At 41.5% G+C, this 144,179-nt stretch overlaps 1 protein-coding gene and 1 non-coding gene across 2 annotated transcripts; both read left to right on the forward strand.

The window, feature by feature from the left end:
• Nucleotides 1–30,029: 30,029 nt before the first annotated feature.
• On the forward strand, nucleotides 30,030–91,839 carry LOC126158122 (uncharacterized). Its single transcript, XM_049916422.1, has 8 exons — nucleotides 30,030–30,065; nucleotides 37,251–37,500; nucleotides 51,361–51,501; nucleotides 72,719–72,983; nucleotides 74,079–74,199; nucleotides 82,267–82,464; nucleotides 82,528–82,655; nucleotides 90,693–91,839. The coding sequence occupies exons 1-8, from the start codon at nucleotides 30,030–30,032 to the stop codon at nucleotides 91,042–91,044; spliced, it is 1,491 nt and encodes a 496-aa protein (XP_049772379.1). The 3' UTR covers nucleotides 91,045–91,839.
• On the forward strand, nucleotides 74,727–74,845 carry LOC126163913 (5S ribosomal RNA). The gene has a single exon (XR_007535334.1). It is a non-coding gene; the product is annotated as a 5S ribosomal RNA (ribosomal RNA).
• Nucleotides 91,840–144,179: the final 52,340 nt, after the last annotated feature.

Consider the following 144,179-nt stretch of genomic DNA (forward strand, 5'->3'; position numbering starts at 1 on the left):
GATCAAGTGTTGCAGACTTAACCATTCAACAACTCACAAAGGTAAGTAAACCTTTTTAACTCATTTGTGTGACTTCGTTACTAACTTGTTGGAGTATTGTAGAGCGTCAACCTCCTGGCCTATTACCTGACCCAGGGGCATAGTTGTGTAATAGTGGCAGGGGAAAATTGTCTGCCGGCCGGGGTGGCCGTGTGGTTCTAGGAGCTACAGTCTGGAACCGCACGACCGCTATGGTCGCAGGTTCGAATCCTGCCTCGGGCATGGATGTCTGTGATGTCCTTAGGTTAGTTAGGTTTAAGTAGTTCTAAGTTCTAGGGGACTGATGACCTTAGAAGTTAAGTCCCATAGTGCTCAGAACCATTTGAACCAATTTTTGAAAATTGTCTTAGCGGTGTACTGCAGCAGAAGCGTTTCAGCTACTCACAAACTCGGCCTACTGTAGCAACAGTGGCAACTCGGCCCCCATAGCACAAGCGACGAGGCCTTTACAAAAACTGGCATCGAGGGTTTACTAAACAGCGTAGTGTTGTCAACTGTTTCCGTGTGTTTATCTTTCGTCTTTTGTTTGTGTTATGTGTGTGGTTCTACATTTTTGATTGATTTTGCATGTGTGTGCGCCTGTGTGTGTATTTTGTTACGTGTGAAACTGTCGCTCCATGTTAGAGCGGTTTTTTTTTTCTTTAATTTTCTTGTCAGTGAATATTGTGTGTGTGTGTGTGTGTGTGTGTGTGTGTGCGTGCGTGCGTTTGTCTGATAAAGAGAGACAGGGAGAGAGAGAAAGAAAGAAGGGGGAGCAGGAGATTCATTAACTGCTTATTCTGATTGTGTTTCAGATTTCTATTTGTTATTGTTTCAGTGATTAACATAATCAGTGAGTCATTGCTTATATTGGTCAGAATATTAATTACTTTCTTTTTCATTGCAAGGACTTTTTGTATAACATGTAACCTCAGATATACTGATTCACATTCTTGGCATTCTAAGTGGTTTGTACCTGCTCCTTGGTATTTATCTGGTTTGTCCGTTATCGTCTGTAAATGTGACTGGAGTGTGTTGAATAAAACAATAAAGACAGACAGCAATAAGCACACATTTTACAGCTTCAGAAAGCCAACAGCCACAAATACAATTATACATTCTTCTGTAAAATGAAAAATTAGCGAGCCTACGACAAATGTTACACAGACTAAATAAAATCCCACTCGGCATCGAAAACCATGAAAAGGAATTACAAACAATACAATTCATAGCCACAAACAATGGTTACAACGCCCATATAGTACAGAGACTCAACAAAAATCAAAACACAACTAAAGAAAAATGAAAAGAAGCAGAGAATACAAGCACCAAAGAATCCCACAGATAATAAAGTGCACGTAGAAACAAGAAACAGCAACACTCATGAGAAGACTAACAGGAAGAAGTGGTACACTCTAACACATAAACAAATTAGCACACAGGATAGAAAATATACTAGACAAACAGGGATTACACACTGCTTACAGAGCAAGAGATATCATGAAGCAGATATGCACCAGGTAAAATGCCAAGAATGTGAATCAGTATACCTGGGGATAACAGGCAGGAATTTCAAAACTAGGTATAAAACATATAAGAAGCTGGAAGTATGAAAACAGCCATTCTGCCTCTGCTAAACACTTGATTAACGTGGACATGAACCACACAAAGTGAAAATTATTAGAGTGAAAGTTCACAACAAAAAATTCCTGATCTTACAAGAAAACTTTCATATACAACGAGCCCTTGCAATGATAAAGAAAGTAATAATGACGAAATCAATATAAGCAATAACTCACTGATCATGTTAGCCACTAAAACAATAACAAACAGAAATTTGAAACATAACCAGAACAAATAATTAATTATTCTTCCTCTTCCTCCTTTCTCTCTCTCTCTGTTCCTTTCTCTCTCGCTCTTTCTCTCTCCCTCTCTCTGTCTCTTTCACACACACACACACACACACACACACACACACACACAGAAAATCCACTCATAAAAAACTAATGAAAAAAGAACGCTCTCACAACGAGCGACACATTCACACGTAACAAACAAAATATACACACCTGAAAAACAAATGAAAAATATCAAATGACACATAAAACCGAAACAAAAGACGGAAGATAGAGACAGAGAAGTAGTTGACAACACTACACTCTGTAATCAACACACATATGTTGATCACACAATGAAAAGTGCAAGTGACGTGTTTTGGGTGAAAAAACGCCGGAAATCGGCCATCTGGAGTATGGGGACCGAATGAACACGTCACCAGGACCACACATGTGGAATAACGACACTGAAAATCGTAAGTAACACGAAATGATTATTTCTGCTACTTAAGTTGTTTCTAATCTGAAAAACAAGAGAGAAACATGAGAAAATGTGACACAGTACATACTGTAACTACTACTTCATACATTTAATATGTGTATAAAAAGCAGTCTGGAACCGCGCGACTGCTACGGTCGCAGGTTCGAATCCTGCCTCGGACATGGATGTGTGTAATGTCCTTAGGTTAGTTAGGTTTAAGTAGTTCTAAGTTCTAGGGGACTGATGACCTCAGATGTTGAGTCCCATAGTGCTCAGAGCCATTTGAAACGTGTATGGCAAAAAGCAAACTGCATTTCATTTAGTTGCAGAGACGAAACATACCTCCATGCAAAGAAACTACAGAATGACGAAAACACAGCCATGTCAGGCCTTTGGCGTCAAGTTATACAACAGTTTCAAGATTGCAAGATTGCACAAGACGATCCAACACATCACATTCAATCAAACGTGCGAAATACATATAGTAATTCCCTTTACATTGAAAGTAAAGGTTTAAACAACTCTTTGGTAGAACAAAGAACGACATCAATTGCAGAAAAGACTTGATTAAGAAATGAAATCAGATCGCTTTATGCAAAGAAATTCATGCTTAATGGAATATTATATGATGTGCATCTCGAGTTATCTACATTTACCAACAACCCAATAGTGACATCAACATAATACATAAAATTGAACACATCACGGAAAGAACACTGCAATGTACACAGAACAAACACAAACAAAAAATAACCAGAAATCAAGACGACAAAATACAAAAGATGAAATACGACGCAGCCACCACCACAAATTTCACTCAGAACAAATAAACCACACAGATACAAAATTAACAGAGAAAGACACACCGCTATTAGAGAAAGAGCTCAAACACAACATCAGTACAAAATAGACAACCATTACATCGTGAAAGCATCCTGATAGATGAAGCGTAACTAGAAAATAATACTGTAAATATTGAGCTAACACAAGAACTAATGAAGAAGGAAATAAGCAACATAATCACCACTTCAAAGAAAAAGCAAAACAGGAAATTTCATACAGAAAACAACACTACGAAAAAAATTAAAAGAAACCACAACAATCTAACAACATTATAGTTACAAGAGCTGATAAAGGGAACAGCACGGTACTGATCAGAAAAGAGCAATATGTAGCATTTCATGTTCTCTAACAATATCTCAAAACTGAAATCTGATCCAGCAGCATGTTTCCACACATACATAAAACAACCTCAGAGACATCAAACACACACCCACAGATAAAAATAAACAACACATCGAGACACAAGAACCCAAAAACCCCAACACTTAGACGCCCACCCAATGTCCACAGACCTCTTATTCCGTTGAGGTCTGTTATTTATTCCACGAGTGCACCAACATACCATGCGGCGAAACACGAGAACAAAATCATAATGCAACATTATGATATGAAGAACAGCTGAAAAGTGAAAATTACAAATGAACTCATAACACAAATAAATGTCTTACACATTCCTGAAACAGCATTACTCTTCTCTTTCGACATAGTGAACATGTACACCTCGATATCCACTGCAGACACAATAAAACTAATAGAAGAAAATTTACTGACGTACAAAAAACTACCTACAGACAATGTTAATGAGATAACCGAAACACTGAAACAATCACATCCCAAAATTACTTCCAATTTGAAAATAATTTTATTTACAGAAAGATGGGCGTCCAATGGGATCCCTAATCTCAGGAACACTGATAAACATATTCATCAACAACACAGAAAACAAATCTTCGATAGTATCATTCAAAGAAAGGATACAAAATTGTTGACTGGTACAGATATGTAGATGACATAATCTGTATGGTAGATAAACCAAACCAGAAAATAGATAAACCTCCAGATCTTCAGAAAGCCAACAGCCACAGATATAATCATTATAAATGCTTCATCCAACCTGCTGCGAAATTAGAAATTAGTGGCCCTATGACACATGTTACCCAAATAATATCTCACTCAGCAAAGAAAGCTATCAAAAAGAGTTACAAGCAAAGCAACTCATAGCCACAAGCAATGGTTACAGCACCCATATAGTAAAAAGACGCAATTAAACATTCAAAACACAAGGAGAGAAAAATTAAAACAATAAAGAAAACATCAACACCAAAGAACCCCACAAGTAATACAACACATACAGAAACACAAACTGTAACATTCATGACATGAAGGGCAATACATTGGAGGAGCTGTCATTTGTACTCAGGTGAAAAAGGTGTGAAAAGGTTTCCGACGCGATTATGGCCGAGCGATGGGAATTAACAGACTTTGAACGTGGAATGGTAGTTGAAGCTGGACTCATGGGACATTCCATTTCGGAAACTGGTACGGAATCAAATATTCCGGTATCCAAAGTGTCAAGAGTATGCCGAGAATACCAAATGTCAGGCTTTACCTCTCACCACGGACAACGCAGTGGCTGACGGCCTTCACTTAACAACCGAGAGCGGAGGTGGTTGCTTAAAGTTGTCAGTGCTAACAGACAAGTAACAGAGCGCGAAATAACTGCTGAAATCAATGTGGGACACTGCGGCGTAAATTGGTGTTAATGGGCTACGGCAGCAGACAAACAACGCGAGTGCCTTTGCGAATAGCACATCGCCCTCAGCGCCTCTCCTGGGTTCGTGACCATATCGATTGGACCTTAGATAACTGGAAAACTGTGACCTAATTTGATGAGGCCCTATTTCATTTGGTAGGAGTAGATACTAGGTTTCGATTGTGGAGCAGACCCCACGAAACCATGCACCCAAGTTCTCAATAAGGCACTGCGCAAGCTGGTGATGTCTTCATAATAGTGTGAGCTGTGTTTACATGGAATGCACTAGGTCTTCTGGTCCAACTGAATCGATCATTGACTGTTCGGCTACTTGGAGACCATTTGCATCGTTTCATAGACTTCATGTTCCCAAACAACGATGGAGTTTTTATGGATGACGCTGTGCCATGTCATCAGGCCACAGTTGTTAGCTTCTGATTTGAAGAACATTCTGGATAACTCGTGCGAATGATCTGGCCAAACAATTCGCCCGATATTAATCCCATATAACATGTATGGAAAATAATCGAGAAGTCTGTTCGCGCACAAAATTCTGCACTGGTAATACTCTTTCGCAATTATGGACGTATATGGACGCAACATGGCTCAGTATTTCTACAGGGTACTTCCAAAGACTTGTTGAATCCATGCCACGTCGATTTGCTGCACTATGCCGGGATAAACGAGATCCGACACGTTATTAGAAGATATCCCACGACTTTTGTTATTAGGAGGTCTCCCATGACTTTTGTCATCTCAGTGCATTTGTATTATTGGGATTAGGCCGTGGTGCAAGGCATAATTCTCTGCCTAACGTTTCTTCTTGCAATACTGGAGACATCATCAGTCATCAGAGACTTTAAAGACTCAACAAGTGGTTGCAAATTACTTAAGCAAGCGGCATGTATCCATGCAACGTGATAACGTCACGAAGCAACCGTACCGTGGATACATATAAACAGCTCGAACCGCTGAGCTTGTTGCACCCTGTAACTTCTTTCTGAGTCGTTTAAGCCTCCGATAGGGTTCCCGGTATTGCAAGACGAAACGCTACGCAGAGAATTATGCCTCTGACCGTGGCATATTGCCCGCAATACACTGAAGAGCCAAAGAAAACTGGTACACCAGCCTAATATCGTGTAGGGCACCCGTGAGCACGCAGAAGTGCCATAACATTAAGTGGGTTGGATTCGACTAATGTCTGATGTAGTGCTGGAGGAAACTGACACCATGAATCCTAGAGAGCTGCCCATAAATCCGTAAGAGTACGAGGGGGTTGAGAACTTTTCTGAACAGCACATTGCAAGACATCCCAGCTATGCTCAATAATGTTCACGTCTGGGGAGTTTGGTGCCCAGCGGAAGTGTTTAAACTCAGAACAGTGTTCCTGCAGCCACTCTGTAGCAATTCTGGACGTTGGACCCGTCCAAGCAGGCGACGTGTTTGCAGACAACGGTCTCGTTTCAAATTCTGTCGAGCAGATGGACGTGTACGGGTCTGGAGACAAACTTATGAATCCGTGGACCCTGCATGTCAAGCTGCTGGAGGCACTGTAATGGTGTGGGGCGTGTGCAGTTGGAGTGATATGGGACCTCTGATACGTTTAGATACGACTCTGACTGCTGACACGTACGTAAGCATCCTGTCAGATCACCTGCATCTATTCCTGTCCATTGTGCATTCAGACAGACTTGGGCAGCTGCAGCAGGACAACGTGACATCCCACTCATCAAGGGTACAGGAGTGGACCTTCGGGTCCAAAAGACCAAATCGATGATGTTTCGTTGAATGATTCGCACACTGACATTTATTGATGACCCAGCACTGAAATCTGCATCAATTTGCGGAAGGGTTGCACTTCTGTCACGTTGAACGATTCAGTCGCCATTATTACCGTTCTTGCAGGATCTTTTCCCGGCCGCAGCGATGTCGGAGATCTGATGTTAGGCCTATACCCGATTCCTGACATTGACAGTACACTCGTGAAATGGTCGTACGAGAAAATCCCCACTTCATCGCAGCCTCGGAGATGCTATGTCCCATCGCTCGTGCGCAGACTATAATACCACGTTCAAACTAACTTAAATCTTGATAACCTACCATTGTCTAGCAGTAACCGATCTCAAAACTGTGCCAGACACTTGTCGTCTTGTATAGGCATTGCCGACCGCAGCGCCATATACTGCCTGCTTACATACCTCTGTATTTGTATACTCATGCCTATACATGTTTCTTTGCACTTCTGTGTATCAATATCAGCAATATCTACTAATATTGCTTGTATGATTCTTGCACTGTTCGTCCCCTTTTTGTCCGCAGTAGGATAGCGATTTGCGTGGCATGAACCAAAGAAGTCCCTGCTAGGTTTCCGGGGATGTGTGGCACTACATTTCTACGCACATGTCAAGCAATCCTACAAATTACAGGCCGATAGTTTGCGACCGAGGAGCTGAAGCTGACGCTCAGTAACATCCCAGAGTTCAGACAGGCGAACATGGTGCCCAAAATATAACACGGGTTCATTGTTCTCCTTCTCAGACCATGATTCTAGGCTTGTGACACGGAAAGTTATCCTGCTGTAAGTCGCCATCGGCGTTGGGGAAGATATCGACGTGAGGGGCTGCAGATAGCCCAGTAATATTTATGTTGTCCACAGCTCTCATGGTGCTTTCTATTACTACCACAGATCCCATAGAGGCCAGGGCGAATGTTTCCCATAGCGTAATAGTCTCACCATTCGTCTGCATCCATGGGGGGTCATGTTTTGAGCGGGCATGGACGTGTGTGCTGTCCTTACGTTAGTTAGGTTTAATTAGTTCTAAGTTCTAGGCGACTGATGACCTCAGAAGTTAAGTCGCATAGTGCTCAGAGCCATTTGAACCATGTTTTGAGCAACTGCTCGGGTGGATGATAGCTTATCAGGACAGGACCATCGACATGGTATAAGATTATGGCTCAAAAGAAGAAATTAGTGTTTTTAAGTTGGTAATATCAAACTCGTTGTTATTGAACTAGTGTGTGTTATGTCTCTGTTTGTATGTCTGTGAAGGACAATATCAATTTCCAGAGCGGCGTCGACTATTCCCACAGCTTAGGTAATTTCGTACACGTAGACAAGTTACTCTCGTGGTGTAGAAGCAGCTGCCGACTGTAAGATTCTTGACATGTAAGAAAACTTCTCGAATTGGGATAATGCCTTCGCATTTGGTCATTCGATGATTGTCTGCGAGTGAAATGAGTTCGTTTTAGCAGAGTAAACCTCCTCTATGCTTTTCACCGTGTTATAGAAGCAGGTTCTACGGCAAACATCGACCACCAAATGTTCGAAGTCCTATACAACTTTGTCGTACATTACAGTTCATCACAGAATCTTCTGATAAAAAATAAATACGCGAAATTACCTATGAAATGCACCATACTGTTTAAGGCTGTTACTAAACTCCACATTAACATTTCGCTTGTGAATCTCAAAAAACCAAATTATACAATATGGCGGCTAACAATGAGTGTTTATTGCACCCACTTCATACACGTCCTCGCTTTATACTGTCTCACAACGAAGTCCAGTCACATACCGATTTTCTTACATTTCTTTGCTCGCCAGGGAGCAACGCTATGTCAAGAAATAAATATTTCGCTTGCGCAGACGAAACACGACGTCCCGTTATATATATTGCCCTTGAACTAATTTGAATTTTAAATCGCAGCTAATCGATCCACAACTCCTAATCGCTAGTGATTTATGCATCTAGGCGACCTATTCTTTGAAACCTGATCGATTTCCGACTTCTAACCGCTAGCATGAGCTATGGGTTAGTATAATGGTGTAGCAGGAAACGCGATTCAGGCGACCCATTGCCATAGATCCACGGCCCAATCTCGCTGACCCACATACCTCGAACCTCCCCCCCTCCCCCCCCCCCCCAATTTATTAAAATAGGTTTTGCACAGTCATTCAGCGGCCCCTACCGTGGCTTTCATGCAACTTGCAACGCAGATAGCACGCACAAGGTTTTCATATTCTCTCACTCACTACACACAAACAGTTAGTCCTACAGAAATTATAAACAGGACCTTTCTGTGGGAAATTTAATGTAGCTAAATTTTGCGCTAGGTACTTGTCCCTAGAGGCCGTCGTTTGCGAATTATTCAAGAGAAATGTGCAATAGTGACCTTCAAACGCAGTTTTTCAATAACTTGAAAACTGTGGTTACCACCGAAAAAGTATCCCAGCACAAAATTTAATTACATTATATTTACCACAACAGAGTCCTGTTCGTTCTTTCTGTAGGACTAATAATTTGCACATAGCGAGCAAGAAAATATGAAAATTACCCACGTGGTTTTCAAAGGTGATGGGGTTGCAAAAAACCTATTGGTAGGTATAGCTTAATCACCCTTGATATCTTAAAATTATTTATGTATAACTAGAGATGCAGACTTTTTTCCTAGTGAGTATATTCCATGCACCTGCGTAAGCGTTGTCATAATTAAAGAGCTTCCATGAATAGAATCTCTGAAATCCCTAAGTGAAACTCTCCGAATCTGCACACAGACTCACGATTCACTTTAACCTCTATAAAGACGTCCATAAACCTAGAGAATATTGGTAGATCCTATTTTTAATGCATGTTATCTGCTTATATTTAAGTGGTTGTTATCGGAAACATGGTCTGGTCATTGCTTACTATTTTCTGTATGTTTCGACTTGCAGGGGCACTGAAAGTGGGTCAGGAATGGTTTTATTGCGAAACTCAAGGGTAGTTACGATGTTAACTGCTGAAATCGACCTGGTGCTAATGCTGCAACAAAGGCCAGCCATAAATCATCGTATGCCGCCAAGCGCTGCCAAAACCAGAACGAGCGGACAATAAGGGTGTCTGCTGAACGTCAGGCTCCGGTAGGCCGCCGCATTCATGGGGAACTCGGTATTTCCAGGCAACCGCTGACAGCGGTCTCCTCGCGCAGTCGTACAGCAACGCTTCTGGATAAGTTAGACCTGTCACAGTCCTTGGAATCTTTGGGAAGCATTTATATTCTTTCTGCATCAGTCGATTTCCTTCGGAGTACAGAAGTTACATTCTCCTATTGAACTATTTTTGTTCTTCGGGTATATAATGTGTTGAGAGAAATATTCGTATTGCTTTTTGTACGGTATCTTGTATAATTTCACATGCCGGAAGGTTATAATTAAAGTGCAGCTACTCACGGAAGTCCAGCGAAACTCGGTAGACAGGCGCATTAATACGGAACCTTTTTGCGCCGGAAAAAAATTAGTTACAATTTTGGCCACAAGGTTCAAATCTGGCGCTGTAAAGCATGCCGTTGACCTCTTTGGTACTCATATTGGAAAAACTGTGTGAGCGGTGATTAATGATAAATACAAAGTATGTTTTTTTTCACTTTTTTGATCTTTTCTGCGAGCATCCCATTCCTAATCTAACACATATGGAAATTTTTCTATACGTCATTCTTGCACTCACAGCGCCAGATTTGCATCTGATGGCCAAAACTGGAACTAATTTTTGCTACTGTAAATAGGTTCCGCATTAGAATTTCTACCAAATTCCACCACAATACAATAATTACAGCTCTGTACTTAAGCAGCTTCCTGCAAAGTCCTCTGAAGTTTGTAGTCACTGATGTTCTTGTTGCAATGTATTCTTCTTTTTCTCCAGAAATTAAATGCTGTCTGACAGGCTTTACATTCTGTTCGTGCCATACTTAAGCAGCTACCTGCAAAGTCCACTGACGTGTCAGAACACAGCTTGCATGTAAACTGTAAATACACCTCTGAGTCTTGTGTAACGAACATAAACTCCCAGTTTCTGAGAACCACTGCCGGAGGTCAGTTGGTAGTGCATTCTTCTTTGTCGTGCAAGTAAGAGTTTAGCTATCCATTATTAGTTTCTGACTATTGCTACGGATGTAGAGAGCTTTTTTCCGGCTGAGATACAGTAAACCTAAATTGTGTGCCTGGGATAATGAACAGCGCGATAATGATATTGATTTTAGAATTAAAAATTGCCTCTAACTGCTTTTTTTGTTTGCTGACCTCCTTGAGGCTTCCGCCGATATATCTCGCATGTGTGGCCTATTCTACTGATGACTTTGTGTAATATTTGCTTGCTTTTGACATCAATTGTCACCATTTTCATTTTAGCTCTTCAAAATGAGTATCACACCAGCTGACTACACCGAATAACAATCTAATACTCAGTCAATTTTTACTTTGTCCTTCTCGTTCGGATTGGTTTCCTGGTTCTTACCAATGCGGCCTGCAGGTTCATCACCAGGTTTCTCATCATCTTAGTGTGCATGATGTATGACGTCTAGCATTATTCGCTGCCATACAATGCTGTGCTCTCAACATACATTTCATAGATTTCTTCTTCAAATTAAGGCCTATGTTTGATACCAACAGACTTTTCTTGGCCCAGAATCCTTTCATTTCCTGTGCTAGTGTGCTTTCTATGTCGTCCTTGCTTCGTCCGTCACGGATTATTCTGCTTCCGAGGTAACAGAATTCCTTACCTTCGTCTACTTCGTGATCATCAGCTGAAGACTTGAAATAAAAAAAGGCTCTAAGCGCCATAACAAGACTTTTGAGGTTTTGTGTGAAATGTGATCTACATGCAAAGTGCAATAACGTATTAAAGGCTGAAACTGTCACGTATCAAAATATAGTACCAAACGCAATCAACAGACGGTAAGCTGAATGAGATTTTCACTCTGCAGCGGAGTGTGTGCTGATATGAAACTTCCTGGCAGCTGCAAACTGTGTGCCGCACCGAGACTCGAACTCGGGACCTTTGCCTTTCGCGGGCATGCTCTACCAACTGAGCTATCCAAGCACGACTCACATTCCGTCCTCACAGCTTTACTTATGCCAGTACCTCGTCTCCTACCTTCCAAACTTTACAGAAGTTCTCCTGCGAACCTTGCAGAGCTAGCAGGTCCCGAGATCGAGTCTCGGTCCGGCACACAGTTTTAATCTGCCAGGAAGTTTCAGACGGTATGCTGTTCAACACCCACTGCTCTTAACATATGAAAGGTTCTATGTTCCGCGCGCTTACTTCTTACAGTTAGACAAAATGACGGAGGCAGCAGATGTCTGTAGCATTTTGAGTGAAAGCGAACGACAAATCTAAGGAGAAGGATCTGTGGCACCAATGAGGAAAAAGCTGAAAAATCAGTACATAAGTTAAAGTAATAAATGTATTTCTGCAAAAGCTTGTCCAGCACAGGAAGTAAGTCACATTTCTCATCGCTAACCAACACCATAAAGCACTCCGTCTTCAGGCCACAAGTGGCCCACCGGGACCATCCGACCGCCGTGTTATCCCCAGATGAGGATGCGGATAGGAGGGGCGTGTGGTCAGCACACCGCTCTCCCGGTCGTTATGATGGTTTTCTTTGACCGGAGCCGCTACTGTTCGGTCGAGTAGCTCCTCAATTGGCATCACAAGGCTGTGTGCACCCCGAAAAATGGCAACAGCGCATGGTGGCCCCGATGGTCACCCATCCAAGTGCTATCTACGCCCGACAGCGCTAAACTTCGGTGACCTGACGGGAACCGGTGTATCCACTGGACAGAATTTTTATTCTTGAGTATTTTTCCGGAAAATGTAAATGACATGGCAAAGCAATCAATATAATCAAAGCCAATTTTCGTCAGTAACTTGAATTAATCTGACTTCCTAGATTTAAAAAAGCTGCAGATTGTATTATAAACACAGCAAATCCAAACATATCCAAGTACAGTGTCTATGGTTGGACAAAGATAAGGCTCATGTAGTTAAAACCAGAAGATGCTTAAATGGAATTAAAATCTGGTAAGATATCCCTATTTTGATAAAATGTGTATGAGTAAAGGGCGTCAAGAAAACGCAGCTATCTGCCCTGGATGTTACAAGCCGCACCTGCGAAGAAAACAAGAAAAAATTGATTGAAATGATGCAGCACCTGTCGAATAATGACCACATACAGTTTTACAATAACAGAATGAACTCTCTCTCACACACACACACACACAAACACACCCGCACGTGCGTTTCTCGAACACTACCTAGAATGCTCAGAATTTCATCCTCAAAATTTAGAATTTAGAAAAGAGGCGGAGTAAATCGAGCAGCTGGATAGTCACGCCAGATTTTATTTTCAGATGATCCAACGCTCGGTGGAACACTTACTATGTTTCTGGTTCCTTCTCCGCTTTATTTTTCCTCGTTTCTTTCAGTGCGATTCACGAACGCATAAAATCCGTTTTACACTCCAATAAACTTTATTCACTGCCCTGTTCATCAACAAAATTAGCTTCCTACTGAAAAGGGTCGCAGGAAATTGCGTGTGCCGGCACTGTCTGCGTAGAACACACGCATTGATGTTCCTTACAGAATGTAGTGTGTCCTCTTATTCAGCGACATGTGTGTTCTTACAACAAACGTTTGTCTCACTTTAATTCTTTCCACATTTACTCTAAAACCATACGCTGACGTTATTAATTTCTCCAAGCATCGTATTAGCTATAATTCGTTATAACATCGAACGTGTGAATAGAACAGCTTGAATATACAGGCTGTTTCACTACATCAGAAACGCTGTCTGCAGCGTTACGCGTGCGCCAGTAACCTCGCAGGAAGGATGCGACTGACACATGACACTCCGGCCTTTTACTCTAACTGTATCAAGTGCGGTAACGGTTTCAGCCACTGTAGTGTAACGACGTAAGTTTTGTATAAATGATTTTCTTTTTACATATGACCATGCGCAGACTTCGTCACCAACGTCAGTTACAAAACACTTCAAAATTATTTAAACTCATTTTAAAGTTGTCTCTGAATGGTTCTTGATCGAAACTGTAATTAAAACATCAGCCTTTGAGTCGTATGCGTAGAATTACGTCACTCATTCCAATTGATTTGCGCAAACTCTTTTCAATTTAGATATCGTTTGTTTCTTCTCAGAAATTATATTAATGCAAGTTATCTGCTTTAGTAAATATTAAAACCACATTGAATAAACTTTTAAGACTCAAAATCGCGATGAACGTTGTCAAAAATTAATAATCTTCTCAAATAAATCATTAATACTTCTTCCTTAATATAATTCTTCATAAATAAATTCTCGGAACACGTATTTAAACTTTTGTAGTATACACTAGTTTACTATCTTCATATATACTACATATAGACGTGAACACGAGCCTTGACAAGATAGGACTGAACATTTACAACATGATTAAACTTTCTATGACGTCATTGTTGTAGAAACATTACAAATTCTTATTTTTTCAGTTTTTAGAAGCACGACGCAACAACTCGGTTTCAGGATCTTCTGTTGCTCTTTGGCTGTCGACCCGCGACGTATAGTGGCCAGCAATTTTCTCTCTGGTCCCGGCAGTGAAGATGCTGTCTCCGTTCGTTGCGCCGCCTTCTCCGTACATGAAACATAAAAATAAATACAAAACTTTAGATAATTCACAACCATTACAAATATTACAAAATACATAAACAAAACAGTAAATTAAACTTATATTCACCTGTAATCTGGGCTGACACTGGTGGATGGGTGACGCTTCAATTTCGCGTCCCACTACACCACGAGCCAGAGCAACTGATAAGAAAGAGATGAAACGGATTGCTGATTGGCGGATACCGGATACCAGTTGTCCGGCAATCATACACTGACAGAAAAAAAAAATCGCAACACCAAGACGAAAGTTGGTTGGTTTCTACGACTAAAAGATGATATCTATTCAAATTTCGCACGAGTCGCATAAGAGTGGCGCAAATCAGGTTTGCTTTAAAATCACGCTGTAACGGTCGTGAGCCTTAGTTACCTTTGAGATTCGACGAGGTGAGTTGACTTTAGTCAAAATCGCCTAGAAGGCGACAAATACGCCATTATCAACATTGCACTGAGTTTGAACGAGGTCATGTAATAGGGCTGCGAGAAGTTGGACGTCCCTTCTGCGATACTGCATTAACACTTGGCAGGAATGTAGCCACTGTAGACAATTGCTGGCAGCGGAAGTCACGAGTATGTACGGTTGCAAGGATGATGATGATGATGATGATGGTTGGTTTGTGGGGCGCTCAACAGCGTGGTTATCAGCGCCCGTACAATTATCCAATCTTTGCTCAGTCAAATTTCGCCACTTTCCTGGATGATGATGAAATGATGAGGACAACACAAACACCCAGTCATCTCGAGGCAGGTGAAAATCCCTGACCCCGCCGGGAATCGAACCCGGGACCCCGTGGTTGCAAGGAGACCGGGCCCCAGATAACCTCGTGGTACCACCGACAGGGAGGACCATCGTGTACGGCGTATGGCTCTGGTGCATCACACTGCATCTGCAGCAGCAATTTGAGTACGAAAAAAATGGTTCAAATGGCTCTGAGCACTATGGGACTTAACTTCTGAGGTCATCAGTCCCCTAGAACTCAGAACTACTTAAACCTAACTAACCTATGGACATCACACACATCCATGCCCGAGGCAGGATTCGAACCTGCGACCGTAGCGGTCATGTGGTTCCAGACTGTAGCGCCTAGAACAGCTCGGCCACCCCGGCCGCCTTTAAGCTGCAGTTGGCACTACTGTGAAACAACGAATTGTTACAAATCGTCTATTTCAAGGATAGCTCCGAGCCAGACGCCCTGCAGCGTGCATTCCACTGAGCCGAAGCCACCGCCATTTTAGACTTCACTGGTGTCAATTGACAGCTCATTGGAGGGCGGGGTGGAGGTATGTTATGTTTTACGAAGAAAGCTGTTTTTGCATCGGTGCCAGTGATGTCTGTGTGTTAGTTAGAAGGCCTGCAACCAACCTGTCTGTGTGCTAGCCACAGTGGACCTATACCTGGAATTTGGTCTGGTTTGCGATATCGTATGACAGCAGGAGCACTCTCGAGGTAATCCCATGCAACCTGACAGCAAATTTGTACGTCACTCTGATGAATCGACCTGTTGTTCTGCCATTCATGAACAAGGAGTGTTTCCCAACTGTTGTAATGTGACATTAACTACAGAACGTCGACACGTTACTTTGTCCTGCACGATCTCCAGATCTGTCTCCAATCGAGCACGCATGAAACATATCGGACGACAACGCCAGCGTCATTCACAAACAGCATTAACCGCACCTGTATTGATGACCAAGTGCAACAGGCAGCCGGCCGCAGTGGCCGAGCGGTTGTAGGCGCTACAGTCTGGAACCGCGCGACCGCTACGGTCGCAGGTTCGAATCCTGCCTCGGGCATGGATGTTTGTGGTGTCCTTAGGTTTAAGTAGTTCTAAGTTCAAGGGACTGATGACCTCAGAAGTTAAGTCCCATAGTGCTCAGAGCCATTTGCAACAGGCATGGAACTCAAGAATACAAACTGACATCCGGCACCTGCGCATCACAACGCATGCATGTTCGTCTGCTTGCATTATGGCGATTACATCGGTTAATAATGTTGCAGCATCTCACATTTGCCATGGCTTTTCTCACGCATATATTAACTTCTGATCTCGAAATGTTAATGACAAAATATGTTACCTAGACAAATATATGCATATAATTTCATTAATCTCCAGTATTTAATTTTGGGGTTGCGATTTTATTTTTCCGTCAGTGTAAAAGCCGGAAATCGGGATCACCGGTGGCTAGACACTGCCACGGAGCATGTCGGAACGATACATCTGAGCTCGCCCGCATAGGTCTAGTGCGGACGATCGGTCGGATTCGGGTAAACTTGGTTATCGTCGTTCACGAGTGAAGATAGCATGCGGGGACCAAGCAGCAGCAATCGGTATTGTAATTGTAAACTGTCGAAGCTGCATTGGTAAAGTACCGGAACTTCAAGCGCTGATAGAAAGCACCGAAGCTGCAATCGTTATAGGTACGGAAAGCTAGCTGAAGCCAGAGATAAATTCTGCCGAAATTTTTACAAGGCACAGATGGTGTTTAGAAAGGATAGATTGCATGCAACCGGTGGTGGCGTGTTTGTCGCTGTTAGTAGTAGGTTATCTGGATAGTTCCTGTGAATTATTATGGGTGGAGGTTACACTAAACAACCGAGCTAGGTTAATAATTGGCTTCTTTTACCGACCTCCCGACTCAGCAGCATTAGTGGCAGAACAACTGAGAGAAAATCTGGAACAGAAAATTTGGAATACGTTTCACATAAATTTTCTCAGCATGTTAGAGTCTTAGGTGGAGATTACAATTTACCAGATATAGACTGGGACACTCAGGTGTTTAGGACGGGTGGCAGGGACAGAGCATCGAGTGACATTATACTGAGTGCACTATCAGAAAATTACCTCGAGCAATTAAACAGAAAACCGACTCCTGGAGATAACATCTTGGACCTACTGATAACAAACAGACCCGAACTTTTCGACTCTGTAAGCGCAGAACAGGGAATTAGTGATCATAAGGCCGTTGCAGCATCCCTGAATATGGAAGTTAATAGGAATATAAAAAAAGGGAGGAAGGTTTATCTGTTTAGCAAGAGTAATAGAAGGCATATTTCAGACTACCTAACAGATCAAAACGAAAATTTCTATTCCGACACTGACAATGTTGAGTGTTTATGGAAAAAGTTCAAGGCAATCGTAAAATTCGTTTTAGACAGGTACGTGCCGAGTAAAACTGTGAGAGACGGGAAAAACCCACCATGGTTCAATAACAAAGTTAGGAAACTACTGCGAAAGCAAAGAGAGCTTCACTGCAAGTTTAAACGCAGCCAAAACCTCTCAAACAAACAGAAGCCAAACGATGTCAAAGCTAGCGTAAGGACGCCTATGCGTGAAGTATTCAGTGAATTCGAAATTAAAAATTCTATGTACCGACTTGACAGAAAATCCTAGGAAGTTCCGGTCTTATGTTAAATCAGTAAGTGACTCGAAACAGCATATCCAGACACTCCGGGATGATGATGGCATTGAAACAGAGTATGACACGCGTAAAGCTGAAATACTAAACACCTTTTTCCAAAGCTGTTTCACGGAAGAAGAACGCACTGCAGTTCCTTCTCTAAATCCTCGCACAAACGAAAAAATGGCTGACATCGAAATAAGTGTCCAAGGAATAGAAAAGAAACTGGAATCACTCAACAGAGGAAAGTCCACTGGCTCTGACGGGATACCAATTCGATTCTACACAGAGTACGCGATAGAACTTGCCCCCCTTCTACCAGCCGTGTACCGCAAGTCTCTAGAGGAACGCAAGGTTCCAAATGATTGGAAAAGAGCACAGATAGTTCTAGTTGTCAAGAAGGGTCGTCGAGCAGATGAGCAAAGCTATAGGCCTATACCTCTGACATCGATCTGTTGTAGACTTTTAGAGCATGTTTTTTGCTCGCGTATCATGACATTTCTGGAAACCCAGAATCTACTCTGTAGGAATCAACAAGGATTCCGACAACAGCGATCGTGTGAGAACCAACTCGCTTTATTTGTTCATGAGACCCAGAAAATATTAGATACAGGCTCCCAGGTAGATGCCATTTTCATTGACTTCCGAAAGGCGTTCGATACAGTTCCGCACTGTCGCCTGATAAACAAAGTAAGAGCCTACGGAATATCAGACCAGCTGTGTGGCTCGATTGAAGAGTTCTTAGCAAACAGAACACAGCATGTTGTTCTCAATGGAGGACGTCTACAGACGTTAAAGTAACCTCCGGCGTGCCACAGGGGAGTGTTAAGGAACCATTGCTTTACACAATATATATAATTGACCTAGTAGATAGTGTCGGAAGTTCCATGCGGCTTTTCGCGGATGATGCTGTAGTATACAGAGAAGTTGCAGCATTAGAAAATTGTAGCGAAATGCAGGAAGATCTGCAGCGGATAGGCACTTGGTGCAGGGAGTGACAAGTGACCCTTAACATAGACAAATGTAATGCATTGCGAATATATAGAAAGAAGGATCCTTTATTGTATGATTATATGATAGCGGAACAAACACTGGTAGCAGTTACTTCTGTAAAATATCTGGGAGTATGCGTGCGGAACGATTTGAAGTGGAATGATCGTACAAAATTAATTGTTGGTAATGTGGGTGCCAGGTTGAGATTCATTGGGAGAGTCCTTCGAAAACGTAGTCCATCAACAAAGGAGGTGGCTTACAAAACACTTGTGTGACCTATATTTGAGTATTGCTCATCAGTGTGGGATCTGTACCAGGTCGGGTTGACAGAGGAGATAGAGAAGATCCAAAGAAGAGCGGCGCGTTTCGTCACAGGGTTATTTGGTAAGCGTGACAGCGTTATGGAGATGTTTAGCAAACTCAAGTGACAGACTCTGCAAGAGAGGCGCTCTGCATCGCGCTGTAGCTTGCTGTCCAGGTTTCGAGAGGGGGCGTTTCTGGATGAGGTATCGAATATATTGCTTCCCCCTACTTATACCTCCCGAGGAGATCACGAATGTAAAATTAGAGAGATTCGAGCGCGCACGGTTTTCCAGCAGTCGTTCTTCCCGCGAACCATACGCGACTGGAACAGAAAATGACAGTGGCACGTAAAGTGCCCTCCTCCACACACCGTTCGTTGGCTTGCGGAGTATAAATGTAGATGTAGATGTGGATAGCTAATGCTGTATTAATTGAGCGACTTGACTATTTGATGTGTTGCGAAGACGTTCGCTTGTTGATATTTAATGTTAATACTGAAAATAGTTTTTTTGTTCCAATATAAACAACGAAAAATGTCATTTGGGGGTATAAAACAGTGACAATAATAAGCTGCCGTTTGTTTGTTGTGTCGACTTCAAATTTCTCGTGGCGGAGAAGGAAAAAAATTAAGTACTCATGAAATCCTTAGCTTATCTTCTACTCCTTTGTTTTAAATTATTTTATTACACTAATCAACAAGATGTTTGTCCGCAGACATGATGATTAATATCGTTGATTAAAATTGCACAGCGGTTGCAAGTCGCATGTAACTTGCGGCTTGTGTGTGCTCTACAATGTTCAGTTCTAACGGCCACTATTCCTCCTGCAGGCGATACCTGCACCGGCTAACATCGTTAAGCAGCTACCTATTTATCACACACACTCAGTGTAATTACTTTTATTTGAGATTCGCTTAAGTTTTTGTAAAGGTATTTATAAAAAACGATTTAAACCAGCAGAAAATACCTAACCTACCTTAAATCCAATGCATTTCTTTTCTTTCGAACAGGTACTTCAGTTACGAAAAATCATCTGAAAACGAATCATTCAGATAAATTCCAAGCAATTAATAAAGATACAGCCACTGCCCGTGCCTGCACTGCCTTTACCCATCTTTGGTACAAGTTCTTCTTTAACATTGACAGAAAAGCAATTGATGCCAGAATCGTGACGAACTTGCTTTGGTATGTTAATGAAGCAAAAAAAAACTTAATAGTGGAAACGAACCGTGATCTGTCGTAGGAATTTCCGCACTTAGAAGACCCCTATAAAATGCTTTACCCTGCTACAAAATTCCAAGTCTTAGACACACTTTTTCCTGATATCTACGACACAGTTCAAGTAACATCTCACTCGCTCTCACGCATTCTGTAACTTCTGATATGTGGATTTGTTTGCATAACATGCCAGCTTTCTGAGATAAACAGCTCATTAGTTGTCTCCTGAATTCCAGCGGGATCACCGAGTTATTGCTATGAAACCTTTTTCAAGTTCTCTCACTGGAGAAAATGTGGCAATAGAGCTTAACACTATGGCAGACCGATGTGGTGTCCTAGGCTAAATACATTTTTTACTCGTTCATGACAGTTTCGCTAACATGGTAACAAGTGTTCGAGTGGCTGAGTATGATTCTCCTGGATATTTCGTCCAATCGCCTCAGAGGACAGAGTCAATGAAGGTCGAGGCTGAAGCAGCAGGAGTGATCGCTACAGGTAGAAGTCTCGTAACGCTCTTCAGTCACACGTGCTTAGCTCAGCTGTTGGCAATTCGAAATGACCTAAAGATACCGGAACATCCGTTGGTGTAAGGTATCATCACGAAATGGAATTCCACCTTTTAGATGGTAGAGTGCCAGTAACAACAAAGAGAAATCCTGACGCTGTGAGGCTGATCACGATACATTTACTAATTTAACGTCTCATCAGTAGTAGTAGTGCTTGATGGGGCAGTGCGTTAAGGTTCTGAAGCTCTTTGAAGAAATAATAAAAATAAGTTCTGCCGCTCCTGCATGCCCGATGTAATACATGTTGCAGCGTTAAATGCGGCAGTACAAGAAACCCTGGCTTGAGTGACTCGTTGACGAATTAAAAAGTTGTTGTAGCTCCTTACACGAAGATCCAAATTATTTGATTGCAACCTTTCTAGATCAAAAGTTTACGGCAGACTATTTAGGGGCTCTTGAAATTGAAAGAGCTGGACAGAAGATCCTATTAGAATTCTGCGAAGAATCTTCCGCCGATAGCAGTTCATATCCAGTGTCTGCTGAAAGAAGTAGAAGAGACGAGACTGAACCAACTGTTACACGCGAAGCTTATACCATGTTTTCGGGTCGCCTTAACATGGCACTACATGAAAATAGTAATGGTCATCGTGGTGGACAAGAAACAAACGATTGCAAGCGATAATGAATATTATTAGAAGAGAGTTCCAATTGATCGCAATAGTGAACCCTGTATTTGGAGGTCAGCTAGTGCGACACACTACCAGAATTTGACAGAGTTTGCCAAAATATATCTTTCAATGCTTTGCAGCAGCGTACATAGAGAAACACTTTTTTTCTGCTGGCTTGTTTACGAAGGTGCATGGAATCGTTTATTACTTCTAAAGACAGAGAAATTTCTCTTCGTTCATCATCATTTGCCTCTAGTTCAGCGTGAGTACAATTTATTTTAATTAATTTATTTGTTAAAATGGGTAATAAACAACGTTTTGATTTGAATATACACTGAAAAGCCAAAAAGTTATGAGCCATGCCCACCGCGAAGTTGGATGCAGCCAAGTGGCGTTGCGGGCACATGACGAGGTAATGAAACTACGTAAGCGGAGCACATGCGATCGGGGAATCACCCTAGCGAAGATAATGTGCTTCAAATGGGGAAAGCCATTGAGATAAACGACTTTGACAAACGATAGCTTATTATTACACAAAGCCTGTGGACGAGTATCTCGAAAACGGCGAAGATGGTCAAATGTTCACGTGCTACTGTCTTGAGCACCTGCGGAAAGAGGAAGAACGACAGTGAAACTATCACTAGGCCCTAAATGTTGGACGTCCACGACTCTTCACAGACCGTGGGGTTCGGAGGCTTGTCTAATTTGTAAAGTAGGATAGATGATGGTCTATGGCATTTCTGCCAAAAGAGCACAATGCTGGTGCACTCACAAGTATTATGGAGCACACGGCATTGTTGAACATGAAACACCACAACAGACCATCATTAAGTGTTCACATGTTGATCGAACGACATTGTCAGTTTCGACTGCAGTGAGCGTGGGACCATCGGGATTCGACCGTCGATCAATGGAAACGTGTCGACTCTTGGGGTGAATCGAATGTTTGCTACACTAACTCAATGGTCGTCTCCACAAACGCCGTCATCGGGGTGAACGGCGGCTCCAAACGTGCAGCGCGTCACGCACACAGGATGGTATATGCAGTACGGTTATGTCATAGGAGACAGTCTCCTGCGCCTGCATGGTACCTTTGGTAGTAATCGAAGACATGAACCTACATCCCTTCATGCTTGTCTCCCCGGACGGCAATGTTACCTTTCAGTAGTATAATTGTCCAGTCTCGTAACCAGAATCTTGCTAAAGTGGTTTGAGGAGTATTATAGCGAACTCACATTGATATCTCGGCGACCAAATTCGCCTGGTATAAATCTTATGGAATCCCCCTGGGTCGCTATCGGGCGCCATCACCGCGTACGCATATCAGCTGCCCCTTATTTACGCGAATTACATGACCTATGAGTAGACATCTAGTAACACATATCTCAGCAAATCTACCAACAAACTATCTTATCCCTGACAAGCGCAATCAATCATGTACTCCGAGACGGACAAACAAGCTATTAAGAAGGTGGTCATAAAGTTTTGGTTCATCAGTGTATTGTGGTTTGATCGTGCATGTAAACTTTTAGAAAAACTTTCACAATTTGTTGAAAATTCTATATGCTCCAGATATTGTTCTCATCTCTCGCCAAGAAAAGTAGTGGCGGAGAATCGGGCGAGAAGTTATTCAGTTTGTACATTGAGCAAGCAGTAAAGGAAACCAAAGAAAAGTTTGGAGTAGGAATTAAAAGTTAGGGAGAAGAAACCAAAATTTTGGCGAGGTTTGCGGATGAGATTGTATTCTGTAAGAGCCAGCAAAGGACTTGGAAAAGCAGTTGGACGGAATGGACAGAGTCTTTAAAGGAGAATGTAAGATGAACATCAACAAAAGCAAAGCAAGGATAATGGAATTTAATTGAATTAAACCAGAGGATGCTAAGAGAATTAGATTAGAAATCGAGGCCCTAAAAATAGCAAATGAGTTTTGCTGTTTGGGCAGCAAAATTACTGATGATGGCTCATAAAAGAATGGCGATTACTCTGGAAAAGAAGCTTCTCACTGAACCTAACTCTAAACGTGTGGTCGTTCTGATCGTGATGATTGCATCGATTTGGTGTGACCTTGTGCATTCTACAGTATGGTGTCCACAGATGACGGGGTCGTTTGTGGAAACAGTTGACCCGACAACAAAGTCATGGCTAGGAGCTCAAGGACAACGTGTGGCCGATTAATATCAAGCGAGATCAAAACGCGAGGGTTGCTCATTCGCTCCATTGCTCCGTAGCTTACACAGGTTAAACAATGTCGCAGTGAGACCATTTGGCAGCGGGTGATGGTCTGCTAAGAACGCTTCACATCAGCTGCTGCTCTGCTGTCTCCTCCTCAACTGTCTCCGAAGACGGTTTCGTCCCTTCTGCCTCTGAAGACGACGTCATCCCTAATACCTCTATATAGTAAACTTGCGCTCTCCGCTTCTGCCACCAAAACTACTGGCAAGCCAATCTAAGTAATTGTCTCAATGTCTGACAATGGGAAATCTCGCCTCAAAAATGGCGCGCCTATTATGCGATGTAGTCCGACTTTTTTCAGGAAGATGAGAGTGCCGACTTATGGTCAGCCACCATTCCCACAGATTGCGCACGCCAACGTAAAGCAGATTTACTTTCTGAGCCAGATTGGCACTGGATTGATCTCGATTCCGTTATCTCAGTTTGATTTGCCGTGTGGCATCATTCGCCAACCAAGAAATGCAGCGAGCACAGGACAAACAGCCTCATTTCACATGCAGCCAAAGTGATGTTAAGAATAATTAATAAAAGACTTGAAAAAGTAATAGAGGAGAATCTCGGCGAGGAGCAGTTTGGCTTTAGACGGAATACGGGCACCAGAGATGCAATATGGCTCCTACGAATCTTGGGAGAAAGGTTTATTGAAAAAGGAAGAGACCTATATATGTGCTTCAACGATTTAGAAAAGGCATTTGACAATGTGGTTTGGGACAAGCTGGCGACTATTATGAGGGAAAAGAGAGTGGACTGGAAAACCAGAAGACTTATAAACTCATTATACCTTAATCAAAAAGTTTCAGTTAAAGTGAGAGGAAAAAGTACAAACTGGATCAGACAAGGGAAAGGAGTAAGACAAGGATGCTGTTTATCACCTACTCTTTTCAACCTGTACTTGGAAAATATGATTGACCAATGCTCTTTAGATGACAAAGGAGTAGAAATTGGAGGAAGAAGAGTAGGATGATTGAGATTTGCTGATGACATGGTCCTTCTAGCCACAGGGGAAAAAGAATTACAGGATTTGGTGGACACCATTGCAACTAACGGAAAAAAATATGGAATGAAAATTAACACAAATAAAACAAAAGTATTGGCAATAGGAGGAAATAAGGAAATAAAAATTGTGCTGAATGGAGAAACACTAGAACAGGTGCAAAATTTTAAGTATCTTGGAAGCAGGATAGACACCGACTGGAAGTGCACCACAGAAATTAAAACAAGGATAGCAATGGCAAAAGAGGCGTTTTATAAGAAAAGGAGACAAAGAACTCAGAAGGAGACTCATAAAATGTCTTGTATGGAGTGTTCTTCTATATGGCGCTGAAACATGGACTATGAGGAAAAAAGACAGGGAAAGGCTGGAGGCTTTTGAGATCTGGACATGGCGGAAGATGGAAAGAATAAGTTGGATGGACAGAGTAAAAAATGAAGAGGTACTGAGAATAGTCGGAGAGAAAAGACAGTTACTAGATGTAATAAAGAGAAGAAAAATAAATTGGATTGGGCATATATTAAGAAAGAATGACGGACTGATAAAAACAGTTTTAGAATGTTATGTAGAAGGGAAAAGGAAGCGAGGAAGGAAGAGATTCCAGATACTGGATGACATGATGGACGGTACAACATACAGCAGCCTTAAGAAGGAAGCAATGGATCGCAGAAAATGGAGAGCCAAAGGACCTGCTAATATAGCAGATAACTGATGATGATGATGATCATTCGCCTAAAGTTGGCAGCGGCCGCTCTAGGGCCCCGTCGTGGGTTTTGCCACTCACGAAGAGTCGGCCCGCGAAGCGAAACAGTGGAGTTCAGCCCCATGACTGACTTGTTGTCGCCATCAGTCAATGTTTATCTGTAGAGATGTGCACAGAGTCCGCAAAGAGTGCAGGTGCAGTCATGGTAACGCTAATGTCCGAGTCTGCTACGTGAAAGGAGCGAACCTGATTTTCACTCAGTTATGGACAGCCTGTGTTTCCTCATGCCCGGCGTCAGTCGTGATTTACGTGACTTTTTGGTAGAGCTGAATCATTTGTTGGACGTTGAACATACTTGGTCATTTTGGGACGAGCCTGGTACATTCTGCAGTATGTTGACTACTGATAAGAGGTCGTTTCTCGTAACTGTTGACTCAAATTTCTGCGAGTATCGTTTGGCAGAGAGCTGTTTTCAAAAGGTGAGCATCACCTGAACTCAACGCACGAGCTGTTTACTTCAAAATTAGCTGTTTGCCTGGGTCACTATCTCTGCGTGTTGTTGTTCAAAGGATTACCTTGACCACCATTTTTATATTTTATTGTGGTTTTAATTATCAGTTTCTGATGGTCATTTAGCTCTATGCTTAATTTCTACGTCACTGAAAATAAGTCTTACCACGAACTGTAAGTTCTGCGGCTCAGATTTCATGTTTACCTCTTCGAGAACTGCTTTGCACTATCAGAACTTCATAAGTGTTCGTCATTAGTATCTAACCTGTTTGCTATAAATCATTTGTTTGCTGTGGTGCAGCAAAAGAATTACTGAGTTTGCTGTTAAGTTTAACTCTTTTAGGTCTACCAGAAGAAGGCTGCTGTAACCGTGGCCGAAACGTTGGTTCTTCTGCAGCAGTAGATTTATACAACATGACGCTGTACCATACCCAAAAAACTTTTGTGTCGAAGTTTAGCTCAGTTAAATTCATGAATCCGGCCGGAGTGGCCGAGCGGTTCTGGGCGCTACAGTCTGGAACCGCGCGACCGCTACGGTCGCAGGTTAGAATCCTGCCTCGGGCGTGTGTTGTCCTTAGGTTAGTTAGGTTTAAGTAGTTCTAAGTTCTAGGGGATTGATGACCTCAGATGTTAAGTCCAATAGTGCTCAGAGCCATTTTGAAATTCATGAAGTTGAAGCTTTCAGTAGATCAGCGTTATTTAAATGTTCTTAAAGAGTTCATTACCTACGAATGAGATCACAAGTCTTAAATCCTACTTGTTGGTTTTTTTTCATGTTCCTCCTTTTAGAGATTTTTACTATCTAGGGCTAAGCTTAAATGTTTCATTATTTAAGCTCTTGTTGCTCAGTTAAAAAAAGGAGTCCCTAGAATTTCACAACATATGTTATTTGTGGCCTTTTACAGTGTACCTTCTCTCTATTTTAGTTGCGACTGAACTGTCCAAGAGACCAAACTGAGAATCGGTTCCCTGTGAGTTGGAACTGCATCATTATAAAATTAGATTTGAATTGTTCTTCCTGTCATGAAATGCTAAATTTGCTAATGAGACGTTGCCTTCATTGTTCATTGAGTTACTTGTGCAAGGTATATTAAATATTCTCAAGGGTCAATAAAGAGAAAGTTCAGTTTTGTTAAATATTCTTGTTGTCTAGACGCTTACTGCTGATCCTAAATCCTCGCTCCTCTTCAGATGATAGCGGAGCGTGGTTTCAGTCCACAGATCTCTGAGTTATGGGTCTACTTTCCTTACTATACTCCACGTGATTGTGTTTTTAATAGTGCCCCAGTGAGGTGTCGGAAAGCTTCAGATCTGGTCCTAACAGTGGAGCTTCACTCTTCCCATGTAATGAAGCGATCTTATATTGCTGAGGTGCAGAGGGTTGCACACTTTTATCGCCTGCCAACTGGACAGCCCAACCCACTATGCTATGTAGAAAATACTGCAGTCTCGTGTAAGTGTGGGGAACGGCTGGCGGAACATACCAGCCCAGGCACCGCGAAATCGAGGAAACATTCATCCCTTCGATCAGAGAAACCGCCGCCCCTTCTGAAGGACCGTGCCGAAACGCATCGCGGCGCTCGTCTGTTCAATGGTTTGCAGGCGAACGGTTCCCCAGGCGCTGACCTTGGTTCCAGCCGTGTCCTAAGTGCACCCCGTGGCCACACGGAGAATTATTAAAATTAGCAGCACGTAATCTCAGCAATCTTCACACATGCCCGCCGCGCGGTTAGAGGCGGCCCCTCCCACCGGAGGTTCGACTCCTCCCTCGGGCATGGGTGTGTGTGCTGTCTTTAGCGTAAGTCAGTTCAAGTAGTGTGTAAGTCTAGGGACTGATGACCTTCGCAATTTGGTCTCTTGGAAATTCACACACATTTGAACATTTCACATATGCTCCTTGAGAATTGTGCCGTACATTACGTAAGAACAAGATCTGCCTGTCATACTACTGATTCAATACATTTGCATAACTAGAATGAAGTGAGGGGCTGGCTACAGATGCCTGGTATCCTGTTTGCCTGAGAACATAAATTACCAGAAAAATTCGAAAGCAGTCTTTCTGAAGCAAGATAATCCTACACCTCTTACACACGGCGGGCTGGACACAACATATCTTCCATTGAGAATTTGTGTCGAACTACACTATAATACAAAAGTTATACACCATAACAAAAGCAATAACTCTTATTGATAAGTATTCGTTCTTTTTACAGAAATATTAGCTGTGATCATACGTAATAAGGTATATACACTACTGGCCATTAAAACTGCTACACAAAGAAGAAATGCAGACGATAAACGGGTATTCATTAGACAAATATATTATACTAAAACTGACATCTGATTACGTTTTCACGCAATTTGGGTACATAGACCCTGAGAAATCAGTACCCAGAACAACCAACTCTGGCCGTAATAACGCCCTTCATACGCCTGGGCATTGAGTCAAACAGAGCTTGGATGGTGTGTACAGGTACAGCTGCCCATGCAGCTTCAGCACGATACCACAGTTCATCAAGAGTAGTGACTGGCGTATTGTGACGGGCCAGTTGCTCGGCCACCATTGACCAGACGTTTTCAGTTGGTGAGAGATGGTTCAAATAGATCTGAGCACTATGGGACCTAACATCTATGGTCATCAGTCCCCTAGAACTTAGAACTACTTAAACCTAACTAACTAAGGACAGCACACAACACCCAGTCATCACGAGGCAGAGAAAGTTGGTGAGAGATCTCGACAATGTGCTGGCCATGGCAGCAGTCGAACATTTTCTGTATCCAGAAAGGCCCGTACAGGACCTGCAGCATGCGGTCGTGCATTATCCTGCTGAAATGTAGGGTTTCGCAGGGATCAAATGAAGGGTAGAGCCACAGGTCGTAGCACATCTGAAATGTAACGTCCACTGCTCAAAGTTCCGTCAATGCGAACAAGAGGTGAGCGAGACGTGTAACCAATGGCACCCAATACCATCACGCCGGGTGATACGCCAGTATGGCGATGACAAATACACGCTTCCAATGTGCGTTCACCGCGATGTCGCCAAACACGGATGAGACCATCACGATGCTGTAAACAGAACCTGGATTCATCCGAAAATATGACGTTTTGCCATTCGTGCACCCAGGTTCGTCGTTGAGTACACCATCGCAGGCGCTCCTGTCTGTGATGCAGCGTCAAGGGTAACCGCAGCCACGGTCTCCGAGCTGATAGTCCATGCTGCTGCAAACGTCGTCGAACTGTTCGTCCAGATGGTTGTCGTCTTGCAAACGACCCCATCTGTTGACACAGGGATCGAGACGTGGCTACTCTGGTCCGTTACAGCCATGCGGCTAAAATGCCTGTCATCTCGACTGCTAGTGATACGAGGCCTTTGGGATCCAGCATATGCCCGCATCTCGTGGTCGTGCGGTAGCGTTCTCGCTTCCCACGCCCGGGTTCCCAGGTTCGATTCCCGGCGGGGTCAGGGATTTTCTCTGCCTCGTGATGGCTGGGTGTTGTGTGCTGTCCTTAGGTTAGTTAGGTTTAAGTAGTTCTAAGTTCTAGGGGACTGATGACCATAGATGTTAAGTCCCATAGTGCTCAGAGCCATTTGAACTATTTTTTTGGGATCCAGCGCGACGTTCCGTATTACCCTCCTGAACCCACCGATTCCATATTCCGCTAACAGTCATTGGATCTCGACCAAAGCGAGCAGCAATGTCGCGATACGATAAACCGCAATCGCGATAGGCTACAATCCGACCTTTAACAAAGTCGGAAACGTGATGGTACGGATTTCTCCTCCTTACACGAGGCATCACAATAACGTTTCACCAGGCAACGCCGGTCAACTGCCGTTTTTGTATGAGAAATCGGTTGGAAAATTTCCTCATGTCAGCACGTTGTAGGTGTCGCCACCGGCGCCAACCTTGTGTGAATGCTCTGAAAAGCTAATCATTTGCATATTACAGCATCTTCTTCCTGTCGGTTAAATTTCGCGTCTGTAGCACGTCATCTTCGTGGTGTAGCAATTTTAATGGCCAGTAGTGCACGTGTTGCGTTTCGGGGTTGGACCCTGCATATTTGTATATCGAAGTCTGTGCTCTGCTGCCCTAGTATTACGTAAATGGAAGATTCCCGGCTGCAGCGTGAAGGTGTGCAAGTAAGACATCAATTCCGACACACAGTTTTAAGTTGTGCACATTTATGCAGTGCTTGTTATTGAACGAGTCAGTCCCCGTAGCTGGGTGGTTAGCGTAGATTGCTACAGTGCGGAAAACCCGGGTTCGATTCCTAGTATTTTTGCGTGATGGGGGGAGGGGTATGAGGTGCACTCAGCTTCGTGATCCCAATTGAGCTGCTACTTGACAAGTAGTACCGGCTCCACGGTCTGGAAAGTAGGCGAAACGGCCGGGAGGGCGGTGTGCTGATCACATGCCCCTGAATATCGCATCCACATGACGCGACGAGGCAGAGGATGACACGGCGACCGGTCGACATCCCTTGGTCTTACGTGGCATGGAAGAGAAGCTAGTTCCTATTAAACGAGGTAGTACTGTAGTCAGGACATTAGTCTTATGTTGGTAAGGATCGCCCAAATTCATGTTTTTCATGTTGTTGCCTCTAATCAGATCACGTCCTCTGTCTTTGACAGACTGAGCAAGAGTTTCATCCCTAATAACGCTGAAATCGGCAGGGCGATAATCTATCACCACCCTCCCTCAATGATCACCTATGTTTAAAGGCTGATTAATTTTAAATAAAATACTTAATTAAGTTCTGACATTGGACTTTTCAACTGAAATTAGTTCTGAAATCGTAACTTCCAATAAAACAGAAGTAGTGAAGATTCTGTAAAGGAAGTGGTGGCGGAAATACGTCTGCGCTCAGTGCAATGCTCACCGCACTGTAGAGATCGACGGCTTTTGTGCGAGGTTTGTGAAATTAATTAATGACCTCTGAAGACTCGCTTGCAGTCCTATCGAACTCCAGATTTCTCCATACCAGAGTAAATTTCTGAAATATTAAACAAAGTGGTTATAAATAATAAAGAGGCGCAAAAAATCTAGTTAAGCCTCACAATGTCTTTTGAGAGATTTTTATTAATCAATCTTCCGTAATGAAAGTCAGTAACTTATACAATGAGCAATGGCATCAATAACGCAAAATCCAATTACACTTACATCTCCAGCACAGCTCTAGACCAAAAGGTAATGACATTACGTGCTTCTCCTTGATAAAGAATAGAAACAATACAACGTAGCATGGGGATCAAACTTACGGAGTGCAACAGACTGCTACCGTAAAAACAGTGTTACTCTGGTCAATAAATTGGGACACTACGAATAAATATACAGGGTGTTACAAAAAGGTACGGCCAAACTTTCAGGAATCATTCCTCACACACAAACAAAGAAAATATGTTATGTGGACATGTGTCCGGAAACGCTTACTTTCCATGTTAGAGCTCATTTTATTACTTCTCTTCAAATGACAATAATCATGGAATGGAAACACACAGCAACAGAACGTACCAGCGTGACTTCAAACACTTTGTTACAGGAAATATTCAAAATGTCCTCCCTTAGCGAGGATACATACATCCACCCTCCGTCGCATGCAATCCCTGATGCGCTGATGCAGCCCTGGAGAATGGCGTATTGTATCACAGCCGTCCACAATACGAGCACGAAGAGTCTCTACATTTGCTACCGGGGTTGCGTAGACAAGAGCTTTCAAATGCCCCCATAAATGAAAGTCAAGAGGGTTGAGGTCAGGAGAGCGTGGAGGCCATGGAGTTGGTCCGCCTCTACAAATCCACCGGTCACCGAATCTGTTGTTGAGAAGCGTACGAACACTTCGACTGCAATGTGCAGGAGCTCCATCGTGCATAAACCACATGTTGTGTCGTACTTGTAAAGGCACATGTTCTAACAGCACAGGTGGAGTATCCCGTATGAAATAATGGTGGTGAATTGAGGAAGTACAGTACATACTGACGAAACTAAAATGAGCTCTAACATGGAAATTAAGCATTTCCGGACACATGTCTACATAACATCTTTTTTTTATTTGTGTGTGAGGAATGTTTCCTGAAAGATTGGCCACACCTTTTTGTAACGCCCTGTATCTGATTTGCATGCGTAAGTGAAACATACCGTAATAAAAGGTATATTACACCCCGCCTTTCCCAAACCCCTTTCCCCCTTCCGCCCCTCCCCGCCCAACGCCTTCGTTGTAATTCTGTACTTTAAACTCCTAAACACAAACCTGTTTATATTTAAACATTTCACGCTTTCTCGATGACGATACGTTAAGTTTGCTACAAATGAAACGTCAAACGATTCATTCAGCTGCGTTGGTTCCTCGTCGGACTGGACTATACGTAATGGCTTTTCCGCGCCGCTATCGGAAGGGACATGAACCTCTGGTGAACGTAACCAGGTCGACGAATGTTTCGGGCATCGCCCATCCAGCGCGTCTCCACGTGTGCCGGGATTTGTGTTGCCGGGCGACGTAAATCACGGCGTGAAATAAACAGAAACATTCGTTACATGACAGATTCAATTTATGGTTTGATTTTATTTCTCAGCTCGGCGGCTTTTATAGCGGCCGTCTTTCCATCGCAGGCCGAGAGGGAAGCGGAGAGTTTGTTTTGTTCATTTATCTCTTCTGAAAGCGATTCTGATCGAAATGTACCATGAGCGGAAGTCTTATTGCTGACAAGATATATTGGTGACAATTTTTCTTCTGATAGCTTGCGAAACAAGCTGAAATGCAAACACGAGCTGGATGCGCAACCGTAACTGTAAATAGGAAATTTCTGCCTCAAGGGAGCGCTGCTACGTCAAGAAAGAAAAATATACTTTGTCGCAGGTGCCTTGTACAAATACTTGCTAAGCTTATAAAAATATTCGTTCGTATACCCTTCCTTTTTTTACTAGCATGTTACATAGAACGGTTTTAAAATTCAGATATCTGCGCTTGTATCTCTCTTCACGTTACGAGATGTGTTCCAGCAAACGATTTCAGACTGATGTGCATGTATGGATTCATTGTTTCTAGAAAGAAGTAATTGGATTCTAAACTGTTTCGATAATTCATCAATATTATAGCAATACCTACTTACAATTTTTCACTATCCCTGAATCCGATTTAACTTTATCAAGCTATTTAAAAACTATCCTTCTTATTTATATAACTGATCTTGGTATTGTATGTGGAGCAGCTTTGATAGTTTCTGGCAAGAAGAAATTCGAGTCTGAATTACTTAGACAGCCGACCACAGTTAAAAAAAAATGGTTCAAATGGCTCTGAGCACTATGGGACTTAACTTCTGAGGTCATCAGTCCCCTAGAACTTAGAACTACTTAAACCTAACTAACCTAAGGATATCACACACATCCATGCCCGTGGCAGGATTCGAACCTGCGACCGTAGCGCCTAGAACCGCTCGGCCACTTCGTGATCACAGTTACACAAAGTACTGGCAGCTTGAAGTTTTCTAATTTCTGTCATTTGCGAAGTGAGACGTTCACAAACATCAAGTATAGTGCACATATTTGAACTCAGATGATATTAAATAGAGACTGCAGGGTGCGGGTGAAGCAAATGCACTAGGCGCAAAGTAAGTGTGTTTTGTACGAAGTGTCTGCCGTCAATGCGGATAGTTACATTTCTTTTCTGCGAAGGAGTTGTAGGTACCATTCGCGATGCACTGAGAATAGCTTCGTCATTCTATCAAAAAAGGATGTTAGAAATAAGCAGTAACAGTTATTCACCCATCAGTTCGAGGTCTAATGAACCACCTACAAAATCGAAAAATAATTTTAAAAATAAAACCATTCAAAGAAAATTCTGTTTCCTTCTAAAATTTAGCTAGACGCTAACGTTGATGATACGGAGGGGTATACTAGTTACCTGACAGCTCTCTCATTGGGAACCACTGTTCTAAAAAATTGGTTCAAATGGCTCTGAGCACTATGGGACTTAACATCTGAGGTCATCAGTCCCCTAGAACTTAGAGCTACTTAAACCTAATTAACCTAAGGACATCACACACATCCATGCCCGAGGCAGGATTCGAACCTGCGACCGTAGCGGTCGCGCGGTTCCAGACTGAAGCGCCTAGAACCGCTCGGCCGCACCGGCCGGCGAACCACTGTTCTAGGGCTAACACAGTGTGCGCATGGTGACGGCTACGTTTCACCTCCTGTTCCAGTTTCTATAGGATTAAGATCGATTGGACAGTCAGCTGCGATATAACTGAACGTTCGTCGAATCAGGAACGTTACGGTGAAGCCCTGTGAAAATTACTGTTGTCTTATTGGAACAGGTACGTGTCCACAGCATACTTGTCTTGTAGAAGAAACTTTTACTTTTGGCTGCAGAGAATACTGTATTAAAAATCTTGGTTCAAGTTCACATGTTCACAGTAACCTGAATGAGTAACCTACATTCATAGTAAAGCGAACATCCCCAAAACATGTCATAGCCATCTCTGTGCTGAACAACACCACCACACAGTGCAGAGTGAATGCCTCACTGGATCGTCAGTGCACTTGACACCTTGTATCACTTTAAGGTACACAGTGACCCAACTCGTCGGACCACACTGAACGGCTCCAGTCAGCCCATTTGATGATGTGGAGCTCTAAGTGTCACAGTGGGCAACGGATTTATACGAAATAACCGGGTTCAAACGCCATTTGCAGCTAGTTCCCTTTAGAACAGTGGGTCAGGAACTGATTGATAAGGGACCTGCTTTCACCGACAACAGAAATTCTGTCGGGTTTGAAATCTATTGTCAATTGACAAGGAGTGACACTTATCTCCAGTCGCTATCGGTTAGTATGTTTTTACGTCCATTCATCTCACTCCATGTTACACTTCTGTGAGTGGTACACGATTCCTTGTACAGCAGGTCTTCAATAATTAATGCAACAAGTTTTCTTATGCAAGCAGATTCGTTTTATTCTAGATTGCAATACACCACATTATTCCCCACTCTTTTGGCTACAAAACTCTGTTTTTCAACATAATCTGCGATCAATGTGACAGATTCCTGCCAACTTACTGGAGGAACTGTGTGTCCTCTTGCTATACTAATCGATGTTGGAGACGTCGTCTTGTTGCATCAATAACCTCACCATCACCACGTACTGCTTTCCGCAGAGTGCATCCTTTCTTTGGGCCAAACAGATGGAAGCCCCTGTTAGGCAGCGAGAAACCCAGCAGGAACACACCTTTGAGTACCCCACTCAATACTGGGAGCACTACAGATGACTGTAATTCTAATAATGAATTAAAACGATCTCAACTGTGTTATTACAGGTTTAACGTGCTGGTCGTCACTTGTAGCATTATAAATTAGTGATAATACAGCCGATGTGGTTTTCATTAGTCACTGAGACTCACTAAAGGTGCTTTTCAATGTCTAGCTTCGCCCGCCCGGTTAGCCGTGCAGTCTAACGCAGTGGGGTGGGGGGGGGGGGGGGGGGCACTGGGAGCCGAACCGCACAGTAAACCTGGTTTCGGTGTGGGGTGGCGGAGGGGTGAGTGAAATGGTGTAGGCTGTTGTGGGGATGTGAACCACTGAGGGCTACGGCGGGGATGGAGCCTGTCCGTCGTTTGTAGGTCCCCAGTTCAATACAATACAATACAATACAATGTCTAGCTTATTTCATGAGCTACCTGCAACTCAGAGAAGGCATTTTCATGACACATTAAAATGTATGTGATGTATGTATTTCAGTTGCACTATCATATATGCATGGTATGAAGTTCAAAGTATGTCTGTAGGTGGTGGACTACGAGAGGAACAATATTCGTTTCACAAGGTGTAACCTCCTTCATATAGTGTTGCAAGTTAATACTAGTATTTGAAAAAGAATGCAACTGTGGGTATTTCAGCAGTCACTATTACGGTCTTATGAAATAGTGACAATAGTAACTGTGGTATCCCATATCGATACCACCTCACGGGCTTTGTTATGTTGGTACTGGAATTGCAACTTTCCGTTCGATGTCGATAGCAACTGCATAGGATCGCATGGTCCCAGTCATGTGCTTCCGTTATGCCACACCTCCAGCAGTTCTGCACTCCGAGCGCCCTGTGCCGCCGCAATAAGGGACGGCCGGTGGCAGCCATTCACTCACTTGCACTTGGAGCCTCTTCGCTACGACCCCTTCATGCGTGCTTGATCCTTGTTGACATCTCAATAGCTGGCGTCTGTTTCTTGTTGCATCATTTGTAATAATTCTTCGTACGTTTAGAAAAATACAAAAAAATTAAATGTTCTGTTTGATGAGTTACTTGTGCACTAATCATTTCTGCTCCTGTCCAACTTTTCTATGACAGGCCATACACAACATTAACTATATTTTAAAAATAGCTTAGTTTTGTGACCAGAACACACTATAACCCTCTTCTTTTTACCTCTCAGAAAATCTCATTTTACCCCTCAGGGGGTAATTACTTTCAGGTTGGGAATCACTGCTCTGCCATATCTAATCAAAAATGAGTGGCTTCAGTTACGTCTGGTATACCTGAACAAATTTTTGTACCCTTTTTCTCGCGGAACTGGGGCCTTTATCATGGTGATACTTGGTGTTATGTTTCCTGGGAAGGAGGGAGGGGGGGGGGGGGGTGAGTTTCAAGCTCTAATAGAAGTCGATGAAGCTCCAACGGTTACAGGTGTGGGAAGCTGGCTAAAGCCTAAGTAATCTGAAATTTTTATAAAGGACCTAACCGTGTTCAGAAGGGACAGATTAAATACAGCTGGACTGTTTACTGCTGTCAGTTGTGAAATTTAAGTAGATAGAAAACATCTACTGTGTGGGTAGAGTTTACATTTGACAACCGGAATAGAGTGATAACCACGCACTTTAGTCCCTTTAATCTACAAACCAACCAAACAACCTGAAAAAATTAACAATTGGTGCCTATTGCGGACCCCCCCCCCCCCCTCCCATCCAAACTCAGATGATACAATTGCAGAGCATTTCAAAGAAAACTGGGATCTAATTTTAAATAGGTATCCCAATCACACTTGGTGGTGACTTCAGTCGAACCTCAATATTATAGTAGTCCAATCCTAGACTCCTATAATCATCAGGAAACAGTCGAGCAGGATGTTGTGGAGAGCTCCTGGTTACGGTAGGAAGCACTATGAAGACATGATTGACCGGCTGTTCTTACCTAGTTGCTACTGTAGACTACACTGGTCTAGCAAAGAGTCATAGCAACTGAAGAGATTTTGTGTTCCATTTTCCGGGAATCGTTTTTCGGCGGAAGTAGGACGCAACTCTTAGCGGTACGGAAATACGCGGCCTCCTTTGGACGCAGGCGCGCGGCGGCGACGCGTGTAGCCGGCGCGTTCCAGGCCACGCCAGCATATTTGCAGCTCAGCAGTGCAGGCCAGCGAGCGCGCGTGGGGCCAGCTTTGACTGGCGCTGCCTACAAAGCAGGGCAGGTAATGAGGCGTGCCGGCTGCGGCCGTGGCCGCCCTCCTGCTACCTGCGCAAAAGCCACGCCCGCCAGCGGCGGCGGCCGCCACGGCGCGACAACTTTGCTAATTTCGTCCCGCCGCCACACTGTCACTCTCGGAATATTTCTGACAGCATGCGCGACGATTTCATCTCCTTTCATATCCCGTAAACAGGTGCCGTTTGGGGAACCTCGCATTCTCACAATAGCCTAAGCGCTCAACGTTGGTATGTTATCAGAATTATAGCTCAGCGTGTACTATTTTTTCATGTTTCAGTTTCCAAACTTTTCAGCGAGCTTTCGGGGAATAAGGTAGGACGAAACCGAGAGTCACGAAAATGGGCAGGATTTTTTTCCCAGGTCACACAAGCGGTGTCTTAACTGGAGACAATCTCTAAAAGGATGCAGCGTAAGCACACGGAGATAGACCTAGCAGCAATCGGTAATGTAGGAGTATTTGTGTTGGGAAAGAACCGGAGTTTTAAGCCCTAATAGAAGTCGATGAAGCTCAAACAGTTGTAGGTGTGGGAAGCTGGCTAAAGCCTAAGTAATCTGAAATTTTAATAAAGCACCTAACCGTGTTCAGAAGGGGCACATTAAATACAGCTGGGCTGTTTACTGTTGTTAGAAGTAGTTACCATGTTGTGAAATTGAAGTAGATAGAAACTATCTACTGTGTGGATAGAGTTTACATTTGACAACCGGAATAGAGTGATAACCACGCAGTTTAGTCCCTTTAATCTACAAACCAACCCCGCGCGACCGCTATGGTCGCAGGTTCGAATCCTGCCTCGGGCATGGATGTGTGTGATGTCCTTACGTTAGTTAGGTTTAAGTAGTTCTAAGTTCTATGGGACTGATGACCTCAGATGTTAAGTCCCATAGTGCTCAGAGCCATTTGAACCTACAAACCAACCAACCAACCAATCTGAAAAAATTAACAATTGGTGTCTTTTGCAGAACTCCGCCCCCTTCTCCCCCAACTCAGATGACACAATTGTTGAGCATATCAAAGAAAACTGGGATCTCATTTGAAATAGGTATGGTGGTGACTTAAATCGAACCTCAATATTATACTAGTTCAATCCCAGATTCGCTAAGAAGGCATTATTGGCAATAACACAGATATCAGACTGTATGACAGTATCGTCTTTGCGTGCCTCATTACTTAGATAGTACAGCTAACACAACATCTGTTAGTTCAACGTTAATATATATGGCGAGGAGACATATTTCGCCTGTGCGAGCGATATATTTATTCCTTGGCTTAGCGTGGCTCCATTGTAAGCGAAGAAATGTAAGAAAATGAGTATGTGACTGGACTTTGTTGCGAGACAGGGTAACGAGAGGATGTGTATGAAGTGTGCGCAATGAAACAGTCATTGTTAGCCACCATATTGTATAATTTGTGTTTATTTGAGATTAACAAGCGATTGTAACGTTAATCTGGTGTTGAGTGAAAGACATAATACAGGCTGGTGCATTTCAAAGGTAAATTCTCGTATTTATTTTTGATCAAAATATTCTCTGATGAACTGTAATATACGAAAAGCTTGTATAGGACTTAGAACATTTGATGTTCGATGTTTGCTGCTTCAATAACATGGTCAAAAGCATAGAGTAAGTTTTCTCCGCTGAAGCGAACTCATTTCACTCGCAGACAATCAACGAATGACCAGATGCGATAGTCAGTATCCCAATTCGAGAAGGTAATATAGTAGTTTTCTTTCTCTTACATTTCAAGAATTCTACAGACGACTGTCGGAGTCAGCACCTGCTTCTACACCACGAGAATAACTTGTCAACGTGTACGAAATTACGTACGCTGTGGGATTAGCCGACGTCTCTCTGGAAATTGATACTGTCCTTCACATACATACAGAGACACTACACATACTAGTTCAATAACAACGAGCTTAATATTACCAGCTTAAAAACATTAATTTCTCCTTTTGAGCTGTAATACAGTATGGACCCGCAGCACCGTCAGCACAGCGAAGCATCGAGTGGCAGCTGTTTCGTTATGAGGCGGCTGTCGACCCGCGAACTCCGGCAGCATCAAGCTCACTGACGTCGAAGATTTGCGCTGAGGAGTGACGACACAGGTCCAACTGAAGTGTTCACTGGCTCTAAGAGATCGGCTCTCAGCCCCTCTTTAGGAAACAGGAGCCAGTAGCATCGGTATCTGCCATAGGAACAGGATGCGTAGCAACTGCGCCCGCCCACTTGAAGGCGAATGACAGTGTCCAGGTCACGCACGTCAAGCCTTCAGAAGATCTGCAGGGTGATGACGGCCTCCGCGACCCGTCGGTGTCGCCTCGAAAGCTGACAGTGCAGCTGGCACCACACATTTGTTAAGAAGGTGGGGCATTTATGTTGACGCTTCCCGTGCGCTCCTTGTTTTACCTCGCTGTCAGCTCTCCTAGTGACTTCATCTCGCAGAGGCTCTTTTCTGCTGCCTCCACACCTGAACACTTAAAAGTTCCGTTGTACCTAGCCTTTCTTCCAGAACTCTGCTTTGTTGCTGGTGTGACAATATCCCTCGGTTTCCATGATGCCATTATGCTCCGCTTGCAGTCTTGGGTACTCGGTTGTTTCCCCGAGCTGCGATAGCTTCTGTTTTTGTCGCAACTCCTCAACATTTCCTACTAGCTGGCAGTCTGCTGGTCATTGCAACATGCGGTTAGGCTTCTGTGAGCTGCCAGTGTAGAACTTGGACGAATTTGTAGTGTCTGAAGGCGTAAAATATGTTGGCGAAAATACGTGTTTAAAGTCGATGCTAGGCATAAAACATCGTCCGAATTCGTACTAAATGGTTATTGTGAAAATTATTTTGATTAATTAGTTCGGGAGAGCACTCGAAGTGTAAATGGTTGTGAAAACATACTTGAACTTTTAGCGACAAATAATACTGAACCAATAGGGAGCATCTTGACAGATGTAGGAATTAATAACCACAAGGTCGTTCAGCATGACTGAATACCGTAACATCAAAAGCTTCCAAAAATAATACAAAAGACGTCTATTTAAAAAAGCAGATAAAAACTCGCTTGACACTTTCCTAAGAGACTGTCTCCATTCTTTCCAATCTGACTATATAAGCGTAGATGAGACGTGGTTTAAGTTCAGACAAATGTTATCGGCGTCAATTGAGAGTCACATATCTAATAAATCAATAAGAGATGGTACTGATGTTGATAATTCTTCCGGGTTATATGGCCGTGGTCCTGCCGACTGGCAGGACTCAACAGGACCAGCCATACCTCTGTGGATGTCCAACGTAGTATTGGACGAAACGTTAGGAATAGAAGTATTCCATGGACCACGGCCATATAACCCGGAAAAATTATCAACAACAGTACCATCCGGTCGTGAAAGCCTTAATTGTAAGATGGTACTGAATCCTGTGGGAAAAAAAAAGAAAAAGGCCAGAACACTGTTGCAGCAGCAACGTTAACAGTATGCCAAATATAAAGGAACGCAAAATCCCCAAGATTGTCAAAGTTTTACAGAAGCTCGAAATTTAGCACGAACTTCAATGAGAAATGCTTTTAATAGTTTCCACAACGAAACTCGAAATCTGGCAGAAAATGCAAAAATATTTCGATCGTCCGTAAAGTACGCCAGCGGCAAGACGCAGTTAATACTTTCACTGCGCGATAACAAGGGCGATGTTACTGCTGACGGTCCCACTAAAGCAGAGTACTAGACATGGTTTTCCAAATTTCCTTCACTAGAGTTCGAATTAACAACAACTGCCAACATTAGTAACTTAGAAGTGGTACACTCGGCGTAGCGAAGTAAGTTAAAGCCCTTAATAAAGGCAAGACCTCAAGTCCAGGTTGTATACCAGTCAAGTTCCTTTCACACTACGCTGTTACAATAGCACCATACTTAGCAATTATGTACAACCGCTCGCTAGTCGAAAAATCCATACCTAAAAACTGGAAAGTTGCACAACTCCCACCATTACCCAAGAAAACGAAATACGAGTAATCCGCTGAATTACAGACCCATATTACGAACGTCGATTTGCAGTAGGATTTTGGAACATATGCTGCGTTCGAACATTATGAATTACGTCGAATAAAACAATTTATTTGCAAACAGCCAACATGCACATTGCTCTTGTGAAACGCAACTAACTCTTTATTCTTGCGGAGTAATGAGTGCTGTCGACAGAGGATATCAAATTGATTCCATATCATCAGATTTCCAGAAGGCTTTTGATACCGCTCGTCTCAAGCGGCTTCTAATCAAATTGCGTGCCCATGGAGTATCGTCTCAGCTGTACAACTGGATTCGTAATTTCCTGTCAGAATGGAGACAGTTGTTAGTAACTGACGGAAAGTCATCGAGTAAAACAAATATAATATCTGGCATTTCCCAAGGAACTGTTTTTGGCTCTCTACTGTTCATGACCAACATAAACGATTTAGGTGACAGTCTGAACAGCCCTCTTATACCGTTTGCAGATTATACGGTCATTTACTGTTTAGTGATGTCATCTTAAAATTTGAAGCAATTGCAAATTGAATTAGACACGATATCTGTATGGTGCGAAAAGTGGCAATTGACCCTAAACAATGAAAAGTGTGAAGTCATCCACGTGAGTCGATATCTTCTCTCCTAGTAAGGGAGAAAATGTGAGTTGGTAAAGAGATCAACTTCCGGATCTCATGGTCCCTCTTGTTCTGTTAGTGAACCGAAGAGTCCATGAAGCTGACATGGAGCATTTCATCCCTGACGTCCACTTCTGTAACTCCAAGTTTTGTTTTTCTGTCGCCGGAAGCCTGATGTGTGTAACAACTGTCCCTCGATTTCACAAAGTGTTGGACAGTGGAGTAGTCTTCCTTCGTGTCAAGCATGTACTCGATATGGTCCTTCTGGTAAACTGGCCACAATTGGCCTTTAAAGAGGCATTGCAGTTCATTGTTCAGTTTAATGCAATTCGCGGGGTTGTGTACCACGACATGAGTTACCTTCTCCTTCTTTGGTGAGTGGTGAGGCTGACTGTATTCTGAGATGTGAGATCAGGAGAGAAACCCATTTCATGCTCTGTGGCACCAACAGGCGCGGCTTCCCCTGGTAGGAACATACCCGAATCCGTACCAATGCCGCTGCGATGGGCGCGAGCGGATGACCGTTTGGATGTTCGGGCTTCGGAGAGGGGGGTGGGGGAGAGGGGAAGAGGGGAAGAGGGGGGCGGCGGAGGCGGGAGGAGAGGGGGCGGGCGAGAAATACCCTTTCGCAATATTTAATAAAGTCGGCAGCGTGCAATCCACCCTGTTTTTTGAGGGGATCGAAACGCTCCTCCTTCGGTAAGATCCCAGTGTTATGTGCTTGGCATGACACATAGTGCAGCTTTTCGTCTAATTTATTTTCTAGTTCGGTTACTTTTATAACTACTTGGCAAGTGATCGTCAGTAACGTTTCCACTTACTTCTTTTTCTCATACACGTAGTCAGCTGTTTCTTCACTCTAATATCTATGTCTTATACTGAAGTTCTCCCTATCGTTTTTCCGCGCTAATTCTTTCTCAATTACTTTATTTTCAATAACGGGATCAACAGTTTGTTCAAGTTTCTGTTCAATCCTCTCTACTTCCGTCTCAAAACGTCTATTTCTGCTTCCTATTTTTGACTGTACCTCTGTCATGTCCTGTTTAAGATCGCCGATTTCGGTATTCATTACAATTACTTTTTCTTGATTTCACCTACTTTCGTGTTAGCAACTCCAACATTGTTGTTCGCAATCTTGATTGGTTTTGACGGAGCGTTAATTGATTCGGATTGAGCATTAATTTTAGCACTAACTGATTTGGACTGAGCATTAATTGTACTGATCAACATGCTCAACAAATCGCTTATATTTCCAGTTATTACTGGTTTTGACTCTAGCTCTGGTTCTTTCTTAATGGTTTCCTCGTATCCGCCTTCACTAGATTCGGTTTTTATTTTTATTCCGAATTCCGTAGCGTCTGTCAATGCCAAGAATTCCTTTTTTGTCAGTTCCTGTGTTTCAGCGGTAGCGTCTCTGATGCTAGCCGCGGGTTCCTCAGCAATGGGTTCCCCTTTGTTTTACCGATTGTTCCCCGTTACGCACAATCAAATTATCAGTTTCATTTGTGTCCATCATGTTGTCTGTTTTTGTGAGTAGTGCAAATTTAGAAATTTTGCGGCATATTTCCGCCACTTATTACTGCGGTGCGTGAGTGACTTTATTCGTAGCGAAAGATGATGATGATGATGTTTGGTTTGTGGGGCGCTCAACTGCGTGGTTATCAGCGCCCGTACAATTACCCAATCTTTGCTCAGTCCAATTTCGCCACTTTCCTGGATGATGATGAAATGATGAGGACAACACAAACACCCAGTCATCTCGAGGCAGGTGAAAATCCCTGACCCCGCCGGGAATCGGACCCGGGACCCCGTGCTCGGGAAGCGAGAACGCTACCGCGAGACCACGAGCGGCAGACTCGTAGCGAAAGGGTGTAATTCGCTACGAATCTGCACAACGCAAAATTCGTGCCAAAAACCATACCAAATTGACACTGTCCCGTCACCAGCGTCGCCACGTGCAACCTCTTCTTTCCTAATCTGCCTACTGGGATGCGATATACTGACCTTGATCGCATATGCCTAATGAAATTTTACAGTGAGTAAGGCTATCGTCACCGAAGGAAAATAACGCCGGTTAGTTGGAGAAAAAGTGCAACAGACTCTTCTGAAGGAAGAATCTATTCTAAACTTCAGCTAGATACTGATGATAATTTTGAAATGAGTGGAATATAGTGCAATAGCTCACGAACTGCAGATGGTGGAAAAGGGTACCACGTAATATTTACTACAAAAATTACTGTTAATACAAAGAAAACAATGACTAGCTGAAAATGGATAATTAAACGGTCGCCAGCCCGCTAAGGCAAAGAATCTCCAGAACCTTAAGAAAGATAATGGCAAAGAAATTTAAGCAATAATAACTGGCGTGGCAACAGAAGGTTGTCACGCTTTACCACAGCAGAACTGTTCACGAGAAAATAAATGAATTATGAAGCACTGAGTTCTCAGTTACTTATTCTTGAAAGTAAAATTAAATGGAGTTACTGTTTAAAAAAATGTAACTAAAACCATGTTATGTAAAAAAAATGACTTTCAATAACCTCAGTGTAACGTGAAGCAAAATTTAAAAAAAGGCAAGTAACTAACTTCTGATTATTGAAAGAGTGAATTGAATTCACTGTAATCAAATGCGCAACTGATTTTACTTTTAAAATAACAACAATAAGATACATACCAAGCCAGCAGAAGTCAATCGCTAAGGTAAATATAGAATAAATGAAATGTGCACCCTTAATTTGTGCTGTAGCTGTAGTTATTAGTTTTGCCAGTGAATTTTTACATCACATTAAATGAATGAAGCTAACACTTAAAATTGCAAATTATTTAAGCCTTTGTTATGCAATACTGAGGCAGAAAGTTTATCCTGATGCTGGTCATTAGCAAACACACAAAACTGGCAGTAAACAGTTAATCAATTTTCATATTCTTACGACACTCGGTGATTGCATGGAAAGGAAAGGGACCCTCCTTGGTAATAATGTCTGAGGACAGTGGCAACACAGTTGCCCTACAAGCTTTAACTATTGCAGTTTATTATTCAAGTTAGTCATACGTTGTAAAAGAAATGTCGCTGGATAATGCCTAAGTAAGTTTATAATTTCTAACTTAACAGTCTTACGATGTTGTAGGTGTGCAGATCACGAAGAATGTAGCCGACGATAATACCGAGTTACCGCTGGTGCTGCCGCTGGATGAGAACCCCGAGTCGTCTCCAGAGCCACGGATAATTATGGGACAGGCAGTAGCTGGAACTGCAGCTTCCTCCGCCTGTCCACACCTACCGTGCGCTCAATACTCGCGTGTTAACGAATAAGCCGCGTCTACACTGGCGCGAGCATAGCTGCACACAACGTCTGCGGGAGCGCCCAACGAACACTACCGCACTTTTTCATCACTCTAGCTGCTCTGGTTCCTCTCTGCTCGCAACGCGACAGAGACACTCCGTACGCGAAGATATACAACGACAGATGTCATCGACACACTGAAATAAAGTTCCCTTGGCTATTACCCAGCAATTTATAATATTTTTACTATAATTACTCTCAATAATATACACTCCTGGAAATTGAAATAAGAACACCGTGAATTCATTGTCCCAGGAAGGGGAAACTTTATTGATACATTCCTGGGGTCAGATACATCACATGATCACACTGACAGAACCACAGGCACATAGACACAGGCAACAGAGCATGCACAATGTCGGCACTAGTACAGTGTATATCCACCTTTCGCAGCAATGCAGGCTGCTATTCTCCCATGGAGACGGTCGTAGAGATGCTGGATGTATTCCTGTGGAACGGCTTGCCATGCCATTTCCACCTGGTGCCTCAGTTGGACCAGCGTTCGTGCTGGACGTGCAGACCGCGTGAGACGACGCTTCATCCAGTCCCAAACATGCTCAATGGGGGACAGATCCGGAGATCTTGCTGGCCAGGATAGTTGACTTACACCTTCTAGAGCACGTTGGGTGGCACGGGATACATGCGGACGTGCATTGTCCTGTTGGAACAGCAAGTTCCCTTGCCGGTCTAGGAATGGTAGAACGATGGGTTCGATGACGGTTTCGATGTACCGTGCACTACTCAGTGTCCCCTCGACGATCACCAGTGGTGTACGGCCAGTGTAGGAGATCGCTCCCCACACCATGATGCCGGGTGTTGGCCCTGTGTGCCTCGGTCGTATGCAGTCCTGATTGTGGCGCTCACCTGCACGGCGCCAAACACGCATACGACCATCATTGGCACCAAGGCAGAAGCGACTCTCATCGCTGAAGACGACACGTCTCCATTCGTCCCTCCATTCACGCCTGTCGCGACACCACTGGAGGCGGGCTGCACGATGTTGGGGCGTGAGCGGAAGACGGCCTAACGGTGTGCGGGACCGTAGCCCAGCTTCATGGAGACGGTTGCGAATGGTCCTCGCCGATACCCCAGGAGCAACAGTGTCCCTAATTTGCTGGGAAGTGGCGGTGCGGTCCCCTACGGCACTGCGTAGGATCCTACGGTCTTGGCGTGCATCCGTGCGTCGCTGCGGTCCGGTCCCAGGTCGACGGTCACGTGCACCTTCCGCCGACCACTGGCGACAACATCGATGTACTGTGGAGACCTCACGCCCCACGTGTTGAGCAATTCGGCGGTACGTCCACCCGGCCTCCCGCATGCCCACTATACGCCCTCGCTCAAAGTCCGTCAACTGCACATACGGTTCACGTCCACGCTGTCGCGGCATGTTACCAGTCTTAAAGACTGCGATGGAGCTCCGTATGCCACGGCAAACTGGCTGACACTGACGGCGGCGGTGCACAAATGCTGCGCAGCTAGCGCCATTCGACGGCCAACACCGCGGTTCCTGGTGTGTCCGCTGTGCCGTGCGTGTGATCATTGCTTGTACAGCCCTCTCGCAGTGTCCGGAGCAAGTATGGTGGGTCTGACACACCGGTGTCAATGTGTTCTTTTTTCCATTTCCAGGAGTGTACATTCAGAAATAAATACACTATTACATCGATTACCTATTAAATATAGCTTTTCTAATAAAGCTTACAGATTCAGAACCACAAGTACATTACAAGTTATCAACGGATATTAAACGGCGAAAATTTTGGATGGTGCAGAAGGTTTTTTTATCTGCATTTTCGATGTTACGAGTGTACATAGACGGTGAGGGGATTGTGGCAGATTGTGAGCTTTGTTGAAATTTGTGAGCTAGGTTGCTTTTCCCAGCCTTCGCTGCCAGTCGTCGGAATGATCTGACCCCAGTCGACAGGCACTGTTTCTAACAATGTGCGCCACAGTCTGCAGATGGGTAGACCTTGGTCTCAGCACAGCCACTCCAGCATGATGAATAAGGTCACCAGTCACACAGACGCATTATGGACCATGTGGTCCTTCCCAACCCATGCTGCCATTTCCTGATGGGTATCTTATTTATCGATTGTTACATTCATGGTATTTGTAGTTCACTGTTACCATCTTAGTTTACTTATTGTTGTTTTGTCATTTGAGATAGCGAGCGGAGCTGTGGACGCTAAGAAATGGAGTGCGAAGTGGGGCACTCGAAACGTTTCAGATGTATTCGTCTGTCTGAGTTCAATAGACGGGTGACAGCAGCGGAGGTAGCCAGAAACATTTGTGCCATGTATGCCACTGGACACAGCATGGCAAGAAACGTCTTGGACGTTCATTTTATAGATATGACATAGTTTATGCCCCTCATCTGTGTTCAAATAAGCATTTTATACTTTGACACGACACATACGTCATGTTCCTTCTTTTTATTTCTTTGTGAGGTATTGTTTCCTTCCATTCATCACCTTTTACAGTTATTTTGTCTTACAGTAAGTTATTTCAAGGTTGTGCAGATAATGCATGTCCCACTGTCAAATAAAAATCATGAATAGTATTTAAATAATTTTTAATAAATAGTATAATTGTAAAATGTATTGAGTGGAAATTCGTGATGGTACATTTTAAATATGTGACAATGGATGTATTACTTCTTTCTCTCAAATGTTCGGTGTAAATTCATTTGTAGAGCCTTGCCATTGTTTTCATTCTGTTTTAATCTGTTACTATGTAACTTAACTGATAAGGTGATAATGCTGTCTTCAATGTTTTATACATACAGGCCTGAAGATGACGCAATGAGGCGTTGAAACTGATAGCGACAAAATAAAATAAAATCATAAGGACGGCTGTAGGTGTTTTTATTTTTTGTCACGATGGCAAGAAAATGGTTTTCTCGTTTTAAAGAGGATCGTTTTAATATTAGTGACTCTCTACGTTCAGGGAAACCTTCAGGGTTGATGAAGACCGTTTAAACCATTAATCAACAATGATCCACTGTAGTGTACTCTAGAACAGGCAATGTAATGAAATGTGATCATTCCACCATCGTGCGATATTTGCACGCAATGGGGAAGGTTCAAAAATCGGGTGTATGTATAGCGCATGCTCTAAGCCAAAACAAAAAAAATTAACGAGTGGCCATCGGTGCATCTCTGCTTACTCGTCATCAGTGGGCTCCTTACAAACACCGACCATTCCTATCGTTACTGGTGACGACAAACGGTGTCTTTATGCTAACATAAGGGGAAGTAAGGAATGGTTGTGTCCAAACAATGAATCAACTCTCCGTACAAACACCTGCATACATTCACAGAAGAAAATGTTGTGCATCTGCTGGAACAGCTATAGTGGGGGAGGGGGACTACGAATTGCTTCCCCGGAGTGCAACCATCACTGCTGACATTTGTTATCTACAACTGAGACGCCTTGCAGACGCAATGCAAGAACAACGACCAGGAAGACTGCGTGAAGTGACGATACTCAACGATAACGCCGCCCGCATTCTGCTAGACCGTCAATAAACTCTATACAGGAAATGGGTTGGGAAGTCATTGCGCACCCACGTCCTTCACCTGATTTTGTGTCCTCAGATTTACATCTTTTCTGCTCTCTATCCAACAACCTTCAAGGAACTTCCTTTCCGGATAAAAATGCGCTCCGAACATGGCTCGGCGAGTTCTTCGCCTGAAAGCCAAATGATTTCTGCAGTCGCGGAATCGAAACGTTACCGCAGCGCTCGAAACTGTTTTAAATAGTGAAGCAGAATATATTGTTAATAACTAAGGTCTCTGTTATGTGTGTTGTTGTTGTGGTCTTCAGCCCTGAGACTGGTTTGATCCAGCTCACCATGCTAATCCTGTGCAAGCTGCTTCATCTCCCAGTAACTACTGCACCCTACATCCTTCTGAATCTGCTTAGTGTATTCATCTCTTGGTCTCCCTCTACGATTTGTACCCTCCACGCTGCCCTCCAGTACTAAATTGGTGATCTCTTGATGCCTCAGAACATGTCCTAACAACAGATCCCTTCTTCTAGTTGAGTTGTGCCACAAACTCCTCCCCAATTCTATTCAATACCTCCTCATTAGTTATGTGATCTACCAACCTAGTCTTCAGCATTTTTCTGTAGCACCACATTTCGAAAGCTTCTATTCTCTTCTTGTCCGAACTATTTATCGTCCACGTTTCACTTCCATAGGTGGCTACACTCCATACAAATACTTTCAGAAACGGCTTCCTGACACTTAAATCTATACTCGATGTTAACAAATTTCTCTTCTTCAGAAGCGCTTTCCTTGCCATTGCCAATCTACATTTTATATCCTCTCTACTTCGACCATCATCAGTTATTTTGCTCCCTAAATAGCAAAACTCCTTTACTAATTTTAGTGTCTCATTTCCTAATCTAATTCCCTCAGCATCACCCGACTTCATTCGACTACATTCCATTATCCTCGTTTTGCTTTTGTTGGTTCAAAATGGCTCTGAGCACTATGCGACTTAACTTCTGAGGTCATCAGTCGCCTAGAACTTAGAACTAATTAAACCTAACTAACCTAAGGACATCACACAAATCCATGCCCGAGGCAGGATTCGAACTTGCGACCGTAGCGATCGATCGGTTCCAGACTGTAGCGCTTAGAACCGCACGGCCACTCCGGCCGGCTTTGCTTTCGTTAATGTTCATCTTATACCCTCCTTTGAAGACACTGTTCATTCTGTTCAATTGCTCTTCCAAGTCCTTCGCTGTTTCTGACAGAATTACAATGTCATCGGCGAACCTCAAAGTTTTTATTTCTTCTCCATGGATTTTAATACCTACTCCGAATTTTTTTTGTTTCCTTTATTGCTTGCTCAATATACAGATTGAATAACATCGGGGAGAGGCTACAAACCTGTCTCACTCCCTTCCCAACCACTGCTTCTCTTTCATACCACTTGACTCTTTTAACTGCCATCTGCTTTCTGTACAAATTGTAAATAGCCTTTCGCTGCCTGTATTTTACCCCTGCCACCTTCAGAATTTGAAATAGAGTATTCCAATCAACATTGTCAAAAGCTTTCTCTAAGTCTACAAATGCTAGAAACGTAGGTTTGCCTTTCCTTAATCTAGCTTCTAAGATAAGTCGTAGGGTCAGTATTGCCTCATGTGTTCCAATATTTCTACGGAATCCAAACTGATCTTCCCCGAGGTCAGCTTCTACCAGTTTTTCCTTTTGCCTGTAAAGAATTCGCGTTAGTATTTTGCAGCCGTGTATCTGTTGTTTTTGTTAAACTTACGCAAAATGTTACGAACTTATGCACCAACTCAAACTATCGGACGGCTTAATGACACGAGGATAAGCGCTCCCGCCTTCCTCACATATCGGTATATAAGATGAACGGAGCTGATTTATCGCCATTCTTTAGATCTCGATCCGAGGATAGTTTAGTGGTTCACAGCCAAAATATTAGCAGAAGGCAAAGTTTGATTACAACAGAATTCCTGCATTTTTATAGACCATTCCCTCCACCGTTAGTCTTAATTCGCACAGTTAGGTGGATACCACGTTTATAAGAAGATTAACTACCTGTTGACAGCGTCATCGATTTTATGTTACCAGCCCTATTCCCGGTGGGTCCCAGCTTGGTCCACTTGATGTTCTGCAAGTTTGCAGGCTCTAGCTACCCCATAGTCGAGTCGCTGTAAGACGATCCCTGACAGTTGCAGTGGGCTGGGTGCAGCAGCTCCGTGCGCCTACTGCAACCAACCATGTTACGCGATTTTGTAAACGTCTCTGTAGCAGCACCTCATTGTTGCTGGAGTTCTGTAGGCGACTAATTTACAACTTCGTACTTGAAAGCTGGCAACAGCGTTGCCAGGTGTCAGGGATCAACTTACGCCTACTCACCTACAGACTGTAAGCAGATACATTTGAACCTGTGGTGCACAGTAGTATTTTCAGTGGCCTACGGCAGTTACTGGCAAGTGAGGTGAGTGGTGGCGCGCCGTGTGTTGCAGACGCGGTGACGCGGTCCGCGGCGTTCTTCCTGGCGGCGGCGGCGCTGCTGCTGCTGGCCGAGGTGTGCGTCCTCGCGGGGCACTGCGCCCGACACCGCCGCCTCTGCACCTTCGTCTCGGGCGTCATCTGCATCGTCGCCGGTACGGACTTCACGTCTGCAGTTAATTAATCCCTCACACACTCCCACGATTTCCTAAACTGGAGCACTCCGAACGTCATCTAAAGTCGCCTTTAGAATGTGATAAAAAACATGTTTCTGTATGTTATATCCATCGCTGACAGTGTTTCTTCCAAGGCTGCATTACTTCAGTAAACTAAAAAACAAAACGCCTTCAGTCACAAATCGTTATTTTATTTCAGTGCACGATCGATGCATTTCGAGCCCTGGTTATCTTGATGTGTTTGATAAATGTATATGATTTTTTAAATTTAGGTTCATACTTGTCTGTTTCCAGTAGTAGTCATATGGTCATACTGTCCTTCAAAACCTTGTAACCACTTCTGGAAACAGACGAGTTGAAAAATGAGGTACACTTGTTAGGCACCTGAAGATTAGAAACTAAAGCTGCATCTGTTCCCAATGCCGAACCTGACAAAATCCCCAAACATGTTTGCAACTATGCTTCTTGTTGTTCGCATCCCCGTCCACAAAAGCAGCAAACATTTCTCTACGTGTGCTCGTATAGTTTGCAGTATTGAAGCTGTAATTGTGTGTTCTCATTGCGTGCAAAGCTGTCGCAAAGGCGTAGTCAACTTATTTTACTATAAAATACAGCGACCAGCCACTTTTTTAATGCGTTTTATTTATGCCAATATGTATTTCGGGTTTGCACCCATCTTCAGCTGGCAAATTACATGTATCTTCAGTTTCTACAGTGGTACAATATCGACAGCAGTTTGGGTGCTGCAGCTGGCCTGTGCAAAAGCAACGATTCCAGTCATTTGCTTCAATTTCGCGAGTTTAAAGTTACTCGCTATCAGTTGTTCATTTTACTTACATTCTCCTCTCCTTGTTTTTTTCTTGGATTTTCTTCTTTTTTGTAACACCACAAACACTTTTTGTTACGTATTTCACACAGGCGCACTGCGTTATCCGCCATGTCGTCGACTGACAGTTTTGTTTACATAGAAGTAGTTTATCTAAGAACAGAGTTATATTTTACAAAAGTTTTGAGGTTCTAGCTAAGCTACTGTTTACTAAACATTGACTTGGGTGATAGAAGTATTCTAAGTACGATGTATACTAAGGTTTTTTTTGGCTACTTAGGCAGTATTGAAGATAATAAACTAACATAACACATTTATACAAAGCAGTAATTCATACATTTACAATATAACAAAGATAGAATTTAGATGTTTATGTTGTATATTACTACATGCATTTGTTGGGTTTATATTAGATTATGTTATTTCTTGATTGTGCTTAGTAAGTGATTTGATAAGTATAGTGTGGAAGTTTTTTAGAAATATTCGGTTTGGTAACTCTGTTTGGTCGCTAAGTATGTCAGAAGGGGATGCATGTTTATGTGAATAAATTTCGATTTCTTTTAGGAGGTTCATTCTTTTTCCATTGTTGGCTAGGTGGAGAACTTGTAGGTTATGGGGTATGTCTGTTACTTGGTGTTCTTCTTCTGCTACATGTTGGGCAAATGTGGATTTATTTAAGTTTTTTAAACGAAGAGCATCCATGTGTTCTCGGAAACGTTTTAAAAACTTAAATAAATCCACATTTTCCCAACATATAGCAGAAGAAGAACATCAAGTAACAGACATATCCCATAACCTACAAGTTCTCCACCTAGCCAACAATGGAAAAAGAATGAACCTCCTAGAAGAAATCGAAATTTATTCACATAAACATGCATCCCCTTCTGACATATTTAACGACCAACAATGTTACCAAACCGAACATTTATGAAAAACTTCCACACTATACTTATCAAATCACTTACTAAGCACAATCAAGAAATAACATAATCTAATATAAACCCAACAAATGCATGTAGTAATATACAACATAAACATCTAAATTCTATCTTTGTTATATTGTAAATGTATGAATTACTGCTTTGTATAAATGTGTTATGTTAGTTTATTATCTTCAATACTGCCTAAGTAGCCAAAAAAAACCTTAGTATACATCGTACTTAGAATACTTCTATCACCCAAGTCAATGTTTAGTAAACAGTAGCTTAGCTAGAACCTCAAAACTTTTGTAAAATATAACTCTGTTCTTAGATAAACTACTTCTATGTAAACAAAACTGTCAGTCGACGACATGGCGGATAACGCAGTGCGCCTGTGTGAAATACGTAACAAAAAGTGTTTGTGGTGTTACAAAAAAGAAGAAAATCCAAGAAAAAAACAAGGAGAGGAGAATGTAAGTAAAATGAACAACTGATAGCGAGTAACTTTAAACTCGCGAAATTGAAGCAAATGACTGGAATCGTTGCTTTTGCACAGGCCAGCTGCAGCACCCAAACTGCTGTCGATATTGTACCACTGTAGAAACTGAAGATACATGTAATTTGCCAGTTGAAGATGGGTGAAAAACCGAACTGCATCTTGTCATAAATAAAACGCATTAAAAAAAGTGGCTGGTCGCTGTATTTTTACAGCAAAATATCATTATCCACGGCCACGGAGCTCAACGGTCCAAATAAAATGGACAAATTGTTATCGTAGTCATCTTGTTGGACGAAAACACGGTAGGAAACCTTGCTGGAAGGACTGCTGCGCGAGATGAATATGGAAGAAGGTGCTGCTTTTCGTAACTTCGTAAAGACATCACCGTACGATTTTAAAATTGTAACGAATTTGATAGAACCATTTGTTTCAAAGAAAGTTACAAATTTCAGAAAAAGTAATTCATTTGAATCAGAGACTTGCTGTTGGTCTTAAGTTTTTGGCAATAAGAGATTCCTTTCTAAAGCTCGCACTTTTATTTCATACTAGCTGAGTACCTGGCGTTGGGCGGATATGTATTTATTCCAATCTTCTACTTGCCCAGTTCCTCCTTCGTTCTCTCTCTGTCCATCTCATCCTCCATCTCTCTCTGTCTATCTTTCCTTCACCTCTGTGTCCTCCTCCTTCCCTCTTCTGTCCACCACATCCTCTTCCCCATCCCTGTTCTTCTTCTCTTATTTCCTTTCTCTGTCTATATTCTCCTCTCCCCACTCCCTGTCCATCGTCTCCTTATCTTTTTCTCTGTCCATTTCCTCCTACCCCTCTTTCTGCTCGTCTCGTCCCTAGTCTCGCTCTCCCTATCTCTGCCTCCCTCTGTCTCTATCCATCTCTTCCTGTTTCCTTTCTCTCTCCATCTCCTCCTCTCCCTTCCCTCTGTCCATCCCTCCTCCCTCTCTTTCTGTCCATCTCTTCCTCCTCCCATCCTCTTTGCCGGCCGGGGTGGCCGAGCTGTTCTAGGCGCTACAGTCTGGAACCGCGCGTCCGCTACGGTCGCAGGTTCGAATCCTGTCCAGAGCATGGGTGTGTGTGATGTCCTTAGGTTAGTTAAGTTTAAGTAGTTCTAAGTTCTAGGGGACTGATGACCTCAGAAGTTAGGTCCCATAGTGCTCAGAGCCTTTTTTTTTTTTTTTAACCATTCTCTTTCCACCTTATGACGCTAACCTAATAGGACGCCGGTACTTTTTGCTGATGTCGTATCCCCTGACCTATGCGCTGGACAATGATATAATCTCGCAGGTACATCCTGTGATATATGTGGCAACTGTCTGTAAAATGTGTTGTGAATAGAGTTAGTAGTAACGAAGTAGTAAATTAAAACGTCACGCTTGACGCGGCAGTTTTTCGCGCATTCGATGTTTATAGCGTCATACCTGCAGGTACATTCAGTGATATATGTGAATACTGTCTGATAAATGAGTCGCGATTACAGTTATTAGTAAAGGAGTAATAAATTAAAACGTCATGCTTCATGTGACAGTTTCAATGCATGAACAGCGAAAATGTAGTAAGCGATTAACATTTTTTCCTTTCATCATTTTGTTGGAGTTGTCAGCGAGAAAAAGTTTCATAAGGGTTTGACATTATGTGTAAAATTTGTTTCAAGGCACTGGGTGCTCTCATTCTAAAAAACTGTATGACTGAAGTATGGCTGTTCGTGCGTCGTGGACTACAGTGCTTCTTCATTGTCAACTCCACCCCTCCGATAGGTAGGTGATTCTTACTCCCACAGCAACGATTTCCAGACAAAAGTGATACGTATACCAATTTTTGGTTGAAATTGCTCCAGTGGTTTAGAAGGAGATGTGGAACATATATAATACATACATACATCCGTTTTTTTAATATGTATGGATTTCTAAGCCTGCTGCATCTCATAAAAGTTCATAGTTTCTGAAGCTGTGGTTGAGGGGTTATACAAAGACGATCCTATTACGTATATGACCTTAACGTATATGTTCTTTGCATATTAAATATTTACGAGGAATGGCAACTAAATAACGGCACTGGTGTCAGAAATGTGATCTATCGCAAACAGTGTTACAATTAACTGTTATCCCCTTCAACATATATACCTCTCATATCTACACACCATCTTCAGTAGTTCTGCTACTTTTGCTTTTAGATCTTCAACAGTTGGAAATGTGTTTCCTTCAATACTTTTTTCACTTTTGGAAACAGATAAGTCACAAGGAACCACATCTGGCGAATACGGAGAATATTCAAGCACACGAATGCTGGTCTCTGCTAAAAACTGTTTCACAGATACGGCAGTGCAGACTAGCACGTTGTCTTGATTCAGCATCCACGCGTAGTTCTTCCATAAATCCGATTTTTTCTTCCTTACTCTTTCTCTCAGCTTGGCTACTTTGTAGTATTTCTGATTAATAGTTTGATCCTCAGGCAGCCATTCACTCATGGTACCACGCCTGACACAGAAAAAAAAAGGTCAGCATTGCCTTCAATTCTGAGTTGCTCATTCGTGCTTCATTTCCATTCTTGGCGATGTGGGACTCTTCCAGAGTATAGAGTGATGCCTTGTTTCCGAGTCGTGCTGGAAGATCCAGTTTTCATCATAAGCGACGACACGTGTGAGCAAATCTGATTCTTCGTTGAGTCGTTCCATGACATCAGAGCAGATGATCTTCCAATAGTCTTTTTATTCCTGAGAGATATTTTTCGGAACCAGTTTTGTACAAACATTTGTCATGTTCAGTTCATCATGTAAAAGTTTTCCTTACTGTCTCTGTATTTGTGTTCACCATGTCTACGAGTGTCTTGAAAGGAGGATATAAGATGAACATCAACAAAAGCAAAACGAGGATAATGGAATATAGTCGAATTTAGTCGGGTGATGCTGAGGGAATTAGAATAGGAAATGAGACACTTAAAGTAGTAAAGGAGTTTTGCTATTTGGGGAGCAAAATAACTGATGATGGTCGAAGTAGAGAGGATATAAAATGTAGACTGGCAATGGCAAGGAAAGCGTTTCTGAAGAAGAGAAATTTGTTAACATCGAGTATAGATTTAAGTGTCAGGAAGTCGTTTCTGAAAGTATTTGTATGGAGTGTAGCCATGTATGGAAGTGAAACATGTACGATAAATAGCTTGGACAAGAAGAGAATAGAAGCTTTCGAAATGCGGTGCTACAGAAGAATGCTGAAGATTAGATGGGTAGATCACATAACTAATGATGAAGTATTGAATAGAATTGGGGAGAAGAGGAGTATGTGGCACAACTTGACAAAAAGGAGGGACCGGTTAGTAGGACATGTTCTGATGCATCAAGGGATCACAAATTTAGCATTGGAGGGCAGCGTGGAGGGTAAAAATTGTAGAGGGAGACCAAGAGATGAATAAACTAAGCAGATTCAATAGGATGTGGGCTGAAGTAAGTTCAAATGGTTCAAATGGCTCTGAGCACTATGGGACTCAACATGTTAGGTCATAAGTCCCCTAGAACTTAGAACTACTTAAACCTAACTAACCCAAGGACATCACACACACCCATGCCCGAGGCAGGATTCGAACCTGCGACCGTAGCAGTCCCGCGGTTCCGGACTGCAGCGCCAGAACCGCTAGACCACCGCGGCCGGCGGCTGAAGTAAGTACTGGGAGATGAAGAAGCTTGCACAGTATAGGGTAGCATGGAGAGCTGCATCAAACCAGTCTCAGGACTGAAGACCACAACAACAACGATGTCTACGACCATCCAACTGCTCACAAGTCGGTCGTTCCGCTAAGTTTCATTAATTTTCTTAATGTTTGCTCAGTTCCTGAATTGACATATCAACCGAGACGTTCATCATCTTCAATCCCTTCTCGTTCAAAAACTAGCTTACGTGACATACCATTACCACCAAACACCGAGTTTAACGTATGAAAAATTCAGTTGGTGACTTTTATCTTAATTTCACGAGGAATTAGAGGCTATTACGTTGCTCAGTTTTTAAGCTCACCATTATCGCAGCACTACTACAAAATAATGTACTCTCCAGCAAGACTCAAAAGCAAACTAAAGCAGACGAAGACGAAATTGAAGGTGGCTGCTCTTGAAGGTTCAAGGTTATCAAACTACTCAATACGGCTGCGCGATAGAAGTTGGGCAGTCTCGTCATTTCATTGCCAGACTTTGTGTAATATATTAGTACAAGCAATCAAATCCTCTCCATTATCAACCTCCTCTACAGACGTCACAATCCGTAATGACGAACGTGGAAATGGATTTTGCAATTGTTGTCGGTTCCCCTTCTTTACTCACGCTCGCTGGCAAATCCTGCGTTCTGTTATATAAAATTTAATTCCATCTCAAAGTGTACCTAACGCAATTCATCTGATCTTCTGTCAAAAGAGTCTTAAACTTCTCTTCTACACCACTGCTATTCGTGTTAAACACAGCAGCGATTTTCTGAATGGAGTCCTATTTCAACTTGGAAATTTTATAGTTTCCACTTCACGCGTCCCATAGGCACTCTTATCTCTCATAGAGTACAATAAAATGGAATACCCATTATCTTGACATGAAAACAGATATTTGAAGTTATCACATTCTATTAAGGCAACACAAGACAACGGCCTTGCCGCAGTGGATACACCGGTTCCCGTGAGATCACCGAAATTAAGCGAGTTAAGCGCTGTCGGGTGTGGTCGGCACTTGGATGGGTGACCATCCAGGCCGCCATGCGCTGTTGCCATTTTTCGGGGTGCACTCAGCCTCGTGATGCCAACTGAGGAGCTACTCGACCGAATAGTAGCGGCTTCAGTCAAGAATCCATCATAACGACCGGGAGAGCGGTGCGCTGACCCCGCGCCCCTCCTATCCGCATCCTCCTCTGAGGATGACACGGCGCTCGGATGGTCCCGATGGGCCACTTGTGGCCTGTAGACGGAGTGGTTTGGTTAATTAAGGCAACACAATTACTACACGCTGCTATACGAAGTTATGTAGTATATCGTAACGTTAACAAACACTAGCGCCATGCAGTGACAGCGGAAGCAGGCTAGAGATGATGTTTCCTTTTATCCGAGTAGCTGTTTTCGTGTGTGCAACACGTTGCAAACATTGATAGTCAACATTAGTTGCAAACATTGTTTCAAAACGTGTTTCACACTCATTGTAAACGTGACTTAAGGCTTGTTCAGTTTAAAGGTGCTATTGCAGGGAATTAAAAAAAAATCCAGTATATTTTGACAGATTATGTTATCACCATAACATGATCGAAATAGTCATATATGTCTTACAAGAAGGCATCAGTTGATAGGACACATCCTGAGAAATCAAGAAATAGAACATGTGGGAGAGTAAAAATTTTGGAGAGTAACAGAAGTTTGACTACTCTAAGCAGCTTCGAGTGGATGCTGGTTGCAACAGTTATGCAGAGATGAAGAGAACAGCATCAAGTCTCACAATCCCAGCAGTCTACTTCTAAATTGTTGGGGTCAGGGATTTTCTCTGCCTCGTGATGACTGGGTGTTGTGTGATGCCCTTAGGTTAGTTAGGACCCAGTTGGTGGCATGTACTGATCTCCTCTGAAGGAGTACTAAGAATGCCGCCGAGACCGACGTCCATTTCCGACGGACGATTCACCACATGAATATGACATGGGGCACTGCTTGGAAGACACGTATTTAACCGAGGCTACTAGCGTTTTGTCTGGCGATCAGCAATATTACGCAGGTACTTACTCTCTCTTTCCGGCCAAGTGAAATTTCCTCCAGCAATCAGGTTTCCAAATAGGCAACTCTGTTTCGAGCACGGCATTAGCGATGTTGTCTGCAGAAGTATACACTTATAGAGGTGGAAGTAGCTGGCTCAATTCCTGGTAGCGAAAACGCGCTAAGGGAAATGCAGGTAGCGGCGTACAGTTCCAGTTTTGAAGTATTGTACCTGACGGGTCCATCCAACATATCTTCTGATGTTAAGACTTTGGTAATCCGACTGATGGAAGAAAATTCCAACTACTACATCACCCTGCCGCTTCTAAAACAAAGATTTCCTTTCATTCATAGCAATCCTCAACAACAACAATTCTACACTAAACAATCACTTGTCACAAGTTCTTGTTGTTATAGTCTTCAGTCCGAAGGCTAATTAGATGCAGCGCTGATTTATCCCGTGTCAGCCTTTTCCTCTCCGCATAACTACTGCAGCCTGTAACCATTTTAGTCTGTTTACTGTATTCAAACCTTGGTCTCCTCTACAATTTTTCCCCTCCACGCTTCCCTCCATAACAAAACTTTAAAAAAATGCTTCGTGTCTACAGACTAACAATTGCACAGCAAATAAATTCATCTGGTTGAAGTGAGATACTGCTCCGCTTCTCACCCACCGGAATACCTCTCAGACAAGCAGAAGCTAAACTATGTCAAAGTTAGCGTAATGAGGGCTATGCGTGAAGCGTTCAGTGAATTCGAAAGTAAAATACTAGGTACCGACTTGACAGAAAATCCTAGGAAGTTCTGGTCTTACGTTAAATCAGTAAGTAGCTCGAAACAGCATGTCCAGACACTCCGGGATGATGATGGCATTGAAACAGAGGATGACAAGCGTAAAGCTGAAATACTAAACATCTTTTTCCAAAGCTGTTTCGCAGAGGAAGACCGCACTTCAGTTCCTTCTCTAAATCCTCGCACAAACGAAAAAATGGCTGACATCGAAATAAGTGTCCAAGGAATAGAAAAGCAACTGGAATCACTCAACAGAGGAAAGTCCACTGGACCTGACGGGATACCAATTCGATTCTACACAGAGTACGCGAAAGAACTTGCCCCCCTTTTAACAGCCGTGTACCGCAAGTCTCTAGAGGAACGGAAGGTTCCAAATGATTGGAAAAGAGCACAGGTAGTCCCAGTCTTCAAGAAGGGTCGTCGAGCAGATGGGCAAAACTATAGACCTATATCTCTGACGTCGATCTGTTGTAGAATTTTAGAACATGTTTTTTGCTCGAATATCATGTCGTTTTTGGAAACTCAGAATCTACTATGTAGGAATCAACATGGATTCCGGAAACAGCGATCGTGTGAGACCCAACTCGCTTTATTTGTTCATGAGACCCAGAAAATATTAGATACAAGCTCCCAGGTAGATGCTATTTTTCTTGACTTCCGGAAGGCTTTCGATACAGTTCCGCACTGTCGCCTGATAAACAAAGTAAGAGCCTACGGAATATCAGACCAGCTGTGTGGCTGGATTGAAGAGTTTTTAGCAAACAGAACATAGCATGTTGTTATCAGTAGAGAGACGTCTACAGACGTTAAAGTAACCTCTGGCGTGCCACAGGGGAGTGTTATGGGACCATTGCTTTTCACAATATATATAAATGACCTAGTAGATAGTGTCGGAAGTTCCATGCGGCTTTTCGCGGATGATGCTGTAGTATACAGAGTAGTTGCAGCATTAGAAAATTGTAGCAAAATGCAGGAAGATCTGCAGCGGATAGGCACTTGGTGCAGGGAGTGGCAACTGACCCTTAACATAGACAAATGTAATGTATTGCGAATACATAGAAAGAAGGATCCTTTATTGTATGATTATATGATAGCGGAACAAACACTGGTAGCAGTTACTTCTGTAAAATATCTGGGAGTATGCATGCGGAACGATTTGAAGTGGAATGATCATATAAAATTAATTGTTGGTAAGGCGGGTACCAGGTTGAGATTCATTGGGAGAGTCCTTAGAAAATGTAGTCCATCAACAAAGGAGGTGGCTTACAAAACACTCGTTCGACCTATACTTGGGTATTGCTCATCAGTGTGGGATCCGTACCAGATCGGGTTGACGGAGGAGATAGAGAAGATTCAAAGGAGAGCGGCGCGTTTCGTCACAGGGTTATTTGGTAACCGTGATAGCGTTACGGAGATGTTTAACAAACTCAAGTGGCAGACTCTGCAAGAGAGGTGCTCTGCATCACGGTGTAGCTTGCTCGCTAGGTTTCGAGAGGGTGCGTTTCTGGATGAGGTATCGAATATATCGCTTCCCCCTACTTATACCTCCAGAGGAGATCACGAATGTAAAATTAGAGAGATTAGAGCGCGCACAGAGGCTTTCAGACAGTCGTTCTTCCCGCGAACCATACGCGACTGGAACAGGAAAGGGAGGTAATGTCAGTGGCACGTAAAGTGCCCTCCGCCACACGCCGTTGGGTGGCTTGCGGAGCATAAATGTAGATGTAGATGTAGATGAATATATCACTTGTGTAAAAACACAGGATGCAATAGCAAACAAAACTGAAAGCATTGCACGTGGCGAGATTTTACGTTGCTAATTCCCCCTAGGCTTAATGTCATGACTGTGGAACTTGAGGTCTGCAGTTTGTCTGTGAGTAATTAAAATAGTACTGTCTTTTATCTGCGAGAGATGCGTTTAATGCCTGTTTATGATAATAACTCGTAATGAAACTTCCTGGCAGATTAAAACTGTGTGCCCGACCGAGACTCGAACTCGGGACCTTTGCCTTTCGCGGGCAAGTGCTCTACCAACTGAGCTACCGAAGCACGACTCACGCCCGGTACTCACAGCTTTACTTCTGCCAGTACCTCGTCTCCTACCTTCCAAACTTTACAGAAGTTCGCAGAAGAGCTTCTGTAAAGTTTGGAAGGTAGGAGACGAGGTACTGGCAGAAGTAAAGCTGTGAGTACCGGGCGTGAGTCGTGCTTCGGTAGCTCAGTTGGTAGAGCACTTGCCCGCGAAAGGCAAAGGTCCCGAGTTCGAGTCTCGGTCGGGCACACAGTTTTAATCTGCCAGGAAGTTTCATATCAGCGCACACTCCGCTGCAGAGTGAAAATCTCATTCTGAATAACTCGTAATGTTGGTCACCCTGTTAGGTAATTTTGCGGGTCACAAACTTAGGTTTTTGACAACACAGGCCAAAACGCTGCGCCTGAACAACGACGTAACTTCAGTTAAGCGCCAATATTCTGCACTCCTCTACGAAAGCATCCGTCTGACATATTCAGCTTTTCAGATTCCGCTTTCTCGCCATTCTTTTGTGTAGAAGGAAGAAATAAAATTTTCTGTTTGAAACTCATTGGGAAGAATGTGAGGGGAAGCAAGTTAGTTTCTATTCAGGATTCCTATACATAATACCTTTCTTTTGACTACAAATCCCTATTTTTCATCATAATCTCCATTCACTGCAACGGGCTTACGCCACCTTACTCAGAAAGACTGTATACCCCAATGGTACTACTCTACTGGTCGATGTTGGAGGCAACGTCTTGCTACGTCAATAACCTCCCCATCACCTACGTAATGCTGGAGTGCATTCTTTATTCGACCAAACAGATGGTAGTCGGAAGGTGTGAGATCCGGTTTGTAGGTTGGATGAGGAAGAACGGTCCAATGAAGTTTTTTGAGCTGTTCTCAGGTGCACAGGTTTGTAGGAGGTCTTGCGTTGTCATGGAGAAGGGGAAGTTCGCTTGCATTTTTGTGCCAACGAACATACTGCGGGAGTCACAGCTGCGTGCGGCCGGCTGGCACGCGTGAGTTCGGACTGATTCGCGAGACTTCGTTGCGATTATGGTAGACGCCTCTACCAACGATTCACCTTGCTTTTGTTCAGTGCCAGGTCTCCTCAGACATCCTGCAATCATCTGTAAATATCTGCAGTGCTCTGATTTACCATTAAAAGAAACACGATGACAGCTCCATGCTAGAAACGTTACGGACGCTATTTTGAAGGCTACGTAATAGCACGGCTACATATCGGAACTTAATGAAGCAGGAATATTCCACGATGTCCCACAGTAAATTTCGCATTCTTTCAAGCGAAACTAGCCAGTAAAAAAGTTTGATGCATTACGTACAGAACGCCTCTAGTACATAAACCTGTTTATATGTAAAAGGCGTATGATAGATATTTGATACAAAGTCATTGAACAGTTTTGTGACCTTACATACATTAAATGAAAGAAATAGTCGTCTAGAGGGGCACTAAGCTATGATTGGGTTACATAATTGAAGATCCTTTGAAACATCTGCGCCCTTAGAAAAACACTTAGAATTATTTTTATCCACTGACTTTGTAAAAAATTATGATCTTTATTAAAACAGGCTAATCACTTCACAATGTAGGTAACTGAGAAACACCGAAATATAACAAGAGAGGTAGGAGGTATTACAGTTTACAGTTTCGGCGGCCACAATATTATCCGTATTTTTTTTTTATTTAGCGTATGGCAAGTACAAATCACGTATGAAAAATCTAAAAGTACATAACACACAAAACAGTTACAATATCACAAACAAACATCTAGGTTAGAAATATAATCGATTGCACTGTTTAGTCGCATCCATGAAGTCCCTTGTTGGCCCAGGGTAGGCCCTCAGAGGGCATTCTACCGCGATATGGTGAATTGTCTGCCTGTCGGCGCCGCAGTCGCACTGTGGTGATGGCACTATGCTCCATTTGTACAAGGAGTCCGCACAGCGGCCGTGGCTCGTCCTGATCCTGTTAAGGGTAGACCAGATTTTGCGGGGCAAGTCAAAGCCCCGAGGTCTGTTAGATGTTCCCAATAAGGTGTTAACCTGAGGCGGTGTCTTTTCCTCCCATTCTTCTCTCCAGCGGTCCTCAAGAATAAAAGCGTTCTTTACCAGATCTTTGGCACTTGCGAGAGGGGGGTGTCTGGATTTCAATCTATTTTGCTCAATTCCATTACTCAGGGTGTGGATAGGAAGATCTGGGCTATTTTGGATTTTTCGATACTCCCTGACAAGTGTGTGTTCTCTGCGCAAATGTGGCGGCGGGATATGGCTCAATACAGGCAGCCATTGGACAGGAGTTGACCTGATCGTTCCAGAGATAATCCTCATCGTTTGGTTCAAGACTGCATCTACCTTCTTGATGTGAGCACTATTTAACCATATTGGGGAACAGTACTCTGCTGCAGAATAGACAAGTCCTAGCGCAGAGCTACGCAGAACGGAGGCAGTGGACCCCCAACTAGTGCCACAAAGCTTTTGGACAATGTTGTTTCTAGTTCTGACTTTTTCAGCAGTGTTTACAAGGTGTTGTTTATAGCTCAATGTTCTATCGAGTGTCACGCCCAGATACTTTGGTGTTCTATTATATGGAAGAATGCCACCATCCGTAGATACAGAACCATGCTTTGAGTACGATGCCTCGCTTTGTAGTAAGTGAGTTCCAGTAAGTACACTGGACAAACGTTAATCACCATGAGATGAAATCACGCCATGCCGTGTGACATAACCTGCAATTTGACAGTGGTCTCAATCCGGCGAAGAAGAGAGTCCACAACTTTCTTCAGATTTTCCATAGCCTACTGAAGCAATTAATCGATGATAAATCTCGTAGAGCAACAAATCTGCGGGTATGTTGATTGCTACATTTCACTCGATGTTCCCAGTCTTTTCGGACATTTTGTATGTAATTAAGATCCCATAATTTACAGGAAGGCAACGGAATACCACCGCAGATTATCTTCCCTGCGTAATGCAGTCTCAATTTTATGCACAAAAATGGCTTCCTCTCATGTTAAATCAGTCTCCGGAGGTAAAATAGTCTTCGGATCTTCGGGGGGGGGGGGGGGGGGAGGACAACTTGAAAGGAGACAAAAAATCCAAACGAGAATTCGTACCTGGAATGTTAGAACTCTGCTACAAGCAGGAAAAGGAGAAAACCTTAAAAGAGAGATGGAAAATAACCATATGGACCTCAGGAGTTGCTCAGGTAAGATGGAATGGATGTTGAGAGTTCCAGTCAGATGAATATGTAATGTACTACTCAGGAGGAGAAGGAAAAGGAATGAATGTAGTAGGAATGATTATGACAAAACAATTGGCTAGATGTGTGGAATATTTGGACTATGCAAATGACCGGGTTATTGGCGTAAGGCTGAAAGGAACACAAAAAGATTTACTGATTGTCCAGATGTACATGGAAACTTCAGAACATGATGACCAAATTGTAGAGGAAACGTACAATGTAAGAGAGAGAATAATGGACGAAAATAAAAAATGCTGCAAAATAGTAATCGGAGACCGGAACGCCACTGTGGGAAAAGGGAAAGAGGGAAACATAGTAGGCAGTCATGGTCTTGGAAAGAGAAATGATAGAGGTGAATGGCTAATTTAATGGTTCAAGAACCACAAGAGGAGGTTCTACACTTAGAAATCACCAGGGGATAAATACAGAAACCAAACCAATTTTATTCTGGTAGAAGAAAGATACAGGAATGGAATCAATAAGGTGCAAACATAACCAGATGCAGATATTAATAGCGACCACAACTTACTTATATAAGAAATAAGAATAAAAAAACTGAAGAAGGCGACCAAGGTGAAGAAGTGGGATCTAGAGAAGATAAGATCCAATAAAGAACAAATTACAGAAATGTTGTCACTTGAGTATCTAAACACATTTCGAGACAAAGAACCACCTGATAATGTCAACGAGTTCTGGAATATGCTGAAAGAAGGAATTATTAAAGCAGGACAGCAAATATCGGATATGTAAAAGGGAAAGGGACAAAAAAAAGCCATAGGTCACACAAGAAAAGAATTCCAAGGTGGAGGAGGGAAGAAAATTTAAAAACAAGAACACTGAAGATGCAAAAAAGATGTACCGAAGGTTAAATAATGAACGGCGAAGAGAAACACAGCAGGCTAAGAAAAAACGGCTAAAAGAGTAATGTGATGCAATTGAAGAACTGGACAGGAATGGAAGATACGATTTACTATACAACAGGTATGACATGGAATCAACACAGAGTAGAAAATACTACTATGGAAATTTTGAGTAAAGACGAAGAGGTAGTATACGAAGATCGTGACGATGTCCTCCAGAGATGGTAAGAATATCTAAAAGAGCTATATGACACAGATCGCAAACCAGAAACTCTGGTACTTGAGTCACTCAACAGTGTAATTGATGACGAGAAAGGACCAACCATCATAATGGAAGAAGTAAAGTCTGCCAAGGCTGCAATGAAAAATGGCAAAGGTGTAGGTACAGATAAGATACCGGGAGAAATATTAAAATGCTTGAACCAAGGCGGAATAAGAGAAATATTGAGGATATGTAATAAAATATATGACAGTGGTGAATGGCCTGGGGACTTTCTGACAACAGTAATGATTGCATTACCAAAAAACAAGGAACCAAGAAATGCAGTGAGCACAGAACAATCAGCTTCATTTCACATGCAGCCAAAGTGACGCTAAGAATAATTAATAAGAGACTTGAAAAAGTAATGGAGGAGAATCTTGGCGAGGAGCAGTTTGGCTTTAGACAGAATACGAGCACCAGAGATGCAATAGGGCTCCTACGAATCTTGGCAGAAAGGTTTATTGAAAAGGAAGAGACCTCTATATGTCCTTCATCGATCTAGAAAAGGCGTTTGACAATGTAGCTTGAGACAAGCAGGTGACTATAATGAGGGAAAAGAGAGTGGACTGGAATAGCACAAGACTTGTAAACTCATTATATCTGAATCAAAAAGCCTCAGTTAAAATGAGAGGAGAAAGTACAAACTGGATCGGACTAGGAAAAGGAGTAAGACAAGGATGCCGTCTATCACCTACTCGTATCAACCTTTACTTGGAAAATATGATTGACCAATGCTCATTAGATGACAACGAAGTAGAAATTGGAGGAAGAAGAGTAGGGTGTTTGAGGTTTGCTGATGACACGGTCCTTCTAGCCACAGGGGAAAAAGAATTACGGGATTCAGTGGACACCATTGAAGCTAGCGGAAAAAATTATAGAATGAAAATAAACACAAAGAAAACAAAAGTATTGGCACTACGAGGAAATAAAGAAATAAAAATTATGCTGAGTGGAGATATATTAGAACAGATGCAAAATTTTAAGTATCTTGGAAGCAGGATAGACACGGCCTACAAGTGCAGCACAGAAATTAAAACAAGGATAGCATTGGCAAAAGAGGCTTTTTATAAGAAAAGAAGAATTTTCTGCAACAGTCTGGACAGAGAACTGAGGAAAAAACTCATAAAATGTTTTGTATGTAGTGTTCTTCTGTATGGCGGTGAAACATGGACTTTGAGGAAGAAAGGCAGAGAAAGGCTCGAGGCTTTTGAAGTGTGACATGGCGGGGGATGGGAAGAAAAAATTGGATGGAAAGAGTAAATATGAAGAAGTACAGAGAAGAGCGGAAGAGAAAGGACAGTTACTAGATGTAATAAAAAGAAGAAAAAGAAATAGGATTGGGTATATACCAAGAAAGAATGACGGACTGATAAAAACCGTTTTAGAAGATTATGTGGAAGGGAAAAGGAAGCGAAGAGGGAAGAGATTTCAGATACTGCATGACGTGATGGATGGTACAACATACAGCAGCCTTAAGAAGGAAGCAATGGAACGCAGAAAATGGAGAGGCAAAGGACCTGTTAATATAGCAGAAAACTGATTATGATTACAATACGAGACTGGAATAGAAGGTAGAACCGATAGAGGTACTCAAGGTACCCTCCACCACACACCGTCAGGTGGCTTGCGGAGTATAGATGTAGATGTAGATGTAGAATTTACCGGGCCAAGAGAGGTGCGATGGGCCAGCGTCCTTGTCACAGTGATAACATCAGATCACGCTGTCGGTCTTGGATAGCCCTTGAGTGGCTGATCGCTCTGGTCTGCCGAGCCCTGTTGGCAAGCAGGGTGCACCCAGCCATTGTCAGGCCGATTGAAGAGCTACTTGAGTGGTAAGTCATAAAAGTTCATAACGGCCAGAGACCGGTGTGTTGACCACATGCCGCTCCATATCTGCATCCAGTGGCTGAGGATAACACGGCGTTCGGTCGATACCTTTCGGCCTTCCGAGGCCTGTTCTGGCGGAATTTGTAGTAGAATACCGCAGGGAGCCTAGGTGTTCCAGGAACGTATGCGAGCAGCCCTGTGAACCAGGCTGTTGCGCTGGAATATGAGAGCGTCCTCAACATGCTCATCATGAAGATGTAGCAGAAAGGGCAACATTTTTTCCCTGTAATGTTGAAATACACATCCTGGTTCAAGATCCAGTAACCTGAATGAGCGACACCAAAGTGTGAAAATATCTCAGAATCAATTTCAGCCTGAACTAAACTCTTCGCAAACTGAACGTTAAACGCCTCATTGGACCGCCATTGCGCTGGATGCCATGCACTACTCCACAAAATTACAATTCGGCTAGTCACACAATATGCCTCTAGTCAGCTACTGTCTAGCTTCTGTGCTCCTTGGCCGCTGCAAGTTACTCGACTGCTTATCTGTTGCGTGCTGTACCTTTCGCAGTGTTGAGATAGACCTGGATTAACTGACAGCAGCAATTCCTTTTAAACCAATTGCGAGGCGTATTCTGAAAGTAAGGTCCGATAAGGCGCTAAATGGAAACTTCCATGAAAATCCGATGGAACTTTGCACAGACGTGCAATGTCTTCAGCGTGCTTGTCGACGGCTTCACGTCGCTCTTTTCCGTTCAGAGCGCAAAGTGATCACTTAGAAATGCCTAAAACAACATTGTCTCCCACAAAGTATGTGGATCTGATGAGAGAGTTCGCCTGAAGCCATGACATAAATGTCATGCGTTTCTTTCTCCAAAAATGGTTCAAATGGCTCTGAGCACTATGGGACTTAACATCTGAGGTCATCAGTCCCCTAGAACTTAGAACTACTTAAACCTAACTAACCTAAGGACATCACACACATCCATGCCCGAGGCAGGATTCGAACCTTCGACCGTAGCAGTAGCGTGGTTCTGGACTGAAGCGCCTAGAACCGCTCGGCCACCGCGGCCGGCGTTTCTTTCTTCAAGACAATTTTCAGCCGCATTCTGCAGCGTTTTCGATGGGAAGTGTTCGATCACCCACAATACAGCCCTTAATTGGCTCCCCCCATTGTTCATCTCTGTTTACATGAACCGCTGGCTGCGTAAACAACATTATGGCACAAACAGCGAAAGGCAGACTAGTGTAGCGAATTGGCGGAAAGCACAGGTGGCTGCCTTCTGTGACGAGGGTACTGGAAAGTTTGTACAACGTCACGACAGATGTATAAGTCGGAGCGGTGACTATTTAGAGAGGTAGCTGGAAGGTGTGACTAACTGTTGCGAATAAAAAAATTTTGATTTTCACTGTGGTTTTCATTTCGCGAGTGATCGGACCTTACTTTCCGAACAGCCCTCGTATCACTGACTAACATATGTTTCCGGTCCCTGTAGTTAGAATCTCTTAATGCGTAATGACTGTGAGTGGTGTACCTCGTAAATAAATTGGCAAGTCCGCGTCCACACACGACAAATTGTGCAGTTTCGTTCACATTATAGTCATTGGCATGTTCAGAGACGATAACTTCTTTCTGCCAGCCTGTCATGTCACCTAGTTGATTTATTTGCAGGGCTGAGTTCACAAAACTGACTTGCACATATACACTACATGAGTGCGATGACTAATATCCACTAATATCCCCTGACCGCCTTGTATGAGGTCTACACTCATGCTCATAAATTAAGGATAATTGCAGAATGTGGTGCCACACAACGTGGCACTACACAAAACTGGCGCTAATAGGATAGGCACATAGGAAACACACACGACACAGATCTGTAAGGCCACGGTATTGGTAATAAGTTGAGAAAACCGTCCCGAAACATATGTACTACAAAACGCCACTGTTTCCTGCGCATGTACCCCGACATCAATATGGGATATGATCACCATGCACACGTACAATGGGTTGGCATATTCTGCAGCTGCTGAGGTATAGCCTCCCATTCTTGCACCAGTGCCTGTCAGAGCTCCTGAAGTGTCGTAGGGATCTGAAGACGTGCAGCGATATGTCGACCGAGAGCATCCAGATGTGCTCGGTGGCGTTTAGGTATGGAGAACAGGCAGGCCACTCCATTCGCCTGATATATTCTGTTTCAAGTTACTCCTCCACGATGGCAGCTCGGTGGGGCCGTGCGTTACCATCGATCAGGAGGAAGGTGAGACCCACTGCACCTCTGAAAAGGCGAACATAACTGGTGCAAAATGACGTTCCGATACACCTGACCTGTTACAGTTCCTCCGTCAAAGAAATGCAGGGGTGTAGTGCACCATCAAACCACGACCTCCATACAGGTCCCTTTCAAGGACATTAACGGGTTGGTATCTGATTCCTGGCTCACGCCAGATGAAAACCCGGCGAGAATCACTGTTCAGACTATACCTGGACTCGTCCGTGAACCTGGGACCACTGTTCCAATGACCCATGTACTGTGTTCTTGACACCAGGGTTTACGGGCTCCCTTGTGACCAGGGGTCAGTGGAATGCACGTTGCAGGTCTACGGGCGAATAACTCATGTCTGTTCAGTCGTCTGTAGACCGTGTGTCTGCAGAAAACTGCTCCAGCGGCTGCGGTAAGGTCCCGAGCAAGGCTACCTGCAGGACTCCGTGGCCTTCTGCGGGCACTGGTGGTGTTGTACACTGTGGACGTCCCGTACTGTAGCGCCTGGACACGTTTCCTGCTGCTGGAATCGTTGACATAATCTTGAGATCACACTTTGTGGCACACGGAGGGCCCGGGCTACGACCTGCTGTGTTTGACCAGCCTGCAGTCACCCTATTATTCTACCGTTCATAACGTCATCAATAAGTGTTCTTTGAGCCATTTTCAACACACACTCACCATTAGTATGTCTTAAAAAGTCTGCTTACTTAGTGGCTGCACTGTACTCTGACATGCATCAACACACCTCTGCGTATGTGGACTGCTGCCAGCCCCACCGTGCGACGACCGCAGGTCAAATGTACCGCATAGTCATACCCTTAGGTGGTTTAAACACGCAAACCGCCCACCAGAGCGTTGTTTCACCATGTATCAGCATTATCCTTAATTTATGAGCATGAGCGTTTATCAGTTACATTGCTCCAAAGTGATGAGTGTGCTTTTTTAACTGGGTGACTATACAGGGTGCGGCGCTTAAATCCGGATAAATTTCAATTTGAATTTCTGGTCACATCGTAATTCCACCGGAGGTTGCGATTGGTGTTCTTCAAAGCCATAGCTATCTCGTTAACTGTCAGAACCTCAAAATGGCCTAGATGTTACGGACACGTGCGAAGTACAACCGAAGAGCCGCGATTATCGAAAGGCTTCGCGCTGGGCGTTCGTCCACTGAAATAGTTAGACCCTTTGAAGTACCCGAGATCAACTGTCTCCGATATCGTGGCCAAGTACAATGCTTCGGAAACGTCTGGGAAAGGTTCCGCTAACCCGTCGAGGAGACTTCATTCGAGGAAAAGCATGTAAAAAACTGCGGCAGTCATCCAAAAGGCTCGGGCGCTGATTTCGGAGAACACCGAGGCAGTCGCTGGGAAACTGAAGTCAGTATTGAATGTCAGCAAGCGAAAAAGACGTCGAATGTCAAAGGAGGACCTCATACGAGCCGTTTAGTCCAAAACTGGCTCTCGGATAACGTACACGTGTTCTGGTCAAAGGAGTTCCGGTCCCTGAATAGCTGGGATTTGAACCACTCGGCTACTATCTTAGGAGCGTAGTCGAAAAACTTCCCAATAAGACGAGGCAACGTAATGTCGCACCTCTATGCACCGCTACCCGAAGCAGCATTCACGAATATGGACAGTGCTGTTTTAAAGAGTGCTTGCGATCGTTGCAGGACAAGATTCGAGGCGGTCATTACGGGTGAAGTGTTACTCCAAAATGATACTGCTCCTTATGTGAAAAATAATTTTCATCTTCATTTGTATTTTGTTTCAATAAATTTGCTTATTTCACTGGGTTTAAGCGCCGCACCCTATATTTTGTTCAGTCAGCTTACGATCTTCAGTGAATATGTAAAGGCGCAGACATGTATTACTGACTTGAACAGCAAGACGAGTCAGAGGCAGGTGGTAAATCTGGTAACCGGTGACGAGCGTCGGCTTCCCGTGCCCGCAGGTCTGCTGATGCTGATCGGGCTGGTGATGTACATCTCGATCTTCAAGGCGGAGATCGGCAGCAAGCTGCGGCCGCGGTCGCAGCTGCAGCCGCCGCTGTTCACGTACCGCTACGGCTTCAGCTTCCTGCTGGTGGTGTCGGGCTTCATGGCGTCTGAGACGGCGGGCACGTGCGCCGTCTTCCTCTACATCTTCTGGCATCAGCTGGAGTGGGGCCGCAAGCGCCACGACCTGCACCGGAAGCTGTCCGCCTCCTCGGCGCTGCTGTCGCCGCCGCCGCCCGCCTGTCGCAGACACCACTTGCCTCCGCCGCCCCCGGTGAGTACGTTGGGATAAATTTATTTTATTTTTTGTTAGATGTTTTCGTTAAATAGCTGAATAAATTGTAATTAGGAATAATTTAATTAAGCAGAGTAGAGAAGATAGAGTCAAAGAGATGTTCATTGGGCGGACATTGTCGTAATGTAACGTCATTGCGTTGTTCGGTTCTTAAAACAAGTCGTTTGTGTTCCGTTCTGATGTTTGCTCGTGCGCGTATCTGAAAGGCATTAATTCGGGAACTAGAATGAACTTTCACATAATAGTTACGAATCGATGTTCCGACAAAAGGGGTTAACGTCAGTGTTAATTTGAATTGTGGGCGACAGGATTAGTTTCGACAGATACGTGAAAACGGACGTAACGAAAGTTGTTCGCATATCATCCTTGAACGTGACTTTTTATTTAATTAACGATTGCGGGCTCATTAAAAGCTATTATCTCATGATTAGGGTCAATCCCTCTTTCCTCCTGGATAATTCATTAACATTTACGTCATAAGAAAAAGGATTATTAATAAAAGTGATGTTAAATGACAATTACGTGTCATTCCGTTAGAGTGGAACCGACGTAATATCTCTGAAATGACGCTGATATATAATTTGTGTTAAATACTGAACTAAGATAGGAAGTAAATTAAAATTAGTGAACATTTGATACTGAGACTATAGAAGCAGAAACCCTTAAGGTTTCTCTTCTCTAAAATGGCAAAATAGGTACGAACTTTAACTGAATAGTCGACATTATGTATTGCAAAGACATTCGCATTTCATACTTATTGTGACGACGCGCTGTTAAACAAAGGAACGTTGAGTCTCTGTACGAGTAATAAAATTAAATCTAAAAACATAATTAACAACGGCGAACTACGCTTTAACAAACTGTATTGCGTGTCGTCATCGGGCAATAACTGCTCAGCCCTGGAGACTTTTGTGGTGAAATTAGAAGTCGGGCATATAAAACAAACTTAAAAATCCATTCAAGCTACAGCGGAGTCGGCACAACACGACGTGGGCAGTTATAGACTTCTGTGCAACTGTCAGGCTAAACAAGATGTACGACGGCGATCAATCATGGTGCTCAACCCTAATTGTCGTGACGCTACTTTGTCTCAAGTTTTCACTTCAAACTGTGCCATTCACCTCCGTCTTCCTCCATTCTCAGGTAGTCTTCGAACAATACCGGCGATCCTCTTCAGCCAATCGAATCAGATTTTTCCTGTTCTCCACCTTTGTTTAGGCAGATCCTCGACGAAAGCTTTTTGCAAAACACGAATATAGACAGATGGGAAGAAGTATACCCTGATCTTGTTCCGACGCCGTGATTAAATTGACCATAAAAATTAGAAACAAGCCGCTGAGATTCTGAGTCCGTGGCCATTTACCATCAACTATGCAAGCGGGATGAGTCTAAGTAAAATCCAGGAAAGATGCCAGGATGACAACAGGTCGAGTACTGTGGTTGCAGCGTGAGATGTCCACAGTCAGAGGCGCGAGAGCCACGGTGGGAGGACAGTGAGCTGTGCGCATACGCAACACGAATAGGGAAGAGCGATCGACAGTCATCACTTGTCCACTTATTACGTTAGTAGTTCAGGCTGTAGCGTCGGCGTCAGCTAGGACGCTTGCAAGCTGCTCTATCTTTTGCTACACGGGATTAGCCGAGCGGTTTGATTCAGTATATAAAATCAAGCCAACGGCCATACCATGTTGAATACACCGGTTCTCGTCCGATCACCGAACTTAAGCAACATCGGACCCGGTTAGTACTTGGATGGGTGACCGCCTGGGAACACCGGGTGCTGTTGGCTCCATCTCATGCCGGCACGGTAGCTCAGCGTGTTCGGTCGGAGGGTTAGCAGCCCTCTGTAATAAAAAAGAAAAAATCTGAGTTAATTGATCAACAACGAACATAAACGGATGCCTTACGACGTCCGCCCCGAGCAGGTGCAACGAACGAAAGCGAACAAAATGAGATTTAAAAAAAAGAAAAAGAAAACAAAGCGGTCTAGGGCGCTGTAGTCATGGACTGTGCGGCTGGTCCCGGCAGAGGTTCGAGTCCTCCCTCGGGCATCGGTGTGTGTGTCTGTCCTTAGTATAATTTAGGTTCAGTAGTGTGTAAGCTTAGGGACTGATGACCTTAGCAGTTAAGTCCCATAAGATTTCACACACATTTGAATTTTTTTTTCTGTATCTTTTGGTGAGCGCATATACACGTGAGGTCTGCTACTCGCAGCAGTCAATTAACAGGATGGCCTTCTTCTCAGAAGAGTTGCAGAGTTAGGGCTTTCCTGACTAAGCCTCCAATCTAGTCATTTGTTTCCTTGCCCTCCCGCGTAACTACCTTTGTTTTACGGCTTCAAATGAGTTCTTCTGCTTGTGTCATTTGTGCTTTATCCTGTTACGATGATCACAGTATCACTATTTCACGTAACGTCACTAGCGAACTGGCCGACTGTGCGAGCTGGTCGGCTCTGTGGAGGCTAAATACCCATAGGATTCCGCGCCAGAGTCATATTCAAAAGAAATCGTTGGTTCTGTATCGCTAGCTCCAAGCATCCCTGACCTGTAAGTAAAATGGAATATCTCAAAGAATATTGTTTCTAAAAATATGCATAAAACACACATTGATACAACTTACAATCGTAATAACTGACTAAATGATAGTACACACGAGTAAAGAAATTACTTATTATATGATCCTGTACTAGCTTACGATGTTGTGATAAAAGCGACTGCGGGTCACTGTCGTTGACTGCTTTGCTTTTAATCGTACCATTAACAGTGAATGTGGTGCTTGAGATGCACAAATATCTATGAGTGACAGTTTAATCAAGTGCAGTTTGTTTCTGATTTAAGAGGAACTTTCACTTTAAATGAGTTCTCCTCTTTGCTTCAGCTGGCCAAGAACCGAGCAACGTTCGGGTTTTGACATTCGCCATTGCGTCCAAACATCTCCAGTCCCAAAGCTTGTATTAGCGATACGAGGACAACCTAAATTTGGATGGCTCGACGACAATTTAGATCCTGTTCCTCTCTAGTGCTGGTCGAAGTGCTTAATCACTCTTCTATCTCACGCCATTCTGCAATGCAGTTGTTCTAGCTAAGCATGTGGTTGCCAGAATTTTTCTCCTCTTCGTACGTGGTAGGCGTATTTTCTTTATAAACACAGGAAATATATGACGTAACAGTTTCTCTAAATGTTCACTCTAAGACGATAGATCCTAAGCCCGTATCTCTACATACGGGGTGATTCCGTCACGATGTTACAAAATTTCAGGGATAATGGAGAACGGTAAACATATCAGTTTGAGGAGCCCTGGTCCGGATACATCCAGGTCGAAAGCTATAAGCGAATATCGTTCTGATACCGCTAACAATGGAATACATGTATCGTCAATACAGTTCCTACGACTGTAGAGTAAGCTACTTTCATAGGTGGTAGAATAGACTTAAACGATAAATAAGGGCCAAAATTCATATCTTAAGGGATACGAGCACTTGTTCATCTTCTATACTGTGAAACACATCGCGTTGGTTTCCATACTTTTCGAGAAGATGGTACGCACAAAAACAAGGAAACAGTATCCAGTAAATATAGGTTCTAAAACGCATACCTTAAGAACTATGAGCACTTTTTCATCTTCACTACAGTGAAACACATCTTTTCTACTGAAAAAGTATTCATAACGCTTAAGGTACGCGGGTTAGAACTCAAATTTACTAATCATTTTTTCTTGTTTCGCTCCATATTACTTCCTCGAAAAATACTGAAACCAAAAAGCTTGCAGTAGATAAGATATGTTTCACCCTAACGAAGACGAACAAGTGCTCATAGCTCTTAAGGTATGTACCGGTATTATAGAGCTCATCTATACTAGATTACTTTTTGTTTTGGCCCACACTACCACCTCTGAAAGTTGCCTACCCTACAATTTTGTATCAGAACTGTTTTCGCTTAATAACCTTCAACTTGATTTTTTTCCGGACCAGGGACCCTTACCTCAAATTGATACATTTACCCTTTTCCGTCATCACTGAAAATTTGTACCATCATCACAGAATTACCCTGTATAAGTAATTTTTCGCCCAGTAAAGGAAACAGCTTAAAACTGTCGAACCAAAATTCCACCCCGTAAACTGTCAACTTCACATTAAGCCACTATAGGAATTTCATGGACTAACTCGAAACCTCCAAGTTTTTATTTGGGTATTCTATGTAACTGCAAAGCATTGCATATGGCCTTTTAAATTTGGTAGTGAAAGAGATGAATTCAGTGATGTTTCACTCTCCACTTGTCATTTCGTAGAGATTAACCGTCTACATCTATATCTACATCTACATGACTACTCTGCAATTCACATTTAAGTGCTTGGCAGAGGGTTCATCGAACCACAATCATACTATCTCTCTACCATTCCACTCCCGAACAGCGCGCGTGAAAAACGAACACCTAAACCTTTCTGTTCGAGCTCTGATTTCTCTTATTTTATTTTGATGATCATTCCTACCTATGTAGGTTGGGCTCAACAAAATATTTTCGCATTCGGAAGAGAAAGTTGGTGACTGAAATTTCGTAAATAGATCTCGCCGCGACGAAAAACATCTTTGGTTTAATGACTTCCATCCCAACTCGCGTATCATATCTGCCATACTCTCTCCCCTATTACGTGATAATACAAAACGAGCTGCCCTTTTTTGCACCCTTTCGATGTCCTCCGTCAATTCCACCTGGTAAGGATCCCACACCGCGCAGCAATATTCTAACAGAGGACGAACGAGTGTAGTGTAAGCTGTCTCTTTAGTGGACTTGTTGCATCTTCTAAGTGTCCTGCCAATGAAACGCAACCTTTGGCTCGCCTTCCCCACAATTTTATCTATGTGGTCTTTCCAACTGAAGTTGTTCGTGATTTTAACACCCAGGTATTCAGAATTTATCTGTTTTGATCATCAAACTATGTCTTATCCGTAAGTCAGTGATTTCATATGTAAAGAAAAAAAATGTGTCGCGTAGGATAAGATGGAAAAGAAATGCTCCACTGGAATGACGCCAGCATACATGCAGATTCAGCAGTACGAGTACAACAGCTTAGGCAGGCCTACACTGCTCTGCATATAGAGCAAGTCATTGTCTTTGCATTCTTACATACACACACACACACACACACACACACACAGAGAGAGAGAGAGAGAGAGAGAGAGAGAGAGAGAGAGAGACACACACACATATAAACATTAGGTTTCCTTAACTTTGACATAGACGTATTCTCCCAGAAACAAATAAAAGTAGCTCCAATCCTCCGGTCCCGATCAAGGTATCTGAGAGATTGCCCTTGACTGTAATACAGATGTCGGATCGTCAAACCTGCTTCAATACATTTAGATTCGACATCCCTTTGCCCTACTCCCAGCTTGCTGGAATGTGGCTGAAAATAATCTATTTGTATAACGGATCGAATCTAAACTGCTCGGATTTGTACATTAGCGTAAAAAATGAAAACGCTGAAAAATTAAGAACTTTGTATTTTCTGTGTGCTGCTACTGCACGTACGTTAAATGAATAAAACATCTTAATAGCTAAATTTATTGTTCTGCACATCCATTCAATATGTGACCATCTTTCTCTCAACGCTTTAAAAAAAAATAGAACTATTACCCTAATAACTTGGCGAACCATTCCTACTGTCTAACCATGTCATTTACCTTTCAGCGGATTATAGGCCCAATCTGATGTAGCCAAGTATAATAAGTATCAGTTTTAAATTAATTGTTAATCCGCCATTTAGAGTCGGTGCTTAGCCACGAACTTCCGCAAAAAACAACGACCAGTTCATCTTTAAACAGATAAATTCTAATAGTTAGTGGAGAAACGATACTTTCTCTGACATTAATTACTGAATGTATAAAAATGAACCTATCGATGTGGCGCAGTCTTTAGCTTAATGGATCTGCATTTCAGAGGGCAGAGTTTTAAACTCCCGTCAGACCACCCAGTTTCAAGTTTTCCTTAAATTTGTTGAACTAAATACTGGGATACTTCCTATGATTGTGACATAGACCTTCCCCAACCTGCTTCCATTTCGAGGTTATGCTCTGTCTCTGCACGTTAAACCTAAATCTTGGATAATGATACTCCGTTGAATTTATCACTTTCATGGCTAAAGCGCTGAATTTCCAATGGGTTCTAATGGCTCTGAGCGCAATGGGACTTAACTTCTAAGGTCATCAGTCCCCTAGAACTAAGAACTACTTAAACCTAACTAACCTAAGGACATCACACACATCCATGCCCGAGGCAGGATTCGAACCTGCGACCGTAGCGGTCGCGCGGTTCCAGACTGTAGCGCCTAGAACCGTTCGGCCACCCCGGGCGGCGAATTTCTAATGCTCCACTGAAAAAATGTTGGTACTGACACTTATGTAATGAACTTCGCTATAACACGATACTATACGTCGTTTAATGAGAAGTGTCTTTACGATACCTCAAAATCTTCCGAAATCATTTGGTGCCCTTTATCTATCTTCACTGTACAATCTGTGATAGAGAACACGCTGTATTCCAAGACTATTTTCCTCGCTTCCTGTTACGTCCGCATGTGAAGAATAGTTATCAAGAACTGCCTTTAAAGATCGAATCCTTTTACTTTTATCGCCGCAACGACACTGGAGAAAGTAATATGTCTCTTGACTCGATAGAGCGTCTGCCACAACAAGTAACTGGGCTCTCGTTTTCCCTCTCGTTCTCGGTCGTGCGAAAATAAAGAAATTTACAACTGAAGCGGTATTTTGAACCTCTGCTACTTCGAAGTAATCGACGACTGTGAATTATTCCACTGGCTGATCGCCGAATTGTGTTACGAAAAGAAATTGCATCTTTTCATCTAATTTGTTCTCATTGCATTACATTACATTTATTTATGTTTAGGCTTACAATGTAAGAGCACATACGAGTCCAGGCCTCTGGTCAGAGGGCCACAGTTTATTGCAAACTCTCTCTCCCTCTCCCCTCACATTTCCCCCCCCCCCCCCCCCCCCGAAACAACACAAATAGAACTTGTCACCAGCCCTACTTGTGCCACAGATGCCTACGTTTTATACAACAATAGTTTTATATAACAATGGTAAATTGTTTAATTATTACAAAATGCTTAACAATAATATTTCTTTTACATCAGTTCTTAGTACATCGTATCTTCCAAGACACTGAAAGACAGAGAAATACGGCATTTGAAAAGCAGTCTTCCGAAATACGTTTGCCATGCAATTAGTTTAAGATTCACAAGAGAAACGGATTTGCACAATTTTGACAATGTCGTAATTTATACAAAGTAAAATCATCGTGCGCATTCACCATTATCACTATTTCCCTTAGTAGTACGATTGCGAACATAGGTACTCAAGCTCTACGAGTGTGTAAATAGTAGGAAAGCTGCTTCCTTCTTTTTCGCCTGCGATCGGGCAAGTCAGCCTTTCGGTGATTTTTAGGGTAGTGAAAGGTGTTTTCCTTTCTGACTTGCCTTACTCAACTTCCGATGATTTGCCAGTTCCACCTGTTGACTCATGAACTGTCTCGAATTTGTCGTTGATAGCTGCTACCTGTGAATGATTGCCTTTCATTATCTGGACTGCAGACCCTTCCATGTGGGCAGACCCTCTCGCAAGCAATTCAAAACAATTCTGTGATAAACGTAGCTGCAAATTTCAAGAATTCCTTGCATTTTTTAGACTCTCTGTCAGCAATCTACCGCATTTTAGCAGTTTTTTTTATTATGTCGCTTTCTTTTCTGTCTTTCTGACCAGTACAAATATTGCAGTTGGTTTCAAACTAGCTTCCCCATGAGCTAGAGACTTGAAATTTTAAACATAACTAAGAACTGAGTGACAATGCAATATTAACTCACTTCCTTGTCTGTCTGATCCAGCTGGCTCCCATAAGGGTGGGGGTAGGGTAAAAAGGGGTGGTAATAATTTTGGAAATTTGTGGTAAGTTCCTATGGAACCAAACTGCTGAAGTCATCAGTCCCTACGCTTACACAACACACACGTCCATGGCCGAGAGATGACTGGAACCTCCGACGGGGGGAGCCGCGCCGCCATAGACCACGCGGTCGTCGTCTCGGCTGTCCTGCAGGGATTGCATATTGTGTGTGTAATGTTAGAATGCGTTCCATGCAGCATGCGTTGAACTCGATGACGGCTGCTGGATGTCATTGCCTCATTTGCTATGCTAGCATCGTCTCTGTAGTGCTGGCCTCACGGCGCCGCAAGGGTCGCGCCCTCCTTGCAAGCCAGTTAGTTTTTGCAGCTGCACTATGAAGCTGTTCGCCCCTTGGCCCTCCCATCAGTGTGTATTCGCTGCGCTTTCATATTGTTCTCATTATATTCCGTTGGTTTAATCTTAAATTTCGGTGCACCTTAGGTTTCCGCTCTTTGAACTTCGTTACTCTGTCATGTTGTCCCTGTCATACATTTTCTCCTCGTTGTTGTCCTTTTCACCCTTGGCTAACTGCTGTTGATGGTTCCTGGCCAGTCGGCCAGTCTCCGCTGGTTTTTCACCTGTTTCAGGTCCTTGTCAGATTCTGGCCACAGTACAAAAATTCCACACACACATGACTACAAAGCATAAAATAATTATTTGAGGTAAAATAAATTTTTAATTTAACACGTTTTTAATCTGGACTAAAACGAATAAAGTAATTTTTCCTATCCCCACATATATACCTTACTCCTTAGAGACGGTTCTGAACATTTGTGATAGTGAATTTTTAATAGCTACGAAAGTACATAAAACATTTATAACGAACAACATGGGGCACATGCAAGTGATAATAGTTAAGAGGTAAACTATTCATGTATAAATTACCTGTTTCGTGTGCCCCATGCTTTTCGTTATAAATCTTACAAGTTTTTTGACAGATATTAAAAATTCTTGTTATAAATTTTCTGAACTGTCCGTACGGTGTTGATGATCTGTATGGGATAGAAGAAATTATTTTATATTTTATGGTCGATGTAAAAACGTGTTGTATTAAAAAATTATTTTATTTTAAGTAATTATTCGAAAGATGGCTGAGAAATTTGGTAATTTATATATACTCAAATACAAAAGCTTTCATTAAAACGGTTTTGGAGGGTTGAGCCGTGATATCGCACCCCCACGCCTCCTTTAATCCGTTAATCTGCACCTGGGTAAGAATTTTCTACGAGCGTATTAAGGCCTGCCACTGACAGCAGCGACGTGTGCAGGTGATCCCGCACCGGCGCTACATGCTGGAGTCCGGCCGCGGGCTCGGCGGGGGCAGCACGTCGCGGCTGCCGCCCCCGGAAGACCACTGCCGGTCGCCGCCGCCGCCGCCGCCGTGCCTCAGCCGGTCGCACCAGGACCTGCGCTCCGCGGGCGGCTGCTTCCACGCGCCCGTGCCCGCCCCCGCGCCGCCCTACCACCGCCACCTCTACCACCACCACACGCTGCCGCCGCCGCCGCCGCACTACCACCGCTACCACGCGCACGTCGACGACGACTGCGGTCCCACGCCCCCTCCGCCTCCGACGTTGCATCACCACGGCCACCACCATCACCATCACCACCATCATCACCAGCGAGAGCTTTCAACTTCAAGGTTTATATTCCACAAGTGTCACATTCTCATAACAAAAGCCTGCGGAGCACGTTCTATAGCTACCCTGGTCAACACACAGATGTTATGAAAATAAATAGCAACTACATCATTTGTCAGATAGTCCGCCCCTGGTAGCTGAGTGGTCGCCGGCACGGTAGCTCAGCATTGCCGACACGGTAGCTCAGCGTGCTCGGTCAGAGGGTTAGCAGCCAACTGTAATAAAAAAAACTGAGTTAATCGATCAACAACGAACTTAAAACGGATGTCTTACGACGTCCGCCCCGAGCAGATGCAACGAACGAAAGCGACAAAATGAGATTAAAAAAAAAGTGGTCAGCGCGAGAGACTGTTAATCCTAAGGGCCCGGGTTCGATTCCCGGCTGGGTCGGAGACTTTCTCTGCTCATGCAGTGGATGTTGTGTTGTCCTAATCATCATCATTTCATCCCCATCGACGCGCAAGTCACCGAAGTGGCGTCAAATCGAAAGACTTGCACCAGGCGAACGGTCTACCCGACGGGAGGCCCTCGTCACACGACATATTTTTAATTTGTTAAATACTACTCTAAAAAAAATGCTGTCGTGAAGGTTCTAAATTACACATTTAGTTGCACGTTCGAGGGCTTGTGTAAATAATTAAGTGCCATGGTTTTCGCGAGACAAGGATAAATCTGAATTACGACCTATGATACAGAATTCCGGTTTAACCCTTAACTCCCGGGGTGTGTCTCAGACCGAGCAAAAATTTTCGAACTCACTCTCCAAGGTCACTTCTGGCAGAGAGCTTCAGTAACTCCTCTGCCTTCCTTAAGCCGCCAATCCTGCAATGTTTTACTGTCGGTAGCATTATCGCTTTCTTTTTTTGTTGTCGACACGTGTAGACACTTCCTGGGTCTCCTAGACCACAAATCGAGAACTACGGACCCGTTTTCTCCAGTATAGCACAAAATATGCTTGCAGAAATGTGTCAGTGTTTACCGTCCTAAATTTCATGAAATTGTTGGTCTGTTAATTGGGCAAAATTCCAGCAATACAGATTAAAAAAATACACGAAAAAGACGACGCTTTTACAATAGCCAATGATCGCAGCTCTTCTAGCGAAGGGTCATTCAGAGGAAGAACTTCAGGATAGTTGTGATGAGGGCCTTTGTTTCTCCAGTAAAATATGTAAATTGTTAATTAAAATCAAATATATTCTGAGTGACAGTAAAAAAATGTAGATCCTAGCATTTATTGTCAGTTTTACTGACTTTCTTTTTGTACCGATGGAGAGAACTTTTCAGGCGCAAGTTTCAACCCGGGAATTTAGTTTCACATGAACAGTTACTTGCTACATAATTGTCCAGAATTTAAAATTTAGGTCTGTAACAGTTTTTTATGTGTACTATCTGAAAAAGGAACAAAAGTATGTACTCCAGGCTCTATTTAGTAAATAGAATCAACAATAAGTATTAAACAACACACACATAATTACAAAAATAAATTTCATATAATTTAAATTAAAAATTTCGAATGATTTGTGCCCCAATCTGAGTTTAAACGTAGGGGTTCCACAAATACCACCTCGCACCAAACGTTGCAGAAAAATCACCTTGTTAGTTAAGGGTTAAAATGTTTAAGTCCAACGAAGATAAAGGAAAGGCTAGATTCCACACTGACGTTTTTTCTCACTCGTTCCCGACAGCCTAAAAATAAACTGCTGACAATAAGTGTGCTTGTGGATCCATCGAGAATTAATTAGCACTTAAGGTATCCAAGAACTTTTAGTACCAACTAGAACTACGGAAAAAATTTATAAACAATTTCCGATTAACGGTTTCGAGCTCTTTGACATTTCATAGACATTGTTAAGTCGCACCTAAAACATTTTAAACGAACTGCTAGTACGAAAAACCTTTCTGCTGGAAAATTACAGTTTCTGCCAACTATTGACTTAAAACGCATACGAATGTATACCGCACAAGTATGTTTTGTCTTTGTGGCTGATTAAAACCATCTAAGCTATCGCAGCACTACTCACGACCGATCTTCATAGCTTCAATTTTGTCAGCACTTCTATTTTAGAAAGTTCACGGAAACTCTCTTGCATACCTCGCAGAACGAGTACTCCAGGTTTCGATGGAAAGAATAAACATGACTGCTCAATAATCTTCCTAAAATAACGCTTGCTGAAATATTTTACGGGTTATGTGATTTCGGGAGCTAAGAACGAACCATCTGATTTAGGTGACAATAACCTAAGTAATATGTCATAGCAAATTTTTTTTCACCTTCTCAACTTTTATGCAATTTATTGGGAAGCAAAACTCAGCTTGATGAAGGTATTTTCGCCCAGCCAACATTTTAGAATCTTCATAGTTGATCAGAACATTTTGTGGACCTTTGTGTATACTATTTTCGCTCATTTATCATTTCCTATGTCTCTTTTTAATGAAATTTAATTTAGTTCGGTAACATATTATGTAGTCTATTTGGACTCTAACGACCACGATTTTTGTGTCCTTAGACCGAGCGAGAACCATCGTACGACTAGTGTGCTTCGCGTTCCAATGACGCCCCTGTCTCTTCCTCTTTATTGTGATAAGCTCGCGAAATTAAAAAAAAGTTACTTACAGTGGCGGAGATAGCAATGATTTCAGGTACCTGTAAGTCATGTGGGAAGTGTCGAATAGAGACTGGAGGCTTGTTATGTTCCAGTGTGGCTGTGGAGGCGCCTGTCTCGTTCGCAGTATGTAATGTGGGGTACAAAGACGTTACAACGTAAGGGCATAAATGCGGTTATTGCATTCTGGTGCACCAATGATAATCATGTAAGATAGTCACAGAATCTGTAAGTCGACACTGGTTACCATATTAAGATTTATAAATGAAACTCTAGTCTACAGAGAACTAACAACTTATATGTGGTCGAAAGCTGGTAATAACTGAATGCGACAGCTGGTGTATTACGTGCCTTCTAACAGCAAGGCAAGAATTCTGCAGAACGTCGTTGCATGAACATCAGAAGCAGAACCATGTGCAAGGGGTTCTTAATTACTCTTGCCAACGAAGTTAACGACCAGCAATTAGTAACCAGCAATGAACCACAGAAATGGAAAGACGAATCGCACTCCCGTAACTTCTCGAGAGTGTCAGGTTGGATGAGCTGAACGGGAAATGAGTACGAGCAGCGTTAATACTACAGGGTGTCCATAAAAGAATGTCCCAGTTCCAATGGCGTGTTACAGAAATTTCATTTAGACTATTTACAACAAATCATACATCAAATTAAAGGTAAACTTACTTAGTTTTCCTTACAAATGTTCAATATGTGCACCTGTAGTTATGTGGCATACATTCAACCTTAAATACAATTCTTCCCACAGTTTGGTTAACAAGTTCAGCGTAATGGAAGCAATTCAGTTGTATGTCTCAATTCTAGCAAATCATTATGTAGCAGCGAACATGCAGACACGGTCTTTTACAAAGACCCAATGGAAAAATCACATGGCGTGAGGTTACGTGAATGTAGAAACCATAAAATCGACCATTTCGACTAATCCACTGGTCAGGGACTTCGACGCTCAACACCCTCGTAGAAAGAGATGCTAATGAGGAGCGTCTCCATCTTGTTGCTAAATAAAATTTTCATGTTCTTCTTCTAACTGGAGAAATAACCATTCTTGGAACATATCTTGATAAACCATCAAACCCTCCCTATGACGGTAGCTTAAACGAAAAAAAAAATGCTCCGTACTCTTGATGTCAGGGCATAGTGCAGAAAATGTTATTTTGGGGAATCTCTTTGACAATTTACAAGTTCATGAGAATGTTCTGATCTCTACATACGAACATTGTGGGTATCTCATCACTGAACATCACACGATCAAGAAAGTCATCTCCCCGCGGCAAAACTTCTCTTTCAAAGTTATAACGTACACCATAGGCACCTGACTTTAAATCATGTACCAACTGTAGCTAGTATAGACACATATGTTACCTTAAAACATTCCACACTGTTATCTTTGGCAACTGAAGTTGAAGACTTTCTTTCAGAATACACTCCTTAGTACTATGAACACGGTCGACATCCTCTTAAGACACGTTTGGTCGTCCCATGTTTATCCCTTCACACACACACACACACACACACACACACACACACACACACGTTTCGTTTCGAACTGACTACACCATCGACAAATATTTTTGCCACGAGGGGGTCGGCACAGTTAAACTTTAATTCAAATGCAAGTTGAATTGAAATCAAAGGTTCACTCTTGGCAAACTGCAGAACACAAAACGCTTTACACTCAGGGGTCGCCATTTTGTGTGTTTGCCACTGCGAGTTTGAAAACAAGGCACTACTCTCACATGCTCTTATTCAAAACCCTTTGAACCAAGACTCTACAACGATTACAGTTGATACTACTACAATTTGTGACTGGTACATTCTTTTATGGGCATCCTTTATTTGGAAACGTGACAGTCACGTAAAATGAACACGTTACTACGCTGATAAGGACTGCAGAAGCTTTGTAACTGGTTGTTATGAACTGAATGACTTTTTCGCTAGGTTATACACGTCGCGGTCACGGATTTTAGTAGTTGCGAATACTTTCGATTTATTCTAAAATGACTCTTCTTAACTTATTCTTATTTTTTGAATCTGTTAATGAGCATAATAAAAGTACTTTAATACAGTTTAAATTAGTAAGGTTAGTTGCACTAGAGAATTTAGAGACAGGAAACTACGAATTACTATAACTTTATGGAGGACAGAGATGATGCTTGTTACGTTACTTGCTTTAATAAGCTTCAGTAAGCTAAAAAGCTAAAATAAGCCAAAAGAAAATAGTAATGGAGCTTTAAATTAAACAAGGTATTGAGTAATTAAGTGTCGACATCAGGTACATGAAAAAGCTACTCTGTTAATACAGCTCAGGACATTTGGTCTCAGAGTTGTATGCATTTTAGTGTTGTATTTCCCTTCTCAGAAGGAAACAAGCAGTGGGAAAATCAGGGTACTAGTGTCCATGATCATGATCTTAAATGAGATCTTATTCTACGAGTACACCAGGGAAGTGTCTTTGAGAAGTGTTACTATGGAGACACATTTCCTCTCGCTGTGAGGTAGTTTCTTATGCAGCTGTTTCAAGAGGATGTTCACAGAACGCCGGACCTGTCGACGTTTTCTCGAAAAATCCAGGGCGAGAATAGATCCCATTCCTAGTGAACTGTGGAGAACTGCATACTTGTCGAGCCTGATAGATCACTTTCCTCTGTGTATGTGAATTTGCCGCGTTATGCCCACTGAATACCAACATGTCTTCCTAATGACTGTACAAGTGGTGGAGAAAACCATTGAAGATTCTGTGATGTTTTACTTCTGCATCAAATGGTTACTGTACAGAAGCATCTTTATCTCTGGACTGCTGGATCGAGTTGAATAACTAGGTATCCCTCCTAGGTTGCAATCTTAAGGCAGGACTGTAGCATACCAAAGTTTGTCATCCAAAATGACGATTAAAATGCTTGCATCCAGTGAGCTTATATTCACTGCTCGGCATGAGAAAAGTTCCAGGGCAATATCTTATATTGACGGACAGCGAAATCCTCCGAATTGGACCCTTATTGAAATCTCTAAAAATACGCCATCGCGTGAAAAGTAACGTCTTTTGGCCCTGTATGTTTATTTCCCTACTAGTATTCTTCGAGTACCGCTGATAGACGTCGCATTCTGTGTGTAATGATTCCGTCTGGCCTGGTGTACTCTGTTTCAAGAAGCTATGTAACTGCTGTAAGGGCACTGCTGTGAAGGACACCTATTTTACTGTTTACTCTAAACTTTTTCAGAGGTTCTTTGCTAGTACAAACGGTGTGATGCAGACTCTGTAGTTTTCTACATCTACACATGTACGCTAGTAACCAATGTGAAATGCTTGGCAGTGGGTACTTCTCATTTTACCATTTACTCCCATTTTATTCGCATATGGAGCGCGCACACTGTAATTAGTCTAATCCTGTCTTCGCAGTCCCTATGGGAGCGATATGTTGGGGGCTGAAGGATACCTCTAGATTCTTTAGTTAATACTGGTTATTCCATCTTTGTAAAAAGGCTTTCGCAGGATAACTGGCGTCTGCCGATTCAGATGTCTCGTTTGCCTGTGACACTACACCGCGAGTCAAACAAACCTGCGATCATAGTTCAGTATTTCCCGTTAGACCTAATGATAAGGGTGCCATGCACTAGAGCAACATTCAAGGACGGTTGGCACAGGTATTTTACTAGCAATCTCTTTTGTAGAGTGACAGCCTTTTCCTAGTGTCTGTTCTTTTGGTTATGTCCGAAAGAACAGATACCAAGTGGAATCCATAGCTGTGATACATATTATATAAATCGCAGGTGGTGGGGGAGAAACTGCGATAAACACTGTCTCTGGGATATGCAGTGGTTAACGCAGCTGCCTAACAAGAAGGAGAGCTTGGCTTCCGGTCACGTCCAGCAGACATTTTCACTCGTTACTGCTTGACTCCACATAAAATCCCAAAGCAGCTGATATCATTAGCTTCTTCCCTTTTCCTTCCTTTCTCCCCCCTCCACCTTCAATTTATGTGATATGAGCCGAAGTCTGCCACCTGATTTATCTAGAGCTGAGTGTGTTTGATAATTCCATTTCACATCCCTACAGATTGTTACATCCACATATTTGCATTAGTTTTATGGGGTGCATAATTCTACATTTCTGCGCCCTTAAGGAAAGTTGCCAATCTTTGCACCGCTTTGAAATCCTGTCAAGATCTGATTGAATATGTCACTTTTTCGATAGTACTTTAACTGTATCATCTGTGAGAAGACTGAGGTTACTAAAGGCTACTATGTGTTAATATTGTCTGTCAGGACATAAATGTACGAGGGTTGAAACTTCAATTGTGGCAACTATTTATTTACAGCTCGTACAAAATATATACGTGTTTCAAAGTTTTACTGATCTTCAAAATAGTCACCAGCATTCTGTGTAACCCGTTGCCAGTGATGTGGAAGTTATAGGATACTCTTAGCAATGCCAGTTGTGTTGACAGTTCGAGCGGCGCAGTCTATTGCCCAACGAATTTATAGCAGTTCTGAAGGAAATGCCGTGAAGTGTTTCCTTCAGTTTAGAAATCGAGTTGAACTCACGAGGGCTTATGTCAGGGCAGTGCAGTGGGTGGTATAACAGTTAGCAGCCCCATCAGTCAAACTAATCAGTAACAGCTTGCACTGTATGTGCTTGAGCATTGTCCTGCACTATGATGGTCAGGTCCTGCAGAAAGTGTCATCACTTCTTCACCGTAGCCGTCGCGTGGTTACAGACTGTAGCGCCTAGAACCGCTCGTCCACTCAGGCCGGCTGTGTTCCAAAAATGGACAGCATAGAGACAGAAGTGATGACACTTTCTGCAGGACCTGACCATCATTGTGCAGGACAATGCTCAAGCACGTACAGTGCAATCTGTTACTGATTCGTTCGACTGATGGGGCATGCACTCCCCTGACTTTAGCCCACGTAAATTCAACTCGACTTCTAAACTGAAAGAAACGCTTCACGTCATTCACTTCAGAATTGCTACAAATTCGTCGGGCAAGAGACCGCGCCGCTCGAACTGTCAACACAACTGGCACTGCTAAGAGAATCCTAGGACTTCCACAACGCTGGCAACGGGTTATACAGAATGCTGGTGACTACTTTGAAGGTTAGTAAAACTTTGAAACGCGTATCTGTTTTGTATGAGCTGTAAATAAATAGTTGCCATTATTAAAGTTCCAACCCGTGTATAACATAAACAGCAAGGGTCCTAACACATTTCCCTGGGGCACGCCTGAAGTTACTTCTACATCTGTCGATGACTCTCCACATAATATAACATGCTGCATTCTCTCTGTCAAGAAATTCTTAATCTAGTCACCAGTTTCGTTTGATATCCCATTTGATCGTTCTTTCGTTAATAAGCGTTGGTGTGGTATTAATGTTGAACCAAGCCACTGCAGGAAATAAAACTTCCTATCTGTCTCTTTGTAGCCGTTCGTCGTCCTTCTTCCCGCGTGACGCGACTACGAACACGGTGTCGACGACTGCGGACATCAACTCCTGCGCCGGCGACGAAGACGACGCAGAAGGCAGTGGGACACCTGGGGTGGTGTGCACTGCCGCCGGGCCCAATGGCGTCTCCACCGACGACGACGACGATGACGAGTACTCGCCGTCGCTGCAACACGAATTCGTCACGTTCGACTTGGACGACACGCAGCCGCAGCTGCAGCCGGCGCCGCAGCGAGTCATGGTCGACGAGCAGCAGCAAACCACCGTGTCGGCGCTGCGGCCCAGAGGGGACTTCGGGTTCGACACTCTGCGTAGGACTACTCCCGTGTAGCCACCGGCGAACATTGCTCTTCGTCTGCAGTGTAGAGGGACTAGCGGTCGAGACGCTATACCTCGGCCTTGACGAATTCGCTTCTCTCAACTTTACGTGAGCAGGAAAAACCCTAGGTAGATCTGAGGACCAAACTGCAACTAGTGTCGTTGCCTATCACACAAAATGTACACTCGGAGAACGACGTCACATTTACACACGACACATGTTAACTCTCGGATATGCGGATTACAAGCGTTGTAAGTAGTCTGCAATATCTGCAACAAAACACTTGTCATACAGGGTAAGCTTTTGCGACCTAGAGTCCGAGTCGGTGAAGTACTTTTGGCGCGTAACAGTGTCATGGCATAAAATGCAGTGATAGTTGTATATTTACAACTGGACAGCTTCTCCACCAATAGTCAAATAACAATATCGATCAGTCTAAAAAATCAGATTATACAAATGGGAAGCCGGAGAGCAAATATTTTACTACTGGGGTACTTGTTTTCACAATTAAATCGGTTTTCAATAGCAAATCATATGAAAGCTTCTGCAATGACGAATCGCTTTCGTAATCGTTTCCTAGTGTCGTTTGGCATCGGGCAGTATTTTTCCGTTCACAGCGACGTTCGATTTGCAGTCGCTGGCAACCTGGTCAGTGATGCTATAGCCGTTCTCGAGGTTTTTACTGGGAGCCCGCTTGACGTATACTGCACCCTCTCTAAGCTTTCTCGTTGTGATAAGTCGCTCCTTAGCGTGAAACTAGTTTCTCTAGAATGTGTGGGCCTGCAGCTTTCATCTGGGTGTTCTAATACATCTACTACATCTACATCTACATCTATACTCCGCGAGCCACCTTACGGTGTGTGGCGGAGGGTACTTATTGTACCACTATCTGATCCCCCCTTCCCTGTTCCATTCACGAATTGTGCGTGGGAAGAACGACTGCTTGTAAGTCTCCGTATTTGCTCTAATTTCTCGGATCTTTTCGTTGTGATCATTACGCGAGATATATGTGGGCGGTAGTAATATGTTGCCCATCTCTTCCCGGAATGTGCTCTCTCGTAACTTCGATAATAAACCTCTCCGTATTGCGTAACGCCTTTCTTGAAGTGTCCGCCACTGGAGCTTGTTCAGCATCTCCGTAACGCTCTCGCGCTGACTAAATGTCCCCATGACGAATCGCGCTGCTTTTCGCTGGATCATGTCTATCTCTTCTATTAATCCAACCTGGTAAGGGTCCCATACTGATGAGCAATACTCAAGAATCGGACGAACAAGCGTTTTGTAAGCTACTTCTTTCGTCGATGAGTCACATTTTCTTAGAATTCTTCCTATGAATCTCAACCTGGCGCCTGCTTTTCCCACTATTTGTTTTATGTGATCATTCCACTTCAGATCGCTCCGGATAGTAACTCCTAAGTATTTTACGGTCGTTACCGCTTCCAATGATTTACCACCTATGGCATAATCGTACTGGAATGGATTTCTGCCCCTATGTATGCACATTATATTACATTTATCTACGTTTAGGGAAAGCTGCCAGCTGTCGCACCATGCATTAATCCTCTGCAGGTCTTCCTGGAGTACGTACGAGTCTTCTGATGTTGCTACTTTCTTGTAGACAACCGTGTCATCTGCAAATAGCCTCACGGAGCTACCGATGTTGTCAACTAAGTCATTTATGTATATTGTAAACAATAAAGGTCCTATCACGCTTCCTTGCGGTACTCCCGAAATTACCTCTACATCTGCAGATTTTGAACCGTTAAGAATGACATGTTGTGTTCTTTCTTCTAGGAAATCCTGAATCCAATCACAAACCTGGTCCGATATTCCGTAAGCTCGTATTTTTTTCATTAAACGTAAGTGCGGAACCGTATCAAATGCCTTCCTGAAGTCCAGGAATACGGCATCAATCTGCTCGCCAGTGTCTACGGCACTGTGAATTTCTTGGGCAAATAGGGCGAGCTGAGTTTCACATGATCTCTGTTTGCGGAATCCATGTTGGTTATGATGAAGGAGATTTGTATTATCTAAGAACGTCATAATACGAGAACACAAAACATGTTCCATTATTCTACAACAGATTGACGTAAGCGAAATAGGCCTATAATTATTCGCATCTGATTTATGACCCTGATTTGTCAGTTTTACAGGGCTATAAGCAAAGTCTGTGCTCTGCTACGCGTTTTCGTAGAACAGCCCGCGTTTGTCGCTAATGTGAAACCTGTCATGTAGTACTTAAAAAGAACAGTACTTCGCTTCTCCTGATTCTTATCATTCAGTCATCACACGAACGGCCTATACGTGATGCCACGTGACAGCTGGATGGATGGGGAACTCAGTGGCATATATATGGCTACAATTACACGCAGATAAACATACGGCGAAAGCTGCCTGCGACAATAGTAAAAACATTGGTTGCTAATTTATGTTTAGGTTGGCGCGATTACACACCCAAAAATTTACTGATGTACTCTTGTTATATTTATATTTCCTTCAGATGCTATATTAGCACAGGATGGCCTTGATACGAAAACCCAAAAAGTAGTTAAGTAAAGATGTCATTGTCTTCTTCTTCTTCTCTCTCTACGACAGACGGAAATTCACACCAAACTTTAGGAAGCAGGCAGCTTTCTTTCTTCGGCATCGGTCCTTTATTTTCTGGCTGTGAGATCACCATTTGCGTTACAGCCAATCCAAATGCGGAATTCACTTCTTACATTTTGATTCTTTCCTTCCCTCAAGTTTCGTTAATTCACTAGAGAAACTATTCAAAACTGAGAATGGGCTGTTAATACTCTCCCGACCTGTTGCCAGCATTAAGTTTTAGTACTTCCTGAAGTCTGTCACGGGTATAAAATGCTTTTTCTCATAGGAGTCACTGTCGAAGACAATGAGCATCGAGATCGTAACACAGTTCAACAAAACAAAGACATCAGCTTTTTTCTGCAGACACACAAGAGAAATTCTGTGTAAATCAAACTATGATCATTTTTTCGAAAATACCTCACAACATTCTTTCTGTTTCCGTAACTGAGAGTTTCCTTAAACCTGCTAAAAGAACTCTACGATGTTATAAATAAGGTTCTTAGTATTTCTCTTAGAAATTCAGTTCTCACAGAAGCATTTACGTTAAGAACCAGAAAACATGTTAGTCCTGTTATTTTTGTATTTCAGAAATAGAAAACAATATTCTTTACATGCAAATTCATTAGCTCGTTGTAAGTTAGAATTCTAACGCAAAGCTGTTTATAATCGGAAACAAGGATACATAATCACTTTAAAAAGTCATATTGCAATATTCTACAAAGAAAGTGCATAATAAATAGCGAGACTCATTTAATTGAAAATATATCTTCATTTCCAAAAACATTTTAAAAATTTCGACTACAGCGTAAATTGATATTAATGCGACAGCAATAAAAAACGCGTCCTTGTAAAACCCCTTCTATACACTGACTGTAACAATACACAGAAACAATATAACAAAGAAATATTTGATTAGTGATTAAATCGTATGTGATGGTCGAAGTTATGATGACTATACATATGAACAGTAAAAAATGTATAGGTTGTAAAAAACTGTGTTGGTACGAGTTAAGATAGTTATAGAATTAGTACTGCGATATTATGAAGTGATTCCATAATAAGTGTATAAGAGATTGTGTGGAACCGTAACAAAGCCACAACTATATTCCCATGTACTGTAAAACCATATGCAATGACGATTATAACACTCAAAGTTAATAAACGGTTTATTTGGTTGTACTATTCTTGTTGATTCTAGCAAAATGATTAAAGTGTCTTGTTACACATTGCTGACTATGATATTATACATACTTTCAACTGGTGCAGATATGTTGTTCATGTTTCTCATTGTAATATTGGTTTATGTATTTGTATTGCAGATGATGCCTAATGAGATGTATCAGAAAGTATTTCTTCAAGTTGTGTGTTGAAGTTACTTTGTGGAACATTGTATTTATTTCATCATTTGTCTCCTGGCTCTCCATTTCTTAAATTCTACTCCAGAACTGTCGTCCTGATGTCATAAAGTGTTCATTGAAACATTTCAGTTAGTGCTCCGTTTCGATTCTTTGCGAAACAAGGGCGCTCTTGTTTGAATCCCGTTTGCTCAAGAGACAGCGTTATTAAATAAAACCTAGATCCCCAGTACATATGGGTAAAAGTCCTCCCATATACCTCGAAGATGTATTGTATGATAACTATCTATATATATATATATATACATGCATATATTAAGATTTTAAGAGAATATTTTAAAAAGAATACTAGGTTTTGTTGGAGATTCCGTTGTTATGATCATACTGTTTTATAGTAAAGCAATAACTGCTTGAACTGTTATGAGCATTTGAACAAAAGTGAGTTTTTAACACACAACAAATAAAGCTAACAGTGATCACTATCACAACAAACTTAGTTGTTCGTTCATTACTCAGCATTTGTGAAAGAACATCACACTCCTTTTAGTGAACCATAGTTCAAACACGCATCGTAATTCAATTTCGTGAACATCTGTTTTTATTCGAAAAACACGAACAATACAATCCACCTGTTTCAATACCCCATCAACTTCGTTACGTCATTTTATTATATAAACAAATTTTCTAATGTAATGATCAAATATAATTTACAACAATAATGCCCTCACTCACTAAAAATATGCTTCTAATAAGGACTTACTGAAAATAAAATTAAGAGAAAGTGTTCACATTTGTCTATAAACTATAAAATAATGTAACTAAAATAATTAAAGTGTGTGGATTCTGTTTTGTAAATAATTCTAATAAAAAGTATCACAAACACGTATTTTAAGTGTTTTAAAGTTGCCATATGAGTGCGCTAAGTTACATAAAGTTGATTTCGTTTATTTCAAACCTGAAAAACTTTTCCAAGCAACGTAGATCTACCAGCTTGCACAAGGAAAGATATGTGGAAAGAAATCATCATTCGAAATGAGATCATTGGAGTCATCATTTGCAAAGCAGAAAAAATTTAATCTAATATGATAATTATAAAATTGGAAGAATTTTCATGCTGTAATAATTTAGTTTGAATTTCGGTTAATACTGCCAAGAGTGTGTTCAGATCTGCACTCAATCTTCCAATCTGCACTCAATGACGTCGATCAAGTAAAATGCCACGGCAAATTGCTTGTACTACAGGAAGACACACAGCTGGATACACAATCTTCGTTTACAGTGGGTGGTTTGTCGTATATGGAAAGCTTATTAGTAGGCCTTTCCAATCCAAATGCTGTTGTGCAGTAAGAAAATGTTTTTCTAAGCTACGTCCATTCATACAGACTTGTGTTCTGCTGGTGCAGTACGGCAGTACAAGTGGAAATTTCGCCACGTGGTAAGGTAAGTCAGCATAAAAATAAGTTGTGAAAAGTCAGTCAGAACTCCAAAATTTCAACGTAGGACCAGTGATCAACCACAGCGTTTCGTGTTTGCATAATCAAGAAACTCGGTGTTTACCAGACCTCCACATACTGCTACAGTGGCGTAGGTAACATTTTGCCCGCCGCTTGGACTCAGGCGCCTTGTCACGTTCGCACGACTGCCATGCGTCGGAGAGTCAAGTCCTCCCTCAGGCATAGGTGTGTGTGCTGTCCTTAGCGTAAGTTAGTTTAAGTTACATTAAGTAGTGTGTAAGCCTAGGGACCGATGACCTCAACAGTTTGGCCCCATAGGAAGTAACGCAAATTTCCAAAAAATTACCGAACATTATGCCAAAACAATATTCTGGGCGAACACTAATACCAGTAGGCGGCCTAACGGTAATGTGATACGCTCCCTAAGGGGGTAAGAGACAGCGAACTTTACATTGAAGTAAATGCTGGTCAAGTCTGTAGCGAGCGATTGAGAGAATTATGAAGATGGAGTGATTAATGACGGAATGATGATATACTTTCTTTCAATAGCAGTTAAAGTAATTATTAAATTCTAGTGTGACGACAAACCTGAAATGTTAACATTCAGAATTCAAATAAATTGTGTTAGTGCTGATAAATCTCACCTGCTGGGGCAAATAGACATACATGCAATTAGTTAATACAGCGCTTTGACGGCCATTAGTTAACTTTAGCCGTTGTAATTCTAGCCATCTATATTGGGTATAGATCTGTTAATATCACTGGGGGCAAATAAAACTGTGAACATCTATCTATCGTAGTCCTCAGATACGAACAAATCAGTTTCTTAACACAACGAACATTCAGTAGTTCAGGCGAAATCATTGATACTTTTTAGTACATAAGAATGGTGCAAAAGTACTACAGGTACTACACATCACTAACAACCAAGACGATCTGAAGCAAATGCAGAAGAAAATGAAGGGCCCTCCACACAATACGAGCAGTTTCTATTTTCCATCATATTGACGTGTTCCGATGTAGTTTATAATCGGCTACCCGACACCATCCTGCCATCGGCTGCCTCCAACTTGAAACGATGGCGCATTGGGCCAAATATGCTCTGTAACGAGCACACACGGAGAGTATCACCATGGACAGCACTGAGTAATCCGGACACTCTAAAAGTTTTTTGACCATCATTTGGCGATTAAAGTGATGAGTTACTGCTAAATAACTTTTCATTTTTCGACGTATTTGACACAGTCCCTCAGATTTTCATATTGTGCACTATTTTTTCTTTGATCTGTAATAGGCCTACAATACAATATCTACTCCAGCCACTTTCCCAAATAATATTTGTCTACTACACCTGCACTGCCCCAGATGGTGTCTCGTGGCCACTAATAAGTGCCATGTTAAAACGCCTCTGCAGGTGCCTTAACTATTTTCCACTTCATATGAAAATGATTTATCATGGACTTCTTTCGTCCCACTTTCTGTTTAGTACCTCTTTGACCAGTACTCCGTATGTCCACTTAATGTGTGAAGTCCTTCTACAGCACCTTTTGCGTCTACACCTGCAGCTATATTCTGCAAACCACTGTGAAGTACGTCGCAGAGGGTATGTCCCAGAGAAACCGATATTCGTGTTTTCTTCCCGTGATATTCACGTAATTGTTTAAATACCTCCGTGCGTGCTGTAATTAATCTAATCTTGCCCTCACAATCCGTATAAAGACGATATGTAAGGGACTGAAGTACAGGGTGATTCAAAAAGAATACCACAACTTTAAAAATGTGTATTTAATGAAAGAAACATAATATAACCTTCTGTTATACATCATTACAAAGAGTATTTAAAAAGTTTTTTTTCACTCAAAAACAAGTTCAGAGATGTTCAATATCGCCCCCTCCAGACACTCGAGCAATATCAACCCGATACTCCAACTCGTTCCACACTCTCTGTAGCATATCAGGCGTAACAGTTTGGATAGCTGCTGTTATTTCTCGTTTCAAATCATCAATGGTGACTGGGAGAGGTGGTCGAAACACCATATCCTTAACATACCCCCATAAGAAAAAATCGCAGGGGGTAAGATCAGGGCTTCTTGGAGGCCACTGATGAAGTGCTCTGCCGTCCAGAACTTTTCCCTTTGCACAAACACCCATTCTCTGTAAACTGTTTATACCAACGTTTAATACACCACCTATCAGGAGGTTTAACACCATACTTCGTTCGAAATGCACGCTGAACAACTGTCGTCGATTCACTTCTGCCATACTCAATAACACAAAAAGCTTACTGTTGAGCGGTCGCCATCTTAGCATCAACTGACGCTGACGCCTAGTCAGCAGCGCCTCAAGCGAACAAATGTACAACTAAATGAAACTTTATAGCTCCCTTAATTCGCCGACAGATAGTGCTTAGCTCTGCCTTTTGTCGTTGCAGAGTTTTAAATTCCTAAAGTTGTGGTATTCTTTTTGAATCACCCTGTATATTCCTATACCAGTAGTCAACATTTAACTCCGCTCATGAGACTTTGTTAGTAGGTTTTCCCAAGACAGTTTACGCCACCTTCAAGGGTGTGTTAGTTCAGTTTCTTCAGAATTTCTGTGACTCTCTGCCACAGATCAAATAAACCCCTAACCATTTCATGCTACCCTTTTCTGTATATGTTCAATATCCTCTGTTAGTCCCACTTGGTAGAGGTCCCATAAATCTGAGCAGTATTCTAGGATGGATCTTTCGAATGATTTGTAAGCAATCTCCTTTGAAGATTTATTGCATCTCCCCAGTATTCTATCACTAAACTGAAGTCTACCACATGCTTTACCCATGGTTGAGCCTATGTGCTCATTTCCGTTCATATCCCTACAAAGTGTTACAGCCAGGTAGTTGTATGAGTTAAACGATTCCAACTGTGACTCATTAATATTACTGTTTTGTGATAGCACATTTAAAGTAAGTTCCCAATTTTTGCATCACTTTGAAATATTGTCAAGATCTGACTGAATATTTATGCAGCTTCTTTTTGACAGTACTTCATTAAGAATGCAAAAAGTCTGAGGTTACCACCACTATTAACTGCAAGACCATTAATAAATAACATGAACTGCAAGGGTCCAGCACATTTCCCTGAGGCACATTTAAAGTCACTACTACATCTGTCCATGAGTGTCCATCCAAGATAACTTGCTGTGACCTCCTTACCAAAAAGTCCTCACATGAAATCCCATACACTCGTACTTATAAATAAGTGTAGCTCTAGTGAGTCAAATACTTTTCGTAAATCAAGAAATACTGCATCTACTTGACTGCACTGATCCAAAGCTTTCAGTATGTTATGTGAGAAAAGTGTGAGTTGGGTTTCACAAGAGTGATGTTTTTGAAATCCACACTGGTTGGTAACGAGCAGGTTATTCTGTTCAAGATATCTCATTAAGAATAAATTCTACGATTTTACAACACATCAATTTCAAGGATACTGGATGGTAGTTTAGTGGATCACTTCTACTACCCTTCTTGTAGACGGGAGTCACCAGTGCTTTCTTCCAACTACTGGACACGGTTTCTTTGTTCAAGGGATCTAAGCTGGATTATTGTTAAAATACAGGATAAATCAGTTACAAATTGAGCATAGAATCTGATAGGGATTCCATCGGGCTCTGGAGCTTCATTCAGTTTTAATGACTTCAGCTGTTTCTCAACGCCACTGACACTAACGATTTCACTCATCTTGTCAGTGGTACAAGGATTAAATCAAGATCATTATCGAGAATTTTCCTTTGTAAAGGAACATTTGAATTGGAGTTAAGCATTTTTAAATTTGCTTTGTTACCCTCAATTGGAGTTCGTGACTCGTCCACAAGTGCCTAGACACTAACTTTGGTGCCAGTAACAGGTTTACAAACAGCCAGAATTTCTTTGCGTTTTGTGAAAGGTCATTTGACAATATTCTTTTATGCTACTCATTAAGATGCTCAAACATATTTCATTCTGCACCTCTCTATCAATAGTCCTACAGGATGAGATTTTCACTCTGCAACATAGTGTGTGCTGATGTGAAACTTCCTGGCAGATTAAAACCGTGTGCTGGACCGAGACTCGAACTCGGGGCCTTTGCCTTTCATGGGCAAGTGCACTACCATCTGAGCTACCCAAGCATGACTCACACCTCATCCTCACATCTTTACTTCTGCCAGGAGTGCTAGTTCCTCAAAGTTCGTAGGAGCTTCTTTAATAGTCCTACTCTTTGTTTCACACCTATTATGCAGTACTGTCTGTTTCCTTAGAAGTTTCTTTACAATGACTGTACATCAGAAGAATCCCGCCCATCATGAACTATTCGATACATATCTATCCGTTGCAGGGTTAACAGTTCTTTTGAACTTGATCAAACATTTCTTTACATGCTAGCATACTGCGCTAAAAGTTTCAGGTTCCTCATTGAGATGTGATACTATTTTATTTATCTACACTCCTGGAAATTGAAATAAGAACACCGTGAATTCATTGTCCCAGGAAGGGGAAACTTTATTGACACATTCCTGGGGTCAGATACATCACATGATCACACTGACAGAACCACAGGCACATAGACACAGGCAACAGAGCATGCACAATGTCGGCACTAGTACAGTGTATATCCACCTTTCGCAGCAATGCAGGCTGCTATTCTCCCATGGAGACGATCGTAGAGATGCTGGATGTAGTCCTGTGGAACGGCTTGCCATGCCATTTCCACCTGGCGCCTCAGTTGGACCAGCGTTCGTGCTGGACGTGCAGACCGCGTGAGACGACGCTTCATCCAGTCCCAAACATGCTCAATGGGGGACAGATCCGGAGATCTTGCTGGCCAGGGTAGTTGACTTACACCTTCTAGAGCACGTTGGGTGGCACGGGATACATGCGGACGTGCATTGTCCTGTTGGAACAGAAAGTTCCCTTGCCGGTCTAGGAATGGTAGAACGATGGGTTCGATGACGGTTTGGATGTACCGTGCACTATTCAGTGTCCCCTCGACGATCACCAGTGGTGTACGGCCAGTGTAGGAGATCGCTCCCCACACCATGATGCCGGGTGTTGGCCCTGTGTGCCTCGGTCGTATGCAGTCCTGATTGTGGCGCTCACCTGCACGGCGCCAAACACGCATACGACCATCATTGGCACCAAGGCAGAAGCGACTCTCATCGCTGAAGACGACACGTCTCCATTCGTCCCTCCATTCACGCCTGTCGCGACACCACTGGAGGCGGGCTGCACGATGTTGGGGCATGAGCGGAAGACGGCCTAACGGTGTGCGGGACCGTAGCCCAGCTTCATGGAGATGGTTGCGAATGGTCCTCGCCGATACCCCAGGAGCAACAGTGTTCCTAATTTGCTCGGAAGTGGCGGTGCGGTCCCCTACGGCACTGCGTAGGATCCTACGGTCTTGGCGTGCATCCGTGCGTCGCTGCGGTCCGGTCCCAGGTCGACGGGCATGTGCACCTTCCGCCGACCACTGGCGACAACATCGATGTACTGTGGAGACCTCACGCCCCACGTGTTGAGCAATTCGGCGGTACGTCCACCCGGCCTCCCGCATGCCCACTATACGCCCTCGCTCAAAGTCCGTCAACTGCACATACGGTTCACGTCCACGCTGTCGTGGCATGCTACCAGTGTTAAAGACTGCGATGGAGCTCCGTATGCCACGGCAAACTGGCTGACACTGACGGCGGCGGTGCACAAATGCTGCGCAGCTAGCGCCATTCGACGGCCAACACCGCGGTTCCTGGTGTGTCCGCTGTGCCGTGCGTGTGATCATTGCTTGTACAGCCCTCTCGCAGTGTCCGGAGCAAGTATGGTGGGTCTGACACACCGGTGTCAATGTGTCCTTTTTTCCATTTCCAGGAGTGTAGTTTATTGAGCGTATATCTTTCTACATTTTTAGTTGCCATTTCTACTTTGGTAATCACTGTTGCCAGAACTGCCTTATGGTTCCTGACATCAGTTTCAATGCAGACATCCTCAAAGAGGTCAGGGCTATTTGTTGCCATTAGATCTAATATACTGCCATCATGAACAGGGTTCTGAACTTTCTGTTCTAAGTTTCTTTCAGAGAAGGTATCTAGTAATGTTTCACAGATGTTTTGTTATGCTCACCACTAACAAAACTAATTTTCTCAATTGATTGTTGGATGATTAAAGTCTCCACAGACAATCACTGTATGATTGGAGAATTTATCTACAAGTGACATGAGGTTATCTGTGAAGTCTCCAGTTACATCAGGAGGTGAGTCTGGTGGTCGATAGAAAGACCCAGTTACAATTTTATGCCCGTCCATGATCCTGTCATGCCCAAACAATTTTGAATGCAGTTTCAATTTCAATTTTGATGGATCTGAGCTTCTTTTCCACTGTGACAAATACATCAGCTCCATTTCCCATTACCCCACCCTTGCTATGTAGAGTTCAATTTTACCCAAATAATATCACTGATATGAACTTCTCATTTTAACCAGTTTTCTGTACCTAGTATTATGTGAGTTTTACTACTTTTCAGGTGCACTTCCAAATCTGGTACTTTGTTGCAAATGCACTGTTACTTACTAGGAATTTAATACTGTCACCTGCGGGGGGGGGGGGGGGGGGGAATTACTTTAGATCTTACACTAATATGTCTGGGTGTCCTATAGCTGCTGTTATATGGACTGGATGGAAACTCACCTCATCCTTTTTTTTAAAAAAAAAAAAAAAGAGAAAAAAAGAAACTTTATCTGCACCCCCACACACAGTCATCTACCTCGATAGCAGTCTTTCATGTGTGTAACACACACCTGGCTCTTTGGCACACCTCTAGGAACTCACTGCTTAGCTTGCCGCAGAACCTTCAAAGTCTCTGCTCCAATCCTTCCACTCAATTACAACAGTGCTACAAACTGTGAGCTTCATTCAGACTCCATGCGCAAGGCCAGTCTTCTCAACCTTCTCTCCCAGATGCTGGAATGAGTCAAGTATGACTCGGAGCCCAGATGGCTGGCACTATTTGTTGCAACATGCACCATGGTTTGCAGTTAGTTGCACTATGTTTCCTCATGACTGCCGGAACAGCCTCTTCAACATGTTGAATGAGGGCCCTGTTGAATGATGCCTCCAGTCACACACAATAGTTGCACCTGGTGTTCTTTCCCATCTCTTTCTGCCATTTCCCTAAAAGGTGCCAGTGTTCATCTTACATTTGAATTGTCAACAATTAATAGACCTCTTCCCTTTTGTGATTGTCTCTCCCAACATTCTGATTCACAGCAGCTGCCAATCCTTTGACAATAGTCAGGGAGAATTCCAAATGCTTACAAATATCAACTAACTCACCCTGTGTTAGAGCACAGCATTCACAGTGGGGCTGCATTGTCATTGGTGTACTGTTTTACAGGACAGTAAACAAATAACTTATGTAATGCTGCTGATTATCTTTTAACCTGTTGAACTAAAGATATTACTAATTCTCTTCAAGGTCTGAAGCAATTTGTGCACAAAACAAGATTTGTATGAAGGCATTGGAAAAACCTGTGATAAAAACTACTAGTTTCCTTACTTTTTGAGATTACAGCCACTTACAAACTTGAAAGTAGTTCTAACTTATCACAAATGTAGATAATGTACACTCCTCTTGAAAGGAAGAGCTCGAAGTAAAGTATGTTAGTTATAACATATGCTACAGTAAAGTAACTAAATCACAAATGCTGATTTACAATGAAATAGCTTATGCACATGGCAATGATGACTTACGAAAATTCTCATAAATGTGCTTCTGTTTACGTACTACTTCTTTCCCTGTGATCCAAATTTTGTTTGCACTCAACTGTGTTCTTTTTCGGAAAGAATCACTTCACCACGTGATTCCAGAGGTATACTAATAGTATTCTCTCCCAACTCATGTTTACTGATCATTAAGTGAACATCTGTTCTCATGTATGTCTCCCATGTTTTTCTACTTCTCCTTCAGTCCTGCTCTCTTCATCATTTTGCTCTTTACCTTTCTCATCACTTCCTCACTGTTTTATGGCTTACCTCCTTCATTATATTCACCCCTTAGTATTCAGCAACCAGAAGATTTTTCTACATCCTTTCTGCTACTACTGTTTGTGGTGCTTTTGAACTCCAAATTGCTATTTACATCAAAACTTTTCTACTTTTGTTATTGCCTCTTCCTTGCATCCCTCCTTTTCAAATGTGTAGCTCACTACATAGTCATAGTTCTTCTCATCTAACACCAGGTGGCTATAACTGAAGTGTAGCTGCTCACAGAGGTTCAGTGTGTAATTATCATATGCTAGTGTGTTAATGTGGAACCAATTTACACTGGAAAAAATTATTAGCAATGGCCACTAGAGCAAATCTTGCACTGTACAGTATCTCTTTGATATCTTTGATGCTCATATGGAAGAAACTGTGTAAGCAGCAGTTAATAATAAAATCAACATTATGTCTTTCTCACTTGTTTGACCTTTTCTATCCACACCCCATTCCTAATCTGTTACACATGTAAACATTTCTATACATCTTTCCTGCATTCACAGGGCCAGATTTGTATCTTGTGGCCAAAACTGGAACTAATTTTTTCCAGCATAAATCGATTCCACATTAACACATTAAAATATCTACCAAGTTTCACTACCATATGATAGTTACAGCCCAATATGGACTTCTGTGAATAGCTGCACTTTAATCACAAGCAACCAGTATTTTAAATATGCAGTTTCTCCTCTTCGCACTCTGTTTCCAGCTCTGTCTGTGTCTAAGTTTTTGAATACCCAAAGTTAATTTTCTCAGTGCTCTCACTTTTGTCAGCCACCTATTATTTTGTTTTCACTTCTTCCAGGCTGGCCCTTCTAAGAACATTTACAGTGCCTGTAAATGTTCGCCTGGTCAATAAACTCTCTTTCCTTAAACTTACACTTTCTCCTCTACTCCCACAGTCATAATCATGCTTTGCTTCTGTTCTGGTCCTTGAAACTTGATAGTTCACATCAGACCCTCGCTTTCATGTTGTTCCATTATCAGTTCCATACTTCCATTGCTTTGTGAAGTATGTGTTCCATCTAGTCTATGTTCTATGTAGTAAGTACTAGAAATCTGCCACCTCTATTTCTTAAACCTCCTGTTCCTGCCTGATTTCTTACTCAATGAGGTGGGTTAGCAATTAAGGCACTGACTTCACCTTCAGGAAGATTATGGCTCAATTCTCTACCCAATAGTCTTAGTTTAAGTTTTCTTTTGGTTACCAGAATCACTAAATACAAATTATAGGATATTCCTTTAAATGAAACACTGCCAATTTTGCTACCCATACCTTGCCAGTCTAAATTTGTGCTCCATCTCTAGCATCATCATTGTCAACATATATTAATCCAAGATTTTATTTCCTTTTTTCCCAACTATTCTTAAATTCCTCTATTCTTCCTCTTGGGTTTCCTCCATAATGTTTCTAGTCTTTTGTGACTTTTCTCCCATAACATACCCAATTACCACCCAACTCAACATTTATAACTCACAATTTACATTGTAACCTTCACAATATGATCCAATATTGTCTACATTTTCTTCTCACAACTCATTTTTATCATAAAATTATTAATATTAATAGCTTGACTTTCACTTATTTCCAAAACCCTCGAATATCATGTGTCTGCTTCGTTCACACCTCTGACGGCTCTCCTTCATTATGGGAATTGTGGAAAATAATGAGTGAATGAATGAAAAATTGAAGTACTTAAGGCACTCAGAATCTTATGGAGGTAAGTGCAGTTTCTTGGTGTTTGGAGTTGACTGCAGTTCTGAATCAGTATGCATGTCATGTATTATGATAAGAAGAAAGGTAAGTTGTAAATCCAGTAAATACTGAGATCTAGTGCAGGAGTAAATACAGATCCATTTCCAGTTGCATTGTTTAGTGGCCAAGGGGGATAAATACAGGCTGGACAATTGATCGGGACCAGGCCAAATATCTCATGAAATAAGCATCAAAAGAAAAAACTACAAAGAACGAAACTTGTCTACCTTGAAGGGGGAAACCAGATGTCACTATGGTTGGCCCGCTAGATGGTGCTGCCATAGGTCAAACAGATATCAACTGCGTTTTTAAAAATAGGAACCCCCATTTTTTATTTCATATTCGTGTAGTAGGTAAAGAAATATGAATGTTTTAGTTGGACCACTTTTTTCACTTTGTGATAGATGGCACTGTAATAGTCACTAACTTTGCATAACTTTAGATTTGTACCTCATTTGTATCCATATCACTCATTTAGATGAACAGTTGATCAGACTGAGCGAAAAAAAAAACATGTTGTTTTCATATAAGATGCTGGTTACTTCTGTCTATTGCTATTTTCCCACAAGACGCCCACTCATCTGGCCATGTTTACATCTGGTCTGCTCCATGATGGCTTGCTGTCATACTTCAGAATGTGTTGTCAGTAAAATTCATGCACTGACTGATCGCTGTGATTGGCTCCATTGATGGCAATTTCTGCTTGAGTGTGTGCTTCAACCATTCAGTTTCAATGTACAGCTATTTTCACTGTACTTATATTGTGCACTGTTATCCAGTGACTACACCAATTTTAATCACAGTTCCTTTCATAGCCCTTCACTGTTGGTTTGTGCCACACACTTTTGATCTTAAGTTTATGTTGCCCATCCATTCTCAAAGTTATTCTATGAAGAGCAGTGCCAAATGACATAGACCACACAATATATTAAGTCTGAAAGTGGTGTATCCTACTTTATTTGCATTATAACGTTGTTTATGGCTATTTCCTGTTTTACATATCATAATTTCCTCTCAATATTCAGATTGAAATCTACAAATTTTTGCCCACAAACAAAGAACGTAGCGCAAAATTTGATGCTGCCTTGCCGCTCCAGTGCCATTTTCCAAAGAGTGTCAGACACCTACTGCTACATTTGTGGCCAGGATGTTTGCTGCAGCCTTCTGCCTCTTTCCAGAGATGCTCACAACAGTAGTACATGAACATTCGACCAGCTCCTCCATTTCCAAGGTACTCATTCACAGGCTTTGCATAGCAGTAACAACATATCACGAGATAGCATTGCAGTTTATAATTTTACACTATCACTCCTAAAAGAACTGGGACACACTGTGTAAATGTAATAATGCATCTCAAACAGAATGACCTCCTCAATGCCAACCAGCATTTATTCCAAAAACAACAATCATGTGAAACCCAATTCACACTTTTCTCAAAAGACAGCTTAAAAACTATGGATCAAAGAAGTCAGGTAGATGCAGTATTTAAAAAAAAAAACCTTGACTCGCAACCAGATCAATGCTTATTAGCAAAAGTATGACTGTATGGAGTATCAAGTAAAATTTGTGATTGGGTTGAGAATTTGTGTGGTGGACATTGCACGTTATCTTGATAGAGAGTAATCGACTGATGAGGCACCTTTAGATGTGCCGCAGGGAAAACCGTTCGGACCCTTGCTGTTCATAGTGTATGTTAATGTTTTTGCAGACTATATTAATAGTAACCTCAGACTTTTCACAAATGATTTATAATGAAGTACTGTCTGAAAGAAAGCTGCAAAAGTACTCAGTCAGCTCTTAATAAGGTTTGAAAGTAGTACAAAGATCAGTAACATGGTTTAGATGTTAAGAAATGTAACACACACACACACACACACACACACATATACTCAAAATAGTAGCCTATGAGTACAATATCAATCGGTCTCAATTGGAATCAGTTCGCTCATATACATACCTGGGTGCAACAATTTTGTAGGGATATGAAATAAAATTATAGCATAGTTTCAGCTGTAGGTAAAACAGATGGCAGGCTTTTGTTCATTGGTGGAATATTATGAACTGCGATTAATCAACAAAGGAAATTTTTTATAAAACATTAGTGCAACCATCCTACAGTATTGCTCAAGTCAAAATGACCATACCAAATAGGAGGGGCAGCACAAATGGTTTCATATACACTGATGAGCCAAAAATTATGACTACTTGCTTGTTTGTCTGCCTTTGGAATGAAATACATCACTGATTCAATGTATCAGGGATCAGACAGTTTGTTGGTAGGTTTGTAGAGGTATGTGGTATTAGATATCTATGCACAACTCATGTAATACGCATAAATAATGGGCTGCTGATTTACATATGTGGTGATGGCGCCCAGTACCAACCCAGATGAGTTCCATATGAATTACATCAGGCAAATTTGGTCAATGAGACGTCAATGTAAGTTCACTACAGAGCTCCTCAGACAACTGTAGTATGGCTCCAGCTCTGAGACACAGACAGTTATACTGCTGTGATCGAGGCTTTCCTGGCAAATGTGCTGTCTCCAAGGTTCTCGGGTGTCCAGCCGGATGCTATCGTGAAAGTCCCACAATATTTCGACAAATAACCATTCCGCTATCATCAGGTATTTTCATCACCACCACCTGATGATGGCGGAACGGTTATTCGCTGAAATATCGTGGAACTTCAACGATCAGATCTGGCTGGACACCCAAGAACCTTGGATACAGTTATACTGCTGATAGATGACATCACCATCGAGGAAGACATCGAGCTTGAAGGGATGCAGATGATTCGCATTTATCAGTGTGTCTTTGATTACTATCACAGGCCCCATGCAAGCACAGGAGAATGTCTCCTACAGTACAATAGTGCTCCCAGCAGCCTGTGTCTGTGGCACACTGCACGTTTCGAGCAACAGTTCACCTCAACGATGGTGTTTGCGTAGACAACAAGTGACATAGTGTAGCAAAAATGTGATCCACTTGAAGAGCTAACTTGTTTCCATTGATTGACAGTCAAATCCAATAAATTGTTCGACAATGGATGATGAACATTGTGCTCCGAAACACCTGCGCATGCACTAGCATTGTGCTCTTTTGGCAGAGATGACACAGATCACAATCTATCCCACTTTACAGTCAGACAAGCCTCTGGACTCCACATTCTGTGAAGAGTCATGGACTGCCAACCTTTTAGCACTTAGTAATGTTTTTGCTGTCCTTCTGCCTCTCTCCATAGATACTCACAACAGTCACATGTGAACGTTCAGCCTGCTTCGCCATTTTCAAGAAACACATTCATAGGCTTTGCATAGTAATAATCTGCTCTTTGTCAAAGTTGCTTACCTCAATGGGTTTCCCTATTTGCAGCATCATCCTAGTTAAGAACTAGGATGATGCCCAGCCCTGTCTGCTCCACTTACATAATATTTGTTATCTCATTACTTGTCTGCAATGCCACCAAGCAGCATCCAACATTACAGGGGCCAGTGGTCATAGTGTTTTGGATGATCATTATATGTTTGCCATGGGAGAGTGTCATGGATACACTGAAGAAACTAAACTGGCAGCCACTTTAGGATAGACATAAACTATCTTGAGAAAGTCTGCTTTCAGAGTTTCAAGTTTTAAATAATGAATATAAGAATGCACTATAACACCCTTATTTATTGCTCCCATAGTGATCACGAGAACAAGATTAGACAAATTACAGTGTACACAAAGGCATTTATAAAATCATTCTTCCTGTTCTCTTCATGTGAATAATAACTATTAAAATGTAAAGTACACTCTGTGGCCAACTTCACAGCAGTTTACAGAGTATGGATGTAGACATAAATTGTCTTTGGTGTAAGTACTCAAAGTATAGGTAAACTGCTTTACATATCAGATTCAACACATTTAAAGAATGAGAACATGTTAAAGTCTAACTGTGTCCCTTAGCTTCTAGAACCCTCATTCATTATGTTTATGCAACATACTAATCTCGTAATGGAATGTCCTTGAAGGAATAAAAATAATGGAAGGAATAAAAGTAACAACTCACTATATAGTTAAGGTGTTGACTCATCAAAACACACATAAAAATGGGTGAGAGCATTACTAAATTTGCAGTCCTATCCTCCTACAGATCTAACAGAAAATACACACACACACACACACACACACACACACACACACACAACACAGCTACAGTGTCCTGAACAATCACATTTTACTAGCACTACATGTCAACTGGGATGAGTTGGATGAAATGGGTAAGGGTAGAAAGAAGATGGGAAGTGGCAGGGTCGTTTGAAGGGAAGGGTGGTTGATGCACAGGAGAGAGAAGTGGAAAGCTTCCAGAATAGTAATGTGAAACCAGTGGACTAACTCTGCCAGGGGGAGCTGTGTGTGGGTCACAATGATGTGAAGGAGTGGATTGGGAAAGAGAGAACAGAGGAAGAGAGAGGCAGCAGAGAGGAGGATGCGCGTGTAGGCTAAGTGAAGCAAAGACATGGAGACAGAAGTGGAGGTAGATACGGGACAGGTGCAAGTGGAGATTAAGGTCAGGAGTGCTGTAGGTTTGTTTCTTCAACAATACAGGTTTTATTAAACCCTAATTAAGTATAAATGAATCACAGAATATAACATATGCTCAATCTTCTTGAACTAAACAGAAACAAAAACTTCTGGAGACGAATACCTCTTGGCCATTAAAGTACTCTTAAGATTTAATGAATAAAGCAATCATTAGTGTTGAAATGCAATGTAAATTTGTCTGATTGGGAAGCACTAGAAAACAAACCACTCTCTCAGTGCATGCATGTGCCTTCAGGTCGCCCACAAAAGGCACAGCACGGCATCGAATGGAGACAGCACCACTTTAGGGAAACAGACATGTGTGTGTACAATCCAAATGTTCACAGTAGGGAACAACAAAGTCCAAGTAAATGTCCACAAAATAGCCAAGTAAAAAGTTGAGATATGTAAGATGCTACACTCAGATATCTATATGAGTTGACCAATTTCCATTGTGACTCACTGATATAGTAGTTTTAGATAACTATTATATTTGTTCTGTGAGAAAAAGGTATCTGAAAAACTACCATTGTTGTTACCCACAAGACCTGATGCAGGTGATGTATTCTCCACATTGCACCTAGTGACCTCACCATATGTATGAGTAATTATCTCAATTGATCCATCAATACATCTGGCAGAATTACAAGGAGAAGGACTGCAGGATTAAGGCATATTTTGTAAGGGCAGTTCAATTTAAATGAGCTGATATTGGGGTGGGGGGGGTGGGGGGGTGGGGGGTACAGATGCCATGGGTTGTAAAGCAGTCACTTAAGCCTAAGTCCAATATGTTGTGTTCAGCAGCATGTTCTGTCACTTGTGGTGAATGGGACACAAAACCAACAATATTTCTATGAAGCACCCTGCAACGTGCACTGTATAGTGGCTTGTGGACTATATATGTAGATAGAGAAGTAGAAACTTCAGTAACATGCTGCATTTTATCCATACAGCTAACATTGGTCCCTCTTATTAAAATGGCAGCAAGGGGTAGGAAAAATCACCTTGTGCCCCCACTGTGTATGACTGGGGGCCATCGTCAGCATGTTGAAGAGGCTGTTCTGGCAGCAATCAGAGGAACAGAGAGCAACTAGCTGCAGATTGTGGAGCATATTGGAATGAAAAATGCCTCTTATCTGGGCTCAGATACTTCAGAAACTGGTAGATGATGTTGATATGAACAGGTTGCTAATGGAATTTCAGGGAAACTCTAGTGTCCTCAGAACTGAGTGTGGCTCTAGTATTGAGTCAATGGAAAGATTGAAACAATGACTTTGATGGTCCTACGGGAATCTACGCTGCACCTTCTTAGAATTGTGTCATAGCGGAGAACTGTAGTGTCCTCCTAAATGGCTCAGCAGTGCACTAAACATGAAGGTCTGCTCTGTGTGGGGTGACTGCAAGGATTTCTTAGATCAGATAACTCTCCATCTAGTCCAGATAATGTGATTCACACTAGATTAGATGTATTTTTCATTCCAATAGATCATAGTGAGGAGGTCCTCCAAGAAGTAGAACTGTCAGCAAAACATGAATACACAATAAATATTTACAAAAGGAAACAAATATGCTAATGGATCTTCCAAAGACCTCAAGTGAAATGGTCCTCACAGATGGCGAATACATCCAACAATCTTTAATATATAAACATTCAAAAGATAATAAATAACTTGTCACAAAACTTGTAAATGTTCAATCACTGTGGGGTGTACAATACTTCTTAGTCCGTTGCAGCCACATAAATATATCACAAATGGAAAACCACAGGGTTCAACTTTGACTCAACTCCTATTTCTTATATGTGTGAACGAATCTCCACCTAACATTCAGTAACCAAATCGGTACTTTTTGCAGGCAATACTAGTGTTCTAATAAATCTCATTAGAGAGACAGCAACAGAAGAGTTACTAAATAACATTTGCCAAGGAATAATTAAGTGGTTCTCTGAAAATGGGCTCTCCTCAAATTTTGAAAAAGCACACTACATTCAGTTCTGTACAACAAAAAGAGTCATATGAACAACTGATGCAGCACATGAGCAGGTGTCAGTAAATATGGTAGAATGCTCCAAATTTCGGGGTGTACATACTGACAAAAATGGAGGAAGCAGGGGCAGGCACTTTAGGAGAGATTAATGCAATACCCGTGGTCTAGGGGTAGCGTCTTTGATTCGTAATCAAAAGTCTTTGGTCCCAGGTTCGATCCCCGCCACTGCCTAAATTTTGATAAATAATCAGCATTGGCGGCCGAAGACTTCCGGCAGCCTCATTCTGCTAACGGCCTTGTCAAAGAGGGTGGAGGAGCGGATAGAGGTTCAGGGCACTCTCTTGTCCTAGGGGTGGGAAATTGCCCCTAAAGGCAGAAGAATCAGCAATGATCAACGAAATGACGATGCAGAAGGCAATGGAAACCACTGCATTAAAGACACGTAACATGTATCCACAGGACATGTGGCCTGTAATTGAAGAAGTGTCATGATGATCTCTCCATTGGCAAAAGATTCCGGAATAGTCCCCCATTCGGATCTCCGGGAGCGGACTGCCAAGGGGGAGGTTACCATGAGAAAAAGGTTGAATAATCTACGAAACGATAACGTTCTACGAGTCGGGGAGTGGAATGTCAGAAGCTTGAACGTGGTAGGGAAACTAGAAAATCTGAAAAGGGAAATGCAAAGGCTCAATCTAGATATAGTAGGGGTCAGTGAAGTGAAGTGGAAGGAAGACAAGGATTTCTGGTCAGATGAGTATCGGGTAATATCAACAGCAGCAGAAAATGGTATAACAGGTGTAGGATTCGTTATGAATAGGAAGGTAGGGCAGAGGGTGTGTTACCGTGAACAGTTCAGAGACCGGATTGTTCTAATCAGAATCAACAGCAGACCAACACCGACAACGATAGTTCAGGTATACATGCCGACCTCGCTAGCTGAAGATGAACAGATAGAGAAAGTCTATGAGGATATTGAAAGGGTAATGCAGTATGTAAAGGGGGACGAAAATCTAATAGTCATGGGCGACTGGAATGCAGTTGTGGGGGAAGGAGTAGAAGAAAAGGTTATAGGAGAATATGGGCTTGGGACAAGGAATGAAAGAGGAGAAAGACTAATTGAGTTCTGTAACAAGTTTCAGCTAGTAATAGTGAATACCTTGTTCAAGAATCACAAGAGGAGGAGGTATACTTGGAAAAGGCCGGGAGATGTGGGAAGATTTCAATTAGATTACATCATGGTCAGACAGAGATTCCGAAATCAGATACTGGATTGTAAGGCATACCCAGGAGCAGGTATAGACTCAGACCACAATATAGTAGTGATGAAGAGTAGGCTGAAGATAAAGGCATTAGTCAGGAAGAATCAATACGCAAAGAAGTGGGATACGGAAGTACTAAGGAATGACGAGATACGTTTGAAGTTCTCTAACGCTATAGATACAGCAATAAGGAATAGCGCAGTAGGCAGTACAGTTGAAGACGAATGGACATCTCTAAAAAGGGACATCACAGAAGTTGGGAAGGAAAACATAGGTACAAAGAAGGTAGCTGCAAAGAAACCATGGGTAACAGAAGAAATACTTCAGTTGATTGATGAAAGGAGGAAGTACAAACATGTTCCGGGAAAATCAGGAATACAGAAATACAAGTCGCTGAGGAATGAAATAAATAGAAAGTGCAGGGAAGCTAAGACGAAATGGCTGCAGGAAAAATGTGAAGACATTGAAAAAGATATGATTGTCGGAAGGAAAGACTCAGCATACAGGAAAGTCAAAACAACCTTTGGTGACATTAAAAGCAATGGTGGCAACATTAAGAGTGCAACAGGAATTCCACTGTTAAATGCAGAAGAGAGAGCAGATAGGTGGAAAAAATACATTGAAAGCCTCTATGAGGGTGAAGATTTGTCTGATGTGATAGAAGAAGAAACAGGAGTCGATTTAGAAAAGATAGGGGATCCAGTATTACAATCGGAATTTAAAAGAGCTTTGGAGGACTTACGGTCAAATAAGGCAGGAGGGATAGATAACATTCCATCAGAATTTCTAAAATCATTGGGGGAAGTGGCAACAAAATGACTATTCACATTGGTGTGTAGAATATATGAGTCTGGCGATATACCATCTGACTTTCGGAAAAGCATCATCCACACAATTCCGAAGATGGCAAGAGCTGACAAGTGCGACAATTATCGTGGCACACCAGATGTAATTATTCCCAGTTCGATGATGTATGTCTCTTTCCTATTGGCACTCTTTGTTTTCTGTTAAAGACATAGGATTTTGACCATTTTTCACCATTTCCTGTTACACTGAAATATTTTAATTTTAAAGGAATATTATGATTTACTAGGTCAAATGCCTGTCATAGATCACAAAATATAGCAGTAGCCTTTAATTCATTGTTTAATTAATTAAATATATTCTCACAGGAGAGAGAGTCATGGAGTCAAGGGAGAAAACTTTGGAAATTGTTGACTTTTCCAGTTTCCCCATAGTCTGATAGCTAGTTACTATTCACTAGTATCTCCCAAGTGCACAAAAGAATTAGCCTTATGTACTTTTTCTACACTACTCATTCTAAATATTTGTTTTACAGATTTGGAGATGGACCCAGATCCCAATTTTGGAATGAATGACTGCAACCATAATGACATTGGTTGACAAGTCAATTAAGTGCCAGTTACATGGTGAAGGAGATATTGAAGGGTTATACAAGGAACAGATTAAAGCAGGAGCCATAGTTCTGAAATAGCATATTGAGAACAGGGAAAAAAAAGTCAGGTTATCAAACAGTTCATATACAAAATAAAATTATCGGAATATGTGGCAATGATCTTAAGGCTAATGTTATAGCAAACGTGAAGGCTGAATTGTTTAGTGTATTAACAGATGAAACAGGTGGTATTACTGGAAATGAACAGTTATCTATTGGTATTTGATACTTTGATGAAGAATCAAATACAGTTGCAGAGATGTTTGTTGGCTTTGTCGAGCTGAAAGCTCTAGATGCTAAATCTATTACAAGACCATCAACAAATTTTTGTCAAAAATAAATCCTGAGCCATCAAAATGGGTTGGTTTGGGATTTGATGGTTATTTGACAATGGCAGATAAAGACATGGGTGTTCAAGCAATCTTGTGCAAAAAATACATGAAAGCTTTATTCTTTCATTGCTTTTGCAGAAACATGGTATTGCAGAACTAGCACTCCTGGAAGAAAGAATATTGTGGAGACATGGCTTAGCCACAGCCTAGGGGATATTTCCAGAACGAAATATTCACTCTGCAGTGGAGTGTATGCTGATATGAAACTTACTGGTAGATTAAAACTGTGTGCCGGACCGAGACTCGAACTTCACAGAAGGGCTTCTGTGAAGTTTGGAAGGTAGGAGATGAGGTACTGGCAGAATTGAAGCCATGAGGACAGGTCATGAGTCGTGCTTGGGTAGGTCAGTTGGTAGAGCACTTGCCCATGAAAGGCAAGGTCCCGAGTTAGAGTCTTGATCCAGCACACAGTTTTTATCTCCCAGGAAATTTCAAAGACATTATTGATTTTTTTCATGAATCAGTACTCAGAAGGAAGCTTATACCCAATATTTCATCTCTGTGTGAAACAAGATGGACTGAAAAGCATAAAAACATGAGACTTTCCCACTGTAATGGAACATTAGAAACCTTATTAAGTGAAGGAATCATTTCAACCAGAAAATATACTCATCAACTCCATGCACCTGCTTCTGGCTTTCTGTTTATTGTTAACATAATTTTAACTGCCAAATATTCTGTGTTTATGGAACCTGTGGCTAATTGTCTGTAGTCCATAACTTTAGACACAGTCAAGGCCTTGCAACATATAAAATTAATTTTACAATTGCTGAAAGCTTGTCGTGACAATGCGGGAATAATAATGGACGAGATTTTGAAAGAAGCTATGGCCACTGCAGAAAAAATCAATCTTGAAGACATAAAACAATGCAGTGGATTGCTGGAAGTCAGCAACATCAAAGCAACCCTCTAACAGAAAATACATTGGAATTTTTCAGGTAATTTATAATACCTTATTTGGACTCCATTATTACCTATCTTGAAGTGCGTTTTGCTAATGAATACACTTCATACCTAAATTACATCCAGCGCAAATAATATCCATGTCCGCTGATCAACTGACAGAAGCTTATGAAACCTTTGCCCAATTTTATGATTTGCCATACATTAAAAGTGAAACTGAACTTCGAGAAAAAATTATGGCATAATACACAGAACCAAAAGGAGCTAAGTATTTATGATACAATTAAAGAAATGAAAAACTTCTTTCCAAAAACTGAAAAAGCTTTAAAAATTTTCATTACTCCCTTTGTACAACATGCACTGTTGAATGGTCTTTTAGCAGTTTAAGACGAATAAAAACTTGGTTCAGAAGCAGGATGGTAGAAAGTCATCTCAATGGCCTAGCACTGATGAGCATCCACAGAAAATTAATTTTTCCCTTAAATGTAAGTCATTTGAAATATTCATTTTAATTGTTAATTATTGACAAAATTATTTCATTGGATAGATAAAAAATGTTCTCACCAAGCAGTGGCAGAACAAACACATAAAAGACTGTTGTGATTGCCAAACTTTCAGAGCCATTCATTGGGCAGAAGTGTTGAAGGGGAAGGAAGAAGGGTGAAGGAAAAGGACTAGAGAGGTCTAGAAAAAAGGGGTAGATTTTGGGAAAGTCACAAAGAACCGTGGGTCAGGGGAGACTTGCCGTACAGGATGAGAAGGAAAAACTGATTTTTGGGGACTGCATCGGATGAGATTTGAAAACCTGAGAGCTTAAAGGTGGAAGACCGGGTAACATGCAAGACAGAGATTACTACTAAGACATCACGTGTGGGTAATAAGAGTGAAAAGCTAAGTGTATTGTACATAACAGAGGGGGGAGGGGGCCAATGCTAAATAGATAGAAAAGACAATGAAAGATATAGAAACCTAAAACAGAGTGAAGCAAGGAGCAGTTACAGTGAAGGAATCCTGAGATGGAAGAAATTAACGTAAATTAAGGCCGGGTGGGTGGCGAGAACCAAGGACATGTAGGGCTAGTTCCCACCTGTGGAGTTCTGAGAAACTGGTGTCTGGGAGAAGAATCCAGATGGTGTGCATGGTAAAAGCAGGTGCCGTGGTCACGAATGTCATGTTGTAGAGCATGATCTGCAATAGGGTATTGCAAGTTGTCAGTATACACCCTCTGCCTATGGCCATTCATCCTAATTGATAATTTGGTGGTAGTCATGCCGATGTAGAAGGCCAAACAGTGTTTACATAATAGCTGGTATATGACAGGTGTTGTTTCACAGGTGTCCCTCCCTTTGATAGTACACACATCAAAAGTTTTGTATCAACCTGGTTTCAAGAACTCCTGAAAATAGACATTGACTATGGATATTGTATCACAGACACAGTCCCTCTGACTGTTCAGAGATGTCACTAAACCTGCCCAAAGATGTAAACAACCATGCAAGAGCAGTGCCTATTAGACAGAGGGGGTCCAACAGACGATCAGTTCCAGTCATTCCACCAGGAAGGAGGTACACGGTTCGTGTTGTCTGTAGTTCAACCGAGCCTAGATGGTCCATAACATGGCTCAATCACATCTGCATTGTTACTTTGTGCCAGGAAGGGCTCTCAACAAGGGAAGCGTCCAGGTGTCTCAGTGTCAACCAAAGGGATGTTGTTCAGACATGGAGGAGATACAGAAAGACAGGAACTGTCGCGGACATGCCTTGCTCAGGCCTCCCACAGGCTACTACTGCAGTGGATGACAACTACCTATGGATTATGGCTTAGAAGAACCCTGACAGCAATGCCACCATGTTGAATAATGCTTTTTGTGCACCCACAGGATGTCATGTTATGACTCAAACTGTGCGCAATAGGCTACATGAAGTGCAACTTCACTCCCAACATCCAAGGCGAAGTCCATCTTTGCAACCACAACACCATGCAGTGCAGTACAGATGGGCCCAACAACGTGTCGAATGGACCACTCACGATTGGCACAATTGGCATCAAGTTCTCTTCACCGATGAGTGTGGCATATGCCTGCACCCAGACAATCGTCAGAGACGTGTTTAGAGGCAACCCGGTCAGGCTGAACACCTTAGACACACTATCCAGCGGGTGCAGCAGGGTGGAGGTTCCCTGCTGTTTTGGGGTGGCATTCTGTGGGGCTGACATATGCCACTGGTAGTCATGGAAGGCACCATAATGGTTATATCATATGTGAATGCCATCCTCTGACTGATAGTGCAACCGTATCGGCAGCATATTGATGAGGCAAATGTCTTCATGGATGACAATCGCACTCTTCTGAATGACTTTCTTCAGGATAATTACATCACTCAACTAGAGTGACCAGCATGTGCTCCAGACATGAACCCTACCGAACATGCATGGAATAGATTGAAGGAGTGGGACAATCTGGTCCAACAGTGCCTTGAAGTACTTGTGGATAGTATGCCATGATGAATACAAGCATGCATCAATCCAAGAGGGCGTGCTACAGGGTATTAGAGGTACCAGTGTGTACAGCAATCTGGACCACCACCTCTGAAGGTCTCGCTGTATGGTGGTACAACATGCAATGTGTGGTTTTCATGAGCAGTAAAAAGGGTGGAAAAGATGTTTCTCTTGGTCTCCATTCCAACGTTCTGTACAGGTTCTGGAACTCTCGGAACTGAGGTGATGCAATACTTTTTTTGATGCGTGTATATGTTTTGCCTGTTACAGGGCTAATAGGTGGTGGCAGGATGGTGCATAGGGCAAGTATTGCAGTGGGGACAGTGACAGGGATAGGAGCCATAAGGTAGGGAGATGGGTGCAGAAGGAGCACAGGGTCAGACAAGAATATTGCAGAGATGGTGAGCACAACGAAAAGCTATTCTAGGTGTGGTGGGCACAATTTCAGACAGAATGGATCTGATTTCAGGGCATGACTGTAGGAATTCATGGCCCTTCCAAAGTAGCTGGTTAACACATTCCAGACCATGATAATACTGAGTCACCAATGGTGTGCTCTGAAGCTTTGTTGGTGGAGGGATCAGCAGTACCTAGATTGGATGTGATGGCCAGGGAAATCTGCTTTTTAACTAGGCTGGTGGTGTAATTATGTACAGTGGAGGCTGAGGTGGGAATGGTGGTGTTAAATACAATGCACTTAGCTTTTCCCTCTTATTAACCCATGCGTGATGTTTTAGTAGTAATCTCTGTCTTGCTTATTACCTTGTCTTCCACTTTTAAGTTCTCACATTTTAAAATCTCGTCCTGCATTCCACAACAATCAGTCATTCCTTCTCATCCTGTACAGTAAGTCACCCCTGAACCATGGTTCTGGGTGACTTTCCCAAAATCTACCTCTTTTCCTAGACCTCTGCAGTTCTTTTCCTTCACCCTTCTTCCTTCATCTTCAACCCTTGTGCCTGAAGAAGGAGCCACTGGCTCCAAAAGCTTGCAATTTACAACAGTCTTTGTGATTAAATTTTTTATCTATCCAATGAAATAATAGAGTCGTTAGGCTGGCAACACACTTGTTCTCAGTGCATGTGTAGCTAGGCCTCTCAGTGTTAAAAGCCTTTAGAAATCTGAATGGCGACTTTGACAATATATTATTTGCTGTCAGATAGTTAGGAAGTTGACTTCAGCGTATTGCAACATTACGCGAAATATTCCACTGGTGAATGAATGGCTGCACAGATAACTAGATTCAGTATCACACTCTTTATTAACCTTGTTGATATTTTATCATAGCCACTAGAATTTTTTTTTTATTTTGAAGATTTTATGGTGGGCATCACTTCTAAAGATGTAATGAGAGTCATATTCATGTCACTGAGGTTATTTAGAATCAGTGGTCTGAGGATTACAGGACAGCATCTATGGAACCTGACAACCCCATCTTTTCATAGCACTTATGAAATGCTTGTATGCACTGCATACACGTGTTACCAATATATCATTTAATCTTATGCTATCTGCCACTCTTCATGTCTGGATCTACCAGTCTCCTTCTTCATTATCCTACATCTTGGCTTTATTTTGTTATCTGGCGTGATCATCTTTTTCTTGTAATGCATCTGCTTTGATGTCTGTATAACTATCTTAAATATTTTGCAGTATTTCTTGTAATAGGCTACAGCATCAATACCAGAGCTGTTTTTAACTGACAGGTACAGTTTTCCCTTTGTTTTACATGATATTTTTATCCTTTGAACAATCCATGGCTTCTTTGCAGACTTGGATCTAATCTGGGTTAGTTTTGGAGGGAAACAGTATTCTAATAAGGTATGAACTTTCAATAAAGTGCTATGAGCACTGTATAAATCATTGCATCATGTATTTGAGGAGTGTCCTAAAATAATCAATTTTTGGCTTACTATAATTTGAATTCAAAACTTGTTCAGTGTCAATACAAAGGTATTATCAATGGTTGTTTGTGAACAATTAGCTACCTTAGTTGGGATGTTTAAGATAGGAATTAAGTTGAATGATAGTGTAACTGACTGTGTAAACTCTTACTGGAAGTGCCTACAAGAAAATCTACATTAAACTGATAATGAATCACTATTTCTTTGTTTTTGTTGTTAAAAAGGCTAGTAGAGCTTCAAAATGATTTATGAACAGATAAAACAGGGTGCACAGCTACACAAGGCTTAGGGTGGTGAGCAACAACCAGGAGTAAGTGAAACTAAAGTAGTAAGTTACTAATAGAGAAGGAAATCGGTGACTTCCAGTTGTTAGTACTGAACTAAAAGAGCAATTGTCACTGATCTGCCATTCCGTGTTACCCAACAAGGGCTTTGCCTTTACATATGTCTGCTTGTGTCTGTATATGTGCACATGGATATGTGTGTGTGTGTGTGAGTGTATACCTGTCCCTTTTTTCCCCCTAAGGTAAGTCTTTCCACACCTGGGATTGGAATAACTCCTTACCCTCTCCCTTAAAACCCACATCCTTTCATCTTTCCCTCTCCTTCCCTCTTTCCTGATGAAGCAACCGTGGGTTGCGAAAGCTTGAATTTTGTGTATGTGTTTGTGTTTGTTAGTGTCTCTATCAACATACCAACGCTTTCGTTTGGTAAGTTACATCATCTTTGTTTTTAGATATATCATCTCACTCTTACTTATACTAAATTTTATCCCATATTCTTGTATTGTTCATTCCCATATGACCAACTGTTCTTGTACTTCCTCCTCCTTATTCCCCCAAAGCATCACATCATCTGCAAACACCATAGCTTTCATCTTCCTTTCACCAACTACTTGTGCTACTGTTCTCATTTTATCATCCATCACTACAATGAAAAGTAATGATGAAAGTGCAGTTCCCTGCCTCAAGTCATTCTTCTGTTCAGTCCAAGCTGATCTCTCTCCTCCCACTTTCACACAGCTCACACTTCCATGGTACATTTCCCTTATCCTCAAAATAATCTGTTTTGCTACTCCTCTGTTCTCCAGGGCTTTCCACACTTTGCTTCTATGTACTCTATCATATGCTTTTTCAATTTCCGGGAAGGTCATTAGTAAATCTATTCCATATTCATAGTGCTGTTCCTGCAGTTGTCTTAAAGCAAAAATTCTCAGGAAGTACTTTGAGAAATATACCATAAAAATACTTTACTGGAGCAAACCAATATCTCTCAAGGAAGTGCTCCATATACTGAAAACAAGGCTACCAAAACATTTGAGGGAAAAGTTAATCCATATCTCAGATGATGATTTTAAACAGTTTTTGTGTATTATTAATTTGTGAGATATCACAAAGGAAGTTGCCAAACAGTATCAAGTGTATGAGATTAATCACTACAATGCATACTCCAGGAACAACAGCAATAACTGTAATTGTCAAAATAGCCAGTTTAACTATAGATATACATGAAATCAGGTCTATAGTGGCAATACCCACAATGGAACTGTATTAAATAAAGAATCAGTGAATAATGGAAATGGTAATAATAAGTCACGCAACAATATACGAATGGCCAGCAAAAGTGTAACAGAAAAATAAAATTCAGTGATAGTTTTGGATATAACTACCTACACAGCCAACCATATAGGAGAAACCAATGGCAAGATAGCTATAAGTGTCCTTGGCAGCATAATTATGACCCCCATCACGTACTATAAGCCTGTGATAGGGATAATGGAACATTTATCAGTCTGAATAAACCAAATAAGACAGAAAATATTTGGCAAGTTAATGAACCTGTACTGTGGGTAAACAACACAGGAGGTCCACCAATGCAGACTATACTGATGCCTACTACAGTCAATTGCAGAAACAAGGAACAATCCTGGCAGCAACCTAACCAGTCATTTACTTGTAGACAATAACTAGCTAGGACCTTCATAACAGTTAAACTAAAGATGACCATGCTTAGCCCCTTTCAAATCTGGTCATAGCTAAAACTAGTGGCAAACTTTTAGAAGATATTAGAATGTTGCATTATAATGATGGTATGTACATCGAACACCAACTGATCACTGAATCTCATCCATGCCAACAGTATACTACTAAAATAGTACAAGTTGCTGTACAGGGAAAAATAAGTGAGGTACCCATTAACATTATCATCGTTAGCAGTGCCTGAATGACTGTAATGAGACAGGAACTTTTTCAAAAAGTTAGCCATGAGAAGAAAATAACAGTTTTTGCAGTGCAAATCTGTAAAATTACAGGTGTGTATTAAAAACGAGGTACAGGTTAATATTGTTATTGAAAATGAAGAAATAAAATTTAATTTTTTATTTATTAAGAATTTAGCTGTGGTATGTATTTGGGGTGGGACTTCCTTAGTGAGAGTAATGTAACAACTGACCTCTTCCAGGGCAAAAGTAGTTTAATTAATATGGGAGACTGTTTAAAACACCTAAGGTGCATGGCAAATACTGTAGGACCATCAGAACTAAATATGGAGGACCACAGGTTCTATGTATTGTCTAGGAATATAATGAGAAGAAGTATCTTGAGTCTGAAGCTTTTAGTGAGGAAGTCCAGGAAAATTTAAAAACCATTGAGTCGAAGTTGACTGAATCAGAACATTTGGACAGCAGGCAACAAGTTGAGATATCTTCTTTAGTGCATCATTATATATGTGTATTCTCACAGAAACCAGGTATCATCAAAGGATAAATGTATGATATACAAGTAGCCCCATTATCAACACAGCAGCCCACTGTTGGTGTGGTGAAGACAGGCAGGAAAATACGTTTGGTATTAGAAGCAGATGATAACAATAAAATCATTATACCTCTACAAAACTGTCCAGATAAATTGGAAGAATTACTACATGAATTTTATAGTGCAAGATATCTCTCCAGCATCAATTTACAATTTTCCTACTGGCTAATATTATTGCCAGAAAGATCACAGAAATGTGCTGCTTTTATTTTCCATGGTAGATGTTACCAGTTCATAGTTCTACTTTTCAGACTAAATGTGAATGCAGGAGTGTTTTCCTCTGCCTTAGTCACTGTATTAGGACCTGAGTTTCTGGATAAGTGACTGTCTATGTCAATGAACTATCATTCGTGACCCCCAAACTGGGAAGAACATCTGCTACTTTTAGAAAGAGTATCAGAAAAGTTTACTAAACCTGAGTCACTGCTAACATTGACAAACCTATATTTGAAAGAAATCAGATTACATTTTTGGGACGTTTAATGTTTCTTGAAGGAATAATAGCTCATCCAGGAAAAAAAAAGAAGGCTTTAAAATATTTTGCCATGTCAACTACTAAGATATAATTAGAGTCATTTTTAAGCCTGGCTTTGTTTTTTCATCATTTTATTCCTGATTAGTAGCTTAATAATTTTAAATTTCCTCAGTTTGTTAGATAAGAACACTGTTTGGGTTCAGAGTGATGACAAGAAGCATTTCAAAAAATAAAAGCCAGTCTGTTAACTGCAGATCTACTGCATCATTGCAATATGGAAAAACGTTTTTGTTCAGCAATGGACACCTCATTTTGTGGTCTATTGATGTGTCTGTTCCAAATAGATGATTCATGGAACAAGCATGAAATAAAAATGATTGGATTTGCTAGCAGGAGATTGATCGAATGTGAACATTCCTATTCCATCAGGGTATGGGAAACCTCGGTGGTAGTATGGGCAAGTTTAACTATAACTATTATATGAGGTCTGTTCAAAAAATTTCAGAATATTCATAATTTCACACCAATGGTATGTTGGAATAAAATACAGTTGGCATCCCTGCACATACCTGTCTTTAATGTGTAACTGACAGAAGTTTTGTTAGTTATTGTTCAGTGCTATATCGAGTAGAACATTGTTTCACACAGTTTGTGATTTTCAAGATGACAGAGTTAGAGGAGCATACAGTCTGCATTAAATCTTGTATGAAACTCAAGAAAAACTTTACAGAGACTCACCAAATTATGCAAGAAGCTTATGGTGATGAGTGCTTAAGCCATATGCAGTATTATGAATGGTTCACAAGGTTTAAAAATGGCTGGATGGAAGTTAAAGATGACCCTTGCTCAGGACGCCCTTCAACATCTACTGATGATGCTCATGTCAGGTACATCAGTGAAATTGTGTATGACAATCGGACACTGACTGTCCAAGAGATTGCAGAAGATTGTAACATTTCAGTTTGATCATTTCATGAAATCCTGACACAGCATCTTGGAATTGCCACCAAGTTCAACCCATGGCTCATGAGTCGAGACCAGAAAGACCTTTGCCTCACAATCTGTGAAGAGCTTTTGGATCATGCAGATGTAAATGAGATGTTCATTAAAAGAATCACAACTGGTGATGTGACATGGGTCTATGGTTACAATGCGGATACCGAGGTTCAATCTTCACAACAGGTCAGAAATGGTTCTTCAAGACCAAAGAAGCTCGACAGGGCAGGTCAAATGTCAAAGCTGTGCAGACAGTTTTCTTTGATGTCGAAGTATTAATTCATTTTGAATACATGCCACGACTGTTAATCAATGGCAATATCAGGAAATGTTGCAACGCCTGCACGAAAATGTGAGAAGTAAATTGCCTGAAATGTGGTGAGACACTTCATGGTTCTTGTATCATGAAATGCACCTACACATTCATCCCTGTTGGTACATAGCTACTGCACAAAAAAGAAATCACTGTGCTGCCTCATCCTCTGTACTCTCCAGACCTGGCCCCTGTGGACATTCTTTTATATATTAAGTTCAAAACCCCATTGAAAGGATGAAGATTTGCAACAATATTCATGTGATCCAGCAGGAGGCATACAAAGACTGATTCTGGAAGTGGAAATGGCATTGGGAGTGGTGTATCAATTGTGGAGGATGTTTCAAAGGAGACCATGCACAATGAGCAACAGGTAAGCATAGAAAGTAGACAAAGTTCCTGGATCTTTGACGGCCGCGGTGGCCGTGCGCTTCTAGGCGCTGCAGTCCGGAACCGTGGGACTGCTACGGTCACAGGTTCGAATCCTGCCTCGGGCATGGATGTGTGTGATGTCCTTAGGTTAGTTAGGTTTAAGTAGTTCTAAGTTCTAGGGGACTGATGACCTAAGATGTTAAGTCCCATAGTGCTCAGAGCCATTTGAACCATTTGAACCTGGATCTTTTGTACACACCTCATGTTTGTGACAAACATATAGAAGTATACTGAGAACATCAAGCTCTCAATTGTCTCTCAGGGGTTTAGACCCTTAATGATGTATCTACAAAATGCATATTTTGAGATAAAGGGATAAGAAGTTTCACAACAACGGAACCACTATCACCATTAACACCTAAGTTCATGACTCTGAATACTATGATACCACATGGTTGTTAGAGTGTGTTTACATGCATTCAAAAATGTTTCAACTTCAACATTAAACAGTATGTAACAAAACAATAGGCACTGTTATGGACACATTGCTTTGACTTTGAATATCTTGACTCTCTGAGTAGTTACATCTGATGTAGTAGAAGTAACAATAGCATGGAATGCATTTGCAAACAAAATATATTTTGCTTTAGTTCCCTTACAAATTCTTAACAACTTGCTTTACAAATTTATAAGATCCAGATCAAATTACATAGTTCTTTATTATATTTCCATTTGACTTTCAATAACACAGAGAATAATTACTATGAGGGCCTCACAAAATATCTGAGAAACTCAACATAATTATTGTATTTATTTGTAAAGATATCACTAAAACAATAAGATAGACTTATTGAGTGTTGAATATATTTTATTCATCATTATCATCAACACTAATTTCTGTTTCTTCACCAGCTGTTGTATCTGCCATTAATGACATGTATAAGTGATGATACTGGTCGGGTATGACCCCATGTTGCTAGGATCTAGTAGATCCTTAATCTTTTCTTTCTGTGTGGGAACTGGAGAAGTTCACAAAGCTTGAAGCGTGAAAGTTTCTTGCAACTTCATTCTAGGTCTGTGGGAGATTTCCATTCTTTCAAATTCTGTTGTTGCTATATTTAAAATAAACGTATTTCAAGTTTTCTTTTCAGTATGGAAACCAGAATACCACGAGCAGCTAACATTATTTCCATCTTTGTCAACTTGACTGTTCTTTATTTTGTAACAACTCATTTCTGAAAAATCCAGTACATTCTTCTACTTAACTTCAACAACAGTGAACCATCCTGATGGAACAAATATATCGAGCAGTTTTGTCTTTTTGTCTAAATAGGCACTAACTGAATCACACTCCATTTATGAGTGACCTGGCTCAAAGAAAATATGGTTTATTACAGAGATATCAAGATGCTCAGCATCATATAGGAATATAACAGACATGTTTGTATTTCTTTTTTGTCCTCCACATGTAATGGAAAAGAAATTCCAATCTTTGCCATCTGCATTTGTTTATAGAAAATTAAAAAGTGTGAGGCAATTTCTGCATTTGGCTATCCTTTCAGTCCACAGGTAGTGTGCAGCTACTCTTGAATACAGTTAGATTGTATACAGTTAGGTTGACCATTGCAAGCCTTTGTTGATAAAGCAATATTTTAGCATTTGTCTTTGGACAGTAGCAGACAGCCTCCAGATCAAATTCACCTAAATGAGTTTTTCCTGATGCACCTTCCAACATTATGCTGCCTTTCCTAGCTCTAGCTAAAAACTTCCAATCATGTGAACATCCTGTTCTGAATGGTAAATTTCTTTCTATGTAGCTTTCATATGAAAGAACCTGTAGCATGTATCACACACATCATTTTAGGTACATGTATTAGTATTAAATATGTTTCAACAAAATTATTTCTTTTCTGGGGTGATATGATCATTTTTGCAAGTTTCAACACACATTTGGTACATTTTTCTAAGATTTAAAAGATGAGACAAGTACTCTTTCTCTGAATCCTTCTTAGCATAATGTAAAGGGAGTTTTGGAAAACTGCTGATATGAGATCTAATTCCTTCTTTCACAGTATCTGATTTATCTGCAGCTACTTTGTGCTGTCCTCTTTGATCTCTAAGAATTATTTCATGCTTATTCATTTTTAAAATAACCTGGTGTATGAATTACATAGTAAAAATCAATGCCACCAAAAATAAATACTGACAAACTTGTACCTTTTGACCATTTATGTTTAAAAGCTACTTATTCCTGAAGTTTCTCCTGCATGAGAGAATAGAAGACCTATTACTGTGCTTATTCACCTTTTCTAAAAGTAAACTGATGTGTAACTGCTGCTTGTCTTTATCAACTAAATTCCAAAATCCTTCATGAATGTTTATCAGCCTCAGTCAAATTAAAGCTGCATTTCCTTAAGCACTCTGAGCAGTCCCTTGGCTTAAGTGGCCAACCAGAGATGTGTTTGTCTTTGGAAGAAATATTTGGTTTCCCCAAACATCTTTTCTTCCATTTCTCAGGTTGGGCAATTTGTTTGCATTTTACTATTGTCTCACATCCTTCGTCACATTTTTCATTTACTAACAACTTTCTATTATTATTGAAAGTAATTCAAATATCTTGATATAAACTTTTATTCAGGCAGTTCCCTTCTTCCACAATTACATTTGGGTGGATTGCCAGTAGCAGTGGTTTATCCCTCAGTATTTGGCAGAGGTAAAAGTTTTAATGATTTATGAAGAGAAGCTGCAGGCTGATCTAAAAAAAAAAGTGTTAAAACTATAATCTATGGAGTGTACTGCTTTTTTTTTTTTTTTTTTTTTTTTTTTTTTTTTTTTTTTTTTTTTTTTTTTTTTTTTTTTTTTAAAGAAAACTTCCAATTACAGATTCTTTGGTGTCCACAGTAGTCCCTTGAATACTGTTGTACTATTCTGTGAAATGCAGCATTAATAACACAACAGAATTATTTGGGTTATCATTTTTGCACAAATGATTTTATTGTCATCTTTTTAGCTCTGATTGATTCAGTTTCATTAACACCACTCAATTGTACGTAAAATCACACTGCTTGTCTTTATCACCTAAATTCCAAAATCCTTCATGAATGTTTATCAGCCTCAGTCAAATTAAAGCTGCATTTCCTTAAGCACTCTGAGCAGTCCCTTGGCTTAAGTGGCCAACCAGAGATGTGGTTGGCAACCATCATCTTTTGTCACTGGACATTTAACAAGTCACCAAATGAGAAATCCAAATCTGAATCACTGGCAGCATTTTGTCTCCTACAACTGTCACAGAATTGCTTTTTTTTAATACAGCCATCTTTTTCACAATACAATTACGAAATAACACATAAGCAAATGGGCTTAACTTGCAACTTTGTACACCCCACTTAAATATCTACATTTAATTAGTATGATAATGGTTTATTCACTGTGAATAATGAAAAATAACTTACCACAGCCTGCAAAAGCACTGCAATATAATAGGCACATCCAAAATGTGTACAGCTATTCTACAGGTGGGTAGACCTTGCTCGGGACACATTCCAAACCTTCACTTATAAAATGACAAAAAAAAAAAATGGCAGAGATCCTATGCTGACTATATGAAATTGTAGATATTCCTCACGAAGGAAGCTATTTATTAGCGCATCCAAATAAGGGAAAAATCAATGGGCGTTATCCCCACATGGGTATAAAGAAACATGTATACTGAATATGAAGCAAATTGAACAGACTCTATTCTACCATGTGATTAAAAGTATTCCACCATTTTATTAAAAATATATAAAGAACTGGAAAGGCTGGAAGGCGATCTCAGGAATGTGTAAATACGTTATTTTACATGTTTAACAGTAATCTGTAGAGTAAGAATTGTGTCAAATGTTTTCCTTGATTTCTATCATAATTTCATTAATTATGAGTAGTTTCATTAACAACAATTTAAACACAATAACTAGATATATGTGAAGGAAGCTGAGAGAGGAGGAGACCCTCTCATAGACAGAATAGTTAATAAAAAGAGAATGTGTGTGTGTGTGTGCGTGTGTGTGTGTGTAATATACAATACTCTCTCTCAGTTGAGACTTTACTTAGTCTAGGCAAGATTTTTCAAGCTTATGTGGATCCTTTTTTTCCATAGTTTCTTTTGAACTAGGAACTGGTGCTCATGACTGTTTTCCCCACAAGTGAACATACATAAATGTACCACAAGTACATCAAGTATAACTCTATATTTTTCTATGTTCTAAAATTGACATTAATTTTGTAAAGCCAGATCAAAGAGGTAGCTACTAAGCAAATGATTGAGGCATAAACTTCTGCCACTTGCTGATTAGCTACTTCTTTGATCTGGCTTTACAAAATTAATGTCACTTTTAGAACATAGAAAAACAAAGAGTTTTGCCTGACATATTTGTGATACATTAGTGTATGTTCTTGTGTGGGGAAAACAGTCAACAGTTATAGAAAGAGTAAAGCACTTAACCTCAGAAGTGTTTATTTTAATAGGACAATACAAATTTTCTTCTCAATATAATAAAATCCACAGTGCTACACTAACGATAACTTATCCTTAAGTGTGTTAACACCTTCCATTGAAACAATGTAGTGGACACTTAAGACTTAGTATGAAGTGAAGTGATTCACAATGAACTACACATTTAAGTGAAGAGTGAAAATTCTTTGAATCAGTTTTGTGCTTGACCAAACTTTTGATAAAGTGACATCATTCACAATGAACTGTGTGTTTATACAAAAGTTTGAACTGTAAGACCAGAAAAAAACACAGTCAAACACTCTGAACATAATTTGGGAGTTTTAGTATTTAGACACTCTGAGTAAGCCCTACATTTTGGAGACAACTCATAATTGGGAGACCAGTATTTAAGTGAGCTAACATTTTGATAACATTTATCACATGTAAGTTTTATGCATCAAGACTGATTTCCATGAATGTGTGCAATTTTATTGCCATGATGCTATGGTGTGATGGGGGAGACCAGCTGCCGATGTTGTGTAATGGACAGAATTTTTCATTGAAGATTGCTCGCTGCATACCAGATACACATTGTTGAGGCAAAAGATGCAGCTCACATGCAGAGTATATGATATTTTTCGGACAGTGCATAGCTCCTGCTTTTTGCATAGAAATAGGCCATTTCTATGAGATGCAAGAAAAAAATAGAATAGTCAAAAAGACAAAATACCTTTAAAAGAACAAAGAGTCACATCAAAGACAAAACTAATCAGTTCCAGCCTTATCAGGTCCATGATATATGTAAATGTGTGATTTTATTTCATAAAATTTCTTGGAAAATATTTCATATTAGTGATTTGGAAATTTGTGGTAAGTGCTATGGGACCAAACTGCTGAGGTCATAGGTCCCTAAGCATACACACTACTTAATCTAACTTACACTAAGGACAAAACACACCCAAGCCCAAGGAAGGACTCAAACCTCCGATGGGGGAAGCCGTGTGAACCGTGGCAAGGCGCCTTAGATCGCATGGCTACACTGAGCGGCATTTCATATTACCTACACTGCTGAGCCACTTAAAAGTCTGCATGGTGACTTCCTCCAATGAAAAGAAAGGTGGAGGGGACTGCGGCTTCCCTAACTGCAAACAACACCAGTGTAACAAAGCCCCTATGACTCATCTGGGGTGTGCGTACTTGCTTCCAGGTGTAAGTACCCTGCCAGGTGTACTGCAGCTAAAAGAACCCATGAAAAACGAGTCAGTCATACCTATATAACTGGCCAAAGGCATGGCTGGTTAAGCACATCTGTGCACTCAACCTGCAAGAAACAACCCAATTGTGCCTTTAGGACATGACCTGGTCAGCCACAGGCAAGAATAGTCAAGCACATCTGTGCAATCTGCAAGCAGCAGCCCACCCATATAATCTACAGAAACAGGCAGCAGCATCCACCTTCCAAGAAGACACCAACAAGGAAAAAGGAAAAAAAAAATCTATTAAAATTGTAAAATTTGTAAATGATGTTTTCCATCCAGTTGCATACTTTTATGATGAATTATTATTGGTTATGTAAGGCTTCAACTGATTTTTGGAAGTGCCTAAGATGAAAAATACTCGTAATATAAAATTTAAAATACTGATGAAATACTTAAGATGAAGTGTACTAAGAATGTGAAACGTAAAATACTTTTTCAAATATTTAAGATGAAATATACTATCACTGCAAAACCTATGATATTTTTGAATAATGTTTAAGCTGAGATATATTCATTATATTAACTCAGAATAATCTTGAACATACTTAAGGTCAAATGAATTTAATACAATGTGAGATCAAAAGTAACAACTCTGGAAAAAAAAAATTTTGGTAATACTCAAAAGTCAAAAGACGCACTGCACTTAACCTGCTCAGTACAGGTTTTGAATTGAGTTTCCTGTTAGCGAATATTAATATTCCATGTTATTGCTATTGTGATACCAACCAATATCACCTATGTCATTAAGTCGTTGTACCGTAAACAAATTGTTAACAGAATACATCAAGTAATACTATCTGATTGTAAAGTAATGCACTCTGAAATTGTCCTGTAATAACGAAAAAATACAGTTCAATCAAACAAAGATGTATAACGAGGACTGCTAGAAGCAGATCTCCTGCAAACATCTTCCTAGCAGACTGGGAGGTGGCTGCAGCTGATCTTCCTAATGTTATGATTAAAATTACATAAGATAGAAATTTTTGTAAAATGTAAACTTTCATGGCCAGAACTGTCACAATTAATAAAATATTTTGGGCTATTATGACAATGTCTAAGGGATTTCACCTCAAAACCCGACATTTTGCCCCCATCTGTGGAGGTTGCCATAACTTTCCAAAGGTGAAATTCCCAGATTTCCAGAGAAGGCTTAGCATTTTTCCCTGAATAATTCTGAGTTGTCAAGGCTTAAGAAGAGACATAAGATGATAAAAAAATGTAAGGACTTCTGTATTTCTCCCCCATGTGAGCAAAAATCTTTTGTAATGAATTGTTTTTAGATGGAGAAAGCAAGATAAATGGTATATGTGTTTCATTAAGGCCACTGTTGTTATTTTATTTCAATAAAATGAAACACATTTGTGACAAAAATATCCTTTTCCTTGGTGTCACAAGACAAATTTAAAATACCTTCAATAACTTCAGAAATAACCTCACAAAAATGTAGGCATCTTGAAAGAAGTCTGTAAGGTGGGGAAGAGTTGTGTAAACCAACACTATAGGTGACTGACAATAAAATGTTGATTCTACTATGTTCATTACTGTCAGTCATTGCCCACTGTGTTATGTTTATTATTTTACAGGTATCATGTGATTTTTCTTTTGAGAAATATGTGAGTACATAGCATACAAACTGCCAGTGACTGCACAGTTTTCTTCCTCTTATCGTTAATACTTTCTAATATATAAATTCTTTTTGGAGTGCCAAAATGTACCAGAATAAATAGAATGTCTATAAAACACTGCACTGTACAATGTACTTGAGGTGAGACTGCCACAATCCCTGAAATCCATCGCTCAGGGCCTCTGGCCTGCCGAGGAGCACCACAGTCCTGGATCCTTGGCTGAACCATGAAAATTCGCAGCATTATTCCACATGCAAACAGATCTGACCTGCAGGCATATCAGTGAGACTATATCCAATGGGCAGGGCTTGCACATTAGTGGGAAATGATGGGCTTCAGATCGGCAGACCCAATCTGTTGGAGATACCCACAGAAATGGCCTGTGATTTTGGCCCATTGTGGAAGTCCACTTGTGTGGCCAGCTATTCACATGTCACAGACACCATGTTGAAGAAAGTTAATCTTTCAAAATGCTTTATAAATAACACCATTGGTCAGAATGGCATCAAATTGCAATGGAATATCATCGGAGAAGGGAGGAAAACATATGGCAGAAAAAAATAAATAGTTACAAAATGTAGCAATAGACAGCACTGTAAGTATCATAAATTAATAGTGGTCAACAACAAATGCCAGACAAAACATACAACAATGCCTAAGGTGTAGGTTTGACATGTAACAAATTGTACTACTCGCTGTGCATGGGTGTACAGGTGCGATACTGTTAGTTACATAAGTCCATCCATCATGGCAAGGTCATATCACATAGGATGGGAAAAATCAGTTTTTAATTGTTCTGAGGCCAAAAACCATGTAAAAAGCATCAATCACAATCAAATCAGATTATTAATTTCCAAGACTAGTGCAAAACATGTTCAATATGCTCTCCACCGTTTTTTGCAACAAGTTGAAATTGAGAAACAGCATGTTCCACAACTTATCGAAGTGTTTCCGGGGTCACGTTCAGAATGTGTTGTGCAATGCATGCCTTCAATGCAGCTAAGTTTGCAATTGGAACACTGAACAGCCAGAAGTCACACGGGTTACGATCAGGCAATCAGGACAGCCAGGCTGTAGGGAAATGGTGGCTGATAATTCTTTTTTATTTCTGAAAAGGCACCTCAGCAGCTGCTTCACTGGATTTTCAATGTGCAGAGGTGCACCATCTTACATCAAAATGATCCCATCCACACATCCATGCTGTTGGAGAGCAAGAATGAAATGGTAGCCCAAAAGACACTCATAGCACTTATCAGTGATGATACAAGTAATGGGACCGAAATCACTGGTCTCTTCATAAAAATATGGCCCTATGATAAATGATGCTGTAGACCTGCACTACACAGTGATCTTTTCGGGATTAAGTGGTACTGGTTGATTTGCATGTGGATTTTCCATTGCCCATATTTGACAATTCTGTGTTTTGACATATTTTGTCACACGGAAGTGGGCTTCGTCTGTCCACAAAATCTTCCACGGCCAATCATTGTTCACTGCCATGTGAGCATGAAATTCTAAAGCATAGGTCTCTCTTGCTGGCAGGTCAACAGGAAGCAACTCGTGCACATGGGTAATTTTGAATGGAAAGGAAAGAAGGATGTTTCATAGGATTTTACACACTATGCTCACAGGAATGTCCAGTGCTTGGGCAATTCTCTGTGCGCTACACATTTCCACACCTCAAATTGTCTCCTCCTGCATTGCTGTGGACACTGTTTCCACTGACATTGAACCAATTCATTTCCTCCCTCTACCAGCTTGCACACCAAAAGAACCCGTCTCTTTGAATTTCTGAATCACTTTCTGCAGACCCATGGCAGTTATCGGACCAATGCCTTTTTTCTCACCCTCCAAGGTGCAAGACTTCTGCAGGGTGACATGTGCACAGTCAGAATTCTTGTAATACAACTTCACAAGAAGAGCACAATTGTGCATTGAGGCAGTCATTGTGAACGTTGCAGATACAAAAGGAGGAAAAGCCATGTACCCGGTGTGTTTATACCAACTTCAATGAGTCATGTGCATGACAGGTGTTTTCATTTATGTATTCTGATGCATACAGTGTCATCTGTTGAACAATTTTCACAGTACTTTTTTTTTCTTCTGCCATACATTTTCCCCCTTCTCCGACAATATTCCATTGTAATTTGATGTCATTCTGACCAGTGGTGTTATTTCTATAGCATTTTGAAAGTTTAACTTTAATACAATCACTGTGTACGTTAATTTCTTCCTTCTCACCATTTCTTCACAGTAACTATGCCTTTCTTCACTCAATTTTAGTTTCTACATCTTTCATTTTCTTAACTGTCTATTTTTCGCTGTCCCCATCCGACGTTAGTTATGTTCAATGCACTTAGCTTCTCACACTTATTAACTCACACATGATGTTTTAGCAGTAATCTCTGTCTTGCGTATTATCCTGTCTTCCACCTTTAAGCTCCCAGGTTTTCAAATCTCATCTGGTGTGCTCCACAACAATCAGTCTTCCCTTCTCACCCTATCCGGTAAGTCTCCCCTGACCCGTGATTTTGGGTGATTTTTCCAAAATCTACGCATTTTTATAGACCTCTCCAGTCCTTTTCCTGTACCTTTCTTCCTTCCCCTTCAACCACTCTGCCTGAAGAAGGAGCCACTGGCTCCAAAAGCTTGCCTGATTATAACCTTCTTTTATGTGTGTCCTCTGCCACCACCTAATGAATAGACATTTTATCTATCCAATTACAAAAGAGAGATTATTTATAATCAATTTTAACCTCAATGAGTAATCTCAAGCAGTTCAAAAAGTAATGACTATCATGCTTTTGTAACCTTGTTATCAACTGATACACAGGCAGCCTGCTGGGGTGGCCGAGCGGTTCTAGGCGCTACAGCCTGGAACCGCACAACCGCTACGGTCGCAGGTTCGAATCCTGCCTTGGGCATGGATGTGTGTGATGTCTTTAGGTTAGTTATGTTTAAGTAGTTCTAAGTTCTAGGGGACTGATGACCTTAGAAGTTACGTCCCATAGTGCTCAGAGCCTTTTGAACCATACACAGGCACCAAATTTGTTATTTGTAATAAAATAGTGCTGCATTTTTCCTGTAGAGTAGAACCGACACAGTAAAACTCATAGCTCTGAGACTGTGAATACACTGACAACTTGCAGAATCTTGCCAACTGTTTGTCGAAGTAAATATCACTGATGAATTAAAAGATATTTGTGGTAAGATGATTCACTCTCTCGCTCTGTACAGCAAGGGAATTGAAAGCTAATATGCTATCTGCTGTAGTTTTTCATATGTCAAATGTAACTGAGCTGTAGAAAGAAAATCCTTTGGTAAGTTCCTGTCCCAGCTGTTCATTATTAAACGTACATGAAGTTACAGTATTCCCATGGAATGGCTCTGAAAACCTCACTGTGTCAGTTTGCTGTAACATAAGAGACAAATTACACATTTATTTTCATACTAGCAAATTCTCTTTTCACTAGCTGTTAATGACTTTTTAAAAATTATGATACTGGATGTAAAAAATAAATAAATCTGTAACTTCAGCTTCATCAGCATGGGTGAGAAAGATCAATATGTTAACCAAATGGAAAATATTGTTCTCAATGTGTATTATTACTTGCCAAAATCTCATTTTGGTATCTCGAACAGTATAGGAGATATGAGATATGTTATGAATATTTCATTCTCTCGCGGGTGCAGTTGGTTTGAATGTGATACATAAATACCAGTGACTCAAGACTGAAGAGAGATAGAGACATCCTCCAGAGTCTAAAGGAAAATTCCATACCTTAACTGAATGTCATTCACAGCAACATATAGTGTAATATGCACCAAACACAAAATCATAGCAACCCATACTTTTCATTGCGAACTTTTTTTAATTTTGAGCGCCATCTTACTTAAATGGTAATATCATAATAAATGTGACTACTAGCAATATGATGAGCACTTCACCATGAAACTGACATATAAAGCTATATATAATACAAAAATCAATTCTTTTTATCTATAGTTTCCCTAAAATCATGTGAAAAGGCTACAGAGCTAAGAGAGTGCTCATGGCATTCTATCCACAGTGGCATTGCTACACCTCGACTATCAGGCTAACCAGCACTGTGAGCCAGCATACAGATTACTGCCTTTCTTTGTGTTCTTACATAAAAAATCTGGGTAAGTGTGAGTAGGATTCATGCATTGATGATCCCGTAAAGACTTAATCATGTATACAGAGAGTTCATTCATCCTGGGAATTGAGCATTTTGATGATTTTTGCCAGTTATTGACACTGATACTGGCAAGATAACAAAATACTTGACATAAATTGTTGTATCTTTAGCTTCTACTGATGTACATGCTTCAATTTTTTACATCACCTGGAGGCCATAGATCTCAAATGTGACATTAATTTCAACTTGCTACATCCATCCAATCCTGAGAAAAATGGTTCTTAACAGTTGAACAGCTGACAGGCGGATGGACAACAAAGTGACCATGCAAGGGTTCTGATTTTATTGACTGGAGTACAGAACCCTACAAAAATGAGCTTCCTGATTCCTACTTCTTGTTTTGTACTTCTTGAGAATACTATACAAATATGATTTTTCATGGTAGTTAAATTTGAAATGGATATATTTCTCTATTATATGTCATTAAATCCATTGTATGGAAATATAAAAGGACTTATGACTGTCTCTGCTATAGCAGAATAGGTCTTCCATCACACACTTAGAGAGTTTACATGAACTTTGTGATGCTTAAAGAAGTGGATGAGATGAGCACTGCAGACACTGGTTACAGAGAAAGCGTTGCAGCCCAGGCCTGACTGATCTCATGAGCAAGGGGTGGGTGGATGGGCTGGCTCGGCTGAAAGGGCCAGCCATAGATCAGTTGCCAGCATAGTCTCAGCAGGACTGAGGCAGACTGGTGAGTCAGCAAGCAGACAGCTCAACTGCAGCAGGCCAGCAGTCTGCTGGGCATAACTCTGCTAGTCATACAGAGGATGAAGCTTCACTGGTGACATAGATATTCAAATGACAATGATAAGGGTGGGCACATGAGAGTGCAGACATGTATACTGGCATGTAGCTCCCAACAGAGGACACTAGGGGCTGATGGCAGTGCATGCTATGACTGACAGCCTTTGCACATTTTCCAAAGCTCTTGGTATGTTGTTTGACTGGTGGCATAGCTGTCTCTCCCACTACGAGTTAGGAAAACTTCACTAATGTTAGAAATGCATGGAGCTGGAAGGCAATGTCACAAAACATGACATTATATCCAAATATTCTCTTAGCCCCCAAAGGTACTAACAAAGGAAATTGGCACAATTTAGAAAAAGACAGTCTTCAGGTAAATTTAACCACATTAAGGAAAAAACAATCCTCAAGCAATGTTAACATAGTTAAGGAAAACAATTTCCAATTAAAAATTAGAGAAAAACCACCTTATTTTATGATCTGCTCATGTTTCTTTCCTTCTCATCCCGTTCAGTAAGTCTACCCAGACCCAGGGTCCTGGGTGACTTTTCTGAACTCTGATCCATTTCCTAAAGCTATCTAGTTCCTTTATCTTCACCCCTCTTCCTTCCCCTCGACGATTCTGCTGGAATAAGGAGTCACTGGCTCTGAAAGTTGCTTAAGTAAAACCTTTTTTTATTGTGTGTTCTCCTGCTTCCTCATGGTGAGTAGATTTTTTATTTATCCAATCACATTATTTTACAAGTTGTATGAGTAGCAGATAGAATGAAAACTTCTGTGACTAAATGAAATAAAAAAAATTATTATATGCTTCTCTGTAGTATGCCGGATGATTCAACATATCAATAAAGGTCAGTTTTGAAAGGTGACCATATAGAGCTTGTAAATTACAAAACCAACTCCCTTTAATATTCCACTTTATTACAACATAAAGGAAGAAGAGCTGCACATATGCCAGATATGTAATCACATGAAAAGAGAATACACCCATTCAACAGCCCATGAAAACAACACGCAATACTCGGCGCACAACTGGGCATGAAAATCATAACATACTGGTGATTCAAAATGCACGGGACAAAAAGAAAGTATTCCTGTGACTACAGCAATGACTTTATTTCAGATATACACATGTAGACTGAATGGTTAACTCTCTCAGTTCAAGTTGAAACAGTGAAACAATGGAAAGTTGCTGTTGGTGTTTATTGATGGCATTAGTATTCAAAATGGTAGCATCCATGATAGAAAAGGCTTGTTGTGTCATAGAAAATGCAAAAACAGCCTCAATAAACATTGTTCAAAGACATTTGTGGACCAAGCTTGGTAAAGTGGTGCCACACTATCAGAATATTTCTAGATGCACAAAGCAATTCAGGGAGGCAAGATGCATGCACAAGAAGATAACCACAGGACGGCCATCTGTCAAAGAATGAAGTGGTGGAGAACATTCACATAATCTGTGAAAGAAATCTCAGAAAATCAACATGCTGGGCCAGCAGAGAAGTGAATGTGTTGCAGTCAACAGTGTGGTGTGTGCTGACAAGTGTCTGCAGTTCAAGGCTTACAGAATTTAAACATAGCAGGCACTAAAACAATCCAAAAACCAATTAAGCATTTTCAAGCATGAACTGTGGTTGATTGCTTTGCAGACAGACTTTTTTGTTTCCTGATGAAGCTGCATTTCACTAAAGTGCCAAAGTGAACAAGCATAATTTTAAAACTGCATGAATCTCTGGAACATGAACATGACTCTCCAAAACTTTATGTTTTCTGTGCCATAACCAACCACAGGGCCTTTGGTCCTTTCTTCTTCACAGAATCTACTGTTACAGGCATAACTTATCTTAGTAAGCTTACCATCATATATAGTCATCTCAATGAACATCTTCCACAGTGCTGGATTGGTCGTAGTGGGTCAAATAAAGTACCATTCATGTTATAGCCACCCCCAGATCACCTGAACTTATGCCAATAGATTTTTTATTTTGGGTTGTATGAATGACATGGTTTATGTATCCCAATTTCCAATAGATTTACAACAGCTAAGGCACCAGATAGTTAGCCCTATCAACTCCAACTATGGGTCTGGCAGTAAATACAGTATCAGACAGCATCTGTCACATCGCAAAAATTTGGCCCACATTGAACATCTGTGGATGTCCACAGGAACTGTGAGAGTTGACCATTTAGTGTACATGCGTATTTCTGAAATAAAGTGATTACTGTAGCAGGAGAATGTTCTTTTTGTCCTATTCATTTTGAATTACCCTGTACATATATTACCAACTACTGTATATAAAGAGAAGTTAATGTGGTAGCAAAGGTAAGACTTGGTGTGTGGCCTTAAAACTAATGAGCTTCTGGAGAAGTAATCAGTTACAAGGTGCCCTCAACACATGAAAAACCTTATATAAAACACTATGATAGCCTATAGCTCTGTCACACTTATTTTAGTTAGCCAAAGTATGGCCAGCGACAGTACAATAGAATATAATGAATGAAAACCATTGGTCAGGTTTAATAAATTAAGGCTCAACAGATTCAACATAATCCAGTTCCATGGATGAAATTCCAATAAATCAGTGAAATATGCCCCAGAAACTTGCCGCCAAGGGTTTAAGGCCCACTTGGCAGCAGCCTTTGGTCCACTGCAATCTACCACACACAGGAACTACTATGGCCAAATGCCACACTGCATCACCATTCCCCACACCTCATCCCACACGGGGTATAAACACTGGATGTGATCCATCTCTGGTGTAGCACACCACTTCAGTGCTAAGGCCCCATGAACACAAGCCAGCATATCAATCACGACAAACCTCACGAATCCATGCCCAACGCTAAATTTCCTTAGCCACCTCAGAATCTGTTATCCAGTGATGCTATAATATTTTCTCTGGCTGCACTTTCAATGCCTAGGTATGAGTCAGTGGCTGGCTCAGAATTTGGTATGTTCATGCTTCCACATTTTCTTTTTAGACTGCTAAAAACAGGAGGCTTCAGATACAGCTCAACAGTGTGTTCACTGCACCTGAAGATGTCAGTCAGTTGCATCAATGAAATATTGTGGAAATTTCATGATGTCATCTGATGTCTCACCTAAGAACTATTTCCATATATATTCACTTATTTGCATTTGTATTTATTTAGTTCAGTAAATCTTACATGCACACTAGTGTGCATAAGCTATTGGACAGCTCATTGCAAATATATCTTCGTGTTTATATTATGTTTTCTATGTGTTAATGAGCACCCCAATCCCCTCATTTGTGTGTGGCTTTTTTTTTACTTATAATTAAACCACTTTAACTAGAAATTTACAACAGAAAATATGAATAAATTAATATTAATTATTACAGTCTTTACATGCTAGATGTAGATAGTCATATCTACACAATATTTTTGTAAGCAGTAAAGAGTGTAGCTTATGCACTTAACATTAGCTTTCTTAGGATCTCAAAGATTTTTGAGAAACTTTTTGGGACTACATAAGCAATGTATTAATAGATATTCTTTTAATACTGCTTTATATTTTTTCAATCATTTATTATTTTTATTTCTTTTGGCACCTTACTGTAAACAATTTTACCATAGTGTATGTTCCTTTTGCCTCAAACCATTTTTCATTTGTAGCATGCAAAGATCGATTTTTTGTCTTGTGTTTTGATGATTTTTTATGAGGCAATAGGATTTGTTATTTCATGTTTCTTAATAATCATTGCTCTTTCAAAGAGATGAATACATGGGAGAGGAAGAATTCCCACCTTTTAAATAGTGGTCAGCAGGATTTGTTCCTTTTTATTCCAGCCATGATTCTCACTATTCTTTTTACTATCCGGAAGAGATTTAGGCAGGATGGCAAGTTTCCCCAGAAAGTGATCCCATATTTCAGAACAGAATGTATATTAGCATACAAAACAGTCATTACTTATTAGACACTCCTTACAGCAAAAGTCTTCAAGCACTTTAATTAAAAATCATGTGGTACATAGTCTCTTAAGTATGCTGTTAATGGGGGTATCTCATCTAAGATTATCTGGGAGCCACATTTTGTATTGGGTACACTTCCAATATCTGTGTCTGATTTCTGATTTTTTTCATCTTCCTCACTCTGTATCTTGACATTATAAGAGTTATGTGCCTACAAAGTGGACAATTGATAGAAAGGACCCACCATGGTTTAATAAGAAAATTTTGAGGATGCTTAGGAAGCCTAGTTTGTTGCACTCTTGGTTCAAAAGGGAATGCACAAATGATGACTAGTGAAAGTTAGTAGAGATTCAGGCATCTGTGAAAAGATCTCTGTACAAAGCATACAACAACTACTACCAGCCCACCTTAGCAAAGGATCTGGCAAGGAAACCGAGGAAATTCTGGTCTTATTTAAAATTGTTAAGAGAGTATAAGGCTTCTATTCAGTCCCTTGTTGACTAGTTTAATGTGACAGTTGAAGACAGCAAAATGAAAGCTGAAGTTTTATTGTTTCAGAAATTGTTCACATAGAAGAATCATGCAAACATACCATATTTGACCATAGACAGACTCCCATATGGACAATATACTAGTAAGCACCCCTGGTGTAGAGAAAACAACTGAAAGATTTGAAAGTACATAAATCACCACGTCTGGATGGAATCCCAGGTTCATTTACAAGGCATTGGCCCCTTACCTGGCTCGCATTTATCATGAATCTCTTGCCTAGCACAAAGTCCCAAGTGACTGGAAAAAAGTGCAGGTGACTGCAGTATATAAAAATTATAAAAGAATGGACTCGCAAAATTACAGACCAATATCTCTAACTTCTGTCTGCTGCAGAATCCTTGAACACATTCTCAGTTCAAATGTAAGAAATTTTCTTACGACTGAGAAGCTTATGTCCACAAATCAGCATGGTTTTAGAAAGCATAACTCATGTGAAAATCAGCTTGCACTTTTCTCACACGATATACTGCAAACTGTGGATGAAGAGCAACAAGCAGATTCCATATTTATAGATTTCCGGAAAGCATTTGATATGATACCCCATTGCAGGCTGTTAATTAAGGTACAGGCATATCGAATAGTTCGTAGATATGTGAGTGGTTCAAAGATTTCTTAAGTAATAGAACCCAGTATGTTGTCCTTGATGGTGAGTGTTCATCAGAAACCAAGGTATACTCAAGAACACCTCAGGGAAGTGTGATAGGACCACTGTTGTTTTCTATATACATAAATGATTTGGGGGACATTGTGGGCAGCAATGATGATGCCTTGATGTATGGTAAAGTGTCGAAGTTGTGTGACTGTAAGAAGATACAAGACAACTTCGACAAATGACAGCTAGCCCTAAATGTGAGAAAATGTAAGTTATTGAAGATGTATAGGAAGAAAAAACCTGTAATGTTCGGATACAGTATTACTAGTGTTCTGCTGACACAATAAAGTTGTTGAAATATCTGGGAGTAATGTTGCAGAGCGGTATGAGATGGAACAAGCATGTGAACTGTGTTAGGGAAGGCAAATGGTCAACTTTGGTTTATTGGAAGAATTTTAGGAAAGAGTGGTTCAACTGTAAAGGATACTGCATATGGGATGCTTGTGCAACCTATTCATGAGTAATGATCTAGAGGTTGGGGTCCATACCAGGTCAGATTGAAATCAAAGCAATTCAGAAGTATACTGCTGGATTTGTTACCAGTAGGTTCGCAC

The sequence above is a fragment of the Schistocerca cancellata genome, chromosome 2 (assembly GCF_023864275.1).
Source record: "Schistocerca cancellata isolate TAMUIC-IGC-003103 chromosome 2, iqSchCanc2.1, whole genome shotgun sequence".
NCBI lineage: Eukaryota > Metazoa > Arthropoda > Insecta > Orthoptera > Acrididae > Schistocerca > Schistocerca cancellata.

Coding starts and splice junctions, on each gene's coding strand:
- LOC126158122 (XM_049916422.1), top strand. CDS start 30,030: ATGGAAGATTCCCGGCTGCAGCGTGAAGGTGTGCAA. Junction 72,984..74,078: donor TCCGCCTCCTCGGCGCTGCT/GTCGCCGCCGCC, acceptor TGCAACTGTCAG/GCTAAACAAGATGTACGACG. Junction 74,200..82,266: donor CCGTCTTCCTCCATTCTCAG/GTAGTCTTCGAA, acceptor TGCCACTGACAG/CAGCGACGTGTGCAGGTGAT.